Source organism: Perognathus longimembris, chromosome 4 (assembly GCF_023159225.1).
Source record: "Perognathus longimembris pacificus isolate PPM17 chromosome 4, ASM2315922v1, whole genome shotgun sequence".
Lineage (NCBI taxonomy): Eukaryota > Metazoa > Chordata > Mammalia > Rodentia > Heteromyidae > Perognathus > Perognathus longimembris.
In genome coordinates, this window is record NC_063164.1 from 47,806,071 (window position 1) to 47,946,193 (window position 140,123).

The 140,123-nt window shown below is 38.0% G+C and overlaps 1 long non-coding RNA gene and 1 other non-coding gene across 2 annotated transcripts; both read right to left on the minus strand.

The window, feature by feature from the left end:
- Positions 1-15,977: 15,977 nt before the first annotated feature.
- Positions 15,978-89,543, minus strand: LOC125350526. The gene is made up of 3 exons (XR_007210761.1): positions 89,442-89,543; positions 68,599-68,689; positions 15,978-16,371 (listed from the first exon to the last, which is right to left on the minus strand). It is a non-coding gene; the product is annotated as an uncharacterized LOC125350526 (long non-coding RNA).
- On the minus strand, positions 84,130-84,236 carry LOC125350996. The gene has a single exon (XR_007210894.1). It is a non-coding gene; the product is annotated as a U6 spliceosomal RNA (small nuclear RNA).
- Positions 89,544-140,123: the final 50,580 nt, after the last annotated feature.

Below are 140,123 nucleotides of genomic sequence, written 5' to 3' on the forward strand. Positions count from 1 at the left end.
TTGTTCACATTTTAATTCATTGCGTCTTTGGAAGTTATCTCATCTCTTGCTAGTAAATATTGGATTTCTCTATCTGCTCCTTTAAAAAAAAAAACATCAAAAGCCAACTCTTCTTTCTCTCCATCAAGGGTCTGGCTTGTGATTGATTCCAGAGAGTAATTCATCCTTCTTTGTTTCACAGTGATTCACTAGGCATCTAGTCATTTGCTAAGCATCACTCTTGGTATTAGTGATATGGGGAAAACAGGCAGTAGAGCTTTTGCTGTTGAGGAATTTTAAATTCTATAGGAGAAGACAGAGGGAGAACAATAAACAAATATAGAGCATCACAAGACAGAGCAATTTACTTAGTGAAGAGAGCACGGATTGGGTAGTGTCTAGGGCATAGAAGGGACTTCCTTGGCTTGCATGGTCAGAAAAATCCTTGACTAAAATGTGAGTCATATAATGTGAGTTTGTGCTGTGTCACAAAACAACAAATGCAAGTTCTTGAAGTAAGAATCTACTTGGTACATAGTACAAATACTTGAAATGGGAATGTAGTTGGTATGTAAGAAAAGAAAGAGCCCATGTAGCTTTGGGAGAGTGAAGTATACTGTAATATAGCTGACCACCATATATGGAAGAATTTGCCGCTTCTGTAGTTCATTCATTTACATTTGATCTTGTCTCAAAAAGAATTTAAAATAGTTCATTGGATGTTGCTGTTCCTTAGAGGGCTTATACATTTGAGAAATAGAAATGAATAGAAATAGGAACTGTAAAGTCCAACAAAGAGATCTGAGTCAGGACATTAAGGCCATCAATGCAAAGTATTGATACCTTTCTCTCCCCTCCTCCTTCTCCTTCCCCTTCTTTTTCTTTCCTTCTTTTCCTTTCTTTCTTTCCTTCCTCCCTCCATCCCTCTGTCCCTCCCTCCCTTCCTTCTTTCCTTCCTTCCTTCCTTCCTTCCCCTTCCTTCCTTCCTTCCCCTTCCTTCCTTCCTTCCTTCCTTTCTTCCTTCTTTCCTTCCTTCCTTCCTTCCTTCCTTCCCTCCCTCCCTCCCTCCCTCCCTCCCTCCCTCCCTCCCTCCCTCCCTCCTTCCTTCCTTCCTTCCTTCCTTCCTTCCTTCCTTCCTTCCTTCCTTCCTTCCTTCCTTCCTTCCTTCTTTCCTTCCTTCCTAACTTCCTTCCTTCCTATCTTCCTTATTGGATTCACACACCTTGAAATGTCACTTAAGAAATTATGTTAAGAAAATTGTTGCAATGAATTTAATTTCAGATCAACAGACCCATTATATTGTCTAATTAATCATGGCACATGCTATTTACCAAACTCCTGTTAAAAATGAATTTCTTTTGTACACATTACAAAGAAATGTTACATAAAATTAAGCACCAAGTAATGACTTTAATTTGTGGTTAGTTAATAATACACAGATGATCATGCTGCTGTAAAGGAAGCTGCTTGGGACATTAGCAGATTTGCTGGCACAGAGGAAACAGGCCCGCCGTGAGGCCTGTGGGCTTGGCTCTTGGTGGGGAGGAAGAAGACACAAGAGTCAATGGGCACAATGGGCATTTGCTGCTATGGCTTCTGGTAATAGGCAGAAACCTGATGAAAGCCTTTGCCGAGAGAAGTCTGAATGACTTCTAGGCTTTTCAAATGGGTTGTAAACAAATTTTTACTTCTTGCCCAGAAAAGGGGCTTTACAAAACTTAATGGAATTTGCACTTAACATAGTGTTTACTGAGTGACCTTGATTCAAGCTCTTTTCAGCTTTGCAAGCAGCTATAACTGTCCCAAGTTCTATGAGCCTCTTTACTCAGCGAATTTCTTGGCACTTAATGATCCCAAGCTAAGACACTCAGATTTTACATTTTTGGAAATGAAAATAACATAGAGTAAAACCCTAATATTTGAAGGAAAGCAACATTACATCCTCTGACGGTCTGCAGGCTACCCAAGCAATTGCATAAACAGACAGGAAAATGAAAATTATCCCATATTGTAGTGGATGAGTTGGAAAATCAATGGCCCAGTGGATCTGTGATTAAAATTCATTGAAAGTTGTTAGGAGACAGAAAATTGTTAGCCTTTCTCTTCCATGGCAACTTTTCCAGTATTTTCCAATTCTACCTGCTCCCATTGTAGAGCCAGGGTTGGGTGGGGAAGATGGTTAGTGAAATGGAAGATTGGGGTGATCAATTCCAGGTTTCTAAGTAGTGACTCCCCCTCAAAGATTATCCAATGCTCCCACCAACCAAGAGTTTCTCTTGTCATTTCATGTGTCCATGCATTTCCTTTGCCTTGTACATGAATGAAATAGGTATGAAAGAATTATATACTTCATGGTGATATTTTATCTCCTTAAACTGATGACAAACATCTTGTCATGCCTAAGATGGACATTATATCAGCGCCACACATTCTTCTTTCAAGTCCATTTGGCTGCTGTCTGTTTTCCAAGGGCAATGGTTGTGCCATTCCGAACCATACATAATTGATTATGGAAAAGGACAACAATAAGGTTGTTTATATAATTAATCCAGAATAAAGGCTTATCACAGCTCTTACCAGGCTTTGGGGCAATATGATAATGCATTTGTACAAATAGGCACACACTCCATTACAGAACTAATGACAAGCTGAAAATAGAAAGGAAACTTAAAAGAAGGGAAGTTTCAGCAAGGAATTAATCAACAACTACAAGGCAATACCATGCTGTGCGTATGTTTTTTGCAAATATTGACTTTAAAGAATTAAACATGTGGCTAGAAATGATGTCACCATTCCTGCAAAAGAAGATTTCTGTGTGAATTATTTCAGATCTAAAGCAGTAATAGAGGCAAGAAGCCCATATTTAGTGTTGTACCTCTCCCCTTACCCGCAAAAAAAAAAAAAAATGGCCTGTAGGCATGATATGGGTTTTTGCTGACTTTGTTGATTACCTCTGCTCCAACATCAGTAATAAGTATGTCATATACTACACACACACACACACACACACACACACACACACACACACGCGCGCGCGCGCGCATGAGTGCGCACACACACCCACTTAAACACATAGAGGGACCTCTGTTTCTTCTTCCTTCCCATCTGAAAGGTCTGAACACAGAAAGCTGAACAATGGGATTCAGATTTGAGGAACTGGAGGCTGTAGAGTGCAGAACAAAGGTGGTGTGATTTCTTTAAGGACAGGCTGAGTTGGCTCTTGAAACCAGTAATCTCTCATTGAGCAAGTCATGACTGTTTTCAAAAAATCAGCTGGGAGCTGACCAAGAAGCCACATAGTAATGCTTTCATGTGAAACATTTGTATATATGGCCACACAATCTGAGGCACGAATGTATTCTACACAAATTTGTCAGAACATATGGTCTCAGGCAATATCTTGTCTACCTCTGATGGCATGTTTACCAAACATGGAATTCTAGATTTAAGTTTGGTGAGAGATTCAAATGTTATTTTGCTAATGTTCACTCCTTGACCTACCCTAACTCTAGCCCCTATGTACCTCCATGGAGGAGGATGCCTCTTTCTGCCTCTGATATTAGGCTTGCCCGTGTGATTTACTTAGCCCAAAAGGATACTTATTGACAGAGACAGAAGCAGTGTCAGGAGATGTGTTTGTGCAGTTGGGTTGGTCATTCTTGTACTTCTGCCAAGAGAAGAAAATGTCATACCTGGCCAAGTCTAGCTGATTTGAGACTGATTCATCCAAATAAAAAATATATGAAGGAAAGTATAAAATGTTTGTTTTTTTGAAGCTATTGGGTTTGAGGGAGGCTTATCTTATAGCATTACTGCAGCAATTGTTAACTGATACATTAAGCAAGACTGCTGATGTGATTGATTTTTTTTTTTTTTTTTTTTTTTGCCAGTCCTGGGCCTTGGACTCAGGGCCTGAGCACCATCCCTGGCTTCTTCCCGCTCAAGGTTAGCACTCTGCCACCTGAGCCACATCGCCCCTTCTGGCCGTTTTCCATATATGTGGTGCTGGGGAATTGAACCGAGAGCTTCATGTGTAGGAGGCAAGCACTCTTGCCACTAGATGCTGATGGGATTGATAGTGAAGGACACAAGGAATGTTCAGTGTGCAAGGAGAGAGGGAAATGAGGGAGCCCTCAACAAGAATGTATAGAAGGATGAATAGAGGGCTACTGAATAGAATACTACCTTTGTGCATGATTCTATGATATGCTTCCTGAGTACAGGTCATATGTCATAATTTGGCTGCTCAAAAAAGAAGATAGAGAAGTGAAGATTCTGAATACAACTTTGCGAGAGTCAAGACCTATGAGTACTCTTACTTGTTTAAGCATGGAGAAGATATGTTATTGGTGATAGTGCTAATTCCCTTATTCGTTTTGGATTTATTGTTGTTTGGTAGTCTTATATCATTTTGAGAGAGGAACATAGAATTGGAGAATTGAGGACATGCTATAGCAGCTGCTGCCTACAACTGGGTTATGGCCTGATGGGGAGCGTATGAGGGTCAGAAGAGAAAGGAGCTATTTTTATGAGAGATTTTTGTCACCTGGACCCCAAAGTAGCCCTTCTTGTACACATCAAACTATGACACAGAATTAGGGAGAGAACCATTCTTCTCTACTGCTTTGAGATGCTAGCTTCCTCTTTCCTCTCCTACCTCATCATTGTTCACCATTTCTGGCAGCAGTGGAGGGGCTGAAATTGTCCTCTCGGGTATATACATACAACAGTGAGTTATACATCACCCTCTGGACCCTGGAGTGGGTCCCTCAAGGATAATATTGTTCCGGGCAGAAATCAAGAGAAACTTGGTGCTGATTTGTGCTGCCGTTGCTCACAGTATAAACAGAAGCCGCCAGGGCTGTCCACTCAGCACTTCTTTCCAGGCACAGAAAAAAAATGTTATTCTTTTTCACAGGAAAGATGGAAGAAGGGCATTTTCAGTGCATGTTACTGCTCTTTATACCATAAACTACTCAGCCTGGGGGAATTGAAATGGATGAAGCTTATGCACTGTTAGATAATGAGTGGAGTCTGAGGTTTTTTTTTTTAATAGCAAAAAGAAATTGCTTATATCTTATTTAAAATAAAAATCACTGAGTGTATTAATTTTTTTTCTTATCCATAGTGATATTTGTTTGACTTCAACTTGGTCAGTTATCTCCATCTCACCAATACTGAGCATTTCAGGAAGTGGGATGCCATACCTCTGTGACCTTACAGTGGATATAGTAAATTTAGTACTTCTAGCTTATTCAAAAAATAAAACTTCTGTTGGATATTAATTATAGAAATTCCTAGGACCTCGATTTACTATACATGAGAAGTAAAATATTGAGTTTTAAAATGGAATGTGTTTTAGACTGCACCCAAGAACAACGATTTCCTCTAGGTTTAGGTTCCTTAAATTCTCGGTATTGGTGTCTGTGCCAACCTCTCAAATCCCTAATGGAGAGTAAAGTATTTCCAAGCTCTCTGCCAGCTGTCAAAGAACATAGAGACACCATGCCCATCTTTGATGATAGTATATTTACTCAATTGTTAATGAAAATGAATCATAGGAAGGGGAAAGATGATAGACTGGCAGGTAGACAATCTTGGTGTAGACCTGGGCTGTCCCTCACTGACATGGCTATCATTTGTATTCTCTGGGCTGTGCCATGCAGGGGCTACTTGTTTATTGTTAGCAAGTGAGCCTTGATCTCTTAAGGTCTGGGGTACCAGAGGTTTTGAGTTGGTTTTCTGCCTAAGTCCTCCTCCAAAGCAGCCTGAAGTTATTCTGAGAGCAGGCGCCTTCCCCTCTGCAGGTGACTAACTCTATGAGGTTTGTCTGTAGTGACTGACCACTGACAAGGTGTTGCTTACTATCAGTCTCAACAGACCACCACAGAGCACACTGTTGTCCGCTGTGGGCAAGGGTTCTGCACAGATGCTAGAGGCTCTGTGTTCCAGGAGCAACAGAGCATGGTGTGCGGGCCAGCACTAGCATGTCTGTGAGAGATTGGGAAGTGGGAAAGCCAGATAGAATTGCAAATTACAGATCAAGCAACCCACCATCTCTTTATTCACTTATGCCCATTTGCTGTCAATGTGATGTTTCAGTGATCTCCATGCTGGTGGTAGGGCAAAGGCTTTGGCCCTACAGGCACATTCTACATGTTCAAATACTTTCCTTTTGAAATACTTGGAATGAAATGGTTTGACTGAATTGGAATCCGTTCTCATCATAAAAAAAAAAGTCTAAGAAAGTCTCTGATTCTTTTAAAAAAAACTTTTATTTGATTTTATTGTATGGGTGATGTACAGAGGTGTTGCATTTACATAAGTGAGCTAATGAGTACATTTAGTCCAATATTGTTACCCCCTCCCTTGTTTTTACTTTCTCCAAGTCTCCCCCCAAATGATAAAATTCATTTCTAATATAGTGTCTTGAGAGTGTCACTGTTGCACTGGTTCACCCTTTATCATTTGTCTCACCATTTTGTTATTCCCCTTCCCTTCTCCAAATCAGACAAACATATATACAAGCCACAGGGTACCAAAATAATAATAATAAAAAAACAGTGACAATGGGGGATAAACCAAAGGGGGGGATGAAAGAAAAAAGAAATAACTTGCTCTTAGATTCTTTGAAGATAATTCCAACTGTTGTAAATTTTTGAATGGTCATAAAAATGGTTTTAAATTTTTTATCACCTACTTGTACGAACAAAGTTTCTCATCAATGGTGACTATCAAGAATTTGAAGAGATCATTAAAAAGACTGGATCAGGAATTTCTCTAGTCATTTCAAGCATAAAACATAGTATAAAAAGGTTATATGTATGTAAGCAAGCTCACATTTCTCATTAAAATTTTTGGAAATTTTTATTTTGAGCTTTAAATAAATTCAATATTTGATATCCATCTTTAATGTTCTGTATTTTATCTTTTTTGTTTTATAACAATAAAATTTAAAGAAAATGTACTACATGTTTTTACTTAGCATATGTAGATAAATTCAGGTCCTGTCAGTTTATTCCGTTGTAGCATACAAATATTAGTACGTCATGTTTTGACCTTGAATGGATGGTACTTCTACTGACTGAGTATATTTCATGCTGCTATACCATATCTGACACTGGTTAACTTATTTTTTATAGTTCTGGAGGGTGGAAAGTCCAAGATCAAGTCATCACAGGTTAGGGTAGGTGTTTCTGCTTCCACAACATTCCTAGTATTCTTTGAATTCTTGGTCCTTTGGAGGGGAGGATTCTCTCACAGGGTAGAAGAGCAGAGGAAAAGTAACCCCACTCCTATAAAGCCATTTTAAACTGGTTTTGATCCTAAAATCTGCTAAAAGGGCCTACCTCTCAATATCATTGTATTAGGGACATAGTTTCCAACACATAGATTTTGGAGAGGGCACAATCAAGCCATAGCAGCTGATCAAAGAATATTTTCTTTAGTCGGATTACATGAGCAACATGAGCCTCTGCTTTTCCATTTGTAAAATGAGTGGATTAGATTAGATTATTTCAATTACTTCAGTTTCCATGTCATTTTTAGCATCTTCTTATTTCTATGATCATGACAAGGATTTATTTCCTATGAGTATACATCTTAGTAATTGATTTGCAATTTCAAAATAATGAAAAATGGTTCTGTTACAAACCAAAGAAAGTTAGTGTGAGTCACACAGATAATAGAATTGGTATACTGTGCCCACATCATTTATCAGAAAAGATCAACAAGGAAAATTTAGCTGGTACCTTGATTCCAAAGAACTCTAGATGTTACAAAGAACTCTAATAATGTTACAAGCGTATTGGTTACAAAATTAGGTCCCTGAAAATGTTTCCTTTGTTCCTTTAAGTTTGGGGTCATAGGTCAATATGAAGGAAGCTATGACATAAAGCCCATTTCTGTCTCATTCAGAGATTTCTGATATGGATTGTGCTTGTGCTGATCACTTTTATATCCCAACTTGCCTTCCTATCTAGTCTCTTTGCAATCAACTTTCTCAGATTGAATGAGGACTAAAGGTAGTCATTCCCTGTCCATCAATTTATTGTGGGCCAGAATCCTACCTTTCTGCCTTACAAAATAAGATAATTAAAAATAATATATATGAACTATATGTATGTGTATTTATGTATATAATGTAGTTTAGTTATATTCATGAAGCCCCTATCACTCTCTTGTTTCTCCTCCTTGCTCCAATGTTCCCGTTTTTCTCCAAATAGACTCAATTCCACTTTTATGACTAAAAAAATTCTAGATTCTGGATATAAGAGAAAGCATTCAATATTTGACTTCTGAGACAGGCTTATTTCATATAACATAATGATCTCCATTTATTTTTCTGTACATGACATGATTCCATTCTTCTTTATCACTGAATGAAACATCAGTGTGTGTGTCTGTGTGTGTGTGTGTGTGTGTGTCTGTGTCTGTGTATCACATTATCTTTATTCTTTTGTAGATAAGTACCTGATTGATACCACAGCTCAGCTATTGGGAGCAATGACACAATATACATAGGCTTGTAAGTATCTCTATATACTGACTTAGATTTCTTTGGTTATGTACCCAGAAGTGATAACTGTATCATATGGTAGTTCTATTCTTAACTTTTTGAGGAAACTCACTGTTTTCCATACTGGCCTTGTTAATTTACATTCTCACCAACAGTTTATTAGAGTTCCCTTTACTCTGTATCCTTACCAGCATTTGTGGTTTGACTTTGGGGGGTGGAGGGGCTGATGATTAACCATTTTGACTGACATGAAAGAGAGTCATCGCAGCTTTAATTTGTATTTCCTAAGGACTACAGATTTCGAACATTTTTTTCATGCTTAAAGCCGTTTGTGGCAATTTATTTGAAAAAATTGGGTAAAGCCAGACACATTCACTAGTCAAGAGCTAAACAAAGCTACACTTCAGTTCCTAAGGACAACATACCTTAGAAGGAGATGCAGGAAACTATGTGTCTGAGTATCAGACAACTCTGAAGCACTAAAGCATCCCAGTTCCAAGAAAGGCTAATTGAGTATTTATCTGGACAGACATGGGCATCTCGGCATATTCCAGGCTCACTCATGTGAGTGCATGACTCTTTCTGCTTGTAGGTACTCCATAAATTAGAAATACATATAGCTTGGAGACATCTGAACAGAAGTAAACTTTGTATTATGTATCACGATGCCTCAGAGTTCCTTTCTAAGAGATGTAGCCAGTTTTTTTTTTGTTGTTGTTTTTTGAGGAAGTTTAAAGCTACAGAGATATCTGATCATTGTCAGCTTGTTTGTTCCAAGGATTAGTTACCATCACACATACTCTAAGGCATGAAAGAAAGAGTTCATGTTAGGATTTGGTCTCCAGGTGAAATAGGTAAAACCAAAGGCAGGGATTGTTAAGAACTTCAAAACAATGGGGTCTCTTGGATTCCAGCAGGAACTCAAGTAAAGATGAAAGATACCATAGAAAACTATGATGTGTAAGAGCCTGGATTATAAAACCGGGGGGGGGGCAAATCACATTTATTAAGCACCATATGTTGAGCATAGTGATATGTGCTTTCATACCATGAAAGCTAAGTATAACCATAGTATCATTTCCTTTCTAAATGATAAGATCAGGACTCTTTCGTCATGGATTGTTCATCTGGCAAAGATCAAAACCTGCTAAGTTGAGAACTGGTGTTGTACTGATGCATCTGTGCAATGGACATGTTTATCTCTGCTTGAATGAGATCCTTCATTGTAGGATCTTCTTTATTAGCCCCACTGAATGCCACATTATAGTTAAATTCCTTAAAGTACTGGGTATTTGTTTTAAATGTTTCTTGTCTAAGTGCAATCACACAAGCAAGAGGCAGGGTATATACTTTGTGGGCATTTTTATTTTTTCAAAAAAGAAGTAATACTTAATGACTTGTACCAGGAAGCCAAGAGCAACTCCTTCAGTGTCATGGGTATCTCAAGGATGAAGATATGTGTTCTGGATTCTGGGCATATGAGGGGGATATACCACTATAATTCTGTTGTTGTTTTTTTTAAATAGATACTCCTGGCTGCATTATTTTTGGCTTTGTTTCTTTGTTATTGTTTTGGTGTTTGAAGACAAAGTCTTCAAACATTTAGCTCAGCCTGGCTTTGAACTCATGATCTTCCTTCCAGTCAGTCTCAGTTCTGTGATTATAAGTATGCAACACCATGCTTTGCTTGGACTGACTCATCATATAACAATTTTGTAGTATTTGCTACAGAGAGCATAGAAAAATAAATCCAACTTTTCTCTAGTTGAATCAACCAAAGCTTGATTATTATTGAAAGATTTGAAAATTTCCTTTGAGCTTCAAATTTACTGTGTAAATATACTATTTGTTAAACACAAAAAATACTTCAAGGAGAAAAAGAGCTTCTAAAAGTAAATCTTTTGTTTCACAATTCATTCCAAGTCAACTAAAAGTAGATTCACAGCAGAGCTAGAGAAGCTTAGAATTAAATAGATTTTTCAAGTCTTGACAGGAAGCAGACCACCCCAGCAAGAAGACAAAGAAGACTGACAATTTCTGTGTCACTGTTCTGGCTTATAATATTCCTTGGCTGCTGGCTAGAATATTGTAGACTTCAACTTCAACCTCTCTTGGGACCTAATAACTTCTGCCAGCCATCTTGAGCATCCTGGCCTGCCTTTGCTTTCAGACAGGAATCTGAACCAGGTACTAGCCATTACCACTCAGGCTCCAGTTTCAGAGTCCTCTGACTCCCAGATCAGGCCTGGTGAGGAAGAGGCAGGAAGGAGCTGTGACTGAGGGATGGTGGGGAGAAGAGGGTGCCTCACCAAGGATTGTCAATGTTTAAGGTTTTGGTCTCAGGAAAGAAACTGCTGAGGAATTTTCAGATTTGGCAATGCCAATAAAATATTAAAGTTACTTTCTGAAACTATCAATAGCCACATTTTTATCAACAATGCTAGAGGAAAGACTGAATTACTCATCTATCCTCTCTCACGGAAATATTGCAAAATCATGACCATATAAAGAGGCATTCCAGAAGTATGAAGGCAGAAAGGTAAGGAAGCAAGCTTTATAGACTCATATCAGGCAATTACTTATTTTTTTTTTATTTTTATTTTTTGCCAGTCCTGGGCCTTGGACTCAGGGCCTGAGCACTGTCCCTGGCTTCTTCTCGCTCAAGGCTAGCTCTGCCGCTTGAGCCACAGCACCGCTTCTGGCGGTTTTCTGTATATGTGGTGCTGGGGAATCGAACCTAGGGCCTCGTGTATCCGAGGCAGGCACTCTTGCCACTAGGCCATATCCCCAGCCCCAGGCAATTACTTATTAAAAACATAATGTGATTTGCCTGGGGTTTTTTTTGAAGATGTGATATTTGTCAATTTTATAAAATTTCTGGTGTTGTGTGTTTTTTTTTCACTCAATATAAATTTTTCCATTTATATCTGGCACTCTTTTGGCTTGCTTGCTCATGGCTGGCACTTCACTATTTGAACCACACTTCTACCAAGGGCATTTTTCTGGTTAATTGGAGATGGAGTCTCGGAGACTTTTATGCCTAGACTGGCTTTGAACTATCACCTTCTAAGTCTCAGCCTCCTGAGTAGCTAGAATTACAGTCATGAGCTACCAGTGTCCAGCTTGAATTACCTTTCTTAAAAGTGCACACAAAGTTTAAGTCTCTACAAATCTGAATTTGTCCTTGCCACCTTGGAACTTATGCGTAAAAGCCAGGCTCAGCATTTCTGTGCCTCTGGGCAGGTGCCTTTGCTATCTTGTTGTTAGAAAAAGTGCCTGGCTCACTTTCATAGCCAGAACAATGGACTGGAATAGGACTTTAAATATATTTCCAGAATGATCTAATTGTGTGCTGCTTGACAGACTATAATGCTCAATAAGAGAAGATTCTAAGTAAGAGCCCCTGCTCATCTCATGGAAATATCTTGTGTACAATATTATCATATAGATATTAAAATCTTTGAAGAAAGAAGCCAGCCTAAAGGGGAACAACTCTTATTATCAGTCCTGTGTCTTTCCCTGGCAAACAGCAAACTGTCAGAGGTTACTGGGAGCATCGTGGAAAAGCTTTATTACCTTAATTTATTGTTTTCCTAGCACCATTGAGGCAAGGTCCCTTTACAAATTTCCTGTAAGTGTTGTTATTGGCAGTCGTCATCAGTTTCCATTTCTTCTTCTAATATGGAAGAAGTAGAAACACTAGCTTCAGTCCTGTTCTCATTTCTCTGACTCTTTGCATCTCCCAGCCCTCCACATTGTCATTGTCTTCCCACTCCCACTCTCCTCCATTTCCTGTCAGGCACTGACAGGACCACTCTCATCTTCAAGCTTTCCAAGATCTTCTGGAAGCTTGTGAAAATAGGCTGGAAGGAGGCTGGGATTTCATTACCCTACATTGAGATGATGGGAGACTAACAGAATGTTGTCCTTAAGCAGACTTTGGGCAGGCACCCTAGTGAGAGTGCCAACACAGCCTTCTCATTGGTGCTCAGTGAGGTCACTGAGGTTCCTCTGGTACATGGAGTAAATCCTGACTTACATCCTTTTCCTTATTGCACCCTTGCTCCCACACCCCAGCTCCTTCTGGCTTTTGAAGTATACAGAAAAATGAGCAAATGAAAACAGGGAGAAATAATCCATAATGTCCATGGTTAATCAGCCACACTTTGATATCTAAGAAAGGAAAATAACATCCTCCAAGGTGTCATCAGCCCGTGCATGGGGCGCAGAGTAGGTCCCACTTGGAAATTTTCTGTGTTGCTATGCATGTGCTACTCACAGTAAATCACCAGCCTGTCTAGCCACATTTGTTAACAATGCATGTAACTCTTAACAGCATCTCAAAAGCATACTTATTCTCAATTTCGCTTCTCATTCGTTTTTATGATGCTAGAGAAATTCAGATTATATAGGCTTTCTTTGTGCTGAGATGGTAATTTTATATCACTGTAGATTAATAGCATTTTTAGTGGTATTTGGTATCACTCATTTGTCTCCTCTAGTCGTAAAGATATATATTTTTTTCTAATTTGGCTTTGCCAACAAATAAAAAAGAGTCTTTTTTCTCTGTTGAATGAGCGAAAAAGTCATTCTGATCATGAAGAATTATTCTCTTTTTAACATACCCACAATCCACCATCTAATTGTTTTTGTTATGGCAGCAATACAGTTTTCTGCAAAAGTCTGTGTGTGTGTGTGTGTGTGTGTGTGTGTGTGTGTGTGTGTGTGTGTGTGGTGTGTGGACAGTCTAGCCTGCAGAAGAATATCTCCTTGCTCACTTGATCTTCACCTTTAGTGCTGACTGCTGAGTCTCCATCTTGTCTGGTCAGGCCCTGCCCATCCGGGTAACTATGTTTAGGACAAATGAAACGCCCTCTTCCTTTCCTTTCTTCTCCCTGGGTCCTAGGATTCTGCAGATATCATTATTGTGAGCATGTTGGTACTTCTGGAATTGTATCAGTGGGGAACTGATCGTTCAGTCTCACTCCAAACAACTACCCATTCCAGGGACGTTATTATGGAACAGAAAGGCAGGCAGACTCGGTTTAGCTATCAGTTTTTAAGAGCTTCCTCCATCTGCTAAAATGTGCAGTGCAAAGTTGCACATAAAATGTTGATTAGCACCTCAGTGCAGATTCATATAATGATCCACTCTCTCTTGGTTTACATCACACTCTCCTAAGTACCTATTCACCTGTTCTATTGGAAAATTTTAATCATCTTTCTGACATTAGCTTGGCAATTTCAGCGGCCACTTCACAATCTTTCAAAGTCTTTCTGCTCCATTTCATTCCTATTTCTTTTCTGCTTGTGTTAATTATTTTTGCAGCCAGCATACGTGTTTGTCAATAATGCATTACATTTTCCATGTGTCAGTTCTTCAGCCCATCAAAGAGCCCTGCTTTTTACATTCTGAATCTGTTTTCCCCTTTCCCGACTCAGCTCATTTTGCTCTGGGCCTGTTTCTCCACTCCTCAGTCCAATCCATCGGAAGTTGCATGAAAGCTGACAACTACAATATAGACTCTGGTGTAATTGGATCTAGCTCTCCACAGAGTATTAAGTTTGGATTCCAAATTGTTCAAAAGCCCTGTAACTTCTCTCAAAGTGGCTACATGATCCACTTCTGGGATGCCCATTCTGGAATAGTCACAAGAATTCTCCCATTTTGAATTAAGGGTCTAGACCATTAAGTTTTAGGATCATAAAAACATCTCTTAATCCACTAACTCCTTTCCTACATACAGCACTTTGTCTTAATGAAGAAAGCCATCTCTTGTTGGCATTGAAAGAAAACCCTAGAATAGCACTAAGCACATACCAGACCTCTTAGTGGCTGCACAGCTGAATGTTGTATAAAGAGCTTTGGTCCCATATGCGCCATGGGGCATGTGAAGAAGTGTGTTGCTCAAACTTTAAAAATCAATACTGTTCTTCCTTCGGTCCCAGAATAACCCATTCTTGGGAATTTTCTAATGGTCGCTGTTTCCTTGTCTATGATAATAACGAGAGTAGAACAAGTTGTCATGATCCCAAGACTCTCTTTTGTGGTTGTTTCTGAGAATTCACTGACTTGTTCCCTCAGAAGTCTGAGGAAAGGCCATTTTCGGAGAAGTCTGTTACTCAGATTGAATGCTCCTTCGGTAAAGGGCACTCAAAGGGAAGTTTCTTTCTTGTTTTGCTTTTGTCAAAGGTTCCCTGGGGGGTTTTACCTACTTCCTCTCCTAACCCCCTAGTTCCTTGGGGAAAACCTCAGACTAAGACAGGAAGGGAAGCAATATAGGCCCAAGTCCATGGCAAGGAGGTGGCACACAGCTCTCCTGCATCTGGCTGCCCACTCTATTTTCTGTTCTTCCTAAGTTGGTCATTCATGTGCACAGACTCATCAGAGCACGCACACACATTGACTCTAGGTAAGAGTCTATTTCTGACTTCTTTCACCATGACCTTCGTTATCCAGCTTCTTTAGCAGCTTATGATGGCTGCCCAGCCCTTTATCTCCATACTGCAAGAGAATGCTGGGAAGGACTGGGCCGAGGAAGCAGAGGTGGAGAAATGAGTGTGAGGAATAGGAACGTAAACTCAGACTTGGGAACAAGAGGTTCCTGTGAGCTTAAAGAGTTTAGGTAATCAGTTTTTTTCTTGTATACTCTTTTGGCTAATGATCACTGCAAATGATCATTTTCTACTAAGTATCCTGCAAGAACATTGCTTCTTTTTTTTTTCTTTTTTTTATGTTTTTATTATAAAACTGGTGTACAGAGAGGTTACAGTTTCACAGGTTAGGCATTGGATATATTTCTTGTACTGTTTGTTACCTTGTTCCTCATACCCCCTCCCCCCTCCCCCTGTCCCCCCCTGAGGTGTTCAGTTCACTTACACCAAACAGTTTTGCAAGTATTGCTTTTATTGTTGTTTCACGTATTTTACCCTTTGTCTCTCAATTTTGGTATTCCCTTTGAATTTCCTAATTCTAATACCAGTACACACTGTTTCCCATACACTCAGATAAGATTACAGAGATAGTGTAGATACAATCACAAGAAGGTGATACACGAACATCATCAATAGTAGAAACTACAGATACACATGGGATGTTGAAAGTAGTTACAACTCTGATATAACAATCATTTTCATAAAATGGAGTTCATTTCACTTAGCATCATCTTATGGGATCATAAGGGTATAGCTATTGGGCTCTTGTGATCCTCTGTAGAACATTGCTTCTTTTTTTTTTTTTTTTTTTTTTTTTTTTTTTTTTTTTTTTTTGGCCAGTCCTGGGCCTTGGACTCAGGGCCTGAGCACTGTCCCTGGCTTCTTCCCGCTCAAGGCTAGCACTCTTGCCACTTGAGCCACAGCGCCGCTTCTGGCCGTTTTCTGTATATGTGGTGCTGGGGAATCGAACCTAGGGCCTCGTATATCCGAGGCAGGCACTCTTGCCACTAGGCTATATCCCCAGCCCAGAACATTGCTTCTTAACTGTTCTTTATTCTCTGGCAAATGAGTCTAGAGATTGACACAGATCTACTAAGAAGGAAACAGGAAGGAAAATACAGTCATGTTTGATTGATCCTTCAGATAGTCATCCTTTAGTCTACTAACAAAGAAATGAGGCCAGTTCCTATATCTTCTTGAACATACTTTTCTCCACCTTGAAGACATCTTTGAGATGCTATTTTTCCTAAATGACAGTCTTTTGATGGAGTCTTTAGTGTTCAATAACAGGAAGATACATTATTATCCTGTTTTCTCTGGACCCAGTCACCTTGTAGTTGAGGATGACACAGGGTTGGCATTGGACAGCTTGCCCACTCCATTTTATGATTTTTACATCAGGCCAAGAAATCTCCTTTTCTGGCACTTCCCTGCTTTGCCTGGTGAAATAAAAAATGGATGTTAGTTTTGCTCAGTTTAAAACCTCATGGGGCAGGTAAGCTAAAGAAAATTACTTAAAAATAAGTTAGCAACTACCTATCAGCAGATACAATTGTCTCTGAAGTTGCATATAAGTCTTCAATTAGATTAGCATCTCACCTTAATTAGACAGCTTTTAAAAAAAAAATTGTGGTACTAGAGGTTGAATCCAAGGTCTCATACATGCTAGGTGAACACTCTACCACTTGAGTCGCACCCCCACCCCAACTTTTTATTTTAACATACAGTCAGAATCTGTAAGAATAAATATTCTCAGGTAATGAGATTCACTCTGTCACACTGGCTACCTGGCATGATGTACAAAAAATGAGACAAGTAGCTGAATGAGGTTTGTTTAATGTGGTCTTTGACATTTAAAAAAAGAATAGCAGGACTGTCATTTTCTATTATACTTGTAAGTACCACCAGAGGGCACTGAACAATGAGCGACCCTCAAAATAAATAAAAGTTTAAAAAATAAACAAAAAGTTAGCAAATTCTTTCTGCTTCTGTTCATAGGAAAGACTCACAACCACGCTTTCAAGACCTTCTTCCTTGACAAGGTTACAGAGAAGGATTTTGTTAAGAAGATTTGAAGGCCAGGGGCTTCTTCATCACACCCACTGCTGAATTCAACAGGCAAACTAAAGTGTCCGTGATTTATTTTTTAAAGTATGACTTCCACAAAATTCAGACAATTTTAACCAGGGAGAATCTCAATCAGCTTTTTCATGTTTAAAATGGGAATGACCATGTTACCTTCTATAAGCTTGAGTGATTGCTAGCACAGCAGCAGAGCAAAACAAACACACAAAAACCAAAATAAAACAAATGCATTGTCCAATCAACATATTGTACACCTTGAATTTATAGAACTTTTATTTCTCAACTGTACCTCAATAAAGCTTTGTGGGGGGAGCCCTCATTTCTACAGTTTAAAAAGAAATATTTGATACATAGTAAGCATTCCATTCAATTATTGTTGTTCAATGATTTTTATCAACTAATGAAATTCCTTACTGCCCTTGGAGAGAGGACTAACAGTCCACTACCAGAATGGGGTATGCATAAACAGTTTTAGGAACTTTTATGTTAGCTAATGTGTTCTTAAAGACTGGGATTTTTCTTATCATATGAAGAAACACTATTTACAATTTTTAAGAAAACGTGCCTAAGAGTCCAGTCATGCATTCCTGTTTGGCAACAATGGGCTAGAGCTGGAAGCTTTCTTTTAAAGGGCACATCTCACCAGCTTGCAAAATTCCCCCTCCACCCATGCTGGATGGACCATTGTGCATCTGCATTTTTCTCTCCTATCTTATATTCTGCAACATACTCTCATATAGGTTAAACAATAGTGTCTCCACTTAACAGATGGCAACATTGATAAAATAAAGGATAGGTTAAAGGACTTGAAAAAGTTGCACAATGACAGGGACTAATATCCATACCACCAGCATCAAGCTGCTTCCCAACCGTAGGAATGAACTTCTTCCTCAAATTTCATTAAATTATTCGTCCTCTGTCAATTGCATCAGATCTTCTTTGCTATGATTTTAAGCATCTGGACAAAATGCTGTGCCAGTTTTAAATGGTAAGTTAAAATGTGACCTAAGGTGTCTGAGGCAATGTCCTCTCCACTCTGCTAATAAACGGGGTAGTTTCTAATTATTTGCATGGAAGTTGGCTCCCAAGATAATTCAGTGTCCGTGTGGCTCCATTTCACCTCTACTTATTTCCATTACCTTGCATATTAGCTATGTCAAGTTGATGGGCCTGCTGTTCCCCAGGGTGGCTATTATAAATACTGGTGCTTCGGTGAAACGCTTCCAGTCTTCTGGAACCTCATTTGAACTAAGCAAGTTCTCCATAATGATCATTAATGATGTACTGCTTGCATGTAAATGTTGGATATTAATCTTTTGTTTACTTTCTCTATGCCGTCAGACTTCTTAGAGGTTCTTTGTAGTATTTAATGACTGATGGTGAAGGGTAGCTTCTTCATTTGAGACTGAGTGACTGTTTCAGTGAACAATTTCTGTGGCAAGTACAGGCTTGATCTTAGAGCCCTAGATGACAGAACCCCTTCTAGTGGCAGATATGGCTACACAGGCTCTTGAGCTAATATATCATTAATACCTAAGTACAAAGCCTTGCTGGAGCCTCTTTTCAAGTCTGCAAATGCTGCTGCCATAGAGACTGAAGACTGGGCCCCATCTATGCCGAGAAGGCCCTGCAAGCTCAGTAGGATGAGTTTACTTACCAACCCTTGAGAAAGGAACATTGTGGATTCTGAATACCTTTTGTTCCTTTCTCACCACACCGAGATTAGGCTGATGTTGCCATGGTCTGAAAGCCCATCTGGTCTGAATCCTTCTTTGAAGATTCAGAACCCAAGTACCAGATTAAGTCTAGGTGAATCCTCTATGACTTGAAATAGGCTTGGATTCCTATATTGAATTACACGGGAAGAAAAGCCTGCAGCTTGTTCGATGTGTAATGTTGTATCATGGAGTGGGACCAGAACAGATGAGCTCTGTGCTGGAAATGATGAGGCACACTAATGTTCTCCACAGCACAAAGCCCCTGAGATCTTAGGGGCTAGATCTTAGGGAAAACATAGATCTGGATTTGAATCCCTGTTCACATAATACATACAAAAAATTTTAAATGTTTCTTAATAGAGTTATTGTGAGTATTGTACAAATACACACAAACATATACACGTACATCTATGCACACTTGCAATGATTATCTTTGTTATTATATGAGTCCACATTGACCTCTGCTGTTTTGAGTTTCCTCTTGACCTTACTCATCCTGAGAGAGAAAGGCTGTTTGTTGGGCTCTCACCATCTATTTATCTCTGCCCTATCAATGTTTTATGGTCTGAAGTTAGAATGTAATAAAGGTAAGGAAGAATTTGCTGGGTCGGCTTATAAGCACTTTGAGGAAATGGCCCTTTGCCAAAACTATAAACATAGCAGAAGTCCCTAATGGCAAGGAATGAACAGTAAAACCCGTTAGGAGCAGATACGTTTGTGATGTGTAAACACATGCCTTTAAGGAAGGTGTGGAGAATCTCCTGGAAGAATGGAGGTATGGGTAGGGCCACCAACGTGGGAATGGCATGATCTGGGTCATGTGGAGGAGTATCAGAAACATTGTTATGGACTGGACACATCATTGCCAAAATTCTCATCATCTCTTACTTGAAGTATATGAGAAACTATGACTATGTTCTCTTCTGTCATCTTTTCTAACTCTAATAATTCTTTCACAATAGTTGCTACTTGGTTGTTACAAAATCTACTTCTAATCCAACTGCTTCTCAGCTCAGTGGTTTTTGCTATTGCTATTCTGATGAAGTCTAGCAGTTGGACCCAAAAGGCTGAGCTCTTAGACCTACGCACGTCATTACAATCTTTTTTTTTTCCTCCCAAATCAGTGGGAATCTAGTGGACCCATTTAGAAGACAGTGCCAAGAAGAGGCTGGAAAACTTAGAAAAGGCTTTCTATTGTTCCCCTCTAACTATTCTCCCACCAATTTGACCTAATAAGGCTTAAGAAGACAAACATGAGTTTCCTCTCTTGCTTGCAGATTAAATATCTTCACCATCATAAAAATGACTATGGCTCCATATTTCTGAAAAACTGTTCAATAGCTTATGATGGCTCTGGGGTTTCACTGAAGTATAATGACAGGAGATAGGTTTAGCTTTTCAATGGATTCCCTTTTCTTTTTGGAACTCAATTTCTGCTGCCTTTGTGCCTCTGATTTAACTAGCTTTCTCCTTAAAAAAAATCATGCCCACATTATCTGATTGGGATTCAGAGTGATTCTTAAGGGAGCCCCAATTGCATATGGCTTTTTAGTGTTCCTCGAATAATTAGTCATTTAACTCTTGTGTAAATAGAAGTTGACGCTGCTTGTTAAATTTTTTTTCCCTTGACATGTTAAAAATAGCTCCTTCAACCCAATGGCTTGACTGTAGGCAAGGCAGATCATTTTGGCTGAGGCAGAAGGCACAGGGTGTCCTGAGCCTTTTCTACTTCTTCCAGTCTCGTAGGCTCCACATCAGCAAGCTATAGTCTCTAGTTCCTCTAGGGACTTAGTAGACAGCCTTGGATGGATGGTGACAGTGGTGGTGATGGTGGCCGTAGCCTTTTTCACCTTCAGACTTTGCTTCAGACATGCCCATCAGTATATTCATGTTCCATTTTCAGTACTCAAAAAAGAACCATTATATTTATTCCTTTAGCCACACTGATCTCACAAAGAAGTACAGATTAGGGAAGCACATTTATTTAAGACAATTGTCCCCATGCCCCCAGGTTTATCTGACTGCCACAAATTAGAAAGACTTTGATATCTGGTTTTGCTATAACCCAAACCCTTGGGTTATAGCATGTGAGAGATGTAAGTAACCTGAGGGCCCTCAAGCCAATTTGAGTGCAGGAGTACCAGTTATTTGTCAAAAAGCTTCATTTGAGCTGGTATGTACCTAGATGGTAAAATATTTGCCTAGCATGCCAACGTCCCATTTTTCCAGCCCCAACACCACAAAGAAAACAAACGAACAGAAGCCCATGAAACTTTATTTACCACAAAATATTTTCTTTCCAAAAGAAAGGAGGACTTTAATTTTATAACACAATAAAGATTTTGCAACATACACATTTTCTTTCATCAAGGAAGAGAGAACACAACATGACAAAAACTTTTCCCACTACTTGTTGAGAAGCCTATGATTTTACAGGCAAGATTTCCATTTCTACAATCCTTAGCTTCTCAGTCCTATCAATTTTGAGTCAAATACATTATTTGCTTGCTAACATTATTGACCTATGTCCCAAGTTACTTTTTCAAATACAAAACTATTTTGTTCCCATCACCCTTGTTTGTCACTGGAACTATGACCTGAGAAATGCCTGCCAGAAAACCTTGTGCTCAGCAGCATATTTCTTATTAAGTTAGCAGTGTGAAAAACAAAAATAGAGGTTAGTGATTTCCTACAGCCCCCAAACTGCTTTGTTCTTCCACCCGAAATGTCGCAGCACATTTCTCTTAAATGTACACTAAGACCCTTGGGTATTTTACAAATGAACAATGGCTGAGTTATTTAATTTAAGAAACATAGCTAGCTAAGCCCTCATTTATTTGTGCAAAAATTTCAGAGGGCTTTATATCATGCTTGCACAAGATTCAGATATCTGAAGACTGTAAATCCATAAATATCTTCTGACATGATAGGCTATTATGGCTCTTAAAGACTCATTGCTGTCTGTTGGATCAAATATTTGACTCATGTGGAAGCCTAGCAAGAAGATTTATATGGGGACCATTCCAAATCAAATCTCTATTTAAAACTCACTATCTAGGGAATGAACTTCAAACTCTTTCTGCCTGCTGATCCGCCAAGAAAGTATTATGAACATTTCATTTCCCTAAGCTCACATCTTTACACACCTGCAACCAAATCTCTTCCCTTCCTCTTCTCCTGGGGCAGTGAGGGTGGATCTCAGCTCAGCAAATAAGCCTCATGGCATCCAATCTACCACTTAAATCAAACTTGACCTGAGTCACTTTTTTGGAGAGGTGAGTGTTGGAATGCAAAGCCAAATGACTTACCAAGGGTCATGTTTAAGTTTTTTGCTCATGGCCTTCCAGATGCCAGGTATAGTAAGCTACGTCATGTGAGAGAGAAAGTTTAAAGAGAATGAGAACTCTGCAAAGAATCTTTGACTCTGTAACCTCTTCCCCAGCCCCTACACATGACTGATCCTTCAGTCGTACTGATTCTCCCCACCCCAGGGTCTCTCAAACCTGACCCCTCTTTTCTGTTCCACTATGTCCTCAGCAAAAGGCTCAGTCTTGCCCACTGTCATTTGCCTCAGAACAATCTGCCTCTCTTTTCTACATGGCCATACCTTGAATATATTTAGAACTGACCATGTGTCAAATGTCTCTTTCCATGGCTGGGCATTTGTTTTACTATTCTGTTCTCCCTACTGCCAGACTTCCTGATGATTCCTAAAAGCATCTCAGCCCATTCCTGGTCCTCTGCTTAGAATGTCTCCCCACCCTCCTGCTCTCACTGTAGAAATCCTAAACTCCCATGAAATCTCTTCAATCTACTCAATGAGAATTCACAGCTTCTGCCTTGAATGTCATATACTCAAAGCACTGTCTTTATGGAACTCATAATATTGATCTCCTGCCTGTGTTACATTTATTTATCTGTGTACATATGCCTTTCTTCCAGACTGTAAACTCTCAGAGAGGAAGAATTATATCACTTAATACCCAACACAGAGCCAGCCCTCTGTGTTGCTGATGTATAGTAAGTATGCATTGCATATATAAGAACATACAGTTATGTAGATTAGGCCATTGATTATTTTGATTGGAGAGTTTTAATGGCATCAGAGATAGAACTCAGGATTCAAGACAGTAAGGAAGAAAGGGTGGCAAGAAATGGGTTACTTTGCAAACTACTATTATGAAAACATGCTCTACTTCTTTGCAATTTTTCTTTATGATAGTTGTTCTCATGTACTACTAGCTTCTCTCTTCCCATTTCTATTCTATCTATGGCCTAATATTCTACTTCTTATTATGCTATTTCACACTGAGAAGTTGGCTATATGAAGGTCTTTGCCAATCTCTAAAGAAATATCAGATTTATGTCTTTAATGGGATTGGCATAAATAGATTTCTGATCTGGTTTTATTTCTATTTTATACTATATAACTGATAAATTCTGACAACTAGTATTTAAACAATCTATGTTTAAAACGTTTTGGCATTAACTTTAGGTCAATTAAAGACTAATTGTTTTTACTTCTTTCTTATTTTGCTTGCAAGCTAAAATATATTTTACTCTGTTACCTCAAAAATTGAATTTCAACATACGATGTCATTTATACTCATTTGAACCCTTCTGAATAATTTCCTTCTGGTCCTTAAACAGCAACAACTTCTTTTGTGCACAAAACATTTCCCTCAGCTGACATCCCTCAGCTTCATGTCAAGACTCCATGTTTAGGTCTCTGAGGACTTTTGAAAGACATAGCATTGCTAGGATCATAATGTGGAGTTACCTTAACTCCAGTTACTTCCTAATAGCCAACATTTATTCTCAAGATCCATTCCCCCCACCCCCTATATCTACATCTACAAAACACTGGTAACCATAACTCCCCTCTCAGTACATCCAATAGCAACAATGTAAATTGCCATTCAATTCTCAGTACTTTCTACCAGCAAGCCAGCTTCTAGAATGGTTTCTGATCATCTCCCCCTCCCCCATCCAACACTGGCTTGTGTTTATCCAAGAGTTTTCCCTTGGATAATATTTCTTAATTATAGAAAACCCTGTGACAGTAGATTCTGTATCTCACCACCTGTTTACCTATTGTGACTTCCACCTACTTTGTCCTTTCTCATCTGTGCTCTCTGATGCTTTTTGTAATGCCAACCACATTTCCTTCTGCTTCTTTGTGCACTTCCAGTTGGTGTGTGCTTGTCTATAGAGTTGTTATTAGGAGCAGCAGCTAAACATTGTTGTATCTTGCTATAAGCCTGCCAGTATATTTTATGATTCCTCCTTCTAGCTTCAAATGGAAAACAGTATTTCTGTGCCCACTTTATAGAGTGGAGACTTGAGGCTTTAGGAGATAAAAATGACTTGACTGAATGCCTCATTCTGTGAAAGCTGAGGGGCTGCTTTCACAACAGCACAGCAATTTGGAGATGCTGACATCTTGCAACCAGCCTGCTTAGTACCAGACAGCCTCCCTGGCAGGATGCCTAGTGACGGCTGCCATGGAAACGACCTTTCTCTACACCTGCTACTTCCATCCGTCTGGCTCTTTCTTCCAGAAAATTCCACCTTTCAGGAAGGTGACAGGACAAATGGTGTTGGCCAAAGAGCAGCCACCTGTAATCTAATCTTCCCCTGGAGAGACTCATTTAGACAATGAGTTTCCTCTACACACTCTCCCTCATCACTTCTTAACAACACAGAGAGCCTTGGTATCGTTCCCCTGACTTGCCTGCATCTTCTGTTTGCATTCCTTATTAGGGATAGATGAAATTCCAATATGGTAAAGATTGCATCTGGAAAGAACTCCTATACATTCTCTGTCATTTTTTTCTGCCCTTGTTTAGGACTATTGTGTTAGGTACATTATTTGTTTGTTGTTGTTGTTGTTGTTTTTTTGGGGGGGTCCTGGGGCTTGAACTCTGGGCCTGGGCACTGTCCCTGAGTTTCTTTTCCTCATTGCAAGCACTCTCACTTGAGCCACAGTGCCACTTCCAGATTTTTTGAATAGTTTATTGGAGATAAAAGCTTCATGGAGTTTCCTGTTGGCTTCAAACCAGGATCCTCAGATCTCAGCCTCCTGAGTAGCTAGGATTACAGGTATGAGCCACCAGAATCCTGGTTAAATGCATAACTTATACAACTCAAAGTATTGGAATTAATTAACATTGTCTGAAATATTTCAGAATGAATAACACTGTAGAGAATGATTTGAGTATGATACGAAGAACCAAATACCAGGCTGCTTTAGTTCCAGTTTAGCTGCTGAAATTCAAAATCTAGGACATTGCTTGTCAGTAAACTTCATCGTCTGCCTCTACCAAAACACCCGCCTTGTCAGGGTTTTTGAAATGCCCAGGGTTACTAGTTTCCTTTGTTTCAGGAATCTTGGTTTCTGGATTTTAAAATCAATGTCTTTGTTGAGATTTCTGAAGTCCATAAAGCTTCTGAAACTAAACTTTCACCCAAAATATTCCATATTTTTATACCAACATGATGTAGTTATTAGCGTATAATTCATCAGTACAGCTCAGTGCTCAAAGCCATGAAGCCTGCAGATTCAGGTACCTGGGCATCCACCACAGCTGCGAGCTGCATCAGGATGGTTAGAAATTGGTCACAGATAACTTGATGGTGGAGGCACAGGAGGGGAGCAGGGAGGACCGTGCCTGGGACTTTGGAGGCAGCGTAATGAAATAGGTTGGCTAGGAGAAGGGGTGGAACAACTAAGAGGAGGCAGCAAGTCTGAGAAAGCCCTGGTGGTGGGTGCTGGACAGTGCCCTGAGGTCAAGGTCCCTCTTCCTCTCATGGGTCAACAGAACCACTGATTTCCTCTCTTTGGTCCTCAGTCTTCTCTAGTAAATCAATTTTCTACCTTCCCTTCGTCTCCCAGAACCCATAGGCCCTGCCTGCTGTACTCCTTTGTCCTTGCTTCTGATTCCAATGTTCCAGGCATTGTTGCTGCCCAAAGCTAGTGGGTTAGGGGGGACTGTGGTTGGATTTCTATTTTCAATGTTTGTGTCTTTAATGAGCTGTCTTCCTGGTTCTACTTTCTTTGCATTTGTGGTATTTCTGAGTAGTGAGGATGGTACCCTGTGTCACTTAGTTGCTAGTCCACAAGCTTTTGTGCAACCAAAGGCTTATCTTGTAACAAAGGCCTGGATGGTTTACCTGGATATGCTAGTTATGGAATAACTAAGAGGGAGTGGAAGGTGTAGACCTGGAGCCTCTACCATAAGTGGGGGCCCCATTGCTCAGTTCCAACTGACTGGACAGAAGATTGAATGAATGAAGTAGATGCATGGAACAAAGTGAATGCTATGTGGAGCCACAAAAAGCAAGAGCATGGGAGTGAAGGACTGCTTGTCTGAAAACCACTGGGCAGTGCAGGGCAGTGGTCTCCTGGTCTCTGCCTCTGAAGCTGGAGAGTCCAGATTGCCACACCACGGGCAGCATTCATGGAAGCAGACAGGCTGTGCGGAAGGTTTGGGAGCGTGTAAACAGGCCTAAGATAAATATTCATACTTAATATTGGTTCTAGGGTATGAATTTTTAGACTATAATTCTTGAAAATTTATTACAGTTTTAAACTTAATTGGGTAAAAATATTTATTGGTGGGGGAGGGGAGATAATTACCCAATTATCAAAGCGCGGATGAATCCTAGAAGGGACACTAAAACTATCTTTAAGTACTAAGAGGATTTTATTACAGTAACTCTTAAAACAATAATGAATGTTATGTGTTGCTCAGCCCTTTTTCTTTTCTTTCTTTTTTTTTTCACAATGGAAAAGGAGTACACCATTTTCAAATCGCAGGTTTGCCTGTGTGGTGGAAAAGAAAAAGGAGAAAGGACCCTGTGCCAACAAACCTACCACTGAAAATAGTCTTTTCTTTCAATATGAAGAAAAAGGAGGAGCAGGTGAGGAAGGGAAAACCTCATGAGCTACATAGAGGTGGGCATGAGCATTAAGAATACCTTGGCATTTTCCCAAGTGGGGAGTGCTGACAAGTACAATCCTATTACTCAAATCACATCAGCAACGAGAGAAGTAAAATAACAACATGATCTCCCCACCTCCACAGTAGCTATTTGTCCAACTCTCCTTGCTTCCTACCATGCTGCCCTCATCCCCCCCAAAACAGGGCAGGGTAGAAAACAATAGTAAGGAGGCTTTTAAAACACATCATTGAGATTACAGCACCTTTTAAAATAAACAGCACTGAATACCAACACAGGTAAAATGTCATTGTGAGATGGGGATCCGATATTCAACTGCGTGCTTTATGGCTTTCCAGTGTGTGATAAAATCTGTTCACCAGATGTACGATAAGTCTCCTGTGTAGCATACTTGAGCATCCTGTAGGCCCGAGGCCCATTTATTTCATGTAATTGCCTTTCCTGTGCACACCTTGGGGCACCCTAATTCTCTATTTTATTTCAGGCACTGTACAGGGTACCATCTGGTAGTTTTAAACTCATCCCATTTTATTGCCTGACTTGCAGTGGTTGGATCCAATCATGCTACAGCTTTTGGTAGAGACAGACTTCTTACTACCACCTATTTATTTTTGCCTGAAATAAAGTAGCCTTGAACTATCATCATACAGGATTTACCTGTAGATCATGGCTAGTCCATACAAGCTAGTTGAGTTCCTAGGCAACCCCAGACTTAAAGCAGTTCCAAATTGCTTCCTGCACAGCTGTTAACTTATAGAATTGGGATTCTAAATTCTTTGCCTACTTCTGCACATAATGATATCTTTTTTAGTATCTCATTTGTATTATTTCAGTTCAGATGAGCACAAAAATAAATGTATTCCATCACATCTGGAAAAGTACCTCAGAGAAATCGCTTAATATACAAAGCTGCACACCTCATTATGAGGTTCGTCACTCATTTCAAACCCAACCTTACCTCTGTCCCTCATCAACTCAGCTTTCGTCTTGCTGCTATTTTCGTTAAATTGTTAAATCATCTTTCAAGGGAATTTGCAAAATCTCAAAGACGGGCATTTGGAAATATACTTGACAGAAAGAAAATAAATCTCAGAACCACACAGCTCTCCTCACAGCTTTCCCTCAACTTGTGCACATATCAGACAGAAGTAACTCTGCCTTCTCTCTAAGAATTCATCTCCTGCTTCACAGCAGCCCCTCCCTCCTCTGTTACACCCACACAGCTGGGCTAGCCACTTTAACAAAGGGTCCCTGATATGCAAATAACACACACCCAGCTGTGTGTTTCCAAATGAGTCATTGTTCACCTGCTGGTTCCTGCCTCCTGACATCCCAGTTGTTGTCTGTGTAATGCTTTCCCCCTTCTCTTATCCTCTTCCTCTCCATCCAACAACAGCTAAGCTTTGCTGGCTTCTGGAGTGGCAGGGAAAGGACTGCAACAAGAGGGAGCCTGGCAGGGGGTGGGACTGAGTGAGTGATGGCTTGGCTCACTAGCCACTGCTGCCTCTTGACATGTGTTATCTCCACATTGCCCAGGGAGAAGATTACCAGTCTTTGGCTTGAGATGCACAAAGCCTTCCAGTGTACAATCTGCTACCTGGCACTGATGGCTCGCGTAAATAAACAAACCAATCAGGAGTTGCTGGCTGGCATGACTACAGGCAACCTTGGCCTTTCTGGATATGGCAATAGCAATGGGAGACAGGGCTCAGCCACAACTGAGGATGGAAAAATATTTAAGGTGGAAAAAGGCTGAATGCAGACCCCTTTGCAGCAGATTCTTTACATGTTTTGCATTCATGGCAATGACAAATGCAGCTAAACGCACCTGGTTGTAGCTGTCTGCTGTGATCTAAAGCCTGTTTGAATGAAAAGAATAACTTCCTCTGTTATTTATTGTTGGAAACAGAGTTTACTTTGCTGTCTTTAACCCCAGCAGAAATCAGAAATGCCAGTTTAACAGCAAGCTGATGAGTTCTAGGGAATAGAGAAAAGAGGCATTGGTTGGCATCTTGTAAATCAGCAGAAGACCAGTGACCAAATGGATTCATATTTATTTGCCTGGAGTTTTCCCCCCTTCTTTGACTCTCAGGCAATCTTGTTCTATAAAAATGTTAATGCTGGTCTGAATATGAAGGGTAATTTTTTTCTCCCACAGCTCTGTCAAACATATCTTCCTCATAATTAAATGTGCATCCTTGGGCTCTAAGAGCAGTCTTGTTGAACAAAGCAACCGCAAATCCAACTAACCTTTGAAGAATGAGGGTGTCAAAGCATAAGCAGATGTTTTAATTTGAACAATGCTGGGATTTTTTGGATGCCAAATGTTACTAAAATAGTTATTGTATCTAGACAGCAGGAGAAAGATACACTCAGAAATGACCTATAAGCCTTTCAAGCTACAGAGGCATTGTCTCCGTCAGCAGAAATGATATTGGAGGAGCTGTTTAAAAAATGATATATTAAACAGCAGCCAAAAAGGAAATATATTTGCATAATCATAATACATGGAAAGAAGGGAGAAGTATAAAATTTCCTAGCATGTAGACAGACAGACAGACAGACAGACACACACACACACACACACACACACACAAAGTCTATTGCTAAGTTAAATGTAGGATAAAAGAAAAGGTCTCATATTATCCTTGTATTGAGATTAAATATTTTAAAAATGAATATGAGGTGTATACTTTTTTTTAACTGAAGATATATAGTTTGGCTATAAAATTACAACATCTCATTGTGTAGTTGTTGAACTTTCGAGAGATGTTAGCACAAGTTTTTTTTACAAGTGGATGTATGCAGGCAAGATTTATATTAGACATAAGGGAAAATGTCTTGAATTTCAGAAGAGTTGTGAGAAGCCCAAATAGTTTACCCAAGAAGGCTGTGGAATTTACCTCCTGGAGATTTTTAGCAGCAGACAGGAGACCCATATGTTTGGGTTTATTTCAGAGTTGTTTGAAATGCATAGAATAAGCTCTTCAAGAATTTCCTAGTCCTTCTCTTCTGTCACTGGTCCGGGAATAGGGTAACTATCCAGCAGATGTCCACCAACCCAGGCATCTGTCCCCTCATCCCCTATATCCACCTGCTCTTAAGTTGTAGCCATTGCTTTCTAGAACCTCTTAATCTGAAAGGTTAAGCAGAGCATCCTCTATATATGTGGATTGCACAGAATAAGTAAGCTGCTTTAGTGTCTATAGGGGACAGTTTCTCAAAATCTACCAAAATGTAAAATGCGCATATTCTGTTATCTTGCAATTATATTCGTAGGACTTTATTTCATAGATCCATCCACACATTTCAGGATGACCTATGATTAATGACAGTAATGTTTATAATAGTAAATACTTGGAAGCCACCTAAATATCCAAAAGAAGACCAATTAAGTCAGTGTTAAAACAAGGAAACAGTTTTCACATAGCTATAAGAAGAAAAACTTCTAAGGTATGAAGAAAAACATGAGGTGCATAAAATGCTACTGTGTGTATGTGTGTGTGTGTGTGTGTGTGTGTATGTGTGTGTTTTCCAACAAAGGAATAGTAGAGGGGCATACTTCCAAGGTCTAAAACCTTCTTAAACTGTTATGTCTTCTGAAGTGATATTTTGTGCATGAAACATCTGATAAAATAAAGTAATAAAAAATAAGTAAAAAAAAAAAAGTAAAATAAAGAAACCTTTTTCCAGAGCCAAACCCTCAGATAGAGGATTTGTCTTCCCTCTGATTCTTTCTCAGCCTTTGTCAGAAGTTATTAGTATAAAATGGCCATCCAGGGGCTGGGAATATGACCTACCAGTAGAGTACTTGCCTTGCATACATGAAGCCCTGGGTTCAGTTCTTCAGCACAACATATATAGAAAAAGCCAGAAGCAGCGCTGTGGCTCAAATGGTAGAGTGCTAGCCTTGAACAAAGAGAAGCCAGGGAGAGTGCTCAGGCCCCGAGTCCAAGCCCCAGGACTGGCAAAAAAAAGGCTATAAATCAATAGGCAACAGCCCGTTTGACTGGGGATTTTCTTATTCCCTTCCTGCAATTGCGTCTTTTAGATAGAACAGAGAGAAGAGAAAAGAAGCAGATAGTCTGGTAGGAGAGCACAGGAGAACATTTCTTTATTTGACCATTTGCAGATGTGTACAAAAACTGCCTAAGGTTAAAGCATAAACTTCTGCCTGGAACCACAAGAATGGCCAGAGAGGTGACAGCCAAAGTATAAGCAATCCCACAGAAGAAATTCAGTCCACTTTCTGGCAGGGCTTCAGATGACATAAGGTGAGAATTGATTCTGTGCATTTGGGTTCTCCTTATTAAAGTGTATGCTAGAAAGGCCTGGTAGTGACATTCATTCTAGAAATCCTTGTTGAGAATTCTCTGAAAATCATCTGAGAGCATAGTTATGGGGTCCTTTGAAGACTCAAGCATGTGTATTGATGGTTGGATAATGCAGTCCAAATAAGGAGTCAACAGATAGGGATCTACATCAGAGGAGTGGGACACTTTGAGATGGTCTCATCAAGTGGTATAGATAGTGACTTCAGTGAATTCTTGTGAGGGCTCATTTCTGCAATCTATTCAAGACTTCACCACTATACATCATCAGTGTTATTTTCTGCTAAAATACATCTCATCCATCTCACCCAACCTCTTTGATTCTTCTCTGGAGTGCTCTGCCTAGAGTAGGAACAGGGCTTCCGTTGGGGCATTGTCCCACTGGTAGAAGTCAGGTAAGTTAGATATGCTCTCACCAAATGTGAAGCATCAAGACAGCCCACAAAAGGCCAGGATCTGCAGCAAGCAATGCTCCAACTCTTTGAAAATTAAATTCCTCCCCTTTAAAACAGCCTGCTTAGAAGAGAAGAGAGAAGGCTCCAAGCTTTTACTCCTGAGAGTTTTATTTAAAGAATACCCCATCTTTACTTGCAACTGAGAAGCTGAAGATTAAAAATTACCCACTGTATAGTAGCTGAGCAGTAACAATTTTTCATAAAGGTTTTTAGTACACGTTTGGGATTATAATTTCAATATTATGCAAATGCATTTTATGGATCTGTAATACAGAATGTGTACTGGCGTTAATGTGCATTAGTGGGTGAGCACAAAAAGGCTCCAAATGAGCCATTTTGGTGTCTGCTTTCAACATGGATTATGAATAATAAGTAAAATGTTCCGGTTTAGAACAAATAATATAAAATCTGAATTCCTCCACTGATGTACATCAGTGACATAGACCTAGGCAACTTCGACAGATTTCTTGCCATGAACATAATTAAAACTGGCTCTTAACCAATCTATTCTTGCATATGATTTCTCTTCTTAAATGGAATGTTGAAAGAAAAATAAATACATTTAATACAAAAATGGGGGTGGTTTCCCCCTGTTATTCATAATCAGACATTAAACAGATAAGTGAGTAAGTAAGGTCATGATCCTTCAAAGCCAAGGGAGTGGCTTTCTGACTGTAGCTTTAGGGTCAGAAGGGTTAAACGGGGTTATAGAACATGTGGAATCTTCTCAATTACTAAAATTCATGCCTGTAACACAAAATATTTTATACAAAAGGTAATTGTGTTGGTCTAGTTATTTAAATAGCATGTAAATAATCTTAGCAGCTGTATTACCTGTGATCCAGTCTGGGAACTCAGGTGAAAATCTGTCTCAAGTGTTTTCTTTCAACCTTGTCAGTGTATTTTTAGGGTTGTACTTTAGAAAAAATGTTCAAAAACTACTTTGAAGTTCTCACTAAATGCACAATGGACATGCCATTGTGATATGAGTCTACAAATATTTCCTTTTTTAAAAAATGAATACTTTCAAACCTTTTGCTTGATAACAAAGAAAGATTAAGAGATGTCATAATGAGAGTGGTGGCTGGTTGTTTTACGGATAATCGAAAATGTGTATTTGCATTGGTTTGGTTAGGACTCTGAGGCTTACCAGTCCTGTTTGTTGAAACCATGTTTCATACTGGTCTCATTCTTTGATAGTCAAAGATAAGCTAGTACTATCTAATGAGTATGGACTGGCACCTAGGCTGAGTAAAAGTAATGTAAAAAGATCTTCTGTCTCAAACAAGTACCTTTAAATTAATTTATTTTTAAATACCACAGATTCTATGACCTATCTTTAAAATGATAATAAAAATATCTATGCATCGAGTTCTCTCAGAGTTAAGTGCTTTATATGCATTATCACAATTGGCCTGCAAAGTAATTTTGCAAGGTTGGTTTTATAATCCTTATTAAATGGTTGAAGAATCAGGAGTTTTAGAAGATTAGGTAATCTGTATAAAATCACACATTTATATGGATCTGTCTGATTTTGCAACTCAAATTCTTGACCACCATTTGTCTTTGGGTCCACTATTACTATGGTGCATGATAATCCTAGCTTTGTTTATCTGATAAGTTACAGGAATGGTATTCATTCCTTCCATAGGACATGGGCACTAGAACTAATCTCACAGTTAGGTTCCATTTTGGCCAGTCTTTGCATCACCACTTATTTACATCGCTACAGGTGGCTATTGCTTTCCGCATCCCCTGGCACTTTTCTGTTCTCCATGGAGATCTGGGGGAGGAAAAATGGATAATGCTAGAATCAAGAACACAATAAATATGTGCTTACTAGTAAATCATATGGTTTCAAGTTCTCCAATTCAAATTCAACAACAACAACAACATAGTTTTTGAATACCTGAAGTGTTCTATGACTTGAATCCTTAAATTGTCAAGAAGACCCAAATTAAAGGTTAGGGTATAAAAGTTAGTACCAGGACAGCTTTTCCAAATTTTGTAATCAATACTGGAAGGAACCAAATATATTGTGTCCTAATTTGAAAACAAGCTATATACCATATGTAGACACTCTGTTATATTCCCAATAGTTTAAATATGATATTTTGAGTAAACAGACCTGACACTGGAGTGCAGTGGAGAAGGTTTAAGAATGCCAGCAGTAGATTGTCTTGAAATCATAGTCCTAATACTATTTCCAAGTATCTCTATCCACTTGGCCCATTGCATGATCTCACTTAATCTTAATTTTATATAGGTAAAATAAATTTTCTAATATCATAAATATCATACTTTATAAACGGTTGAGGTTTTAATTCCAAATCTACTTAATATCAAAGAAAAGAAATGAGAGAATAATGATATTGTGTGTGCATGTGTGTGTCTGTGTGCACACGTGTGTGTCAGTATTGGGGCTTGAACTCTGGATCCTGTGATCTAGCTTAGCTTTTTGCTCAAGGTTGTTGCTCTAGCACTTGAAAGGCTGGTGCTCTAGCGCTTGAGCCACACTTTAGCTCCAGGAATCTTGCTGATTAACTGAATATAAGAATCATTTGGATTTGTCTGTCTAGCTTGCTTCAAATTGTGTTTCTCAGATTTCAGATCCCTGAGTAGATACAATTACAGGTATAGGCCACTGGCATTGACTGAAGTTAAATTTTCGAAAATGAATCTCAAGTGTTTGAGACCCAGTAGCAAATCTGACCTTTATCGTATTATATTTACCTTTATCATATCATATTCTTATTTGTTATTTCTTGTTGTCTTATATGACCTACTTAATTATAGGGAGAGAAGAGACCATGTACAAACCACTGTTTGAGTGACACAATGCCTGTTCAATACCTGGAACAAAGTAGATAACCAGGAAATATCTTACTTATTCCATACATAATTATTATTCTATTTAACTAATTGTACAAAGGGGTTTCAGTTTAACAAGTCAGATTGTGAGTCCTGTGTCACCCCTTCTGTCATTCTCCTTCCTCATATATGTTAGATGTTTACTCTGTGGTGATACCCAATTAAAACTAAGAAACAAATAAACAGGTCAAGCCTTCCAGAAACTTTCAACCTAACAGAAGGTGGTAAAGACTTAGCACTCTCAGCTTAGCCTGGCAGTTCAATGCTAGTGGGTAAGGGAAGTTAGGGTTCCTAGGAAAAGGGGCAGACTACTGGCTCATGAGCTCAGCAAAACCTTCTCGAGGTCTATGTGAACCCAAACCATTCTTGAACCACTCATAATACCCAACCAAAGAAAACAAGGCTGGCACCTTAAGCAGAGAAGCAATAGAAATATACAAAGACCTTGAAATTAGAGCTAAGCACACAGCCTTTTCCACCAAGAATAAATCATTTGTAGTGTATTGTTAGACTGTAGGGTAAGCTGGCTGCGGTTGGAGAGGAGGACAGGGCAGGGGGTAGGGGAGAAATGGGACCAGCCTACAAGATGATACTGAGGGATGGCTGTGAAGTTCAGGAGGACTGTGTACACGATGCCAAAATACTAACATTTATTGCTATCATTAAAAAAGGTTTTTGACAGGAGAAAGGCAAGACAAGAGACAGATTCAAGAAAGATATTACATAGATTGGATAGACTGGGTAAATGTACTATTATATTATTTTAGGCTGGATACATATTAAATACATATTATTGTATTATTCTAGTCTAGATAGATATATAGTATTGGAGAGATTGGATAGATATATTAGATAGACTGGAAAGGGGATTGCCTTTTGGCAGGGAGCAGGAGTAAAAACTAAGGAAGCAATCATCACCACTAGTGAGACTGCAGGTCTTGTCATCTGCAGAAGAAAAGGCCATTTTGTATTTAATTTAGAAAGGCATAGAAATATTTTGCTTTTCTTAGAGAACACCCTCTAACTTTTTTCCTCATCATTAATTTGTAGGATCCCCATGGACTCAAATACTGAAGGAATCTTTACTTGGAGTGTCCTTGTGTTTCAACATCCCAGTGTAGCTCTCAGAGATTTAATTAGAACTGTATTGAGGCACTTTTTATCGTAACAATCTCTCTGTGGGTAGAGGTAACAGAATAACAGGAATCGATATAAACAACCTAAGAGGAATGCCTCCGAAAGAAAGAGATATTATTTTCGCTGATGCACATTTTTTATTTTGAAAAATCATGAGGATCTCCATTAGGAAATCATTCTTCCTTGACATCAAGTTGCATGCTCAACAAATAAAAGGTAAATATGCTAAAATTGGTGTCTTTGTCACAAAAAACTCCATAGCTATAAAGCTCTTTGTTTTCACCCAAATGCTAAAAACATTTGTGTAGGCAATTTCAGTAAACATTTGGAGAAATGGAAGTGCTCTCTCCTACACATATGGTTCTTTACAAAGAGGTAATTTTTATCTATGTTCTACTCAACTGAATATTTATAAGTCTGTTTGGCCTCAAAGGTACCTGAGTTCCCCTCCCCCACCCCCAAATACAATTGCTCTGGAAAGCTAAAGTGAGATTTATTCAGCTATCCTTCAAGAACTTCATGAGTTATTTTCATTTTCTCCCTATGAATTTGTTCCCAATCCAATCTTAAGTTTGTCTAATTTGCTATATTATTGCAATTAGCCAATTTTCCCTTAGTTACGCAAATAATAGTCCTATAAGTTTGAGGCTGTAAATCATTCATCCATTAAAAATGCCATTTCCTTGTACTGCAAATTCGATTCATTTAGAAGAGAAAAACCATGGCATGGAACAGAATTATGCAATGTCATGGACACATTAACATTTGGATCAAAATTTTACATTGTGTCAGCCAGTAAACAGTATAAATGGTTCTGATTTGCAATAAATAATTGTCTATTAATACTCTGGCATGCTGTAGCAAATTACAGTCTCACTTCAGTAAGCACAGCTGTAGGTAGGTGCCAGGGCCCAGGGAAACACGTGCCACAATTGGATTGGTTTGAGTGGAAAGAGCCCATTGTACTGGGACTCTGGGAGGATTCTTCTGCAGTGAGAAGTGTAGTTGTGAGCCTGGATTTTGAAACACAAGAGGAAGCTCCAATAGGCTCTTCCTGTGGCTGGAACATTACCTACCAGGCCATACCCCTTAATTATAAGGCATATAGAAAGCATAGAACTGAACCCTATGAAGGCATCCTTCACACATGGTAAATGTGAAACAAATTAACTAGAAAGTGTCCTGATGATCAGACCTAGGACCTGAGAAACAGGCTTTTATGGCTAGAGTAGCCTTATCATGGGGTGTTGATTATGGAGCCAATATGGAGACACCTGAATGTCAGGCTCTTCCTAGGTCTGTCTATGTGTAGGCATAATTTCAGCCCTCCTTCTCCCTCTCCCTGACAGAGTCTTTTTCACTAGTTGATAGAAGAATTGGAAATTAACACCACTTTCCCTGCTTGTCTTGTCTTTTAAACTCTGTTAGGATACAAGCAAGGTATCTAGACAGGCTGGAAAGATGTTAATAGCTTGGATACAAAAGGTTATCTGCTTCACCAAAATGAGGACACTGAGTAGGGTAAGAACTTGAAAGAGATATCTTTCATATGCATAAAAGGAAAATGAACTGTGGCTGGTGAAATACAGGGCACAGGGGAAGGGAAAGACTCATAGTAGTGACTAACATCTGCACAGTTCATCTGTAATTGAGGCACTGCCATTATCATCCCCATTTTGCAGATAAGGAAATTGAGGCCCAGCTAAGGAATCTGGACTCATCAAGTTTCCCCAGCTATTGTGACAATTTAGAGAAAAGAATTGGGTATCCAATTCTTTTGAGAGCTAATTTATCTTTGCTAGGCATTTAGTGTCCAAGATTGTCTAAGATAATAGAGATTACTTACCATAAAGCCACACCGTTCAATTAATTGATGTTGCAATCCTTGGTGAAAAGAAAGTTTAATGGAATTCTCTACAAACCAGATTCAGTTGAAAACATAAGTTTATTCTTATTACTATACTGTCACTCTGATCATCAAAAACAAAACAAAAAATCCTATTTTGACCCCTAAATTTAGTATCCATTTAATCTATGTTTAAAACACACAGAAAAATTAAAGCCATTTTATAAATCATATTTAACAAGAATATTAACATCTGGAAAAGTTAGATATCTAGAGAATTTTTTTCTTGCTTGAAATCAGCAATATTTTCATCTGCATTATAAGAAAAACTTACTGAGTACCTACTAGGTGGACAGTATTGTCCTGGATTTTAGAGGATGCTCTACATGTGTATTAAAAGCCAACGTTTGTTAGTTTGAATCTATTTCTCAAGAAGAGAGAACAGCTGTGACTGATTTATTTGAATACTTTGGGACACTTAAAACTAATTTTCCTAATTCGGCAGAGAATTAGTAAATCCTTGTGGTTGGATGCTCGCTTGAGCAGTATTAGCGCTCCTTCATGCTTGGACAATGGTTATTAGCTTCATAAGTGTGTCTTTGCTCAAAGGAGCTACTTTTTTCTTGCACACCACTACATACATAGTCCCCATAAAAGGCCATATTATGACATCACTCTCCTTCTCCAAACTGTCAGTGGCTTTTCATTTCCTTCTGAGTAAACATACGTTTTCAAGGCCTCTGCTCTGACATAGTCTGCCCCACAGAATGCTACAGCTCTGGCCACACACTTGCTCCCTCGTCCACTAGTCCACTGGCCTCTAGTAGTCAATGTCTTCACTACTTTCTCCAGTTTCCTCCAACACATTCTCAAACCTTCTTTAAACTATTTTTATTAGCTCTTTTCTCTCTCTAAAATTTAACACTAACTGCAGAAAGATAGGACTTAAAGGGACATGAATGAGGCCATTTGTCATTCTTTTTATAAAACTTCTTCCAGTCTTTATTTAGCAGACTTGTACTGGATTAGAGATAGGAAGATCTGACTCTGTCGTATTCTTGGATCAGCCACATGAGTTCTTGTGACTCCATTGCCAATCTTTAAGATGGAAATACCTATCCCACCAACTTCAAAAGATTGTTTTGAAAGCTAAATGTGATAGAGTAAGACGAAGTGCTTCGTAAATGCTAATGTGCCTAGTGATGTTTCTATGTATTGTTTCTGTCGTCATGTGTAGCACAGTTGCCATCCTTTCTACAAACAACACCAAGTATTTCTCCCTTTATGTACGAGAACTAGAGAGTATGTTCATTTGATTCAGTTCAGATAGCTTTGCAGGTGGTGGAGATTTTGGCCATCTCTTCTCTTCTTTTCTGCCACATTGGAGCTGGCTAAATTTCTGGGATTAGGTCCTGCAGTGCTTGGAGGCTTGATCTAAATCATTAGTTATGTATCTTTCATAGAAAGTGATTAACAAATGCTTGTTGGCAAAAGGAATTTGTTTCTTATCTTTCAATAAAAATGGGTTAATGATTTTACAATTTTAATCACATTCTCAAAGATTACCTTCCTCAGTGCTAATTGCTTTCATCATCTAAATGACAGCACATGTATAGAAGTCTGAATGTTGGTATTTTTCACATTCACTTTCTGGATGGATGCTTTAGACAGGCTTAAAAAAGTGATCTATCTGATAGTTCTATCAGCCCTCAAAATAGCCTCCCCTCTTAAAGTGCTAAAACAACAATAATGATTTGCTTCATTTGCGTACAACCCACCAATGAGAGAGCTAATTGCATACCTGCTATGAAATAATGTCTGTTATTACATGGATAACTACACATTAACTCCATTGGAAGCATTAATAATTACACAGTATGTTACATTAATGTAGTCATATTATCTTCTGATTTGCTATATCATTAATTCAAGTGACCTCAATAAATTTGTCTCCCACTACATTTCTTTTCTCAAGACCTGTTCCTAACACTGTAGAGGCTTAGGGGAAACAATGAAAGTGTGTAGTCAAAGCTGAAAAAGAAAAAACAAAAACAACGAAGCTCTGAAGTGTAACTCATTGAATATCTACCGGTTGTTACTACATCTCCATCTCCTTTGATTGATATATAAAAATAACTTTCCAGCCACATTCCATTCAAAACTATTTCAGCTTTGCAGTAAGATTTGCAGTAATGTTTGACATGAACATGACCAGTTCACAAACAGACTCACAACTTAAAAGGGAACAAGTTTACTCTTGAAACAAATCTATCAAGTTTTTACAACACTAACGCATGGAGTAATAATAAGTTCCCTCCCATTCACTGCCGACACCTCAGTTGACTCCCAATCAGTTTGCATCTGGTTACACCAAACTTGACTTTTCTACAATCAGTCAGTGTTGTCCTAACATTCCCCATTCCTTAAAAGTCCCCACTCAACCCCAAAGAAATGCCAGCCAAGGAGATGAAAACCCCATCCGCATAGTTAATGGCAGGCCTACAAAACAAAATAACAGCAGGTATCTGAAGCCAGTGCTTTTATTGGACTAACTAACGATATAAATAAAATGGTCCCTGACTGAGCTTCAGAGAATCACTGTCTCTTTATCAGGCCATAGAAAACAGATCCAGGAGGGCAATAAATATGGCACATAACAGAGTGGAATTAAATGATTAGGCCTGAATTAACACCCTGTTTCTGAGCCTCACTAAGTGTTCCATGGCCCCAATGAAACACTGCAATTCACAAACGCTCAAGGCCCATTTAATTTTTATTTCAAGCTAGTTCAGGAGCAAGGATTACCTATAACTCCTCCCTATTCCATTGTATAACTCTTGAAGTAACAACACTGATCCTGTCTAGATAGTTGTTAGCAAACAGACTGTGTTGTGGGAATTAAAGTCTAATCAGAATCCTGCCTCTAAAAAATTGCATTGATGAAAAAGAAGTAAACCCCTGTGTCTATAAACTTGACAAAGGCTGTTCTTGATGAGAAAATAATAATGAAAGTAATTTGTACTTTTCATAGCATTAGAAGAGAATTCAGGGATTGCTACTCCAATTTTTTACTTTTTGAACTGTCATTTTAGCATGCCAAAGACCCTAGTTAAGTCTTAACTGCCAAATATAATTTAATATCACCTTGGTCAATAATACATGGAGGCCCATTCTCTATTATACCATATGCTATATAGTAAGGCAGGTGACCTATTAAATGAAAATTAATATTCTTCTATGCCATCCCATTTATTCAAAAGGAAGAAATTGATGAAAGATCAGGAAATCCACAAACAACAACATTCAGGATACTGAAGCAGGAGACTTGTGAGTTCTAGATCAGCCTAAGATACATAGGAAGGCTATGTTTAGATGAAGAGAAAAAAGAAGAAATCCCAAGATAGCATTAGAGGAAGGCTCTATTGTACCAGTGGAATATTTAGTCAGAAAAATTTAGAAATTTCAGATGAAATGTATAGCCAGATGAACTTGAATCATACAAATCAACTTTACATATTTGTGAATTGAAATTATATATATGAGATGGAGTAACATTTATAAGGCAAGATCCTCAAGAGTCGGAGCTTACAGTTTTGAGCACTTCCTGATATGTGTTGTGTTATTTAACTCCTTTAATCCTTATCGCATTCTGTAAAGGGGAAACCATAATTCCTATTTATAAATAAGGAAATGTATAAATAAGAACATTTTATTAATAAGGCTCAAATAGTAGTATAATAACCACCCAAGTTTACCAGGACATTGTGAGGCTGAAATTCAAATCCAGATCTAGCTGATTCCTATGTATCATCTATAGTTCACCAGGGTCTTAGTGAAGCTTTGACTTAGAAATTCCTAGAATAACTGAAGAATCCAGTCATCATGAAAAGAGGGATGAGACTAATTCAGAGTAGAAACAAAGGGTAGAGGAAGAAAACATTAACAAAGTTTGGCTCTGGATGAGAAAGTCTTTTATAAATCCCAGGAGACAGAGGCATGCAATGTGTTGAGGCACTTTTCTCTGGAGTTAGATGAAGTTGCCTTTCAAGATTGTTTCAGAGTATGACCAATAGCAAAAATAGAGTCTAGAATCTGTCAACACCTGGAAGTACCATGACCCTGACTAAAATGGAGCAGGATGATGGCTTCATCACCCTAAGAATGATGTTTGATGGTACCCATACTTCCCTTACAGTGCAAAACAGCATTCAGTTGAGCATATAACAGAAAAGGGATACCTAGTAAGTTAAACCTCCTTCTCTCCCTGAATATTTTTGGACAACAAAATTACTGTCATCCTTGCTTAAATTTACGCTTAAGGACCTTCCATGAAAAATATACATAACTTTCTTACTAAGCAATCTCAATGGAAAGGCCTGAGCATCAGGCCTATACTGTGGACAAATTTTAATGCATTAAAAAAAAATCACTAGTAAGGTTACTTAGTGATAGATTCAGATTAGCTTTAGTGTATTGAATTGTGTCTGTTCATTTATGATTGGACACTCACTAGGCAGGAAATCTAATTTTGTGTTCTTTGAAATATTCTTGTATATTGCCATTTCTCAGCAAATTAATATATTTTGACACTTCAGTAATATTACATGGCTATAATTACATCTATTTCCTCATAAAGTGATGAGTTTCCAGGGGTTTTAGGTTTTGAGAAAAGATATTTGTTTACTAAAAAAATTATTAAATGATTTAAGTGAGTTTAATTTTAACAAATAAGTTTAGTTCCTTGGCTAGAATTGCTTTACAAAGGTCTAGATTATAGTGGTTGGTCTTGGATAAGATTTCAACAGCAGTAATAAAGCCTCTCAATAACGCTTTAGACATAATTCTAGGCCTCTTTTTTAAAAAACTTCATTTTCCAGGGGTGAATGAGATGAAATCTATATCACCATTAGCAACAAGAGTTAAGTTATTATTTGAACTTGAGTCCTAATCTAGCCAACTCTATAGCAAACAATAGCTTCAAGCAGTCAGTTTGGCAGATAGGACCATCTTGAGTGCTTTTTCTAACCAAGTACACATTTAAGTAGTTGTTTTTGCACTTTGAAGGTATAACTTCGGTTTTAATAATCTATATTTAAAAATAGGCAGAGATAGAAACAAAATGATGGATTACCAGAATTTAGTATTATATAATCCTATAACAACAATTACTTCTTTGAGGTGAAGTTATTTGCATTCTTCAGTAAACAGCTAATTGGCAAAGAAAACACCATTTTATTGCATATAATTTTTCTGTTACCCAGTTTCTTTAACTAAAGTGAGGATTGCAATGCACTACCTAATAGATATGAAAAACAAATGAAACAAAAATGGAAAGTGTAATTAGCAAAACACAAAGTGGCACAAAAGTGTGAGGCATTACTTACTATTAATTATTTCAATTAATACAGATAGGATTTTAAGTTTGAATCCTTTTGTTCCCATTGATAAAGCCCACTCAATGGTCTTATTTGAACCTTATAAGCTTGGGCCTCTATACAACAATTAACCACTGTTCCCAAGTACTTTAAACCTACAGTGCTGAGCTACACCAGAGGCTTTGAGAATCACATTGCCAAATTACCCTAGTATCGTCGACTCCTGTCTTGGTTTAAAATCTTTCACGGGACCTAACAACGTATTTTTCTTTTGATCTAGGTTTTGCCAAAATAAAGCTGCCCAGGAAATTATTGTACCACATCCTCCATTTTTCTGACTAAATATCTATTCAGGCAAACTGGCAAACTTCCTGCCTCTCAGTCAGGCTCCAGCTTCAAGTTCCTTTGTTCATGGGGCTCGTTGTTCTTTTAATCTGAAGCCATTCTGTCCACCTGCAGAATTTACTTACCTGTCACCGGCCTCCCTCCTCAGAGATAGCCCTCCCAGAAGGAAAAGGGCAGTGTTGCTCTTTATTTTTGTACAGTCTCCTGGGCTTTGAGTATTTCCTGGAATATAGTAAGAAACCCGATAAGTAATTGTTGAGTGACCAGATGAGTTGTTATAAATAGAAAAGGTCACATTTGATATCACTAAAGCATTCAGGTTTTAGAATACCATTTGCCATCCTTTTCCAATTGAAAGCTTAACAGTTTTCTATGCTCTCACAATAAAAATTTCACCAGCTAGACCTCAGTAATATTAATTCCTAAGTCTTATCATAATCATTGTCAGGGCTGGAGAGTAGGCCAAACATGACTGAGGTTTTCAAAAAAATATATTTTTAATATAACTTTAAAATACAGTCACTAGGGGAAGGCTCATAAAATTCAGCTTCAGCCACAATCTGGACTATGGGCTGCCAAGCGCTGCATAAATAAATCATCAAGTCATTTTGGCATCCTGTGGGCCAGAAGGAATATCTTTCTCAGTAGATTTAAAGAGACATGGTCTGAAAGAAATAGGAGCAAGTGAATGATTAAATATGCACTCTATAATTAGTGTGAGTTTGGACAAGATCCTTGAAGTGGTAAATTGTGTATGTTACCCAGGGCAGATTCTTTTTTTATTCCTTTTAATTGGAATAATTGTGGAGCTGAAAGAATTTACTTCAAAATCCATAGCAAATGCCCCTTCCTACTTTGCAACTGTTGCTGTGCTTGAAAGAACAAAACACCTGCAGTAACAAGTTTGACAAGAAATGTACTCACCACCTTTTGTATATCACTGTAACCCCTCTGTACATCACCTTGACAATAAAAATTATAATAAAAAAGGAAGAGGTCACAAAGACACGTGTAGCCATGCATGTATAGCAGTTTCAGGCAAAGCAGAAGAGATGCTCAGGAGAAGATGATTGTTCTCCTTGGTGATGTGGACTACAGGGTCTGCATTTGTAGCAATGATCCAGGGTCAAAGTCCACACTAGAGCTCACCTGTGCATCTCTCACACACATCCACATGGCCTATTCCCTGCTTAACTCTCTCCAATGAATAATTTGTTGGAAGGAAGAATGCAGAAATGAAAAAAAAAAACCAACAGGATCTGTGTTATGTGGGTGCAGAAGTGAGACTTCAAATCCAAATCCCTCTGATCTCCAAAAGAAAGCTCTTTTCAAACAGTTCAGAAAAATAGACTATAAATAGATGTGGTGGTACATGCCTACAATCCCAGCACTCAGGAGGCTGGGTGAGCCAGGAGGATCATGAGTTTAATCCATTCTGGATTGAGATGGGGAGAGGGGAGTAAGTGAGCGAGGGGGGGAGAGAAAGAGAGACAGAGACAGAGAGAGAGAGACAGAGAGACAGAGACAGAGACAGACAGAGACAGACAGAGACAGAGACAGAGACAGAAAGACAAAGTGACGGAGAGATAAAGGGGATTAGGAAACGTAACAGTATTTGAGGGCTAGTGGGAGCAAGAGTCACTATATAGATTTTTATAGTTGTTGAGTACAATATGATTCCACTGACATGTAGGCACTCACAAAATCCATTTACTCAGAAGAAAGCCCCAATACTTGATATATGAAATACCTGTGGGACCACATGTTCAGGCACAGAAATACCAGGCAGGCCTGATAATGCCCTCATTATACACATGCACAAGTATATACCCACTAGTACTCCCTCCTCCCCCTCTCTTTCTCCCTCCCTCTTTCTCTGATTTTCTCTTTTCTTTCTTTCTTTCTTTTTTTTTTTTTTTGACACAGGATCCTACTATATATAAAATCCACAGGAGAGTAGAATCCCCCCACCCCATCTAAAGTCTCCATCCAGGCCAGTACCAGCCTTACCTAGGTTACTGGCACCCCTGGAGGCAGTCACACACACATCCCCCTTCTCCCCAGTAGGGTGTGGTGGAGGGGACGGAGGGGTGCATAAACTCTCAGTTCTTCTGCCTCAGCCTTCCCAGTGCTGGTATTCTAAGTGTGAACCATTACATCTGCACCTTGTTGTGTAATTCCTGATTTCTTTTTCTTTTTCTTTTGAATTGGTACAAAGGCTTAACTTTAGGGCCTTTCATTCTTTTTTTTTTTTGGCCAGTCCTGGGCCTTGGACTCAGGGCCTGAGCACTGTCCCTGGCTTCTTCCCGCTCAAGGCACTCTGCCACTTGAGCCACAGCGCCGCTTCTGGCCGTTTTCTGTATATGTGGTGCTGGGGAATCGAACCTAGGGCCTCGTGTATCCGAGGCAGGCACTCTTGCCACTAGGCTATATCCCCAGCCCAGGGCCTTTCATTCTTGATCAATTTCTTATTTACAGCTGGTGCTTTATCATTGAATCATGCCCCCAGTGCAGCATTTTGCTGGTTAATTGGAGATGAAGTCTTGCAGTTTTCTGCACAGGCTGGCAGGTCTCACCTTTGTGAATCGCTGAATAGGCATGAACCATCAGCACCCAACTATAGCCTCTCCCCCATTGACAACTATTCTTTTTTTAGTTTGTCTTGTCTTTTATGTAACAATGACTCAAAATAAAAAATTATATGTAGTTCTTTTTGTACTTTGTATTCACTAAAACCCAGAGCAGTTTGGATCTCACTCCCAAGAGGAGATTTCTTATCTGCCCACTATCTGTATCTGTTTCAGTCAGTGGCTGATAGACCTTCTTTGGGTTATTAACCAGTTAGTTTCTTCCAGAAAAGAGATCATTAGCTTCTAACATTACTCAGGAGTGTCAGCCTATGCAGGTATCAGATCTTCTCATTCTGGTTATCTTTAATTTAATCTCTAGATTCTTCAGTTCTAGCTGTCAGCTAGCTTTTACTTAATAACACATTTCTATCTGGTGGTGGTAGTGTTTTTTAAGCAACTGAGCAAACCAATATAACGATGAAGAACTGACAAATTCTGCATTAATGGATTTCTTTTCAGAAGCTAAACCCTAAGCTGCCAAACGCTTAGAAATAGTGAAATAGATTCCAGGCAGTTAGAGGTTAAGGATCATTTGCATAAATTAGCAAGTTTTGCAAATGAATTCATCTAGTGCGAAGTAAGACACGGGACACTGCATTTTAATAATTGACATTCCACATGAAATGCAATGTTCTTGAGGAGGAAATTGAGCTCCAGGTTGCTATTAGAACCAGTGGACCAGCACGAGTGGGAAGAAATGCCATCCCCCATTATGAGAGTTACTGCTTCTGCATAACAACGACCCCATTCTGATGGACTTCTTTTAATAAAAGTGGGAGCCTGCACTCACTGAGGGGGGAAATCAAGAGGAATCTTATTGGCATCGGCGAGATTTCACAGGAAATGAAAATAGGTCTTTGGGATGCTGTCTTCCCATGCAACCAGCAAGTCTTTACATTCTCCTTTTGAAATAATCTTTCATTTTCCGTTTGATTTGGTGACAGCTCCATCCTCCAGCCCTCTTCCTTTTCAGTACTATGAAAGCCTCATGAGACTATGGAAATATATACAGAATATAAGTAAAACATTTAAATTTCCCAATGTAGAGGTAGTCTTTCCTAATATGGGTTAAATTACAAATGAATGTAAAAGGGCCGTTTTGCTACCTCCTCCTAGATTAATTTGTTTAAAAATATACCACATTGCAAGGTAATGCCTTTCCTAAGGTGTGTTAGTCAGTCAAAGTCAGGGCATGTCACAACTACAAACTGCTCACACATGCAATCTGAGCCCTGGAAACAAGTCCATCCATAATAGTGTTTCCTGGCATAATTTATAATTAACATAAAATGAATTAAATAATTCACTTGATAGACTTTTTTTTTCCAAGTTCATGTAGTCTAAGTGTGTCATATCAATTAATTCTCAATGAACTACAGCAGCCAATAAACTTTCTCCCAGACACTGATAATAATCCAAGATATTGATGGAAGAGACATCATTAATGTAAGTGTAAGGCGCAGATCATGCACAAGGAACAGGAAGATCAAGTTTCTTCCTTGGAAAGAGAACATGATTCTTGCTAGCTGCCTGTTGTTCTTGCCAATTTGTTAAGTTTCTGTCTACTCTCACTTTTTACATGATAGCCTTATTAATTTTGCCAACACTCTGAATTCCCCTCATGTGATTGGTTTGTAGGCTGTCTTATCTGAAAGGGCTAATATGTGTAACAAATTAAAAAAATTGAAATAGAAAAGATTATATTGACCATACAGTAGCTTCTCCACATGTTTCCATTAACAAATGTTTAGATGTATTTAAGCAATGAATGCAACCAGATCTTTGGTCTGTAGAAGTTGAACAGGCATCATCACTGACATTTTGGGAGAAATTTAGTTTGCTTATTTGTTCTTTACTGAATTCAGCATTTATTTTTTAGGTACTTTGTAGACAGAGCTCAAATGGCCTCCATTATTTTGTTGATAATAAGTATTTTTACAACATAAAAACCAATGGCAATTGTTTTTGCTTCTTCCAAGGTTGTATTAAATGATATTTTGCTTAGCTTTTCTCAGTAATAACACCTGTTAATTAGAAATGTTCATGAATTTATGCACATTTTTTTACCTGAAGAATACTAGTTAATATTATGGTTACATTCTTTTGATAGTTTGAGAGGACAATCATTACTATAGGCCTCTGTCTTCTTATTTATATCAAATAAGGGATCCTGATGAGACAGTTGGTATTGTAATGAGTTGTGTGGCTTTTGACCCAATATGGGGTGTGTTCAGACATTGCTTATTTATGGACCAATAAAGCTAAATTTCCACTGTTCTAGTCATCCAGTTGAGGATAAATAGTTTTTCCATTTACTGTTTACAGAAACAGAAAACAACTGCTCTAAATATTAAGCCAACATGCATTACACCACCACCACCACCTCCACTACCCCTCTCCAGGAAGGGAGAAATCCTTGAATATGAAACAATGGAGGGTTCAGATATAATCTTTCCTGTTTTAGCAGCCATTTATTGCAACTTGCTTTCCTCAACAAGGAGGCACTCTAGTCTTACTTTGGTTATGAAATGAAGCATTGACTTGCATGCCTAAATGATTTCTGGGGCTGGGAATATGGCCTAGTGGCAAGAGTGCTTGCCTCCTATTATACATGAAGCTCTCCGTTTGATTCCCCAGCACCACATATATGGAAAACGGCCAGAAGGGGCGCTGTGGCTTAGGTGGCAGAGTGCTAGCCTTGAGCAGGAAGAAGCCAGGGACAGTGCTCAGGCCCTGAGTCCAGGGCCCAGGACTGGCAAAATAAATAAATAAATAAATAAATAAATAAATAAATGCTTTCTCTATGACTTGAATGTTCAGGGCTCCATAGAATGAAACCTCCTTCTTGAAGAAGAAGCCACAGTTTCAAAATGCCCTCCAAAGAGGCTGTTGCTGCTGGGTTTGATTGTTCTTCCTGAGTATGCATGCAGCCAAAGCTTTCTATTTTCACATTCTAGAGCAAGGAAGAACATAAATTATTCCTAATTCTTGATTCTATGATGAAGTAGCCATCTGGTCTGATAGCACGTTGACAATGATATAGGAGTGAACACTCCATGCTTGCTCTGCTTCACAGAAAGGGACAATAGGACATATTTTAAAATGTCAGGATCCATCAGAACAATATTCGGGCAAGTTTACATTTATGAAAATAGATAGTATTGGAGATATATCACTATGTAAGTCTAATCATGGCTGTTGGGCAGCTGAATTAAATTAGTAGAAAATTTGAATGTTTCTAATTAAAAAATGTGTTGTTCCTTTTCTGCTGTGTTTTACAATGTGTATGGAAAGAATCATTGTCAGATTGCTTTGAGGAAGTTTCCTCATGAAGAAGACTGGCCTGTCTGCCTTGCTTCTTAGACACACATAAATGGAGTTTTTAGGTTAAAGAGATATGATGAGTTTAGATATTTTCAGTCATTTGTTCATGAAACTAGTGTTCACTATTATGTTTTTATTCATGTTACAAAAGATATATATGTATTTATATATATATATGTATATATCATTGGCATGGATAGTAATTTTAAAAGTATACTTTGTGGTGGGGGGCAGGCACTCTGGCAATATGGTCTCAAGTTTAATGCCAGTCTCGACTAGATAATGAGACCCTGTCTTGAAAAAATAAAGAAAGGAAAGAAAGAAAGACACACACACAGAGACAGAGGAAGGAAAGGAGGGAGGGAAGACACAGTATGTATGGAAGCTTATTTTATTTATATATTTATAATATACATTATAAAATACAGCTTTTTAATTTGTTTTTATTTTGTTACTGGAGATTGAGCCCAGGGCCTCATGCACACTGGGTAAGTGCTCTTCCACAGAGCTTACCCTCAGTCCTAGAAAGATTTTTTTAATGTCCTCAATTTAATGTATTTATCTTTCATGTTTTTTTCAACAATCACTAACTACTTTTCATGTATTGGGACTTGTTGTATCACTGGACATGTTTTGATAATCCTAATGTAGCAGATGAGCATGACTTCAGTAGGGATGATTGACAACCACACAAAGTGATTGTCTATGACCAGTGTCTGAATGACTACTGTGGAAGGCCAGTCCAATGACTGTCAGGGCTGAAGGTGACAAATATCAAGGCAGGTAACAAGATGACTAAGGTAAGAGACCTGCTTATTGGGTACTGTGGATGCTAACCAGCACGTGGATGCTGGGATAGATACAGGATCCAGAGGATCATAACTCAGTTTTGAATCAAAGAGTCAAAAAAAAGATGCCTGATCTGATAAGCAATACACAGCATCTGGGTTTGAGTAATAATGAGTGTTTCTAACTGTAAGTAAAGGACAATTTTGAGCTACACTCACATGAGTGAATTCAGAAGACATCAACACTGTAGAGGAGTCCCAGATATTAGGACACAGTCATTTCCTTTTGAAAGAATAAGGTATTCACACATTCCAAGAATATTTATTGAGTATCTGTTCTGTGTCATAGCTCAAACTCACCATATACAATTGTCCCACTGCGTTCTTGGCCTGCATCTGTTCTCCCCTAGTTCTTTCCCATCAGCACTCAATATCTCAAGCCTCAAACCTGGATGTCATCCCAATTCATTCACAACTTTCCCATTCCTACCATCAATAGCTCAACAAGCTCTGTGGTACCTATTGCCAACTATTTGATCGCTGTCTCCTCCCTTGTCAGAATTTATAAAAATCATCATCTCTAGACTGCACTGTTGTAATACCTTCCCAGCTGTTGTTTCTAAAATGAAAGCCTATTTGTTTATTAACATATGAATTCCACAATGGCTCTGCATTGACTTTGGAAGCAAATCTATGATCTGGCCACTGTCTGTCTCCCAACCTTCATTTCCTACTGATTCCCCACCCTAAGACATTACAGTCAGATTCACTGATTTGGGTGTTACTATTATCTCTCCAAATAGAGCCTTCTCATTTCTTTTATTCTGGTCTCCATTTAATAAATAAAAGGTTTTGCTTTCTTTATAAAAGGTACCCCACAGTAAACCCTAACTGGTCCTTAGTCTTCCTAAGAATTTTGGTCCTGAGTCTTCTCCAAGATCTGAAGTACTGAGCGAGGTCCTAGGCTCCATATCTATGCTCCATCTCACTTTAACGTTCTTATTCTGCAGGGTTGCTATTGGGGATTGTTACGGCCTTGGTGGAAGGCTGCCCTTCCCCCAGCCCTGGGACAATGGGAGGGAGCCCCTCCCACCTTCTGGCCTCAACTGGAAAAGAAAGCCTCCGCCCCTGGGAGGCAAACACGTGCGTGCCACCCTGATGGGGTTGTCCCGCCCACAAAGGAAGTTTCGTGACATCACCTGATGGACATGGTCTTTAGCCTATGACTGGCCCTTTGGCCAGCCCCCTTTCTTTCCCGCCATTACCTCTATATAAGTCCCTTTCCCTATTAAAGATTTTGAGACGCATCCCACCATCGCAGTGTGTCCCTGATGCCTTCTTTCCGCCCCTGCTCCTGGTAACATGTGAGGGGACTGGGGGGAGGGGAGGCTTCAGCAACCTTTCCTCAACTTAGCGCAAGTCCACGAGAGTACGCCTTGTCCTTCTGCTGGCGAAGGCAAGGCTGAGTGCTCTTCCATAGATTTTAGGGTTCAAGCATTCTCCCCAGGAGATCGGGGAGAAAGGGATTGTTCAGATCCCGACAGTTGCCATCCCTAAAACTTGTGTGGCCTTGCCTATTAATTGTCATTTTTTAGTCTCACCCATGTTGGAAGAAACATTCTCATTCTGTTGTCTCTCTGAACAATGCTTTTTATTTCTAATTTCCTTTTGGAGGGCAGAGATTGGCTCCTTTCTCAGAAAACTGCTAAAGTTCTGGTGTTTGACACCATGAGTACTCTTATTCAGGCGAAACCCTAATTCCTGCCTACCTGGCGCATATCATTGACCCTTGTCACCTAAACAATTGCACAATGCCTATCAAATAAGGGTGATAATCATTGTATCTATTCAAGTATCTCCTATGAACAATAAGGTACAGAGAATTATTTTATGAAGCAAAGCTATGATGTTCATTTAGATTCATGAATATAAATATGAATGTTAGCATATACACTAAGATGTGGTTTACCAAATAAGACATTATTAGACTTAATATTAAGCAGGCATAGTGGCTCAAGATCATAATCCTGGATACTTAGAGGCAAAAATTAGATTGGGGTTGGAAACCAGGAGGAGTTACCCTGCAAAGAGAGTTAACACAAACAGGATGATCAATCTATGCTAGCCGGAGTAGAGCAAGACCCTATCTTTGAAAATAATGAACATAAAAAGGGCTGGCAGAGTGGTCCAAGTGATAGAAGCACCTGAGTTCTAACTCAATACTACCAAAACATAAAAAAAGTAAGGTAAAGGAATAGCATTCCTAGAACCTGTATTTTTACTGTATCATATACTATGTGTACACACTCATCTATAATGCTAACCACAACCTGAAACAGAGGTGTTTGCTGCTCACTGAATATTCATGTGCCCCCAAGTGACTGAGAATAAGCATGGGTTTCTTGTAGGTGGGGGCACGTGCAACTCTGAACCTCTTTTCTCCTGCCATGACACAAAGAAGTATATGTGTTGGGATGGAATATCTAGAAGACACAAGAGCCTGGACCATTTTCAAAGCATTGGGGCAGCTACCTTGAATTAAGCTACTCATATTCAGACCAGCATGAATATGAAATATATTTCTATTGTGTTAAGTCAATGGAACACTGGGCTTACATTTTTACACCAGAGTCCAGTCCATTGTCTCAGATTCAATATACAAAGTATACAGAAATATTTTTAAATTGGTCTATTGATACAGAGAATCATATAAATTAATGTCAGTTTTTATAAAGGCTCAGTCCATCTCGTGTGAATATAATAAAGACACGAGGAACATTGACAAGTAGCCTGAGAGCTTTCAATGCTGGCATATTATTTAAGTGAATGTGAACTTTTATCACAAAAACCATAGGCAGCTTAAGAAGTTGGACTTACACCAAAAAATGCATACATTGTAGCAAATCATTTTGAAGACTCAATAAAGGCCTTAAATATAGGTTATGTAAAAAAATGAAACCTTTTTGTATCTTAGTTTGATTTAAGTTCAACAGTTCAAAGAATATTTAGGACTCAATTTTTTTGATGGAACTACATGAAGCATAGATCTATTCTGTTTTGGAAAATAGATTCCACATTGAAGAGACAATTTTCCTTTCAACGGTATGTATTTAATCCATAGGCAGCCATTCATTAGTACATTTTTTAATCTTTGGAGAGGTAGTGAAGTTGAACATTTTTCTTCTTGTCTACTTATTAATCATTTGTGATATAATTGCCTTGCTCACATCAGTTTTAAACTATTAGATCATCTAAATAAAAAAAAATAGGGGGGCTGGGGATATGGCCTAGTGGCAAGAGTGCTTGCCTCATATACATGAGGCCCTGGCTTCAATTCCCCAACACCACATATACAGAAAATGGCGAGAAGTGGCGCTGTGGCTCAAGTGGCAGAGTGCTAGCCTTGAGCACAAAGAAGCCAGGGACAGTGCTCAGACCCTGAGTCCAAGCCCCAGGACTGGCCAAAAAAAAAAAATAAAGGTACAATTGTTAAGATGTTTCTTGGCATTTACCCAAGATTAATTCTTAAGTATATTTCTTTACATAGATATTAAATTTTGGGGAGATGAACTGAAGGTGGGGTAGGAAAAGAAGAAGAATTTTATTAGAAAATCTATGCTAGGAACTGTTATTTTAGCTGGGCACTGGTGGCTCATGCTTATAATTTTAGCTACTCAGGAGGTTGAGATCTGAGGATTATATGCAAAGTCAGCATGGGCAGAAAAAGCCACGAGATTCATATCTTCAATTAACCACTACCGTGGGGGAAAAAAAGCTGAAAGTAGAGCTGTAGCTCAAGTGCTAGAGGGCTAGCCTTGAGCAAAAAAGCTCAGAGGCAGTGCCAAGGCTCTGAGTTCAAACCCAGGACCAACAGAAAAAAACAAATAAATAAAAACAACTGTCATTGTATGAAGTTTGGTTAAGTTTGGGCCTGAATTTCCTAGTGATCCAGGCAAGAGCGAAACCTAGTGAGTTTTATAGTTCTATTTCAATTTGGCAAGAAAGAATTTTCACAAAGAGGGTTATTGACACATGATTTATATCATTAAATTGTTTGCTTTCTGAGAAGCCACATCCTGTGTAATGACAGGAATTCTGTGCAAAGTTAAATGCAATCAGCTTACTGGTTGAATGAAACTGTTTCATGCTGTAAGTCCTTTTTACCTGAAATTACAAGAGAGGATAGCTGAGAAGGAGAGAAGTAAACTCAGCAGTAGAGGAACCACCCAAACCAGGACTTTGCCTTTTCTCCTGGAGTCTTTTTCCTTTTAAGTCAGTCCATTGCTTGTATGAATCAGGATAGTTGTTAGCAGATCCTAGCTAGAGGGAGTTCTGCAAAGTCTACAAAATGAGTAATGATCCCTAAACAGCAGATCTGCTGTTGAAGGAAACGTTTGCCCCATCTGAGCGATTAAATCCTAAAAGCTTTATCGACAAAGTTGACCCACTGTAATCTGTTTCAGTATATATATATATATATATATATAATAGAGAAGAATTTATATATTTAATAGAGAAGAATTGTTGCCAATAGATACCATGCTTCCTTGGGCATTCTCTGAGGCCATCTCATTCTTCTATGACAGTTCTGCAAGTCTCCTCTGATCATATAGGGAAGTCTGGAGCTGGGCTAGCTTTTCCAAGGTACCCTTAAATTGAAGCAAGATGGCTAGACTGCATACTCACCCACAGTATAGGCAAGAGGTATATGGACTTCTGAGGAGCCCATCAAACCTCGGGCAGAGAAGCAATCTTTGACTAAAGACAATTCCTCAGGATGGTTTCAAGTTTCAGCTGCCAGAAGACAACACTCAGACTCTCCTGAGAGTTGGGAAAAGGATATCTTGGTCCTGTAGAACAAATTTGGATGACATGTGACTATCTCCTAAACTTCCTGACTTCTTTCTCCATAACTTCATATGGACATTAAATCTAGTTTTAATAATATTAAAGGTAAGAATACTCATAAGGAGGAAATGAAATTGAATCTTGACTTAGACTATTACAGGGATACTTGTAATAGACTATTCATTAAATAACCCTTAAGACTATCCTTTAATATAGGTTATTGGATGACTCCAAATAGTTTTCATAAGTTACTAGACCAATATTTAAAAGGCATTGTTGGTGAGGAGGTAGGAATCATTATTATTTGAATGGCATAGCAATATTTCAGCTACTTGTGGCTCACTCAGTAGATTTTTTTTAAGTTTGGAGTTGAGCTCTGAATTTGTTATCCTCTGGACAAGCTTGACTTTTGAGGTCTCTGTAGTAGGAACCTTACCAGTCATTCCTTGTTCATAGGGCCTCCATGATGGCCTTGTAGCTCTGCCTGTCAGAAGACTATTAGGCTCAATCTTCCTTGATTAAGAGATGTATATGGATATAGCTCCCAAGTCCCTTGCCATTAACAGTAGCTTCCTTATGACTTCTCAAGGTCACTTAAAGTCCATTACTATATTTAAATAAATACAGTTATTTACACAGAAGAAATTCAGAATATATAGAAAAACAAAACAAAGACTTAAAATTATCCTGAATCTCATCACTGTTCTTATAATGGTACATATTCACCTTCCCATCCTACCCATACCCAGAGCTCTCTAAAAAAATGTGGTCTCAGTTAATTTATTCTTAGTTTGTCTATAAAATGGGAATAATTACACTCACTTCATAGAGTTCATTAGGTTTCAGGTGAGGGATATATATATATATATATATACACACACATATATCCAATATAGATACAGGATATATATATATATAATATGATACATATACTTATATATATATTCTATTGCCTGGTACCTAGCAGACATTAAATAAGTGAAATATCCCCCAACTTCCCTACAAAAGTCTGAACTTCAAGAACTGAGTTATGATCTGAGAAAAGTCTCTTTAAAAATATCTCAGGCTTCATTGCTTAAATTAATTCCAAACTTTTTCAAGCTATTAAGAGTCAGTGGACAATTTGATTCAGCTATGTAACATGAGGCTGTGTAATTAAACATATATATCCTGAAATTAATTTTACATGTGCTTTTATAATGCAGAACACTTACATGGAACACATGGCTCTTGATTAAATAGCAGACTGCCATTCAATCAAACAGCTCCAGAAAGATCGTAAAAATATGAAAACACCACATCAGCACCAAAATATGGTTATGGAGTTTTAATATTCACTTCTGTACTCTTTCCTAGGTAGCATAAAAATGAATGTCTCAGAGAGCAAATAGTAAGAAAATGTTGCCATTAAGTAGATCAAATTTCTTCTTAGATGCTATTGCAACATTCATATTTATTGTAAATAAGACAAGAGAGATGAGAAAAAAATGAGAATATTTAGAGGTTTATCTTTCAAAGTATATTAGGGACAATAAAACTTAGGTTTAAATTGTTCAGTTCTGAAAATTAAAAAAACTTTGCAAAGCATTTGAATTTATTATTTCCCATATTTTAAAATTTTTCAAATAAAGTCTACTGAACTGTGTACAATAGTTTAGTGTAAACACTTCCTGAATCTCAGCTCTAAATAATTAAAATTCTTGCCCAATTTAGAAGTGTAGAGAAAAGATAAATGATATCTACTTTAAATGTTTGCTTTATTTTCTAATATGATACTTCTTTCCTTCTCTAAACCTTTACACAGTAAATAAGTAGCAAAATAGGCCATTTGATTTTACTTTTACTAACCTTCCTAAATAAGATATTCTTTCAGGCAGAGATAACCTTACCTTCTACCTAAACCTCCTTCTTACATTAAAGTCATTCTCACTCAATCAACTTTCCCCCCATTAAGTCCAAGCTAAAGTACCACCAACTCCAAATTCCGAGGGTTATCTGAGGTTTTTTTCTCTTGGGTGATGATGATTCTCCAGAGGCCTCTCATGATCTTGTGTGTCTTTCTAAGCAGAAAGACACTGACAGCTTCATACTATCTTTTCACAGATGTTTACATAGAGAAAGCTTCAAATAGAGAGAGCAGGGTGTCTTCCTCCCAAGTAGAAGACAAATTTGCTTGCTATGTCCTATAACAGAGATTGTCCCCACTCCCCAGTAGGGAACACTAATTGTATCCATTATGAAAGACTTGAGTTTTACTTTTGGAGTCCCATGGTTGTGACACAATTCTACTGCATGTGCAGCCTTTTTCTGAACATCTCCTGGGCAATTTTGGGCAGGGGGAGCAGCTTATTCTATCTGTGCAGCTTATTCTATCTGCCATACTGTAAGTAATACATTAACTTGTCTCTGACATAGGAGTATTATCTTCTGCCAGCATCTGTAACTATGACAGACTTGCAAGTGGGGAAAATTTCAGATCTTGACAGTTCTTGACATGGTACACATTAAGAAGGGACACTGCTTACAAATCTCCAAAGAAGCGAATCTTTACAAAGTAAATGTACTTGTTTTCTCTTGCCAGTCCTGGGGCTTAGACTCAGGGCCTGAGCACTGTCCCTGGCTTCTTTTTGCTCAAGGCTCACACTCTACATCTTGAGCCACAGAACCACTTTCAGCTTTTTCTGTTTGTGTGGTGCTGAGGAACCAAACCCAGGACTTTGTGCATGCTAGGCAAGCACTCTACTCTCAGCCACATTCCCAGCCCATAAAAACATACTTATTTATAAACAAAGCCCAAGAAACAAAACATAACAAGACAATCAAATTTTCCCTCATTCTTCATGCTAACAGAATAGACACTACCCTGGCTACTAACCTCACTGGAATGAACCTTTTCTTAATATGACTTATTTTGCTCAAAATTTTGCCCATAAAATTTACTCATGTGATTGCATATAGTTTTAGTTTTTCTGTTCATATGACTGAGTACTCTTCAAATGAAGCACATTTCTAGTAAAGTTTTTCCTGAACTTCCACAATCCATAATTAGTACCTTTTAAAAACCATTTCTTAACCCATATTTTAATTATTAAATTACCTTTATTATTTCCCTTACTATTTATTCCTCAAGAGAACCTGAGTAGTAAATCCATTCATTTATTTATAATTCATATATTCATTCTTGCTCTATTCATTCAGTTATTCTACAAACATTAATGGAGAGTCACTGTGTCTGCAGTATGAAAATGCCCACACTTATTCACACAACCAGCATTCAACACTCTGAATGATGGAGTATTTAACAAGCAGGAATCAAAGCAAAAGAAGGCCAGGGGAAATAGCTGAGAAAATTCAACCAGGGGAACATGTCTTAACTAACGGAGCGCTGGTTATATTACACAAGAATGAGATTTGTTTTGTTTTTAACAAATAACAAAGATTTATTTGGCAAGCTATGTTTTCAAATCCTTACATGATTGTAAGATTGACATCTTCCAACTTTAGGAAAAGTCAGTGTGACTCAAGCATCTACTCAAATTTGCCCTTGTGCAAAAATCTTTTTCAACTCATTAGAATGTACTACAACTCATTCAGTTGTTTAAATGAAATATATTGGCAACATATTCTTTCCTTTGTTCCCTAAAATCCAGTGCCTCAGTTAGTTTTGTGCACCCCTGTCCTCATTCCAGAGCATACTTCAACTCAGCCACACCCATCACCACTTCCAACCCTCTCAGCCCCATCACCTGCTTTGATCTGCTCCACCCATCCAGATAATTTGTCAGGTCATATTATTTCCTGTTGAACACCTTCCAGCGTCTTTCCTGTAAGAACAGAATCTAAACTCTTTTCTCTAGTTCTTAAAGCTCTTTCCTAAATGTGGCTCTGTCTCATCCTCTCATGCAAAATTCTGGCTACTTAGTTTTTATTGGCTGAGCTTGTATTGCCTGAGGGCCTGTGCGTTACATCCTCTCCACCTTTATTTGGGTAGGTCCCTGTTTACACCTTTCTAATCCAAAGCATCTATCCAGCTCATTTCAGTCTCATCACCATGTTTCAGTTCTCCACATAGCACTTTCCTTATCTGATATTATCTTCCCCAGTTTTTTATTGTTGTTGTTACGTCATTGTTTATTATCTGTCTCCCTTATTTGAAATGTTTGCTCCTTGAGGGCAGAGACCAAGTTTTCTTTGTTCATTAGAAAAGGAAGAAGGAAAAGGAACAGACATATAAAGATTTTAATATTGTTGGCCACATGCTATTTCTTAAACAGTGACAGGTACAATGTTATTCATTTTATGATTCACTATACCCAATAGAATCACATGTGTCTTAATAATAGGCTCATGACCTAAGAAATGAATCATGTGAATCACCTTTATGTGAAAATCACACACACACTAAGATGACTACAGTGTCATTAGGTGATACAATCACATGCAGTCTGTTATCTCATATGAAGTCTGAAATATCACATTGAGTCATGCAACCATATCTATCTATCTATCTATCTATCTATCTATAGTATTTATTTTCATATTAACTATGTTATATTTTAAAAAGTAAAATCAAAATTAAATTAGCCACTATGGCTAAGATTTCTATGATCTATGTTTTAGTTCTGGTAAATGTTTTGTCTGACTTGTAACCTTTACATCTTTTAAGAAATAGTAACTCTAATATTTGTCTACTTGAATGGTGTTATAGGTTGAATTGTGTTCCCTCCCACACACACCAAAAAAACATGCAAGTCCTAACTCTCACTATCTCAGAACATAACCTTACTTTAAAATAGGGTCATTGAAGATGCAATTAGTTAAGATGAGGTTGTGAGGGCATAGACTGGGGCCCTAATTCAGTATGACTAGTGTTATTATACAAAGATAGTTATGTGACAATACAGAAATATTGGAGGATAGCCTTGTGAAAACAGGATTGGAGTAAAGCATTGAGAAATAAAGGAAGATCTAGAGCTACCAGAAGCTAGAAGAGAGGTCAGGATATATTCTCTCTCAAAGGCCTCAGAAGGAACACTTTGACTTTGGATTATGGACTCCAGAAATATGAGAAAATAAATTTCGAATGCTTTAAACCAGTCAATTTGTATTGCTTTGATATGGCAGCCTTAAGAAATTGGTACAGGTAGCTGGGTACTGGTAGCTCACACCTGTAATCCTAGCTACTCAGAATGTTGAGAGCTGAGGTTCGTGATTTGAAGGCAGCTCAGGCAGGAAAGTCCAGGAGACTCTTATCTCCAACAAACTACTCAGAAAAAGGCAAAAGTGGCATTGTGGCTCAATGTGGTAGAATGTTAGGCTTGAGCTCAAAGAAACTCAAGGACAGTGCCTAGGCCCTTGAGTTCAAGCCCCAGGATCAGAAAAAAAAAAGGTACAGGAATGTTTAAAGGAGATAGATTAAAATATGCAAGTAAATTATTTCGGGCCTTTCCATGACATAGGAAGGGGACTGGCATGGAATGGTCACAACAATGAAATCAAGTTCTACTTTTGTGCTTTTCTTCTTAATGTGGATAGTAATAGCACAATGATCATAAGAGCTTATACCCACAACAGAGGTGCTTTAAAATATACTGGAGCATAGGAAGAAATTAAATGACTCCTTTCCTCCCAGGACCCTCATTGTCATTATTGAATCAAACACTGAGGCACATGTATGGCTATTATTCATAGCATGTCTGGTACCATTATAATCTTTCAGATCTTGTTATCTTGGTGAATGATGGTAGAATTCCATTTATATTGATTTCTAAAAGGCAGTGTGTTTGAGAGCATGCTTACATGGTGTTTACCAAACAGGATTGCCTAGGTAAACATAGATAAAGAGTTAAGAATGTTTCAGAGATGGCCAGATGATAAAGGCAAATCTTATTTAAGCATAATCAGATTTATGTTACCCATAAATCTGAATTATATCTGGGAAATATACCTTTATATCCAAATAGTTGTGAGGGTAGGGTTAAAGTAAGGATAGTATTCAATCTCACAATTTCATTTCTTGACAGTAGAGAACAGAAGTCTCTGTTTTGATTCCAATTCAACAATCCTGACATGACAACTTGCAATAGAGTCTCAATAAATATTAAAGATTTTGCTTATACAAAAGTTTTAGGCAATGTGGAAAACAATCCATTTATGTATGTTATTTAAATGTTTTTACTTATACACAAGTCACCTTGATGTGGTCAAAGACTTATACTATGGAACCCTAGATTCATTGTCAAATATGAGTAGTGTCTTCTTTAAACAAGGTTAAATGACCTTTCTACAGGAAGCTGAGAATCCAGATATTGAATGTAACACCTGGGCTTGAATTTTGGTTTAATTCCTAACTAGCCAAAGGCCTTTAGGTAATAGTTTAATATCTCTGCATTTCAGATACATCACTTCTAAGTGGCTATAATGAATAGACAATCTTTTTGTAAGTCTTAAAAGCCAGCTACTTAGGAGAAGATTGGAAGAATCACAGTCCACAGTCAACCCAGGAACAAAGTTATCAAGATTCTATTTGAAAAATATACCAAGCAAGAAAGCGATGGGGCATGGGTCAAGTTTTAAAGTGACTGCTTAGCAAGTGCAAAGCCCTAAATTCAAAACCCCAGTAACGCTAAGAAAGCCTTATTAAAGATTAGATGAGACAGAATATCACTACAGCATTGTTATTTGTGCTGCCTATTCCCACCCCACTGGCTGTTAGATTTGTGAACAGATGAGTTACATTTGACTAGCAGCTGTAGTGACAATAAGAAGAGGTGCCACTTGTTCCAATATCTCTGATGGCTTGGTCTACCAGGAAAGACTTGCGTCTGCTGTGTCTCTGTCAGTGACTAGCCCTTCTCTCCCTTTTTTCCTCTGGGTCTCCCTCTTCTTCCTGTGTTCACTGCTAGAAAAAATAATCAGAAAACCAGACACCATATAGATGAAGTAGTAGCTCAATTGCGGAGAAACAGCTTATCCCACTTAATCTTCATGCTTTCTAGGATCTAGGGAGAGATCTGTTGGCCAGGCCTTCAAGAAGGGGCAGAGCCACCAGGTGGCAAAGCCTGTCAGTGTGACTATAGGATATTTGGGGAAGGGGCAGCAGGTGTGTGTGTGGTGAGGGGATGGCTACGTATAAACTGGCACAGGAACACCTGGCCTTTCAAAGCTAAGAGGCTGTGCTTGTGCATACCAGTCAGCCATCAGCCCTGGACATAGCTTTCTCCATCGTCATTATAAGTTACTCTAAATTTTTCTTTCTCTGTCCCTGTTACATCCATTCTTTCATCTAGCAAATGTCCAACACCACACACCATCCATTTCCTCTTGCAGAGAATCACAGTGGAATTTAGGCATAGGAGCTTTGAGGCAAGAGCCTATATTCATTTTCTAGGACTGATGGAACAAAATACTGCAACTGAGGAGCTTAGAACATCAGAAACATTGTCTCACAATTCCAGAGGCAGCCTAAGGTCAAAAGTGTTGCAGGTATGGCTCACTTCACTTAGTATAATTTTTTGAAAGTCTTTCAATTTCCTTATGAGTGGGGCAAGATTCTATGGTTTCCCGCATAGGTAATAATTAGTATATGTCTAGGATAGTCCTAGCAGAAGATCACAATAGCGCAATAGCTATGTACATATGGACACATAAGATGATGCTAAGCGAAATGAACTCCAAGTTATGGAAATAAGTGGCTTATCATGGTTGTTGTTATTTTCAACATACATGTGTAATTATGCCTTTTTCTTTTGTCTTTCTTCCCCATGGTTTTACGCCTGATGTCATTGTAACTGATTTTGGTATTGTATGTATGTTTATTGGAACTAGGGAAGGGGAGGGAAACATCAAAATGGAGAGACAAAGGGTTAAAGGTGAACCACTGCAACAGCAATACTTAGAAGACAGTATGCTGTAAACCAACTAACTGTACAACTCGGAGGGGGTTAGGGAACTGAAGGGGAAAAGTGGAAGAAAAATGAGGCAGGAAGTAACAAGTTTGATAAGAAATGTACTCACTGTCTTCATATGAAACTCTAACCCTTCTGTACATCATTTTGAAAAAAGTGTTGTAGGCTCCTCTGAGAGCTGGAGAGAAAGTCTCTTCCCTTGCTTTATCTGGTTCTGTTAGCCCCAAATAGGTACCATCCATGCCTCACTTTCACTGGAGATTCATGAGTGATCTACCACTTCACAAATGAGGAAACTAGGGCTCAGAGACATGATTTACTCAAACTCAAAGCAAATGTGTGTGTGTTTGTGTGTGTTGTGTGGGTATAAAAGAGTACAGTTGTAAAAAACTGGGAGGGGAGAAGGACGTATGAGGGTAATGGAATAAGAATATGAATATATGGAATTACTATAGTAAGCTCCATTGCAAATTTAAAAATAGTAAATTTTAAAAGTAGAACCTAAGCATTTCTGTCTCATTCCCATTCTCAAAGGTAAATGGTTGGTTTAACAAATATTATATCTGTCTTATTTGAAGGGCTATTTTAATTAATTTCTTCACTGTATATTGTCTGCATGGACATAGCCTCTAGCAAAGACCTTAAGGAAATATTTCTTAGAGACACCAGTGCATCCAATAAGCATCTAAGAGTAATAATGCGAATCAGTGAGTAAGGCATTCTAACAATCCCCCAATGTGTTTTTAACACTGTTATTGTTGTTTTAACAGTGAATACACTTAACCAGGAAATCCAAACTTCTTTCTGAAGCATTCCAACTGTTGTGTTTATACCCGGTTGCCACACAACACTTGCTCCTACTGTGTTTTAGTTGGCACGGGATGGAGGAAGGGGTTTTGTAGCCAAGTAGCCTCAGATAGAGAATCTTTCCAATCCCCAGAGGCCTGGCACAGTCCCAGAATCAATAGTCACTGAAACAGATGCCAACCCTCATCTCATCCAGGGCGTCAGCTAACCTTGGGCCAACCCCCTATTTAGACTCTGAACCCAGATAGGAAGAACCAGCTGAAAAAATAGAGCCCTCCAAAGGTTACAGATAAATAAGTAAAAGCTGCATTTTTTCCAGTAGGAACAAAAGGAGAATCCTGCAGATGTATTAAATTATTCACTCTCTTACCCATTCCCAAGCCCCTCAAACATAGCCATGTTGCTAATCTGCTGAATTAAAAATGGATAAACATACTCAGTGCTTTTTCATCAGTATATATTTTCTAGAACTCAGAATACAGAATGGAGCTACCATCACAGAGTATGTCCTAGTTTCACTACACAATTTGGAAACTGTGAAATAAAAATATAAATGATTTATATGTTAGTTTAGGCATCTCACATATTTTTCTATAATGTGTATCATTCATTCATGCAGAATACTTGCATCACACCAACCCTGTTCTATGCCCTTGGATTCTGAGATGTGTAAATCTGAGTCTCTGATACACTCATAGATTGTCAAGGAAGACACTAAGCAACACCCATGTCCACTGTGACATTTGCTATTGAAAAGCATATGGTGGCTGTGGGGATGTAACTCAGAAGGTAGGATGTGTGCCTAACATGTGAGAAGACATGGGTTCAATTCCCTACACCATCAGGACAAAGCATATGGATAGTGAACTTAGCATTCCAAGGAGAAGTAAAAGAAGGACAGCTGGGGTTGTCACAGCAGTGGTACAGAGTCAGGCTTGTAGCATGTGGGTGCAGGTAGCACACTCACTCTAGGGCTTGGTCTAGGCGGTCTTAAATGGATATGTAAGCATTGTTACAGTGTGTCTATCTCAGAAGTGAGGAAGGTGGAGTTGTGCTAGAGTCTTATTTTTCTGTAGATGGCTCTAGTATGGAGTGGGCTGGATCATTTCTGATGGCTTTTTTGTCCAAGATCAGATCCAGAAAAAAGCTGCCTTTGCTCACGTTCCTGACCAACCACCAGATCATATATCTTCCAACTAAGGATGTGCCAGGAACTGTAGTTGTCCTGAAAGTGAGAAAGTGGCAGGATACAGAGAGGAGGGAAAGAAATAAAAAGGGTAGTGGTAGGGAGAGAGAACGAGGCCACAGAGGGGGAGACTGAAAGTGGGGAGAGCTGCTGACTTATGTGGATATTACTCTCCTAGACTCCAAATGGAAAATAGAACTGAACACCCATGATTAAAAAATGTAATACATGCTAAGAAAGTCTGAAGTAATTTACACCAGGCATTAAAGTGTTTTGCATGAGAATATAGTATGAGGTAGACAACCCAAGAATTATGTCTTTCATTAAAAGGTTTGTAACTCAGCGTGCTGTGATATAACTATAGTAGTTTTTCTGTCTTGGTGATGGTTTTTTATTTTAAACACTGCCTTACAAACCCAGGAATGTAAATGTATCAGGAGCATGCTGCCTCTGGGTTTTACCTTATTGTCACCTTTAACTAATCACTTCCCTTTAGTACTTCACCTGCTTGTGCCAAGGGGAAAGGTGAACAGTTACACTGCCATTGCCCCTCAACCCCATGTATCCTGAACCCAGCTATAAAGTAAACTGTCATTCCTTTCTTCATTATTCAAAATGAGCACTTACTAGTTCAAAGCCCATTTGAGATGATGCATCAAGAATGATATACATTAAGGTTGGGATTAAAGGAAAATCAGATACATGAAAGAAAGGTGTTTTTGCCACAAATCTTGTGTGTGCGTGTCAAGAAGAATATTCATGGCCTAATTTAAAAAGAAACCAGGACAACTCCCAGAGATATGTACCTGCATCTGGCCGGGCTTTCCAGAAGGACACTTTCTGTTTGAAGTTGAACTGTGAGGTTAGAGGGAAAACATTTCTCCCTGGAAAGCACATGCAGCTTGTTTAAAGAAAAAAAATCAAGGTGTAATTCTGATTTGAGGTACTCATAAAAAAGGTAAAATCAAAAGTTGATTGATCTTGAACATGCTTAGACAGTGTGAGGAAACTGGGCTTACAAGTAAGGCTGACAGACTCACATTAACTACAAAAAGAGATCAGATGAATTTCAAAATCCTTTACAAACCAATAATTCTGTAATTTTATTGCTTATTGCCTACGCTCAAGTTTGATGTTCTGTGGGGGAGCAGCTACTCTCTGATTTGATACAAATCTTGATGCTTCAATAGGAATCAAGGGAGATACAAGGAACCAGGTACTGTTAGTTGCTTTGCATGAAATATTCTATATAAGTCTCACCTTGGTCCAGAAATCCAGAATTTGTTAGTTTTTACTGCCTATCACCTTCTACAGAATACATCACCATCTAATGTGGATTATTTTTGAATTCATACTGTCTCATCAGAGATACTATGAAACTACTGTGATCACTGCCTGCAAAATGTCTAGAACTCTGTAAACCCAGAGTTAATTAATACTGGCTGTATTGTTTCTTAATCAATATGCAACATCTAAAGGGAATGTCATGTGCAAATCAAATGTTTGAATATGAATTTAGAAGATTCCGGTGTTCTGGAACAGTTCTGGCTCTGGAGACCAAGTGCTTCAGATGCCTGTGATGCTCCTAATCCTATCCCTGCTCCCAACACAGCGTCTGCTATTTGTAGCAGTTTGATAAATGTGTGTGCAGCTGATTTCAGACACACTGACCTCTCTTTAAGACCCCTCCTAAAGTACCCTGAGCCCTCTTGATAGGAGCATTATAGTGGGAAGGTCAGAGGGGCCAGGCCTTCCCATGTGTTTCTGCCTCTTCTCTGCTTGAGGTTTGATAAGTGAGTGTTATCTGAGGCCTTCAAAGCAGATGCTCACAACTCATTTCTGCTTTCAACTTGAAGTTGGATTTTTGCTGAAGAACTTTTGAGGTCTGTATAGGGGCTGTGTGATCTGCAGGCTTTGAGGAGAAGCTGACTCCTTCTGGAAGTTAGGGAGGGTGCTGAATATTTCTATGGGTAAGACCTAGTGAAAAAAAATCTCTCTGCTTCATATTTTTGCACCCAGCCTAGCCATTTCATCATTTCCATCTGGCTTTGCTCTTGTATAACAAAAAACATCAAAGTGGACTTGGCAAGGCTCATCCCCAAAAATGCTTTCATTGTCTATATTAGTTCATCTCTGTCCAGTCAATAAAGGAGAATGTTTTATTGTGGTTAGTGTCACTTGTTTCATGGAAAGAACTAACTTAGCAACTGTCCTTAACTATGCATAAATATAATGACTTTAGAATTGTGGAGAAAATAAACGTTTATTAAGGCTCTTAATTTGGGAGGATAGTTTTATAATACAACCCTATTTCTAGGTGACTGTCTTACTAAGGGAGAAACTGAGAGTCAAAAGGATTAATTGGCTAAAGATCACACTGTGAATGAGCCTCAGAGGAGTTAGTGACTGCGTGAAGATTTGTACTTGGTCATTTGAGAAGGGAGCCCCAGCTTGTTCTGCTGAACATTCATACCTTTACCAGCTCTAGAGACGCAGAATTAGAACTTTGCGCTCTACAAGGGCTTCTCTCTGTTCTTAGAAGGCCACACAGACCATTGCTCCCAGCTGATATCTGTGTCTGGGGCTCTGAGCCCTGTAAAATAACTACAGGCAAGCTGGAGGTGGGAAGAAGTCTATGGCAGGCACTACAGGCAGAATGAGTGTTGTCACTGACATTCCCAACCAAAGCCTTGCCAGCCACAGAGGCCTTTGTGGCTCTGTGTAGGGATGATTCAGTGCAAGCAAGATAGCACCAAGGTGCTGGCCAACATTGTGCAGCAGCACTACCAGTGTGAAGCAATGATGACGTCTTTCTTAGTCACTCAAAAAGCATACAAAGTTGTAAGTCAAAAGAATGAAGTTGATGCTGGTTGCTGGTAGTTCATGCCTATCTGTAATCCTAGCTAATCAGAAGGGTGAGATCTGAGGAATGAAGGTTCTAAGACAGCCTGTGCAGGAAGGTTTATGAGCCTCTTAGCTCCAGTTAAATGGTGGAGTAGTGGCAGATTGTCAGCCTGAGCAAAAGCATATTACCCAGGTCCTATGTACCAAACAAACAAAAAACAATGTAGCTTATTTTATTTAATAAAATCTCTTCTCAGATACCTATCTTATTGAATATGACTTCAAGGCTACTACCGCACATAATACCATCATAATATGAAATGTGTTTATATCATTCAGATGTGCTGATATGTATTCGTGAAGAGTGTGCTCTTTCCAAAGTAGAATGAATTTAATGGGTGAAATGAGTAAAATTAGCCTGCTTTTCTATTTCACTTTAAATTTTTTTTTAATTTTAAGAAGTTAAAAAAAATTGAGAAATGGCCTGGCTATGTAGCCTAGGCCTCAAATTCATGATCCTCCTGCCCCAGACTCCTAAGTTCTGGGATTCCAAGTGTGTGTTACTTTTGTTGGCACAAATTATAATCTGCTTGAGTGAGGACATGAGTGCCGATTTCTCAGATTGCTTTAAAATACACACACACACACACACACACACACACACACGTTGTACTTGATTGGGCTGTGAATTCTCAATTGTCACTTTTGTTCCTTACTTCCTATGGAGAAGCCATACGATAGGGCAGCAGGCTTGTGTTTGTTTAGAAATATAAAGAAGCTGCCACACAGAGAAACCAGCCATCTGTTTCTGACAACACAGAGGGTGGAGAATTCAAACAGAATTTTGGGTTTTCAGCCACAGTAACCTTGCCTAAATATCAATAAAATGCTATATTGAAGGGAATAATGCATATTATAGCAGGACAAAAGCCTTTCTGGGAAGTCATGCTTATTGTCAGAAAAATTCTTGAAATTATAAATTGGAGCAAAACATAAACATCTAATGAATTTGTGCCACAGCAACTATTTTTTTTCATTTTCTCTCATTTAACAGTAAAGGTTTCTTGTTAAGCGTTTTTGAGTGTGAAGGATGCTATTTGACTTTGATAGTGTTGTAGTCAGTTTTCAATTGCTGTAGCAAAATACCCATGATAACTTAAAAACAGGGAAGGTTTGTGTTGGCTCACAGTATCGGAGGTTTCAGCACCTGGCCAGTTGTTGCTGTTGTGCTGTGCTTGCGGCAGCACAGGACAGCATGACAGGAATACTTGGTGGGGAAATTGCTCACTGCATGGCAGCTGTGAAGTAAAAAGAGAAGATGCCATGGCTCCAATATCCCATTCATTGGCGCACCAACCAGGGATCTAACATCCTTCTAGTAGGTTCCACCTCTACCCCTTCCCCAAGCATCATGACTTGTGCAGGACATTTCAGATCTAAGCCATTATCAGTGAATGATAAGTATGGTTTTATTTTTCCACTTTCTTTTTTTTTTTTGGCCAGTCCTGGGCCTTGGACTCAGGGCCCGAGCACTGTCCCTGGCTTCTTCCCGCTCAAGGCTAGCACTCTGCCACTTGAGCCACAGCTCCGCTTCTGGCTGTTTTCTGTATATGTGGTGCTGGGGAATCGAACCTAGGGCCTCGTGTATCCGAGGCAGGCACTCTTGCCACTAGGCTATATCCCCAGCCCCTATTTTTCCACTTTCAATGTGAATACTTACCAAACACCTCCTCCTATTTCATCTTATTTTAATTTCTATTCATAATCACTTTGTAAGAAATAGAAAAGCAAGGGAGGGGGTAACAACTTTGACAAGAAATGAAATCACTACCTTATGTAACTGTAGCCCCTCTGTGCATTGCTTTGACAATAAAATTAAATTTAAAATAAATAGAAGTAGAACTGAAGCTCAGGAAATTGAGTGACTTGGCTTTGGCCTTTGAGTGCTCAGTGGCTATACAAGTTTGGAACTCAAGTTTGACCTCATAGTTTGCAACGGAAAACAGTTTTTCATGGAGAAGGTGGGGACTCAAGCCATACTCTCACAGAAGTTCATCAAAGTCCTAACCTGGCTAAAGGTTAATCACAAAACTCCAGTGAATTTTGTATTGAGTGACTTCACTGATAGGCGCCTCTCTATTCTCTCATTATAAGTGCCATCCTCTTTCTCTATGTCAGGCATTGTTTGGCCCCCATTATTTGGACTATTATCAGTAGTTCTTGTTGGGGTCAGCTGTGCCTTTAAGAGGCCACAGCTGGCTTTGGCCCGTCCCTCTTCTTCCGCCTTTAACAGGAAGAGAAGCCCCAGCCCCAGCCCCTGGGGCGAGCAGGTGTGCAATGGCAGGGAGGTGGGGTGGTGGAGGGGACCCCAGAAACCCAATCCTTGGGGGGCTGGGCCTCCACCCACAAGGGAAGTCCCCTAACATCACTTGATGGACAGTCCTCGTGGCCAACCTGTTGTCCCTCTCTTGTGCCCGCCCTTCGGAGTATATCTGTGGCTCCTCATTTATATAAATCAGACGTCCTAGAGGCGGTCTCCGAGAACACCGTGCGCTCGTGTCTTGGGCTGGCTAGCATGGGGTCTCCCAACCACACGCGAACTGAGGCTGACTCAGGACCCCGCTTCCGCATCTAAACCCTACCAGCTGGGGGGACCTGAGAGAGTGAGTATGGATCCCACGAGGAAGAGACAGATAAGCCCAGGACCCCTCCCCACGTGGATGGGGAGGGGTAGAGCGAAGCCCCGCAAGTTCTCACATCTAAAATGTCACTTGTGTCCCTCAGATATTTTTGGCCTATGTATTTCCTAACACTACTCTCAAAAAAAGTCCTTTTTAAAATCTATTTCCAGTGGAATAAGAAATGAGCCTGATAACCATAGACTGTTTTGGCAGTGGTCCTGTAGAGATTCCCTGCCCTTAGTGTGACTGCCATCATGGAAGTTCAGAGACATTACAGAGGACTGAAGATTTTATAATGACCTAACAACCTCTTCTCTATCCTCCATTGTTTGTTGGCTGTCCCTGAATCATCTACAAATGTCTGCCATACTCTTGTCTCAGATGCACATCCTGATAGACTAGGAAGTGCTTTGGATGATATCGTTTGGTTCTAATAAAGAAAATGACTTAAGCTCGCTTAAGTAGAAAAATAATTTAAGCATATGGAGATGAAAATTCAAGGTAAATCTCAGGAAAAGTTCAAGAACCATATGTTAGAGCGCAAATAGAAGTTATTCTGAAAACACATGAATAAAGATACCAAAAGCTTCTTGTTCATGTGACTCGGTTTCTTTTTTCTTTTTCTTTTCTTTTCTTTCTTTTTTTGCCAGTCCTGGAGCTTGAACTCAGGGCCTGAGTACTGCCCCTGGCTTCCTTTTGCTCAAGGTTAGTACTCTACCTCTTGAGCCACAGTGCCACTTCTAGCTTTTTCTGTTGATGTGGTGCTGAGGAATCAAACCCAGGGCTCATACAAGGCAAGCACTCTACCATTAAGCCATAATCCTAGCCTCATGTGACTTGGTTTCTGTCTTAGCCAATTTGAGCTGCTGAAATAAAATGGTTTAGATTGGATAGGTTAGAAACAACAGTAATCTGTTTCTTACAGGTGTGGGGACTGGGAAGTCCAAGATGAAGGCATTAACAAATCTGAAGACTAGTAAGGACCTAAGTTTTCCCTCACAATTGGCACCTTCTTGCTATAAATTCACATGGTCACAAGGCAAGTGGGTCTCCTTTAAACTTATGCAACACTAATATTCATGAGGTTGAAACTCCTGTGGTCAATCACCTCTCAAAGGTCACACCTCCAGTACTATTACATAGAGAATTTGCATTGTAAATCATGAATTTGGGGGTTATCACACACACTCGGAAAATAGCAGTCCCTAATACCTAGCCATTGTGACTTTCAGCCCGATGTCTTCAAAGGAGGAGCCAGGTAGACAAGTCTGTGCCAGGTGGCCACTTGGGTTCAATAAGGCTCTAGCCTATGAGGTGGTTAAGAGGATCACAGTGTGGAAGAAGTGACGGGAGAGTTTGCAGAGAAAGATTTCTAGTATGTGAGGCCATGGTGATTATGTGAGTCAACCCTCTCTCCATTTTACAGCAGTGAAAGTAGGGGCCCAAGAAGGGTAAAGTGATTGCCCCCAAATCAACCCACATACTCCTTCAGCACTGCTGTTTGTATGTGTTATGTGTGGGTCACATGTGTATTTCACTGCATTTTCCATATCCCATCTCATTATGGGTCTCTGCAATCTGAACATGAGTTCGTGGACAGCAAGAACTATCTTATTGATTTTAGACTTTTCTCCCTGTGGCTGGCCCACATACTCACATAATGACATGTGGTTGAACAAATAGGCAGTATATTATGGAAAAGAAAGAACAGTTACCATATTCTTTGTCTCTGTTTTACCACCATCTATTTCAAGAAATTTTTTCATAAACAAGGTAGATATATATGTATCAGACATTAAAGGCAGAAGTAAAGACAGAATTCAAATACTTTTCTGAATTGGTAAGGAAAGCAAGACTTTGCTTCATCACTGACAACAGAGAGACATACTTCAGCTTGTGGGATTTTGCACAAAAAGGGATGATTTCATTGTCTTCTTTTATATTGCTTTCTGATATTGCTCTCAACCATGTGGAATCTGCACTGGGAGACCACAGGAAACACAAATAGGTTGATGAGAAGCAAATATGATAAAACAAGAAAACAAGAAAAGACTCATTTTTAATTCATTTTGACAAGGATAATGTAGTTTTAATTACACTTGATAATACTACCTGCTAGTAACTGTCTTATGATGTGTTTTGTTAACCTTTTAGCTTTTAGAATACTATAGTACTCCCAAATTTGCTCATTAAACCTTTGTTACGAACCAAGAGGTTATTGACTGCCAAAGGAAGATAAGCAAGCTTGTGAATTAGCAAGTAGGCATTAGTAACCTCCTACTGTAGAAATCATCCACTGAAAATTAGAAAGCAATATATAGCAGTCTTTTAAAATATTTTTATTCAATTAGAATATTATAATTTCAAAATTAGTTGAAGGAACACCATATTCAAATCTGCCTCAAAGTGACTGAATAATTGATTAAAACCTAGTTTCATTTTCAAGGTCACAGTACATAAAATGTGTGTGCCAGACTAGCTAGAAGAAACTGACAATTACTTCATTTTATTTGTGTTAATAATTTGTAGGGCTCAATGCTCCTATTGATGTGTGTTTGTCCTCCTAACAAATCATGTACAATTATCAATAAGAACTCAAAGAATGTTGCCAAGGTGTGAAATTATACAAACCATTCCACTACAAAGAAAAGACCCTGGAGGTGAACAGTATATTGAATTTTTTCAAAGGAAAATCATGTGTTTGTGTGTGTGTTATTTGATAAAATGGTTGTCATGGAAAATTTAAATTTCTCTTGAAGGAAATGAGTAAGAATAAGAAAAAATCGCCATCAATTCTCATTTTATAAAGGAATTTTATCTTTTTATTAGTGAATATTTTCCCTCAGCGTTTAATTATACACATCAAATACGTGGTTATTCACATAGGGGTAAACACACACTTCTACTTCACTGCATTTTGAGGGGTTATTAAAGGGAAATAAAGAATCTAAGTAACATATGAAACTCAGTGTTTCTCAAGTATCGTACCTTCCTCCATCCCTCCCATGGAACTCCTGGGACGCTTGGTGAAAGTAAAGTTTCCTACATTCGGACCAATACCTAATGAAACAGAGTCTCAGAGGTGAACTTCATGATGAGGCCAATTAGGGAACCACTTAGTTGTTAGAATTACTAATTCAAAGACCACAGTCTTAATAATCAGACTTCTGGGATGGAGCCTGGAAGTCTGTGTTTTAACAAGCCCTAAGGGTGATTCTGATGTACCATGTGAAAATTTGGAATCACTGGGATAGCACATGCCTAGTGGTTCATCCAGATTCCCTCTGAAGGATTTTAGGCATCACTCCCACAGGCTCTGGCAGTGTTGTGACTACCAGCTCTCAGCTGAGTCTCTCTCTTGTTCTTGCACTTCCTCTGAACAGAGCCACTTCATCTACATCCAAATCCTTTTCCCAGGACATTCTCATCTATAAAAAGAAGGGAACAAATGTGAAGGGCTGTCTCAATCCATAGAACCCTGAAAGATCCATTTAAGCCTTCATTGCGACTACATCACATATCTCTCTCTGCCCAATTCTATACTACTTTAGAGCCTTCAAGCTGCTGATCTAATGACATATCTCAATAAGTTTCCTAACATACATCAGCATCTTTGAATCTGTTTCCAGAATTAAGCTAGGGCCCTTGGGTCCTATTTATAAGAATTAGGACCATGCACAGCCAAACCCAGAATAAAGAGGATTCCATAGCTACCACTCTGAAATGCCACTACCCTAAGAATACCACTACTACACTCTGGAACATACATTACCCTAAGATTCTATAACCTCTGACCAGGACCACTAGTGAAATTTCTGTATCTCTTCTAACTCAGTTTCCAAAAGAACACTATTGGATTGAGAATACTCTGCCCATACCTCTCTACTTCCAGCATTGGAGAGGTGAGAGTAGTTAGTTGTAGCTATTAACTCTTAACTCTCACCTTAGAAGTTCCTCTCTGTTTCTCACCGGGTCTTCAGAGAATCTGAATTGGAACCTCAAAGGGTCTTCATGTCTTTCCCCCTTTACTCATCATATTTACATCCCTAGGTAAAGCCCAACTTATTATTTTGTATTTGCTTCAATCAATCATCAAGTGAGTGTATAAGAATACAAATTCAACATATATCTCATCTAATCCTCACAAAGCCCTATTGGATGCTATTAGGTATAATTACCAAACATTTTACATTTATTGCTAAAATATATCCTGTTTTTTAGTACTTACCATGTACCAAGCACCATATAAGTGATGTACAGACATATCTCATTGCACCTTACCACATGAGGTGAATACAGGCTTATGTACTGCTTATTACCCACCACATCCACTAGATCAGTTTCTGCAAGGGCAGAAACTTTGTTTCATTCATGGGCCTATCCCTGTATTCCTAAATATGTCTTAGTTTAGGTGCTTGCTAAATCCTTCTGAATGAATAAATGAACAAGTGAATGAGCCAAACGTTTTTTAGATGATAAAATAAACCTTTTTTTTTTAAATAATGAATGTGCCACAATCTTGTGGATCATAAACTGGGAACTATCTGGTTTCAAGGACTTGAACATGAGAATGTGATCACTGCACTCATTTTACTGATGACAAACTATGGATCAGGAAGCTAAGTAACTGCTCCAAACCAAGTAAGCATAACATTACTTAGGACCACAGACCCAGGAACTCAAGATTTCAACCAGACTACTACCACTTCTCTTTGACATGCTGGTGACCGTGTCAGCTCCCATGTGCTCAGCATGCAGAACCATGAAAGGTGGCATTTGAGGAGGGAAAGGGAAGGGCACCGTCCCCACATTAACACAGTCCTCTGGTAGAACGAACACTAGTCACATTATTTTGACTTGACCTTGAGCTTTAGTGTTTAGCTAACTGAGAATGAATAGGACCAGGCTTTACTACCTACGCTACATCTTGCTTCTCTGTCAATATAAAACTCCAATAGTTTAAAACAAAAAAGTTTATATTTTCATCACAAAATAGTACAAGACAGGTGTCATGGTGAATAAACAGCTTTTCTCCATGTGGACATTGAGAGAGACACGCTTATTTCACATTTTGGCTCTAGCATCCTTAAGAGTTCTCTTTTGATAGGTGCAGAAAAGATAGAGCATGCAGAAGCCTTCTGAAATCTCTTCACCAAGAATGAACACACAGCACTGCTCATAGACCATCCACTCAGATACAATTGGTGCTAGGAATACAGTCCTCTCTCTGGGAGGCCACTTCTCAAGGTTATGAAAGAGAACCTTATTTTGTTTGTCTGTACTGTTTCTAAGGCTTGAAGTCAGGATCTCATACTCTCACTTGGCTTTTTAATTTTCTTGCTCATGGCTGACACTCTACCATTTGTTCTACAGTTCTATTTAACAGTTGTTTGCTAGTTAATTAAAGAGTCTTACAGACTTTTCTGCTCCAGTTGGCTTCAAATCTTGATCCTCAGAACTTAGCATCTTGAGTTGCTCTGATTACAGACATGAGCCAACAGCACCACACTTAAGGGCCATATATTCTTAATGGGCAGCTAGCCACCACAGCCATTATGAAAATAAAAAGGCCAGGGAAAAGATAGCAGGTGGGAGTCTAAGGTTGCCACTCCAGGATGAATGTTAAAAGAAATTCAGTAAGGAGAGGACAGATCATGCCAATTTGGCAGCTTGAGGGGGTTCTGCAGATTTTTCTCCCCAGTAGAAATGGAGTAGAGTCAATGTGTCTTTGCTGCCAATAGCTGTACACATGAAGAAGAGCTCTTCTCCTACTTACCACTGTGCCTTTACACTCAACAGCACTACCCAACATGTTAGCAACTTCCATTCATGCCCATCCCTGCCTTCTCCATTTGAGTTGTAAGTTATGAATCTTGCGAAATTGGACAATATCATAAAAAGCTACAAGACGTATCGAGTGCCATAGCTTTCAGTTATATTAGCTCATTAAGCAGAAAAATAAGTGTAGTTTTTTTCTTTGTAGGAAAACAGTATCAGGCAATGTCACATAATATTTTTAAAGTAGAATTTGTCTTTGTCAACCAAGTAGTGAATAACAAGGAAACACTGAATATTCTTTTTAAGAAATGATTTGAAATTAATTTCAATCCATTCTGATGGTTCAGTAAAAAAGAGAAATATAGGCTTCAGTGGGTTTCTTAATGTAGATTGCTATAGTAATTTAAAAACAACAAACAAAAAATAAAGTAATGATTCTATCATGCTGCCAGTGAGCTCAACAGCAAATCATATATTTTTAAAAAATATATTTGCCACTGCAATAGATGCCAATGACTAGATTATAGGTATTGCCTTCAGATTAAAAAGATTCATTGGATCATATTCATGTATTTTAGAAAGTTATTCACTGTAATAGAGATAACAACATTAAATGTGTAATTTATTCACAGCCCTTCTCCCTCTCCTGCCTCCCAAGGAAGATTCTTTTGTAGCAGGAATAATGGATGGGGTGGGAGATGACAGAGAGCCAGCAAATCTGGAGAAACAGAACAGTTTGCTTCATCTACATATATGTGAACATACACTGCCTGGAGAAAGTCAGACTGAAGAATTCAAGAGACTCCTGGGCAGAGAAGGAAGCATGAAGCACATTTTGAAAGCTGAACTGAGCATCTTCTCAGTGGAAGGGATTACGGTGAGTTCAGCTAGAGAGGAACATCATGCAGTCTTACTTGTGTTCTGAACAGTCAGCTATCTCAAGCATCTCTTAAACTCTCTCCACAGCTGGCCTTCACTGCAGAGTACTTCTCAACAGATCAAGATAATACTTATAACAGCTAATGCTTGTATAACCCCACTTCCTATGCATTAAACACCTGCTAAACTTGTCACCTACATCAACTATTAATCCTCACAACACTCCATGCAGGAGTATTCTAATTATAGATAAGATACCAAAGCACAGAGAGGTCATTTAACTTACCAAGAATACACTGGCTAATAAGTAGTACAGGTAAGATTCAAGTCTAGGTGGTCTGGCTCTTGGGTCTATACAATGAATCAGAATGGTTTCCTACCTCTCCAGCTATTGAAAAACCACATATATATATATACGTATATATATACATATACACGTATATGTATACATATATACGTATATATATATAATATGTGTGTGTGTGTGTGTGTGTGTGTGCGCCCCTTATGTCAGGAGTGCAGTTGGGGATTTGGATTAAACTCTGAGTTAGTGTGTACCTTTTCATGCAGAATTCCATAGGGAAACACTCATCATAGATGGCAAAATGTCAAGTTGTTGATGTTCTCACAATATTACTAGCTCATTATTTACTAAGCTTTAGGGAATAAAAACAAGGAATCTAAGATGTAAGGATTCATTCTTTTTCACGAATTTATTTGCTACTGGCCTATTTTCTCTATACATTTGGTAATAATTAAACAACATTGCAAAAGATCCCAGAAGGGTTCCAACTGTCTCTTCTCTTTAAGGACTCCATTTTTCTGGCATTGAGCTACTTAATAGAAAATCACAGACCTTTTATTTGTTCAGTTCTTTTTTTCTTAATATGAATAATTTCAATAATCCCTGCTGAGTGTTAGCTGGAGACAAATATTAGGGTAAAAGGTACTTTTTTGTCAGTGGTAGAACTTGAACTTAGGGCCTGGTGCTGTCTCTGAGCTTGTGTGCTCAAATATTACCAAAAGCTATCTACAAATTCAATACAATACCCATCAATATCCCAACATCATTCTTCAATGAAATAGAGGAAGCAATTCAGAAATTCATATGGAACAATAAAAAAAAAACCCAAATAGCAAAAACATTTCTAAGTAGAAACAACAGTGCAGGAGGAATATCAATACCAAACTTTAAATTGTACTACAAACCTATAGTAATAAAAACAGCTTGGTACTGGCACAAGAACAGGCCTGAGGACCAATAGAACAGAACTGAAGACCCAGAAATGAACCCACAGACCTACGGCTACCTAATCTTTGACAAAGAAGCTAAAAAGACAGGTTGAAATAAAGACAGCCTCTTCAACAATTGGTGCTGGCAAAACTGGGTCAATACCTGTAACAAACTAAAACTAGACCCCTATCTATCACTCTGCACCAAAATCAACTCCAAATGGATCAAAGACCTGCAAATAAAATCAGACACCCTGAAAACTCTGCAAGAAGAAATAGGAGAAACTCTAGGACTCCTTGGCACTGGAAGAAACTTCCTCAACAAAGGTCCAGAAATCCAACAAATCAAAGAAAGGCTGGACAAGTGGGACTGTATCAAACTGCAGAGCTTCAGCAGGGCAAAGGATATAGCTTCCAAGATAAATAGAAAGCCCACAGATTGGGAAAAGATCTTCACCACTTCCAGTTTTCTGGTGGTTAATTGTCAACAAAAGTCTTATGGACTTTCCTGTCCTGGATGGCTTTGAACTGCCATCCTCATACCTCAGCCTCTTGAGTAGGTAGAATTACAGGCATGAGCACAGACACCTGGTGAATACTAATCTTTACTGATGATTAACTCTAGGAAGATAGGTTGACTTTAATATCAGCCCTCCTTTGCTCTATTCACCATCGAGGACAAACATAGTGTGGCTTGTTTGCCTTGACTCTATTTTTTTTCCATTTCCTACTAGCATCATGAAGTAAAATTCAGTTTATTAACTAGTAGGCAATACCTGCAAGATATCATTTCATGGGTTAAGAAAAGGATTAGAACTATACTCTTGCTGTCTTGAAGAAGCAAGAAAAAGACCAGCTTCTTTCCATTTGAGAGATAGGATTTTTTTTTTCTGGAAAAACTAAATTGGAAAATTGTAACCTCTCTGTACATCAGTTTGATAATAAAAATTTGAAAAAAAAACTAAATTGGAAAACTGGGTTACCTTGAGGGGATCCTTTTGGTTAACTTCTCAGGGTTGAGAGTAAATGTTGTGGAACAAATCATACTGTGAATGAATTTGCCAGTAAGATGCTGGCTTAAGGACTGATCTTTAGTCACCAAGCAAAAGAAGCTGAGGTGTCCCACAGCTGCAAATGGAGACAACTCATTGTGGACAATCTGCTCCGGAGTCGGCGTTGCTGCCTCTACCTCATGATAAATGGCATTGATCATGTAGGTTACAGAACCCCCATCAGCATCAAAGAAAAGACATTATGCTTTGACATTGTCAATTTCTGGAAGTGTCACACAGCACTACAGGGAATGGCTCATTTAATTCCACTTTATAAATTAAACAAAGCAGAAGACCAAGATGATAAATCCAAAATGCTCCAAATATTTAAACTTGAAATATATCAGTTTCATAAAACTGGGGCTAAGATTTATGATATTAAAATTTCAACAAAACCATCTTCAGAAAAGAAAGCTAAAAAAAATCATGTGGAATTGGGAATTTAGTCATATTTGACAGTGAGGAAGGTAGAATCTGATCTCCCTTTTTTTCTTTTAATGAAAGAAATACAATCACAATGACAACATGTCATTTTTCATTGTTTTAGCCGACTGAGATTTCATTTCTAATGTAATTAGTATCTTCTTTGTAAAAAGCTAGAAATAACTTCAACCTTTTGATATGAACAAGTTCTTTAGGCCTCCTGTGTGGGAAGTTCACAAGAGCCCTCAGAAATACTTGCTCTGGGCATTGTGGTTATTTTGGCCAGGAGCAGGGCACCTGTGTGTGCACATGCAGCCTCAGGTCGCCCCTCTGGGCCCTTCTCATTTATCTTAGGAGGGGGAAGGGTGGCATGGAGCCTGCCTGACTCTCTGGACTTGTGATTCCAAGGTGGAAAGAGTCCAAAATTGTTGCTCAGTCCATTAAGCAATCCCATGTAGCTGAAGGGCTTCATCTATCAATCTTGCTTTTCAGACAGTAATCTGCTTATTTAGAGGTTTAATTACATTTTCAGGTCACCCAAGTACTTCTCCTGGATATTTAATAAAATGAGTCCTTATTTTATTTATCACATGATTTGTTTTATACAGGTGATCCCCATATTGCGATAGGGAGTAAAAGGGAACAATTACTTATAAAAGATAAACAAGGAGATTCCTACCTTCAAAGAATCCTGAGTTCACAGAGAAATTATTTGGGTCTTGGGCACAATGATAGCAGGTTGATTTGAAACACCATTCCTGAAACACAACGTCAAATATTGATTTCCCAGTGCTTTTATGACCCATTTAACAACTGGTATTTTTGGATTGGTTTTTTCTTAGGGCAGGAGAAAATTTTCTAGCCAGCCTCCTTCTGAGCACCTCTTAATGATCTTCCCTGATGGGTAAAGATTGAAGTTGAGCTTTGGCCTCAGACACACACAGCCAATGTCAAGGTAGCTCACACACTTGAGTACCTAACACAAAGTCAGCTTGGATGGAGAGTTTTGTGTATTTTCCATGATAACTACCCTCTTGGGCAAGGGGGTGGGGTGGTCCATTGGATATGTCTGCTAACAAATTCTCACTAATTGACATCAAGCCAGGTAATTTCTATGTAATAAGTGTTGAGTTATTTAAGGGCCAGTCAGACCAGTCTGGGCTGGCTCTGTTCAAAGACCTCTTACCTGTTTGACTCTCACCAGGAACATTTAATGTTTTGCCAAATTTTCAAAAATGCAGAGAGTTAAGAACAGCAGTCTTAATCTTTAGCTCTTTGGGCTACTCATTATGGAGCGTAGGATATAAAGAGGGCTTTACAAATCATTATTTCCATTAGGAAGGTGTTAGAACCCGTTCCTCACAGGGCACCCCTCCTCTCAGCCCAGAGGCTGCTCTCTGGGTAGGAGGCCACCGCGGTGCGCTCCAAGCCAGGCTTCTGTTCTATTTCCCCAGCACTTGGAAGAGAAACAAAACAGGCCTAATGAAAAACACACACGGGAAATGCTTTATTATTTCATCATCCGCACCTACTGCGCTCTGGCACGGCCCCGTAGTTAGGAAGAGGGACTTTTCCCTCTGTAAGTGGCCAAGCAGAGTGGCACGAGGCTCCTGTGGTGTCATTTCCTGTCAGATCACTTCGGAAGCATTTGCTCTTATTTCCTACTGGCCACATCCCCCTGACGTCCATCCCTCTCTCTTCAGCCTCAGTATTGGCCACATGCCCTACAGTTAAGTTGTGCTAACTTCAAAGCCCAGTGTTTTCAGAATTAAGGGGGGGGGGGGACCTTGGAAATTCTGGGGCACCCAAAGCAATCAACCCCTAACCTCGAAATGCTGGGAAATGGGCCAGAACCGCCCCAGGGACCCTGACTTCCAAGAGGGCTGGGGAGCAGCACCACACTGGGAAAACTTGCTGGGTTGCCTTGCTTATTTTCGTGGAGGAGGGGGGCCCAAATCACTCAGAGTATCCATTCCTACTGTGATGTCCCACGTGTATTTCATTGATTTTCACCTGAAAGGGGAGTCAGATAGCAGACATTCCCCAAATTTCATTGGGCCACTAGTCAGTGAATAACTCCTTTCATTTTTTTTTAAAGTCCTCATTTCTTTACTCCAAGGTGAAACCTGTATATAATAGACAATGCATTTATTCACATAGAATTCAGCAACCACCAATCACCAAGTAATCCAAGCATGGTCAGGCAGGTATGACTACCCAAGAAATTAGAATGATTTAGCCTAGACAAATAAGACCACCAATGCCTGTCTGTAGTAATGTATCACTAACACCTATTTTCTGTTGTTACTGCTACATTACAGCTTGGTTACTTGGAAACAGTCCCGTTCCTTCTAGCTAGAAGATGCTTAAAGGCACTATTTGATAGATGTTTAATATGTATCTGATTAGTTGAGCTGGGACTATATGACAGGGACCAGAAGGTTAAACTGCCACCTTCAGCCCTTTTTTGTGTTACTTTTGAGGGAGGACCTCAATTTATGCTAGTGTTAGCCTGGGCTAGAATCTCCCTGCTTGAATGCGCCAGCTTCCCTTGGGATGATAGGTGTATGCCACTATACCCAGCAGTTGTGCTTCTCCCATAGCTGGGATAACAGGCGTGTTCCACAGCATCCAGTGTTGGTTGAGATAGAGTTTCACAGTTGTATACCCATGCTGTCCTTGAACCACCATTCCCTCACCTCTACCTCTCAAGTGGTTAGGTTTATAAGCTAGAGCCCCTTTGGCTTGGAAAACTGTTGAGATGGAGGGGGAAAAAGACTCTCCAAAGCAGACATGTGTGAGTATAGCTGTCAGCAATAGATAGCATATGTATTATGTTTCATGTCTCTCTTCATTTTGAGGCACATAGTCAAGAACTGCAAAAACGTTAATGCTAAGTCTGCGGTTATGATAGGAACAGTTTCTTTGACAAGAAAACAAGCTTCACTTGTCAGTATGCAAAGAAACATTTTTTTTTTTTTGCCAGTCCTGGGCCTTGAACTCAGGAGGGCCTGAGCACTGTCCCTGGCTTCTTTTTTCTCAAGGCTAGCACTCTGCCACTTGAGCCACAGTGCCACTTCTGCCCATTTTCTTTATATGTGGTGCTGAGGAATCGAACCCAGGGCTTCATGTATATGAGGCAAGCACTCTTGCCACTAGGCCACATTCCCAGCCCAACAAAGAAACATTTTATTACCAGAATAATTCAGAAGGACAAAGAGTAGTTTGCCAACTTGTGCAAATGTATATGCCTTTGTGATAGACAATTGTCAAGAAATGGATGATGTGAGAGATATAATTGTGTATGTTATTATAATGGTTTTCAGTGGTTGCATTCAAATCACTTAGAAGGCTGTAAAAATATTGTTTCAGGGGCCACATTACTAAATTAGAACTTCTACTGTTGCAACACATGCACAAGGATGATTTAAAGTTTTCTATATGAGCCAGTGTTCATGTAGGCCATGCTTATGGTTCTCAAATATTAGAACCAGAATTGCCTGGAGTGCTTATAAAACTATTCCTTACTGGGCCTTACCTTCTGAGTTTGTGTTTCACTAGGTTTGGGATCATTGCTATCATAGTCAAGTATAACAACTTTCCTGTCTATGCCCTCGCTGCTACTTGGGGAGCACACTTTGAGAAGCACATCTCAACCCTTAGATTTGGAGCTCATGGACCTGTAGTAATTTGGGAGAAATCTAAGGGCTTGTTCTTGGCTTTATGGTGACCATGAACTTGATAAATTTTTTCCCATTTAATCCCCAGTGGTTGGCTTTTTAGTCTCAAGGGACACATGAAGTGCCACATGGGATAAATAAGCACTGGCTGAGCAGGAGACCCAGCAGTTGCTGAACTGTTTCCTAAGACATTTGTGTAGATCATCAAGCAGTGAAATCTGCTTCAACAGATTCCCAGTGGAGATAAAGATGCTTTGTTTCAGAAGATTTCAAGTAGAACATCTATCAGCAGGAAAAGAGAATGGCTGGCTTAGAACACAGCAAAAATTCATCTTGAAACAAGTTTATGTCCTTGCTTCACTCAGGATTCACAATAAATGAATTTATAAGCTTTTATTTGAAGTTTCTCCATTAGCCAATGTAAATTTGCTCTTTGTAATATTAAGATTGTGTGAAGTACTATAAATAGAAACAATGGATTCTGTCAGAATTATTGAGAGAAATTCAGCCTTTAAGAATTTGGCTCTGTTGTGGCTTTGGTTATGTCTTGAGTATGGGGTCATTGCACAATTTAATAATTATGTCACAGAACAAGCAGGGAAATGAGAAAGATCAGATAAAATGTGTACATCTTTAAACAAATAAATGAAAAGTGTTTCATAAAAAATGTGACTATAATAAACATCTTTTGCTTAGTAAAAATGTGACTGTAGCAGAAAAAAAAATGGAGCTAAAGCAGATGTTTTCCTTAATATGAGGTAAATTTCCAAACCAACATTTGCTTACACTCCAATAGCAAAAGCTACTTTAAGATGATAGAATACTAAATAAGACATTCCTAAAAAAAATTTAAAAAAAAAGAATTTGGCTCTGGAGAAGTATCATGTCAGATAAAGCCTATGGCTTTATTACCATACCAAGTAATATTTATTTCTCACCAATCACTGAAGGAGGATCCCAGCTCTCACACTCACCTATCTTTCTTTGACCATGTGCCTATCTTTTTTTTTTTTTTAATATGGGATGTTTCACAAATTTGCATGTCATCCTTGCACAGGGGCCATGCTAATCTTCTCTGTATTGTTCCAATTTTAGTATATGTGCTGCTGAAGTGACCACCATGTGTCCATCTTCTCAGGCGTGAGCCATCACACAGACATGGCAGCGTAACCATCTCGCGCATCTTAGTGGATTCGGCCACCATCTCTTCTTCTCTAGTTTATTACACACATTCAGTGTTGTTACTTTTGGCTTTCCACAATTCAACAGTGGCTCGAACCTTAGGTTTTCTATATGTGAGTTCTCCAACAGAGTTACATGGGCCACCATTTCTAAAGCTTTATGTTGAAAAAAAGTGATCATGTGTTTAAGTGTCAACTTTTAAGTATGCATATTTCAATGAATAGTGAAAATTTACAGAGATGGGTTCAGTGTCCACCCACAGGCAGACTAGTGTTCCTAGTGACATACCAAAGTAACCCAGATAAGTTATGTGACTCTTATTTCTGTTTTCCATTTTCAATAATAAGAGAGGGGCATATAAAGGCTCATTTAATTTTACTCTTCAAGAACTTATGATATGTACCTACTGTCTATGAGATCATCCTATATTCTACAGTTCTTTTTCTTTGGTTTTCAAGAGAAATATTCTCCAATAAACCATAAAGCACTAAAATTTCAATTAAAAATGTAATGATGAGGCTGTTGTCCCTTCGTAAAAGGAGAACTGGATCCCACATGTGAGTGTAGAACTCAAAGCAAAAATTTGTATCAGATGGTTCAGTGTTCAGTGTTATAGCATGTTTTTAGAATACATACTTAAAGTTGATCTGATTAAATAAGTCACAACCTTTAGAAATAAAGACTGGATAAAATTCAAATTAACTGAACATAGATCAGAAATGGGGTGTATATAGGAGGATAAATCCTCATTTAAAAATTTATTGAATCACACAAACATCTATTTCTTGCTTGCTAAGTAGATTAATAAATTAAACCATATTCTTACAAAATTGTAAAATTTGTACAAATCTTGTACAAAATGTGTACAAGATCTACTAAATGTGGGGCTTAGTTTAGTTGGTTATGCAGTTTGTGTTTTAGTATCAGTTTAACTTAACAATTAACAGGTAATGACAACTTGAAGAGCATGGGTGCTCTTTATCATTTGAACATGTCAGATAGTTACATTATAAAACTGTCCTACTGATATCTTTTGCTTAAACACATTTTCCTTTAAAAGTATGTTTTTTCATCCCCTAGCAAAGCTGTGGGAGTTTTTTTTTTCTTTTCTGGCATTTAAAATGAGATAAAGTTTAGCTGACTTCTTTTTCTAACTGTCCCCTTCCCCCTCCAAAGGTTTAATAACCACAATCCTAAGATTTATGGTGAGTGAAAAAGAAAAAACTAAGTAAATTATCTGACTGAGGAGCCATTCTCCCCCTCTCTGGTCATATAGACTATTTTAAATGCTGCTTGCAGCAGTCTAATTAAAATAATTTCTGTCAGAAGTCTGTGAAATATGCAGCCATAGCCCAGCTCAATGTTCTCAAGCAGGAATGACAAATCTCTGCTTAATTGGTACTTAATATGGTAGTGCAGGATTAGCAATTCTCCAGGATAAAAGGAGATAACGAAGAGAAAGCTCTTGCTTGGGGCAAGCAGGGAGCCTTGGAAAAGGAGTAGACCAAATGGTGCTCTCTCCAAAACTGTTCTTATCAAGGACTGTTATTTTGGCCATCATTTATGAAATAACAGACAATTAATGTACATTTTATGACTAGCTCGAGTCCTAATTAAAAACAACTATGAACAAAGAATGTGAAGGGCCTGACTTCCAGAGACCAAAATAAATACTAGCAGACTTATGGCGAGCATTGCTCATCTTGTTATCCTATCTTGGAGATAAGTACCTTGGGAAAGGCAAAAGCCACTTCTGAGGTGCAATCATCAAGTTGAAAGTTATAGTGAATTTGAGAAATTTTGAGCAATGTAGGGAGGGGGAATGGAGGAAAATCATCTGTAGCCTCATCAAATCAATAATACCACTCCTAATATATTGCTGTGCTTCCTTCTCACACTTACCCCTGAACAGTTGGGTTTTTTGTTTGTTTTACTTATTCTAGAAAATGTGCAGTCCATTTTATTCTTTGCCTCCTTTCACTTAATAAAAAACAAAAATACCTAAATTTTTTTTAATTACTGTTTGGTATACTATTACTTTCAATGTTTATACAGTATTCCAGCAAGTGGGCAATAGAAACTAGTGTCTATGCGATGAGCCAAGTGGTATGCTAAGGACTTTCTATGTATTTGCTAATTAAATCACACAATATCTGACTTTTATCACCTGCATTTTGTAAATGAGGATATAGATGCACAGAAAAATTTTAACTCATCTAAAGTCATTCAAACTAGTTAATAGAGTCGAGATTTGGATGAGGGAAGGAGGACAATAAAACCATACTTGAATTCCTGTCCCTCTTCCTTCTCTCCTTGATGTCCCTACCACCTCATCATAGCCAGACAGTGCTCTAGATGTAGTTAAACAACCTCTCTATAAATGATCAGATCCTAAATAGCCCATGCTTCATGGGCTGCCTATAGTTTCTATGTGTTCTTCTTCTCAATGTTTTAAAAATGATGATATAATTCATAGCTTACTGGTCATAGAATAATAGACTACAAAACAGATTTTATCAATAACCTATACTTCTTCCAGTGTACATAAAAAGTAAATTAAACCTACTTGGAGCAAGGCATATGTCTGCAATCCATCTCTTTAGGAGGCCAGAGCAAGAAGATTTCAAATTTGAGGCTAACCTTTTGCTACACAGTAAAAATATATCATGGAAAAGAAAATTTAAGAAAGTTAAGTGAGAAACAATTAAGATAACTAATTTTTGAAAGTTTTTGACACTGGAAAAATCTGTTTTATTGAATGCATTATCATTTTTGACTTACAACTATGTGTGGATGTACACATATCTAAGAGTAGTTAAATGGCTGAAAACCTTTAAGTAGTAAACTGAAGGTCAAAATAAATTTGTTCTTTCCAAATCTCACAAAGTTAACAGAAAGTTATAAGTTTCAGTTTACTAATTTATGCATTTTGATGGGCCACATAAAATTCTGAGCACTCTATTCTTTCCCTTATAGTATTTACACTCATCACTAATCTTAAAATGACATTATCTAGAGACCTATTTACCATGCAAGTTCTTAAGACCCTACCCTAGAATTACTGAGTCAGAAACTTTGATGGCAAAGCATATTCAAGTTTAATCATCACTGTCTTAGGAAAATTTAATTTGAAACAAATCATTTTGAGGTTAAGGCTGTGCTGTATGTACACATACATGCATGCATACATACATACACACATACATACATACAAAAAGAATTACATTGAGCTAAACATGCTCCATGCTATAGTATTATCTTATTATTGCTCACCACCTACAAACACAAGAATCATAGTAAGAAACTTTCAGAGTTGCATCTGTATCATGTACAGATAAATGAATAATGTACGCTGTGTGATCCTGTATTGCTTTTGTCACAGCTACTTTTTGGGTTGTTATGAGTACATAGCATTAAAAGATTAGCACATTAAAAGATTTTAACCTAAATATCTGAACACCCCTTTTCAAAATCTTTTTATTATTGAGCACTCTCCCTCTAAAATTTAGAATATACTGCTTTTAAAAATTGAAGAAATTATAGCCATAAACTTCTCAAATTTGGTGAAGACATAAACCTGAAGCTATAAAGCTGCAGAGTCATAAAGCTCAATGAACCTCCTAGAGAATAAACTCAAAGAATTTCATGACATCATAATCAAATTGCTGAAAACTAAAACAAATTTTTTAAGAATGTTGAGAACATCCAGAGAAAAACAACATATTATTTATAGGAAAGCAAGGAACCTGACTGCAGATTTCTCATTAGAGACCATGGAGAACAGTGGGACATAACATCATAGCTTTCAAATGCTGAAAGAAAAGAATTTGCAACACCTAATTTTCTAGAGAAAAATAGCTTTCCAAAATAAAAGTGAAATAAACATTCTTAGTTGAAGGAAAACTTAGGCAATTCATTGCTAAAGGAAGTTTTCAGAAAGAAAGGAAATGATACCAGAAGGAAACCTGGAACATTGAGAATGAAGGGAATGAGAGAGAAATGCCAAATACTTTGGTCCATGTGGCATAGTATTATCTTCGTTTAAAAAGAGATTGGAAGGGAAGCATTAAAGCATTGTTCAATACAAGTTTCAAAGAGTGTGGGTGTAACCTATGACTTTCATGAGAGGGGAGTAAAACAGGACCAATGCAGCAGCATGTTTTCTGTGTTCACTTGAAATGGGGCATAATGATTCAAAGTAGATTATGAAATGTGAAGTATGTATTATACGATCTTTAGAGCTATCACAAGGACTATATTCCAAAAGAAGGCAGGAAAGTGAATCTAAAAGAGATCAAGCAGCAAAGAAAAATATAGACATAAACCAAAACATTTCAATAGTTACATTAAATATAAATGGTACACATCATCCAAAACAGATTAGTAGAATAGATTTTAAAAAAACAAACATGAGAGTCCTTTCCACGTTTTACTGTATGTGTCATTGCACATATAACCATATAGGTAGATAAAATGTAAGAAGATAGCAAAGAATACACTGCAAGAACACAAGTTAAAATGTTATTTCCATGTGCTTTTCCTAGAAAAAAAATGTCCACTATTCAGGGGCCCTGACATTAGAGTAAGTCTGATTGCTTAAATGAAGTCCTTGACCTATTGTTTTGACCTATCAGATCTACTTAAGGTATTTCTTTATTTCAGCTGAGCTAAATAGATGCTTAAGAACTACTTCATCATTCTTCTGTCATTTCAAAGGGTACCTACACATTCATGAATGTCTCTGTCTGGTATAAACACCACTAAGTACAAAGATTGATTTAAAATGGAGGCAAAATCAATCTGGATATTCACATATAATCTTTTAAATCGAAAACCCTACAGCCCCCAAGCTCAATGTGGCTCTAAGTATTAATGCAACATCATAAATACATCAGATTTGTCCCTGCACTCACAGTAGACACATACACACAGAAGGTCACAGCTCCTTGGAAAACCACCCATGTTCTCTTCCTCAGCCAAAGTAAGTGACACATATGGTTCCTGTCAGTAGCACTCATTTAGAGAGATGAAACTCCTACAACAGCTAAGTTCAGCTTCTCAATAGTGGCCCTTTCCTTTGATTTCCAAGATATCAAATGACTATTCACTAAACCCTTATAATTGAGTTGTACCCAGTCTTACCTTTAATGAAGAGTAAAGACACAGTCCATTTCAAACTATTTTTCCAAGGCATGATTAACACATCTTAATTCATTCTGATACTCACCTTCTTTAATATTTTCTATAGAAAGAACAAACGAACGATGCATGTGTTCACTTAGTGTGTGTAAATAGCTGAAAAACAGTTTAGGGACATATATAATTTTCATTGTTAATATATAACATTGAATATGCTTGTTAGCATAATAAGCAATAGTCAATTATGAAGTTAAAAAAAAACAAGTTTTACTTATAGGAAGAAGAAATTGTTTTCTTCCAACCTAGCTTGAATTCAGCTTGCAACATTGTTTCCTTTCTTTTTGTTCTTCCTGTCTTTTTCTTGTGCAATGTGAAAATACAAGGCAGATGTCTTCATCTCCCTGGAATGCTTTTAAACTTAATGATTGCTTGTAATAAATCAGTGCTTTTCAACCTGTTTTCTATCATCAACACATATATACCTTTTAAAGATATTAGTCTCCACAGAGATTATTAGAAATAATTAGGGCAAGCTAGAACTTATTGCTATTAATATTTTAATGGACATATAGTTGGTATGTGTTAACACACACATACTAGACAGGATCTTTTGCATTTTTAAAAAGACATCAAGTTAATTTTTATGCTGGGTTATGTATCTGTGCATAAATACTCATATACACAGACATACATACAACATGAAAGATTGTGAAAATATAATTGGATGATTTTGAAAGTTACATGTATAATATTAATTTACAAATACACTGGGAAATTAAGAACTTTTAGAGTTTTAAACTTCTCTTGATTAATATTTCTGAAGGTACAATTTATCTCTTCAAGGCTAATAAAGTATTGCATATTTCACACTTTGCGCTTTGGTTTGCTCAGGATTTCCAGGTTCCAATTTTGTCAATAAACAAAATTTGGTACTCTGAACTCCTCTCATTAATATAGAGAAGAAAAATAACCTGTGAAACAGCAGCCCAAATGAGAGAGGTGGTATAAATAACCTCACAAAATGTGACATGTAGGTGACCTATATTACATGGATGAAATCTGGTGATAGCAAAACAAATCACTACTTTCCAAGACCTTATGAATTAAGATGTGGCTAGGATTAATGCTAAGTTCCCCAACTAACAATGACTGAATCTGAAGATGTGATGGGTTTTAAAAAGCTTTGCAGTATACTATGCTAAAATAAATTTTTCTAATAGTGACATCCATAAGAAATTTTTACAAGGCAGACTAACTACCTATCTTGATTTTCAAATGTTTAAAAAGCTGTTTCTGACTTTCAATGAATCAAGTCTACTCATTCACCTTTCAATAGGCCATAAAGTTTCATGCATGAAAATCTGGATAGGAAATTATGAGACTTAGGTTATGGGCTTCCTTCCTAAAGGAGAACGGGGCCACCCAAACTGGGTGGAATTGTTCTGTCACTTACCTTTTCCTTCTCAGCTAGGTAACCATGTTACAAAAGCTTTCTGTGCATTGGGTCTGTGGAGTGATGGAGTCTTGATGTTCAATGCCTACTATTAGCTCTGCTATTGAGCAGAACCTCAGTTTTGTTATTTATGAAATGGGCTGGAGGGCTTCTGAAGATGTATGCAGAACTTCTAGTGATCAGAAAAGCTTGTACAGCCCTCCTGGCAGGCTGTGGTAGGTACTGTTAGATACTGTTGGCTTGATTTGTATTGACATGTCTGACCTTCAAAACTCAGAAGTTGCTCTTTTCAGTGCTTTCCAACATAGCACCCATTTATCTGGTAAAAACTACAGATAGAGGTGGATGAGATCTCAAAGCTTAGGTTGTGTAAGTTTTTGATGCACAGTTTGAGAAAGAGAATCTTAGAGAAAAGCCATCAAAAGTCAGGATCTGGATCTGTGTCTTTAAACCACTGTGTTAAACACAACTCTCTCCTCCAGTTGTTAAAAACTTCATATTTAATCATTATTAGATCATATTTTTGTAGTTGGTTACACTGGTACTTTTTTTTTTTTTTTACCGTTTTTGGTGGTACTCACATGGGTACTTTTCTATTACTGTTGCTAGGAAGACTTCCTTTAAAGAAGCACTTAGAAAAAAGCTCTAGGTAGAGTTCAGAGAAAAGTAGGGATGTTCTACATGGAGGAGCCTCTCATGCCCAGAACCTCTGGGAACACCTCAGCCAAATCCTCAGCTTCAAGAGCATCAGGGTCTGTGTTACCTGGTTGTCTTTATTAGACATTTATATCTCTAAATCAGTAAAGGTTTTTGTATTGGGAACCAACTGAGGTGAACAGTCAGTAAGTCAAAATGAAGACACACCAAGTACATACATTGATAAAGCCTGTTAAGGGATCTCAAGACATAGTGTTTGGTTAAGAAGTATATAACATGAAATAAACTAATTCTTTTGAATTGAGAGAAAAAGCTTGGAAGATACCATATTTAGGCTAACTGGCCTACTTATCACTAATGTCAATACATGACAATTCTACCCGCATGTGCTTGAGGAATAATGTCAATATTTAGGTTCATGCTTGGGGTATGGTATGTCATTTTGCTTTAACTCTACTCAGTTGTTAAGACATTTTATTATCAGAGCTCCATGTTCTTCCTTGTGGTCAGTGAAGCAAATCAGCTCAAATGCTCTGGTTCCTGGGATTATTTTTTACTATGTTACTTATTTTACTTGTGCATAAGATGAAATGAAAATAATATTTCTGCATTCTATGACTCTACAAGTTCATTGTGTAGGATTAAAGAAGTCTAGCTTGTAATATCATTATGTAAACATAACTGAATAGTGAAGGGCTGATACTTTATCCCTTTTTAAAAATTCTAAAATAGTCTCCTCTTGTTTGAGTTTTATATTTTTTCCTTTTCCTATATTAAAAATAGCTTCCTGAAGGTCGCTATATTGTTCATCCCCTATATTGTTCATCCTTGATAGAAATGGGAAAGACAAAAAAAAAAGACTTACCATTCCAAAATATTTTGTGAAAAGAAAAAGGTGAGATTTCATTTTTCTCCACTTGTCCTTTTGAAGGTAAATATCTCTCCAAAAAAAAGCAGCTCAATTCCTAATGGCATTTTTTAGGAATACTGAAGACTAAAGTCATTTCCACTTCCTACAGTCACTTGTGCATTGATGAGGAGCGGATCCTTGTAGAGAGGAAACTCCAATGCTATGCTAAGGATGCACAGAACACGGACACATCTCTTTCACACGCCCCATTGCAGCATTACAAATGTTAGTCATTGTGGAAAATGACTGTGAATAAGGAACATGCTCCCTGTCTAAGGCTCTCATGAGGAAAGCATGAAGCTCACTAGAGTTTGGTTTAGAATACCCCCTCAGTTACTCCCCACTTGACTGCTCTACAAGTTCTCTCCTTTACACTGACTTTACCTAAGTGCAATCAACTAAAATATAAAGTCTCAGTCCACTATGCAAATGAATAGAAAAGTAGCAATCTTCCAAGCATGCCCATTGTCGAAATGTGTCCACAAAGAGGGGCACTACTTTATCCATATAGAAATAACAGCTCTTGAAATGCTCAAAAGAGAGATTCAAATGTCACATTGCATAAATGCAAATTAACATCTTTCTGAAGGAGAAATTGAGCAGTGTATTTCCAAAACCCATGAGGTCAATATGTCCAGTTATATTCTAAGAAAAATAGTCACGAATGTATATCAAGATGTAACTGAAAAAAGTATTCATTACAGTAAAAAAAAAATTGAAACTGAAAGCAGCCTCAGTTTCCAGTGTAATGATTGAAATCACACATGCACACCAAAAAACAAGGCTGGAAAATAATATTTAGTAAGATAGATTCTGTAATATATTAATGAACAAAAAGATCACATTAAGTTAAAAAATGTGTAAAAGAAATATTGGAATTATATATACTGAATGTTATGGGTGGTTATTTCAGAATTGTAATATTGGGGTCACTTATGCATTTTAAAATGTTTTACAACAAATATAAATTACTTTAATAATTTTTTTTTTACTTTTGGAGAAGAGAAGAAATGAAAGAGCCTTGAAAGAGGTGAAATGTCTTTGTAGAAACTGAGTGAATGATTAATTATTTAGGAATCTGTGTTAAACTTTCACATTCTAAGTGCAGTCCAAAACAAAACACAATTCCTTTGTAGGATAGTATAATTATTTCTTTAGGAAAATTGTCTTCACTTTAGTAACTTCCAGGATATTCTATCATGTTTTATTCTTTTTCTCCCCCATTGTTCAGATTTACAGCACCTGCCGTTGTTCTTAATGTAGTAGGTGCACCTTATTTCTACAGCGCAGTGAAATTCCAATGCTCTCCATTTCACATTTTGCCTTTAGCAACAAGCAGTCTGGGAGACATAAAACCAAGATATTTTCTAAGGGCAGGTAGCAGGCACTTTTGCTAAATACGAAATACCAAAGCTACCCCAAGCTAGAAGGGCATTTACTAAAAAGGTTGTAAGTAAGCACCTGATAATTTTAAGCTACTCAAATGGGAAAATTTTTGAAGTTGTGAATGAGTGCCTTAAGTCAAAGAGATCTTTGCAAAGAATCACGAACCATCTTCCACAAAGAACCACAAAATATCCATCTGGAAGAGATGTGAATTTGACCTTTGAATGAATAGCATGAGATAAAAAAGAATAATACAAAATTTCCTTTTCTCTTGCCAAAGCCTGAGAGGCATTGTAAAAAATAAAAATAAAAAAAAGATGGCTAAAGTTATGCATGAGCTACAGAGTCCCCATAACTGATTATGGGGCTAGGGAAGGCTGTGAAAATTCTCCATGCCTCAGTTTCTTTGTCTTTGTTATTAAAGTGTGCTACTCTGATAGGGCTAAACTAGAAGTTACAAAAACTAATGCTAGTGCCTTTTATGTTTGACAAATAGAAAGCATTCTAATTTTTTTGTGATATTGTTTTAATTATGTTATCCTATTATTTTCGTGTAGTTCAGCACTATAACCAATAAAGGGACTCATCTTGCTCTGAATTCATAAATAAAAGAAATTCTTTGGAACTTCTGCTTGGAAAATAGATGTAAAAATCTCAAATCTACTTCACATTCATACATACATAAATGGATCTGCAACCCAAGTTCCATTCACAGTGGAATTCATAACTTCTCACCTGTTCTTTCAGACTATATTCTTCTGTAGCTCTCTTCTCTGCAATGCACACATGTGGTAGGAACAATTAAACTTCTCGTTAGGGCAGAATAATGAGGAATTGCCTTAGGTAGTGCTGTGAAACATTGTCTGTTAAGGCAGGACAAGGCTTGGGTGCCCTCTCATTTTTTTGGACCTACTCTATTAGCAAAGGTTTCTTCATTTCCTATTAATCTACCTATGGTTTCAGGGATGATTAACATTCTGAAAATAGCTTCTATGGAACAAAGAAATTCCACTTAATCTTTATCAGGATACCACCTTCCAATACTTAATCAAATCACCATTACCTAAAAGAACAATTAACAATTTAGGTTTTTGACTGACTTTTGCTTCATGTAGCACAGTGTAAGTTGTTACCAATTTTGGTGTGAGACTGAATCACATAGTCTGTTAATCACCCTTGATGAGGGTAAAAACTTAGCTGTGAACTTTATATTATGTCCACCAGTCATATTTTGATGTGTTGGTCCATGCCATAACCATCAGACTCCAAAATACTATCATTAGCATTTACACAATAACAGAGAGCAACAAGGTGGGTCTAATCACACAAGAGTAAATTCTGTTTTTTAATATAAAAAATATAAAAGGCAAAGTATTAAGAAAAAATTAGCTTCTGGACAATGTTAATGGACCTGCCTATCCATTAATTAATTGTCCAAATATACACACAAGTTAAATTAAAATAATTCCAATCATCACAAAAGATGTTCCCACTGAGTGCTGGTGGCTCATGCCTATAATCTCAGATCATATCTTAGATCTCAGAAGGCTAAGATCTGAGAATTGTGTCTCAAGGCCAGCTTGGGTTGAAAAGTTTGCTAAACTCCATCTCCAAAATAACAAGCAAAAACCAGAGTTGGATGTGTGGCTCAAGTGGTAGAATGCTAGCCTACCAAGTATTAGGTCCCTAGTTCAAATCCACAATATCATCCCTCACCCCACAAAGCAAAAATTCCCATTACAAGCTTTATTAAGAAAACCTTATACTGCAGAAACTAAAGAGAGGAAGGACATCATATGCTAAAACCAATTACCATGTGTTTGGATATGTTTTGAGGATGCAGCATTTAGCAGATGGTAGCATATGGAAGATAATATAGAATATGATAATTCATCAATATTGTCAATTTGGATTGTGAAATAGATAGGTGATTAGAAGAACTGGGTGTGTCTCTGAGGGCATTGTGTGCAACAACAGGAAATGGGAAAGACACTCAAAATAAGATGGCAAAATTCCAGGATAATCTAAAAACACTTACTGAATATGCATTCAGAGCCAGACCAACTTGATTTACATCATTTAACTTAAACCTTAAGAAAAGGCGATAAGGTCATTATTATACCCATTTTCCAGATGAGGAAACAGATTTACAGAACAAGAAATTCAGTAAATAGCTAGTAAATAGTAAAATGAGGCATGAATACAAGGAATACAGCTCTCAACCTACATTGTATGCAATGCACTCCTTCATAGAGTTCTAGAGGCATTGTAAGGGACATAAACAGGCTTAGCCTAAGTACATGACAAAGACCTCTTTGGCAAACAATCTAAAGTTAGGAAACAGAATTGCATCAGACCTTTGCTAGTTCCCAAACACAATCCTTATCTGGACACCCCTCCCTTTGCTATTCTATAAAATGCTTATGTGCTTACAAAGTATGCAATAGCAATACTGCTTTGATCCTAGAAGCCACCATTATGGTAGAGTTCAAGAAAGGCATCCAAATTCTACACACACACACACACACACACACACACACACACACACACACACACACACACACACACACACACACACACACATCAGCAAGAGAAGCCAAGCCCAGGAAAACCACTTAACTTCCCTCGATCTGTTTCCTCATCTTACAAAGGAGGAAGGACATGGTGATCTATAGAGTCCAGATTAAAATTCAGCACTAGCAATTTCAGACAAACTTTAGAATTGCAAAAAAAGGAAATGCTGACTTAATGAGTGGCAGATGTCGTGTGGATGTGCTGCCATGATGATCCTTGACAAATAAGCTTGTTTGCTTCATTAGTGACAGGATGGCAGGTATCTTATGAAAATCTCTGTTTAACAATCTGAAAATCTCTAACATAAAACAAAGAAAACATAAGACAAAAAAACTAGTCATACTCTATGACAAATGGGAGAGATATATTTAATATCCATTTTATAAAAATTACACAGCTTCAATTAAAAAAATAACAGCTTCCTATCTTAACCTAAATATTGAAGAGAATGAAATACATATGAAGTCTGGTTAAGGTCAACAGTATCATTAACTCCTGATCCTTCAGATATGAAATGAACCAACTGAAAATATTTATTTCCTGGTTGTTTGTATTTAAATAACACCATTCCCAAAGGAGAAGCTTGGAAATGAAGCATATCCTCAGTTAAGAGGAGTCATCTGAAAATAAATCTTGGAAGAATACTTAGTGAGTTCCTAAACATGTGTGATGATTTAGCATTTCTATGTCATGTGATAAAAGTGAGAAGAGGTGAAAGATTTGTATTTTTTTATTTGTCCATTTTGCTCTTTAAAGCATCTACTTGATTTTGCTTTTGCCTATTCATGCTTAGTCTTGTAAAATGAGCTTTTCTATATGCACTTTTCATTAAGCTTTTTTAAAACTTCTATTTATTGAGCTGTAATTTACCAACAGTAAAATGCACAAATCTTATGTGTACAGCCCAATGATCTTTTTACATATGTATATACCATGTTAACCACTACTCAGATGAGGATATAAAACATTTTCATTGCCCAGAGTTCCCTTGTGTGTCTTCTTAGTCAATAACCTTCAATGCCATGGAAGTAGCTAGAATTCTGATCTATTTTCATGAATTACTTTTACACTATCTGTGAAATTCATATAAATAGATTCCATACTCTGGATTCCTATGTCTGAGTTCTTTCAATTAATGCAATAGTTTAAAGATTCCTCTTTGTTAAAGCATCACTAGTTGGTGCTTTTTATTGCTGAATACAGGGCTACAGAACCCTTTGTGTATTAATTTACATACTTCTGTACATTTGGGTTGTCTCCAGGGTTGGGCTGCTATGATGAAGACTGTAGTACAACCCTTCTAGTAGAAGAAGAGCTTTGTTTACACTTCATATATACTTGCTTCTTTTGGCATGTTTCCAAAGTAGAATTTCTTGGTCATAGAGTGCTTAGCTTTCTATATGTTTTTATTAGCATTGTCTAAGAGCTAGATATATATGAATGATATCTTTAACAGAAAAAAGTGGGTTTTCTGGGCATTTCATTGTAATCCTCAAAAATCCAGCATTAATATAGACATTTTATCCAACTATGTCTCAGAAATTACCTTCCATGGAGGGTAATACATCCTTGACAACAGGGAAAAATCTAGCTCCTCTCTCATCAAGGACATTATTCTCTGAAAACTAGATTTCCTAGTGCACAAAAAACACAAAATCCTTGGCAAGGCCAGACTCTTATCTCATTTGGTCATTCAGGTTTCCACAGAATCTGGTATCATAATTCTGACTGCCATGTGTTCAGAATCAAGCTGTAGACTTCAACCTCTACAAGGCTCAGTCATTTAAAAACCCATCTCCTCTGTTCAGATAATCATCTTTCTTTTGATTTATAGTATCTGGCCTGCAGGTGTTGAAAAACTGTTCTTCATTTAGCCAGTTAACAATAACCCCAGAACGCATATTTCCAGGGCTACATCACTTTGTCCTCTCCTCTCCCACCCCCACCTCTACCCTCCACCACAGCCCGTTGATGGCACTTTCCTCCCTTCAGTTGCAAATCCATAAAGTGCCCTGGGTCATAGTGTGTCATGGAAGGCAAACCCCTATAATTCCACCCCAAAATGGAAAAAGAAAAATACCCAAAGGGATCAAGGAGAGTGTCTCTCCACACAATTATTTTTTTCTGATAGGAGATGATTCATCACCAGAGCGAGAGATTTATACATACATTTCAACATAAATCTGCATCTGTAATTATGAGTCATAATGATCTTTATAGGCTGCACTAAATTGGTGAAGAAGAGTTACTGTTATTGACAAAGCATTGACCTGAACATTAGTGGAGGAAGAGCTAATTATTTTTTTTTTCCTGAGGAGTGAGACTTCTTTTCTAGTTATGAATCACTTTGAATTGGGCCTTTGTGGAATATATTTTTTCAATGTGAAAACAAACATAAGTGAGCCTCTCAAACACATCCTATATCCTCACATAATTACAGACAGGTAAAAAATTTAAAACACATTCTAGAGGCTTACTTGATGATTGCAAAGATAGTGATCAGGATTTACAAGCTGCCTGAAGAGCTCAATCTATACTTTTTGAAAACAAGTTGTCCGTGAGACAGTCCCATATCTGAAAGTCAAGGGCCTATTTTTAGCTGGGCATTCTGGAATTCAAATGTGGAGCTACTGTTAGCCTTAATAGAGAGCTGTGCGGCTGACAACTGTGTTCAGGCAGCCCAGAAAATGTACTCCATGGAAGGCTAAGGGGAGCTTTAAATCACAGCCTTATCATACTTGCATGTTATTGGCAAGTATCCCTAAAAATAGAATCTCATTACTTTAATTCTACAGTATTCTTAGGTTAGCCAACCTTTATTATTAATAACAGCATTTCACATTTATACAGCACTGTCTGCGGAAGAGAACTTCCCAAATTATACACATAAAACTTTCCTACCTTAATGTAACAAGTTCTGGGTTAAGAGGGCAGGAGGTAGATGGGAAGTAGTAGCCCCTGCCCTCTATCTAGGGACTGAGAAAAATGTCATCAGGTGGCTAAAACAAAGCCACTCTTTATACTCACACCGCTTGCCCAACAAACATTTTAATCCTGTGAAAGTATGTTGTATTTTTCATGGATGATTTGCAAGGCTCTGGGGGTAGTCACAGCTATCCTAAGAATAATAAGCTACTTCTATGATACGTTTTGTGTTTTGGTGTGAGCTGCATTTGGGAAACAACCACCACAATAAAAATGCAGTTTTGTTTTGATTTTTATTCCTCAGCCAGCCTAATGGTTGTAAGAAGCCAATCTATGAACTTAGGAACTTGAACACAGCTACTTAGAATAAAAGAAGGATGGGACACTGCAACTACCATTGGGTTTTCACAGATTGCTTTCCAAGGTTGTGTGGATAGTCTATAAAGTTAGTAGCCAGGTTGTCTGCTTAAATGTAGAATGGGTACATTGAGATTATTTTCTGAGCATAGGTAATATGATATGTAAGATTCTACTTTAACAGTACATCTTGCTGAGCACCAGTGGCTCAGGCCTGTACTCTTAGCTATGCAGGAAGCTGAGATCTGAGGGTCATGATTTGAAGCCAGCGTGGGCAGGAAAATCCTTGACACTTGTCAATCAGAAGAAAAAAGGTAGAGCTGTGGTTCAAGTGGCAAAGTGTTAGCATTGAGTAGAAGAGCTAAGACACAGTGACCAGGCCCTGGGTTCAAGCCCCAGTACCAGGACAAAACAAAATAAATTAGTGTATCCTAATAACTTTATGTGTGCGTGTATATGGTGCATGCTTGTTTGGTTGAGTGTAGGTGTAAAAGAGAGAAAGAGAAGGAGCGACAGAGACAGAACAAGCCATGTAGTGTATTCAGACAGTCTGAAACTCAGTGAAGATCTCAGTAGAATAGACTTACAAGGTAGTAATCGCCACAGACTTGGTGCATTTAGCATCACGAGTGGGTCATCTAAGAAAGTAGCCAAAATCAGGACTTCCATAATAACAAACACTTACAAAGGGCTTTCTGAGTCAAGTGCTGTTTTAAGAATTGAACATGAAAAAATGGAGTAAGACAGTCTCTTCTCTCCAGCCAGTTTGTAACCTAGAGAGGAAACTTGGACACATAAAGAGGAATTTCAATAACTGGGAGCAGCATTTTAATAAGTACAGAACAATAATGCTTTTAAGGGACCATTAAGAGAAAGAGCAAGCCTTGGGTAGCCAGAAAATGCTTCCTAGAAGAGGAAGCACAGAAGGTAACTAAGAGAGGAATGAAAGAGGAGGAAGTCCCTAAGGCAGAGAGGAATCTGTAGGTACAGAATTGTCTATGCAAGAGACTTACATAATCCTAGAACTGAAAATGGGTAAGACTGAAGTCTATCCAATACAAGTCAAATGGTGGCCACAGGAAGAAGGAGCAGATTCCTGAAGTGCTGTGTGCAATACAGGAAAGAGCTTAGGCTTTACTCTGAGAGCCCTGGGGACTTTATAATGCAGCTTTTAATATGGTTAAGACCACAGTTACACTTAAATATATGGGGCTGGGAATGTGGCTTAGTGGTAGAGTGCTTGCCTAGCATGTATGAAGTCCTGGGTTCGATTACTCAGTACCACATAAACAGAAAAAGCCAGAAGTGGCACTGTAGCTCAAATGGCAGAGCGCTAGCCTTGAGCAAAAGCTCAGGGACAGTGCCCAGGCCCTGAGTTCAAGCCCCAGATTGGGCACAAAAAAAAAGTACAATAGGAAGTAGTTCTAGTTGCTATACCTCATAGTTGTACTTCTGAAACTGGCATAAGCCATCACCTTATCATTTTCTCCTTCATTTCCCTTTACTTCCTTCCCTATAAGTGTCCCAAGATGACAACACTGAGGCCAAGTAAGCACCCCAGTTCTTCTGTGGCCTCAGACATAAAAACCAATGGAAAGACTCCCAAGATTGTGGTTGTTATCAAAGCACATTGAATACTCACAGCTGCTTCCGTGATGCCGAGATCTCAGAGGTGAATCCTACAAAATGTTAGTCTTGTGTTTGATGCCTAAGGTAAGAAAAAAGTAGACAAAGGGTACTTACATAAAAGGTGCATTTCTCATGCATTGACCATGATAAATATGTTTGGTTTAGGAAACAAAAAGTGAGCTGGGAAGCTTACTTTCGACAGGAATTGTATGCATGTGTGCTTTAGAAATGAGGAAAAGTTTCAAGAAAGACTAGTTTGTTGGGTTTTACCCACATTGTGGTACCTGGGAACATTTGAGCAGCATTGACTGTTTCTATTATGGAATTCTATGTAGTGGCTGGCTAGACTACAGGCTTACCATGGTCAAGCACCACCATTGCCTTCTGGAAGGATTCAGTTCAATTGCCTTTCTTCCTTGTTTCCTTCTTGTTTAACCCTAAAGCTAAGAGAGGAGATTCCCTCTCCCTACATAGCCTTTGGAAAACAAAGATACAGTGGCGGTTAATTTGAATGCAAAAATGGGACAATCCTTTAAAAATATATAAATAAAATTACAAGAAAAAAATGGGACAATCTGGCTGATTATTATGGACTGCTGCTTTCCTTTGGAAAATTTGCTTCCATATCATAGTAAGTTTATAGAATTGTAAAATGTAGGATTTGATTTTTAAAGACAGTTTATATAAAGAACTGAGCAAATACCTGACAGTTATAAAACCCTGATAAATGTGAGTTACACTGTTTTTAAGGTTTTTGCGGGCCAGACTGGTTAAATATATTTCTTTACTTTAATCAATAGGCCCTATGTTTAAAATGGCACTTCTCTTTTATCTACCAACTTAGGATGCCCATGAGTTTGCATTCATATTTCCTTTTCCCTGTCATTCAATAAAAGTTCTGTCTTTCTACTTTGTGCTTCCTTTCAGAACATTTTTGAACTGAAGATTTTCTGTAGGAGGAAAGAATTCATTTTTAGGTTAGAGTTTGCTGGAACTACATTCATACAGTGAATGATAAAAGCAATTGGGCAATATGTGATCACAATCCAGTGAAATTTTATATTTTGTTACCTCTTATTTCTGTAGACCACTCCTGAATAAAGCATTCAAGATGTTGGGGGAAAAATGAACATAAACATATTAGCCATAGTACAAGTTAGAATATTACATAATTTCAAACAACCTAAACACCTACCTATAGAGTTGTGGTTAAATTTATAGTAAGACATTCAATCAAGAGAATATTAGAAATTCAGCATTGAGAGTCCATTCAGAAATTTTGAAAGGATTCAGGAGTGGTTTAGCTTTGAAGGAACACTTAAAAGAAGAAATTCAGTGGCCTTTCTGACACAGCCTCTTTTTGAAAAGAGATATATTCAAGATATTCAGCCAATTATTAAGTGGTTCTTTTTATTTTTTATTAATTTATTTATTGTCAAAGTGTTGTACAGAGGGGTTATAGTTTCATATGTAATGCAGTGAGTATATATCTTATCCAACTTGTTACCTCCTCCCTCATTGCTCTCCCTCCTTCCCCCTTCCCCACTTCTCCAGATTATGGCATGTAGTTTTGTAAGTATTGCTGTTGCATTGGTTTTCCTTTTATCCTTTGTCTCTCCATTTTGATGTTCCTCTTTGTAGGTACCAAACATATCAGTAGCTCAGGAATGACCACCTATGCTTCTTCATGAATGACTACAAACAGCACCATATATTATAGACAGTGGAAAATGCTGTTAATCAAGCTACATATGTAATTTCATTTTACCCTTAAAAACAAACCCAAGATGGGGCTGGGAATATGGCTTAGTGGTAGAGTGCTTGCCTTGCATGAATGATGCCCTGGGCTTGATTCCTCAGCACCACATAAACAGAAAAGGCTGGAAGTGGCGTAGTGGCTCAAGCGGTAGAATGCTAAGCCAGGGACAGTGCTCAGGCCTTGAGTCCAAGCCCCAGGACTGGCAAAAAAAAAAAAAAAAGGACAAACCCAAGAGGCTCTATTATCCCATTTTACAGATAGGGAAACTAAGTGGAAAAACCAAAGTACCAAAGCAATACCACTGATGTGTGTAATGTCAAAGCCAGCCATGAAGCTGTGAAGCTGTCCAGAGGACTAGATAATGCTATGGGTAAAGCTATCAGAACCTCTCAGTGCAAAGCAGCTGTTATTCTTACAAACTTTAATGCAAAAAAATCCAATTGAAAAAAATACAAAGGCATCTTTAGTGTACAAACAGAAACCATTGATGCTACATAGACAAGTTCCCGAGGGATAACTGGGATAACACCTTCAACCAGCATAGCATTTCAGTACCTGAGATTCTATCCCGTCACTCAAGCTGTCCCTGGCCAAGCTGAAGAAAAGAGGCAAAGGATGCCTTTGATTAAACAGTTTGTCTCTATTCCCATGTAACAATTTTTGGCCATAAAAAAGAACCAGAGCAACGTAGAGGCATGTCCTGACATCTTAGAATTGGGGGCTGGGGAAGGGAGGAGGGATCTGGAAGGAGATTTGAGAAAATGTGAGAGCATGGGGTAAATATACTGTGAGAAAAAATATTCTTCATAAATGGACTCATTAGCACAGATACATGAACTGTCATTTGATGAGAATTGAATGAGGCAAATATTGGATGGTATTAGACTGTAGTAATCCAATTAAATAATCACTTTCCTTAGAGTAAGAGTGTTTTTAAAAAATGGAGTCACCACATGTGGCATATGAAACTATTCCTTAATGGATAAAATGTTTATCTGTCATTAAATTTAAAACTTTTTTTCAGCTTTTCTTACTATACATTAATTGTGCAAAGGGAGTTTCATTGTGATATTTTCACACATATGTGCAATGCATCCCAATCTATCTTACTCACTCTATCCCTCTTCTTTAGTGCTTCCCTCCTTCCTAGAACAATTTCAACATATTTCTTTGGTCATTTTCACGCACACAACCAAACTCCTTTGACCACATTCATCCTCACACAGCCCAACCCCCTTCTACTAGTACCCCCCAACACAGCCTGTTATCTTCACGCCCAACCCCCTATTGATCCACAGCCTTGATTTAGATTCTTTTACTGTCTCCACATGCAGTTGCAATGTATTTCAATGTTACCTACCCTCTATCTTTTGTTTTGTTTTGTTTTTTTGTTTCTTTTTCAAATTTTTATTATCAAACTGATGTACAGAGAGGTTACAGTTTCATACGTTAGGCATTGGATACATTTCTTGTACTGTTTGTTACCTTGTCCCTCATACCCTCTATCTTTCTTCACCCCTTTCTACTTTCCTGTATCTCCTAAATAGTCCAGTAGGTAAAATCATTGTTGTATGTATCTCTCTCTACACAGTTATCTATATAGGTACATATGCACATGTCCACAAGTATGTACAACTTTTAGGTCAAACTTCTCATGGGAGTAAAAACATACAATATCTTATTTTCTGAGCTTGGGCTTACATTGCTCAAGATGATGTCCTCAAATTCCATCCCATTTCCTGCAAATGGCATGCTTTTATTTCTATATATGGCAGTGTAATGTCCATGCTGTGTGTGTGTGTGTGTGTGTGTGTGTGTGTGTGTGTGTGTGTGTGTGATCTTCTTTATCCATTCATCTATTGTTAGGCACCTCAGCTGGTTTCATCTTTTGCTAGTGTGAACAGTACTGCAATAAACATAGCTATGCAAATATCTTCCTTGTATATTTATTTACTTTCCTTGATATACATGCCCAAGAATGGCATGCTAGATTATAAAATAGGTCTATTTTTAGAGTTTTCATGTCAAAATTATCTTAATAGTATGTTATGCCAATTTCCCTTTTTCTGTTTCCAGTTATCATTCCTCATTCTTTGTACATTTCAGACAGGGCTACCTAATCAGCCTGGTTTTCCATTAGGAGAGAGAGAGAGAGAGAGAGAGAGAGAGAGAGAGAGAGAGAGAGAGCATTATACGAACATCTATGTGTTTTTTTTCTCTGACATTGGTCAGACTTTTCCCTATTAAACGGAGTACCTTTTATTCTTTTCTACACTACTTTTCTGCTTCCAGAAGCTCCAGGACAAACTCATAACCTGAATTTGCAGTGTGCTTTAAATGATGTAAATATTTGTGTTACCTCTCCATTGTTTGCTCTCTATTTTGGTTTGGTTTGCTGAAATGAGAATGGTGGCAAACAGGAATGCCATTTAACTTTAAAAGAAAACTTAAATGCTGAGCTTATTTAAAAGAAATGTTTACACAAGGGCATAGATCGTCTTGCTCCCTTTACTAGCCTCAAATATGGAAATAAAGAAGACATACAGTCTGAGAGCTGAGAAAAACTACGTGTCTACAGAGTGCTTGAAGAAAAGCCATTGACTGAGAAGCACAAAATAATGCCATAATGTCTCAGAAACCCAACTCTCCACTGCTGATTAGCTATGTGCATCTTTTCATAGAATGATAATTTTTTAGATAAATGGGATAAGACTTGGTTATTTTCCCCTTCTTTTGGAATCACGGAGGGTGTTTGGTCTCCAGTGGGTGCAATATACATTTTCCTGGCAGCATTAGCTCTCACTGCAGACCATGTTATTCATTGTATCACACTCTCCAGTCAGCAAGCCGGGACCTAATTAGCTCTTTGCTTTAATGGCAATAGTTAAATTTACATTATTAATTTAAATATTACAGACTCTGTGGACTTGAGCACATAGCTGACATAAAGATGTAAAATGAATAATAAGGTGCCAAAAAAAACACCAGAATCATTATTCCCATCATGTTCAAACTTTTAGCTCTAATGACATCAATTAAAATTCTAATCCTAGCAAAAAGCTTTGCTGGTTCTCTTTTTGGAACAATGGCAGTTAAACCTCAATGCGGAGCTGAGCTATTTGAGTGATACTAGTAAAATGCTGTGGTCACATACATCAAGAGACATAATTGCAATGTTAATTATGTTTGCTTTTTAAAAGAGTTGAATGGTAAGGACCTGGTAGGTTCTTCCAAGTCCTGTTGTGAATTACTAGTTCTTCCCATATTCTAAGACGCTACAATTGCTCTAGAGTGTCAAACATGTTTGGATCGCAAGACAGATGAGACTTTCAAACTGAAATGTACCTATGACTGTTTGCTACTATATATATAAAACATCTCATTTAGTCTCATCTGTGATTTTCCAAGAGGAAAATATTTCCAGGAGCAATTTATCTCAGTCCCGCAGGTTTATATCACCGAATGACCATCTCAAAAACAGATTCAGAATCTTAAAGGGAAACTACATAAGGGAATTACTGCGAGATGTTTTCAATGCAGTAATCGAATGCCATGGGATAGCTTTAAATGAAAATATTAACTAGGAAAAGAAATGAAAACAGGAATTTCAGAGGTGCTCATTTGGAATGTTAAACTTATCTTTTGAGTTCATAAAATCTTCCTCATTTTCTCCCCCAAAACAAAGCATTTGACAGAAAGGGTAAAACAATGATGTGTTTTCATATTTATATCAAAGAAAAATCCTCCCTTTTGGACCATAACCAAATAACCAGTTCTTTGAGTACATTAGCTTAATATTTATCTGATATGAACTATCCTCAACTAAGGTAGCCATTCATTTGGAGAAAGACTTCCAACTAGCCACAAGGATTCCCTCAGTCCACTGAACTCCACTCCTTCCTTCATGGCCTTTGTAATAATCATCACTGCCATCCTTGTCATCTCTATTTATAAATAAAATAAAAAAATGAGGAAAATATTTATTTACCCTTTTGGATAAGTTCCTTGATGTTTCATTTAGTTTTGATCCCCTTCCAGTGCTTAGCACTTGGGAGCTTCCATATGTTGATTGATTGAGAAGGAAGTAATCTAGCTAGAGAATGATGCTTTGTTTAACCAGCAAAAAGCCAGGCTGAGCTGTTGGTTCACACCTGTGATCCCTAGATACTCAACAGACTGAGGTCTAAGGATGGTGGAACAAAGCCAGCCTGAGCAGAAAAGTTCTTGTGAGACTTATCTTCAATTAGCCATCAAAACAAAAAACAAAAAACAAAAAAACAAAAACAAAAAAAAACAACAGAATTGGGGCTGTGGCTCAAAGTGGTAGAGAACTAGCCTTGATCCAAAACAGCCCGTAAATAGCGCTCAATCCCTGAGATCAAACCCCAGGACTGACAAAGATAAAGTGCCAGGCTGAAGATATGGCTCAAATGGTAGAGCGCCAGCAAAGAAAACGTGATATCTTCAGTTTAAACTCCAGGATGGAAAAAACAAATTAATATCACTTGTGCCTTGACTGTGTAAAATGCATTGTTCTGGTTTTAAAAGTCTAACAAAATGATTTAATTATTTGGTTGGATCAGAATGCCTGATTTCAGGCTATACTGTCCTTGCTCCATCAGTGGAGTGACACTGTCCAAAATGGGAATCCAGTGATCTTCTAGCTAAAACTATAGAAATGAGACTCCTAAAACATTTTTAGTAAAGCATGAGGTCTAGATAGATAGACAGACAGACAGATAAATGATAGCTATGTTGTCACAAACCTGTCTGAAACTGGAAACTGGGATAAGAGTATAAAAGATCATGAGCTGAGTGTGGTAGCACATACCTATAATCCTAGCTACTCAGGAGGCAGGGATTGGGAAGATCACAGTTCCAGATCAGCTTTGGCAAAAACTATACAAGACTTTTGAAAAGCTGGGTATAGTGGAGCATGCCTATCATTCCAGCTACTTGGGAAGTGTAAATAGGAGGACCACAATCCAGGGTGAGAAAGAAAAAGAAACACAGGAAAAGAAAAGAATGGCTGAGAGTGCTGTTCAAGTGGTAGAGTGCCTGTCTAGCAAATGCGGTTGTGCTTGATCAATACAGCATGGTTGCATGGTAGACAGAGTAAGTCTTAATAGCACAGGCTATTCTGGAGGAATGGTTAGTAATTTTTTTTGGGAGGGTGCTAATGACTGGAGCTTGAACTCAGGGCCTGGCTAATATCCCTGATCTTTTTTGTCCAAGGTTAGCACTCTACCACTGGAGCCACAGATCTACCTCCTAAACTATCATTTTGATCTTACTGTAGCACTTCCATTTTCCAGAGGATGTCACTGAGGCTCAGCAAGGTACAATTCATTTGGCCTAAGTCAACAGGGAACAATGGTGGCACTGCAACTTGAATCTAGAACCATGGGCTCCACAGTATATATCCCCAATATTATATAATCCTGCCTCTGTGGAGTATTATTATTTTTAATAATAAAAATGTATAGTGTAGAATAACATATAGTATATAATAATACCTGTAAGATTTAAAATTCAATGATTTTGGAACTCTGGGACTATGCTGGATCTATTAAAATTTTGAGAGGCTTTCAGACCTGGAAGTAACTTTTGATTAAAGTGAAACTTCTAGTTGTTAACTCTGGTCCTATTTGAAGCCAAAGTCAACAACAAATCTTGTAAAACCACAGGTCTCCAAAGGATTGAATGGAGTAGAGGGCTGTGTCTCTCCTTTGCCCTCATCCTTTGCAGCTGCCATGTGCCCCATGTGTTTAGACTCATGGGACAGAGAATACTTAACAAATTAATAGGAGAAAAGTTGTGAGACTTCCTCAGCTCATAAAAGATTGATCTCATTTCTTTGGAAATTCCCTAACCAAGATACTAAAAAGAATGGGATTTATACATAACTTTCTTCCCAGATGGGAAAGTACTTTACAAATAATGGAACTAATGCAATTCATTCATGGTGAGTAAATTTGTCACTGTGGATGTTGTATTAACTCTCTGAGGCCAATTCAATTGGGAATCCAATAAATAAGATTTTCTAGTGTACTGCATGATGCCTGGCTGGTTAGGAGGAATCCTAGATAAATAGCAATTTGATCCTTTACCACCTTGAATTCTTTAATCCTTAAAACATGCTTTTGAGAAATGTGGAATGGATTAATGCCTCCAGTTTCTTGCAGGAGAAGCTCTTGAGGACGACGTGAAATAAGGAATGAATCAAACGGTCTCAATTTGTGTTCACCTTAACCACCATTTCAACTCCATACTTTATAAACATCTTCTAGCCTTATTCTTGCATCATGTATTTAAGAGTGATCAGCTTAAAAACAGATACTGTCATCTCAGATGAATTTGTAATTACCCTTGTTTTGTAGCATGCTCTTAAGGGCTTCCGTTCCAGTCTCACCCTTGGCCATTCAAGAGTTTTCATTCTTTGGAGGGGCAGCTCTGTGTGCATTTGTTCTAGATGCTTCCTTCATACTAAGATCAAGGTCATTGTTTATTGAGTCAAAGTTGGCACTGCAAATGGAAACGAATGGGAAAAGGATGTGTATTTGATTCACATCATGTTATTTATGCCCATGAGTCCATGGCATGTAGCACGTATGAGGATTTTTGTTCTTGTTAGTGAACTCAAGTAGCCCTGAAAGAAATTAATAAACAGAATAAAACTGAGTCTTGTAAAATGAACTTGTGCTAAAGATAAGTAACATCTAGGTACAGTGTAGTTCTTTGAATAAAATTCATTTGAAAATGAAAAGCCCACAGATCTAACCTCACTAAATGGTTAGGAAAGGTTAAGGGTTAACTGGGAGTAAAAGAAATGTTAAAAACAATCCTAACATCCTAACGAGGGGAAGCCATTTGTGGAAAGTTCTGTAGCTGCGTCATCTGAGAACCTAGCAATGTTCTTTAATTCTGTTACATTTTATGTAGGATATTCAATGTCTGTCCGGACTTGCCAAGGGTATTGTTGGATTTCTTTCTTTTTTTTTTTGGCCAGTCCTGGGGCTTGAACTCAGGGCCTGAGCACTGTCCCTGGCTTCTTTTTGCTCAAGGTTAGCACTCTACCACTTGAGCAACAGTGCCACTTTCGGCTTTTTCTATATATGTGGTGCTGAGGAATCGAACCCAGGCCTTCTTGTATAAGAGGTGAGCACTTTTACCACTAGGCCATATTCCCAGCCCTGGATTTCATTTTAAATAAGAAAGATAGATCATAACTGATAGGGTCATTTTTTCCCTTGGCCTCAAATAAAAAAGCTTTTTTTTAAAAAAAAATATGAACACTAATCTAACTGCAGTGTTTTCCTTATTACCAGTTAGTTTTAGTATCATTATTCAGTGCACATTTTATCTTTGTGATGAGACAGTACATTGCTTAGTATTTCTTAGCTTCTTCAGATTCTTTAAGTAGTTTGCCTTCTTTGGATAGTTGATGGATGACATTTATGAAATAAATATTAAATTACTCCAACGAACAATACACACATCTATTGTGAATTCTATATTAAAGTGGTCTTGAAGCTTGTTACAAATGTAGACGTTTGTTTTCTACAACTTGCCTTTTTCTGCATGGCGACAGTTGTTTGAATGTACTGTTTGTTTTGTTAGACTGTGTTATTTATAAAACGTCTGCATGGAAGAAGAAAACATAGGCAGTATTGTTCAAAGAATCGTTAGGGAGGAATTATTTTAGATAATATAATTAGATGCCTGTAGAAAGAAATGTTAAGTATTCATATTTTTAGCTTTTCTATAGGAATGCAGCTCAGGCTAATTAAGAGAAATGTCAACTAATTTAATTTGTAATGTTTAAATTTAGTGTAATATATCTGAAACTACAAATACCAAAACAACTCTAGCCCTGACTCAAAAGCATTACTTGTTTCATTCAGGCTCAGATACTGTTTATAGAAATGTGCTAAAATTCTTATTTTGTAGAGCCTTCTAGGTCTTAAAAGGAGTCAAAGGCAAAAGAAAATTCTCCACAAATCTGCCATGTTCAAAGTAGCTACTTCAAAAGAGAACTTTTTTTTATCTCCAATTTATTCTGACAAAAATTCTCTTGGGCTTTTATTTCAAAAGATGAAAAATGAGCCATGGCATTCGGTAGTGTATGGTGACTGTTTATCTGTTTACACCTATCCATGTGATTGCTAGAAAAACCAGATTAGACTTTGAATGTGATATGAAGAATGTATGCTATTCACAAGCCCGTGTTCCTCAGAGGAGAAAGAGGTTAAAATTCAACATAAAGTTTTAGAAGCTACACATGTATTTTTGTCAACAGTAACTCAAGGCCTGTTTCTTTCTAGGTAACATACATACATCCACTTAAAAAAAATAAAGCCAATCAACTCACAGCTTACAGTTTACAGTTTTACCAAATCAGAAAAAAATCACAAAATCAATTATTTAATGATGTTCATTTTAATTTATGTGATATGACTGTACCTAATGAAAAATAACTGTGCATCTAATTTTGAGTAATTGGAGAATATCATACATGCAATGGAGAAGCCTTTGATTTATAGAATTCTATAGTAAATACCTTCACAAAACATAGGTTTTTTTTTTAAATAAAAGTAATGGTAGCCAGGAATTATTCTCATTTGTAGCCCCCATTTTTTATAGATCAGTCTTGCTTTAAGAGGGTGTGCACCTGTGGGAAATTTTATACAGCAGCCACTCGGCCATAATCACAAAACAAATTCATTTTTGCAGGAAAGTAGAAAATACACAATGGCATACATGCCTATTTTATGGCCACATCTGCGCAGCTCAGGGAAAAGTTTGCAGATAGGTCTGCTGATCACATTACAAGGCTGTTAGGAGCGAATAAAGTTGCACCTTTGATGGGTAATTGCAGCCAAGTTAGAGGTCCCTCGTCAACAGAAGTTTTGCATGTCACTGGGTGGAGCAGTACTTGATGCAATTAACTAAATTATGGTCATTTCCATCTATTATTAATAGACTTGTTAGATGAAGATCTCTCTCTTTCTCTCTTTCACACACACACACACACACACACACACACACACACACACACACACACACACCAGAGCTAAAGAGTAGTCTAGGTTATTTCTGATTTTCACCTCTGTGAAAGCAAGAGCACCAGACTCATACAGTGCCTTAAGGACAGCGTAGAGAACAAAGCTGCTTTCAGTAGCAGTGAGTGATTTCATCCTATTAACGTCCAGGTGATATGTGAAGCCCATTATCACATCACCAGTGTGGCGGCAGACATTTCCTGGCCAACCCAATGTAGTTCAATGCTTGTTGAAAATGTGCAACGGCAAAAAGCTATCCTTAGAAGCCCTGTTCATTTTCTACTAGTATCACTGAATGAAAACAAAACATTCAAATTGCAAAAGATGAAATGGAGAGACACATAGAAGAGCACAGGAAACATGTAAAGAACATTTGCAGAATTTAACTGAATGGTTTGGTGAAGTGTTCGTGTTCCAGATGTACTGGGTTGCATGTTATCAGAGAAAGCAAGGCATATGAGGGATAAAACTAATAATGTAAAATAAATACATAACCCCAGCTCACTGCCATAGCCCAGTGAATGAGCAGAAGTCTGTCACAGCCCTTGACTGTAGCTCATTTTTTTTCCTCTGGGATCCCCAGCCACACAATGTGCACTGAGAGATCAACATAAGTTCTGAGCAGGAGAATTGGCTCCTGAACCCACCACTGCTTTTGAAGTACAGAGATAAATAGACAAGCTAAAAACAGAATCTGCAGTATGATTAAAAATAACCGCTGCTACCTGGTTTTAAGACTAGAAAAGGATGCACAGATTCTTCTTGTTTAACATATGCCCACAATTCCAAATCCAAAGAGTTCATCTTACCCAGAACTGAAATGTATTTCCTGAATAAGGAACTCAAATCAAATTAATGCAAATTTATCATTTTCCAGATGACAGCGAAGGTATTTTCAATTAGCCTGAATTTTTTAATGGGTTATTACTTTAAAAATAGCAAAACTGTGAGTTCTAAATTTAAATAAATATTAAAATCTAAAATGGATACAGTAGCAGTGTCTCCAGCCTCTATTGTTTGCTATGTAGACAGTTCCGATCAAGGGATCATAATTACATTTGAGGCCAACCCAGGCAAGAACATTTGGGAGACTTTATCTCAACTAATGGCTGGGCATGGTGGTGAACTTCTCTAATCCTAGAAACCTGAGCAAGCATCAGAAAGAGGATTAAAGTCCGTACTTTAAAAATAGCTGAAGCAAAAAAGAGGCCAGAAGCCTGGCACCAGTGACTCATATCTGTAAAACTAGCTACTCAGGTGGCTGAGATCTGAGAATCACTGTTCAAAGTCAGCCCAGGAAAGCAAAGTTCATTTTTATCTTCAATTAATCACCAAAAACAAGCTGGAAGTGGAGCTGTAGCTCAAGTAGTAGAGTACTAGCTTTGAGCTAAAAAGCACAGTGATATTTACCAGACCTTCAGTTCAAGCCCCAGAGTCGGTAAAAGTGCACACACACACACACACACACACACACGAAAAGTGTGAGGAGAGCTGGAGACATGGCTTGAGTGGTGAAGCTGAGTTCAATCTATAAACCCACCAAATTAAAAAAAAAATCAATGCTGATTATTAGGAGTAAAGGTGCTAATTGCACCTGTAAAACCTTTTAAGAACTAAAAGGAGAATTTTTTCCAGTAAAAATACAATAAATTACCATTAAATAACTAGAATATTTGTGTGAAATTTAATGTCAGTACATCAGCTTCCCTTTAATTTAAAAAATAGTATATTACTGATTCAGTTAGGAAGATATTCCAGTAATATTATAAAAAGCACTGACACTTTGGCAACTTACCTTTCAACTTATATTTCACAATGTTCTAAAAAAATCCACTTTTTAGATTTCTGATGCTTTTAAGAATTCATTTTAATCACCACTTGTGTTTTTAGCCCCAGGTCTTTCAGAGACTGATAGTGTTCTCACACTAAAGTGAAAGCAAAACCAGTGCATTCCAAGATCATATTTTAATATTTGCTCCAGTTTCCGATAGAAAATACCTTAATAGCAAGCTTTAAAAAATAAAAGGGATTCTATTCTTTATTGTGTTATTATAAAATCTGACCTAAAATTTCAGTTAATTGCCTTGAACATGCCAATACTGGTAAGGTCCAAAACCCTTATAAAAACTTGTTTTAATCACTGTAGAAATGGACACTAATTTGGGGTTGAAGAACCTCAACATTAAATTTAGATGGTGGTATTCAGATCATTCATTTTAGGGTTTTTCATTCCAGAATATTCCAAAGGCTCCATCTAGGCTGAAATCCATGGTTGGGAGCAATGTTGAAAATGCTCTAAAACATAGCAATTTTCCCTTGAGAGGCTAAAGGAATTCTGGTCCTCCCCGAATAGCTGTTTCTTTGTCTTTCTCCCGCTCATTTAGTTTCATCTTTTCTACCCAATTAACCTATGTCTTATGCTCCTAGAAAAGTAATCTGTAACTAAATTCACATTCCTGGCTTTCCAGTCATATTGTGGGCTCTTTTTCTCTCTAGTATCCATTTGGGGAAATGAGAGAAATGGAGACATGTGAAATTGAGCCACAAACTATTCTCACAGCTGTATTGGCTGTGTCTTCATTCCCCGTTTTATAGATGGCATGAAGACTATTGTTCAAGATTTCCTGAAGGCACTTAGAAATACTGTGGGTAAATTCCCAAAGCTAACTCCAGGTAGACTTCACCTTCCTTGTTCACCTCCATCAGTACCTGAAACACACACACACACACACACACACACACACACACACACACACACACACACAGATTGAACAAAATGATGCCTGGAATCTATTTTAAAGAATATACTATTCAAATTGATCATTTAGCTACAAGAAATCGAAAACTAAGAAATGTAAGGTATAATAGAAGTTGAGACTGGAGCTCTGTGCTGATTTGTTTCCCAGAGGTCTCATAGCACTCAGCCTGCCCCATAGATTTTAGAGGATCAGCACTTTTACAGGTTGGTTACTTCTGAGATTTGGGGTGGAAAGTCTAGTGGTCCTAGGAGTTCAAGTGTTATGGGTAGTTGGTGGTCACCCAGTGCTCCAAAGCACTTCCTGAGCCAGCCAGCTTGCAAACTCTATAAATGGAAGGCAGATGCTTGACACTCTGGAGATATTACAACATCTTACAGTTTTCAGGACATTACTAATTTTCTTCAGTGAATATTAATTTTACAATCAGAATAGTAAGGATTATAAGAACATTACCACCAGTAATAATGCCTATTTTGACATCTCTTTATAGTCTAATAGGAGATAAAGACATTTCCTGTGGTTATGTTGTCTTATCATCACAAAAATTGTGACACAATATTTGCATTTCTCTCTGCACACAAGGAAACTTTTGCACAAAATCTGAATAGGCCTTCCATGCATTTAAAGCAAACAGGCTGTAGTTTCCCTACCTCATCAGCTATAAGAAATCTCCCCCAGTGATCAAAGGCTGGGCATACAGAGTGAAAAGTAACCCAGCTATTGGGTAAGTCTTCACTTAATTTTAACTTTGTAGAAAACAATTTAATTGATTCCCCCTAAGAATATTTACCTTTTTTCCCTTTATTTTTAATTACTGTTGCTGCTGTTAATGCTTGGAATATTTGAGAGACCTGGTGAAGATCCGAATGCATTTTGATGATTCCATTGACTAATCAATAGAAGTCATGGGCTGAGCATGATGAGTTTTGATACCCTTAAATCACATCAGATGATGCTACTTGAATTTTGCTGTCAGAGTTTTATCTAGAAAAGTAACTTCTACATTACTTTAGCATTCTTTTATTGGATGCTTTGAGTATAGAGAGAAAAGAAGACACAGAGAGGGAGGTAGAAAGAGAATTGTTCCCCAAAGAATCTACATTCAGGATCTCTTTAAGCTCTGATGGCATGAAAAAAGGATCGTGGGAAGGTTTATTGTAAATTTAGTTTTCTTTTTTAAAAAGCTTGAAGCAAGGGTTTAAAGTTCCTTCAGGGAGAGAATTTAGCTTATCTCTTGAGCATATAATTGGATTGGTTAAATAGCAAATGGATAAAGGAATTAGTATATCATCCAGTTAGCATCAGCCACTCAAACTGTTGAAGAAGGTCCCATCCAACACCAAGTGACTTCCACCCTGGGTTTTAGAAGGAGTATCATGCACACAGATGTTAACCTGAGCTGGAAACAAGGTTCTACTAAAGCCCTACGCAGATGGAGTTTCATGATGATTTTCCCAAATGCAGTTCTGTGTAAGTATTTTCAAAGGTACAGAGAGAAAGGAAAGCTTTTTTCTTAAAGTAGCATGATGTAGGTACTCTCCTTGGAATTAAACTTATTGCATTAGAAAACTTCCCAGATAGATAAGGTCTCTCACATTTTATTTTGAACTGGTTGTGCTCTGTCCCTCACTTCAAGGAGCTAGCAATTCTGTGATGGTTCTTAAATTGATTTGGATGGAAGGATCACAGTGACCACGGCTGCCTCTCACTTCCTGGGTGTGTCACTGATTATGGGTGAGGTTTTTACAATCTGCCTCTAATTCATTCATGCACTGACACACATTGGCACTTTTAACCAAGGTTTTGATATTCCAAGTCTCCATTCTGAGACAGATTTCAGGATCGCCTCATCCCAAAAGTATTCCACAATACTAAATCGAATTCAGAGTAGTTAAGCAAAACATATTTCAAATGACAGCAAAGGGTTTAGCTGAATTTCCTATACACAAGGTCCTGCCATTTATGATGAGATGCTAATTTCTACCCAAAAAGTCTATTGAGTCAATAAATGAAGATTTCCAAAGTGACACAGGGATGTTTATGATCTACTCTGATCTCTCTCTCTCTCTCTCTCTCTCTCTCTCTCTGTACCTCTCACTCTCTAACACACACACACACACACACACACACACACACACACACATTCTGAAGTGGCTGAAGAAAGTCACACAAATACTGGACACACCAGCTGTCTCAGAGTTAAAAAACTTGGATTGTCATGTGCTTTCTCATATTATTTGTGCTAAGAACAGAAAGATTGGCAGTTCTTTTCCTTAAAATGACTTAGACCAAAATTAGAAATGAGATAACATCTTTCACAAATGAAAATTCACCATTGTCCTCCTTTACAGAAAAGTCTCTCAGTAGTGTCTGAAAAAACAGTCAAGTCTAGAAGAAAGTTTCTCTACCTGGGGAAAGAGCATGAGGTTGGACAAATGATGAAACTGAGCTTTGAATGAATATACTTCTGATCCAGCATAAGATGTGGCTGGACAGTAAACTTAATGAGACCTCTAATTCAGCAGAGAAATTGTGTAATGGCAGATAGTCCCAGACTTGCTTAGCTACACGTCTGAGAATGCTGAAGTAGGACCTTTCTCACTAGCTGATACAACTCGCTGACCTGGTTTTCCCTGTTTGGATTAGTAGTGACCAATGAAGATGTTATTTCCCAACCTTCCATCATGAACAATATAGAAGACATGGAATTCAGAGGGGAAAAAAGATCACAAGTTCAAGAAATTATAGAATACCCGGATGTTATAAATTAGTTGCCAGAGCCACTGATGTCAGAATACATCTGTAGCATAATAAACTGTCACTAATCTATGAATGCACAAAGGAAGAACATTGGGCTGGTACCTCAAACATTTACAATGATTCATTCATTCAGATGAACAAATCTATGCAAAGTAGAGTTTTCCTGTGAACTGAGATCCTAAAATAGAGAATACATACTGGAATTAACAACTAGTGACACTGTGAATAGAGAGTTCTGGAACTGGAATTAATAAAACAGGAATTCTGCTCCAAATTCTGTCAGCTAAGTAGTAATTTCACTGACAAGTGTGTTTCACTTTTTCATTGTCTATAAAATGGAGATTAGCTTAGATCAACTCCAAGGTCTTGAGCATTTATAACATGTTCCAACTCAAGGTGTTGATCAAATAACAAGATTGTTAAAGACTAGCAGGATTTTCAAGATAAGTTTATATCAGCTTCCTCAATTCTTCTAGAGCATATAAGTCTAAGATTAGCCTTAGCAACAGTTTAATATGAGTAGTTAATAGAGGCCCTACCACAAATCGGTATAAATATAATTATTATAAAAATTAATTTACAAAGGATTTGTTTTTCCAGTACAGATGTTGAATGATAATGAATTACAAATTCCATTTGAATATCTTATGATAAAAGCTATTTCATATGTAATACAATAATTGGGGCTTAAGAAGCAGCCTCAAAAAAAAGTGAAATGAGGACTGGGAATATAGCTATAATGCATGAAGCCCTGGGTTTGATTCCTCAGCACCACATAAACAGAAAAGGCCAGAAGTAGTGCTGTGGCTAAAGAGGTAGATAGAGTGCTAGCTTTGAGCAAAAAGAAGTTAGGGGCAGTGCTCAGGTCCTGAGTTCAAGCCCCAGAATGGGAAAAAAAAAAAAGAAAGAAAAAAGTAAAACGAGTGCTGGAAACTATTGCTGATAAACTACTAGGACTTCTTCCTTGAACTTCCAGTAAGTACCTCCTGACCAGTGCTGATTCCAGAATGGAATATAGAATAATAAAAATTATTAAACAGTTACTTGACAGCTATAAAGAATACTTGTCCTGTCACTGACCTTTTCAATTTTAAGCCTATGGATGGACACAGTCAAGAGAGACAATTTAACAATTCTGTTTGCATAAAGCAACTTTATTAGGTTAAGCAATTTCCATCACTACTCAGCAAGCAAGTTTCAATAATAACACAAATAAGGTTTTCCATGGCAAGTGAAAAGGAGACTTGAACACACACACACACACACACACACACACACACACACACACACACACACACACGACCATGGTACCAAGTAAGGATTGTAGTACCCAGGAAAGAAGAGAACTAGAATGGTCAACATTCAGGGTGAAATTGAAAGTATATCAAACTCAGAATTAGAAATCACAAGCAGAAGGTCAATGTCCCATTTTTGTACCATCTTGTGTTTGCAATTCTGGTAATAGCTGAAAGAGAAAAATAATGGCAAGGAAAAAGAAGAGCAATACGATTGCTTTAAAAGTAGGAGTAAAATGGAAAATATCCTTACTTAAAATCTGTATCACACTTATATTTCAATTAGTGTACTCTGAACTCTGCTTGTTTGTATTTAAGCCAGTAGACAAACAGGAAATCAGTTTACATAAAACCACTAATTAACATATATTGCTTTCAGATAACAAAACAATGTTTCTTATCTATGTTTATATTCTTTTTGTGAATCCTTAGAATATACCCCATTTTAAAGCATCACTGATTCAATTTTAAAACATTGCCAGAACTTGCTTTGCTAATCTGCAAACTCAATAATTCTCCCCCAAACCTCAGCACACTCAGCAACAATTTAATAGCAAATATCTCTAGTGGGACCTCATATTACTAAGATTCTATTACTTTTTATATTACCAAAAAAAGTGCTAGTACCCTCTAAAGCATTATAAATAGTTCATGCAAGGCAACGCTTCTCAAAATATATGAAAGTTTATTTCTTTGCACTCAGGAACCTGTACTTTTTATCTTGTGTATTTATATCTTATAATGTGCCTTCCTACAATTAGTACAAATAATAGATTACTAATCAACTGCCTGAGTTTTCTGGACATTTTATCTCTGTTAATGTGATTACAAAAGGTGGTACGTTGTGTGCTTCATAAAACGATCCTGCTACTAAATGCAAATTATCAGCATATCTTAAAATAATTGCATCTATGCATAAAATTGGCTTCTTTAATTCTATTCTTCTTAGATTGCTAAGCACCCTCTTTTTGAATGAGGGTATTTGTGTTGTTTCTTGAAGAGTTTTGTTTGAAGCTTAAGAAACATCTAAATCTGCCTACAAGTATTATCTGCCTACTTAATACTTGTAACCCATTTTAAATGACCTTTAAGACATCTATCTCCCCCCTTTATCTAGAATGTTTTGTAAATCTGAAATCTCTGTAAAATTGCTCCACTTTTGGAATGGTCAAGTTTTTCCCATCATTAATACTAGTCTAACTAGAAGTATATGAAAGTATGCCAGTCTAAAAATTCAGAGATATTTCCAGAAGAGATTTTATAATGCCCAGTTGAGGTATCTCTACTGCCATTTCATGTTAAATCCCACTTTAAATAAATCCTTACTAATTTGATTTGTGACCACTGAGCTATTTATTTATTTGCAGTGAATGCTATTCATAATGAAAACCAGTCTGAGAAAACTACTTATATTCTTCTTAAAGATGAATTGCAAAAAATGCCAACCTTGGTAACACAACAAATCCACTGCTAACATTTCCACCAGGGCACTATGGATGGCACACAAGGTACAGACAGACATGTATAACCTCAAAACTTAACTCTCTCTCCTACAAAAGGGAGCCATTTTTGCCCCAATATTCTGCCCCTCCTCCACTCTTCACTTCTTTTCTTTTTTCCCCATTTATTTATTGTCAGAGTGATATACAGAGGGGTTACAGTTTCATACATAGGGCAGTACATACATTTCTTATCCAACTTGTTACCTCCTCCCTCATTTTCCCCCACCTTCCCCTCCCTCCCCATTTCTCTCCTTCCCTTGAGTTGTGCAGTTGTTTACACCATATAGTTTTGTAAGTATTGTTGTTGTCTTGGTTTGTCTTTTTATCCTTTGTCTCTCGATTTTGATATTCCCTTTCCCTTCCCTAGTTCCAATACACGTATATATAATGTCCGTCCAGAGTATCAAAATCAGTTACAGTGACATCAGAGGTTATACCACGGGAAAGAAAGACAAAAGAAAAGGGCATAACTTCACATGATTATGTTGAAAATAACAACTATTAAACCACTTGTTTCCATAACTTGGAGTTCATTTCACTTAGCATCATCTTATGTGTTCATATGTACATAGCTATTGAGATATTGTGCTCTTCTGCTAGGATAATCCTAGCCATGTACTAATTATTCCTGATGAGGGAAACAATAGAGTCTATGTTTCTTTGGGTCTAGCTCACTTCACTTAGTATGATTTTTTTCCCAAGTCCTTCCATTTCCTTACGAATGGAGCAATGTCATTCTATCTAATAGAAGCATAGAAATCCATTGTGTATATGTACCACAATTTCTTGATCCACTCATCTAGTGAGGGGCACCTGGGTTGCTTCCATATTTTAGCAATGATAAATTGTGCTGTGATGAACATAGTTGTGCTAGTGGTTTTAGTGTGGTCTTGCTTGTAATCTTTTGGGTAGATGCCCAAAAGTCTTCTCTACTTTTCTAATATGTTCTATCCTTTTAAATTCTCTAAGAGTAGGGGTGATGCCAAGGATAGGGGGCCAGATGCTTGGAGAGAGGAAAAGTGGGCAAATGTTGTCATAATAGTCAAAGGGCATATGTGAAAAAGGAGCCAGATACATTGAGAGGATGAGTGGGGTTGGGAGAGTTGGGAGAATGATGAAAGGGATGACATTGATTGAGATGCATTGTACTCATAAACTCATATGTTGAGAAACTTTGGACAACCTACTTAAAGATAATAAGAAAAGGCCAAAGATAAATAAAAATTTTCTCTCAACATCAATGCTATTTCTTTTGAGTCCAAGGCCCAGGACTGGCCAAAAAAACAAAAACAAAAACAAACCTCATGATGTAGTCCCAGCTAGTTCAAATTCACATTTCACCCTCTCCAGTGAGGATTACAACCATACTGCCAGACTCAGATGGATTTTGCTTCTGTGTATTTCTCCCATACATTGCATATAATATGTATATATTGTATAAAACACGCACATGCATATATACATATGTGTGTGCACGCATGCACACATGGATATGTGTATGCATATTTGTGTACATGCATATATGTATATGTGTGTATGTGAATATATATGTACCCACTTGTGCATATGTACATTTATATACATCACACACTTATTTATATCTATAACTGTACATAACTCTATTACCTCTCCAGGGTGTGAAGGATTTTCACATGAATGGAATAGAATAGAACAAAAAATTAAATAAAGTCAAAAGAATAGAAAAAATAGAAAGAATTGGATAGGATAGAAAAATAAATGAGGTGGTTTGACTTGTCCTGGTGAGATTTGAGATATGACCAGTGACTCATTGCTGACCTTAGTGTCCACCTTTCCTGCCCAGCTTAGAGAGGACATATTGAAGTCATTTCTCCATCCTGGTGACGCCAAGAGTAAAAGAATAAGGGGAAGCCATTATTTGTACTTATATCATAAAATATAGATGGAATACTTATTTTAAATTAGTTTCTTTTACTTTTTTGAGATTTGGCCTCACTATATATACCTTAGGCTGGCCTTACATTCAAGACTTTTCCTGCCTTAGCCTCCCAGTGCTAGGATTATGGGCGTTCCACACTGCCTGGCTTGGGTTACATTTGTATCCAAATGTTAGCTAATATAACTTGAATAAAGTATGGCTCTTCTTTGCATTAAGCAATTAAAATAATTAAAACTGAATTGCAGATAGTTTATTGGCAAGTACATGGTTTAAGCTGTAGTATAAACTCACTTGAACATGAGACAATAATCAAGTCAAAAGAATAAATGTTTGCTAATCATCAGAAAATCTATCACGTAGAAATCCAAAATCACTTAGGGGCCAGATCTGTAAAATCAACATATATTTGAAAACAGTTAATAAAGGTGGTATTATTTAAAAAAAAAAGAATAAGGGGAAGGGACTCCTGGAAGGAAAGTAATTGGACCTTACAACAAAAGAATCAGTCGTGTCTAAGAATTTAGAGTCCTACTAGCTATGCCATGTATTCTATTTGAGTGACCCAAACTGTCTGAACCGGAGAGGGGGGCCTGGGAGAAAATGCCATCATAGTATACACTGCATATCCAATGGAACTAGGACATTTGAGGGGAGTAGTTGGGTAGGGAGGGATGGGGGAGAATGATGAAAATGTGACATCAATCAAAATGCATTGTACTATAAGCTGATTTGTGTAATGGATATTGCTTTGTACAATTACTTAAAGATTAGATACATAAATGCATACATTCATACATACATAGAAACCCTAGTTGACAACAGAACTGGACAAGATATTGGCCACTAGGTGCCACTTCTTAACTCTGTAGTGATTCCCAGTTCTCTTGATAAGTAAGTGACTCTGCGAAAGTCACTTAGAGGGTATGCATAGATGCCAGAAGTGGAAGAGACTAACAAGGGCATTTTGGTTGTTAACAAAAAAAAAAAGGCATTTGGCATTTTGCCATTGGCCAATTTCCTGATTCATTACTGATCTCTGAGCTTTTTTACTTCTCTTCCTGTTGTTTTTCTGCTTTTTTGGAAATTGTATCATTTCTGATAAAGGAACTCAAAAGGCCAACACTCTGAGAGAAAACGGTTTTAGATGCTCAGAGTGTGATTTGTATGCATCTCAGGCACGCGGTGTCCTCCTGTCTCACCGAGGGAGGATTCCAGTGATTTTCCTCCTTTACTGTTCACAGCAGCAAGTGTGAGAAATACATTTTAGTAAGGCTTCATTAAGAACTATTCAAAGTTATGGTAAAGCATTCAAATTTTAGCTCTTCAGATGACACAAATACAGAGCTCCAAGTTTTATAAGGGATTTTTTTTTCTATGCTAGAGATCTACCTAGGCTTTCATGCATGCTAGGCAAATGCTCAACTTCTGAACTACTATAGGTATTATCAACTCAGCTTTTCAGTATTTTTTGGGGGGGTGTGCGTGTGTACATATGTGTACACACTAGTCCTGGAGTTTGAACTTAGGTCCTGGGTGCTGTCCCTGAGCTTCTGTGCTAAAGGCTAGTGTTCTACCAATTGAGCCACAATTCCACTTCTGGCTTTTTCGTGGTTAATTGAAAATAATGCTCTCATGGACTTTCTTGCCCAGACTGGCTTCAAACCATGATCCTCAGATCTCAGCATCAGGTTTTATAAGGATCTTACAACCATCTTTTCCAGCAGCATCATTTTATTTTATAGGTATAAAACTGAAATTTGAAACTGAACTCTTGTTCTTAAAATAGCAAAAGTCATGTGCTCCTTGAGTTTTTAGAAAGTAAAATGAGAAAAAGAATTAATTGGTACCATAAAAAGTAACTTTTGTCTAAAAGGATCTTAAATAAACCTCCTCTTTCTGTATAAATATCCGTGTTATAGAAAATAGCATTGGGGAATATAACTATGCCGAGTTACAGAGAATGCCTAATAATGAAGATGTTTCTTTAATAGTGAACTATCAACTGTGGGAACCAGCGGCTCACCAGGGAACACATCTGTGCTCTTGACAACTCATGAGCAGAGCAGAACAGGGAGGGCTGTTGATGAGAGCATACAGCTGCTGTTGGCTCCTCCGACTGTCCTTTCTGGAAGCAGCAACAGAATTCTAGGAAATAAATGACTGACACTCCAGGCTTAGATCTGCCAGTAAGCATCTAGATGGTATTGGGCAACACATCTAGTTTCTTGGGTCCTTAATTCACTTTTTAAATCTGATAATTCAAAGCATAAAGTATTAAGATGTCCTTCATGCTCTTTCTAGCTCGAAAGTTCAAGTACAGCATGCAGAGCCAGTGAGTGAGTCTCATGTGTTAGAGTATGAGTCTCATATGTGGGTTCAGGGCAGATGTGGGTCCAATCATTGCAATCAGTAAACACCAGTTGTCAGAAAGGGGTTAAATATTTAAATTCATTGGAGTAGCAGCTGAATGAAATGAAGGCAGTATCTCCTGTATGTTCCACAAGCACCCTTTTTACCAATAGGAGATGATCTAAAAAGGAGGAATGTCTTTTTCCAGGGAAAATCAAGACAAACTAGAATAGCATTCTGACTAAAGACTTCAAGAAGAATGGATAGTGGTGATGGGCAGAGTGAGAATTGCATGGACTTGAAACAAGACACATACATCTCTCAAGTCTGAGCTTGAGCTGCAGAAAGGTCTGGCCAATGAGAGGCATATGTCACCACAACCAGCATGGTTTATAATTTTCAAACTTCTTTTCGGTCTGGAACCTTGACGCTAATAATCATCCTTATACCACACACCCTATTCCTGTTCTCTGGTAGGAAGTTGCAAGCAATCAAGACCTTCAGTAGTCAGTGTTCTTCTTGAGAGCCAAAATTCAAAGTTGCAGAATTGAATTAAAGTGTTAAAAACAACAACAACAACAAAGCACATACACAAGGCCTGAGGCAACACCCAAATGTTGATTGTAGTGCTTTAACTGCATGTGCTGGGTACACAGATTGCATAGCCACCTTTTAAAAAGGAGTAGCCCTGAATGGATGCCAAGTAAGCTAATACTCCATTACAACCTTCCTATAATTACTCCAATACTTAAGTGTCAGAGAATGGGAAGTGAGCTCCAAGTGCAGAGAGGGAAGGTCACAATGCAGCTGATCACCAACTCCCCTATTGCTGAAAGGATAAGCCTAGGAGAAGATGCCTGACAAGGGGAATCCAGCTGGACCACCTCAGCTGCAGTCAGGAAAGGACAGTACCAAACTTGTTTATGTATTTTGTTTGCTTGCTTATTTTTAATGACAAGAGACTGTATTTCTGTGTTTTGTGTGTTTCTGAAATTTTTCTGCATTAAAAATTTATTGTAGCTGGGCACCAGTGGCTCATGCCTATAATTCTAGCTACTCAGGTGACTGAGATCTGAGGATCATGGTTTGAAGCCAGCCCATGAAGGAAAGTCCGTGAGACTCTTATCTCCAATAACCTATTCAGAAAAAGCCAGAAGTGACACTGTGGCTCTAGTGGTAGAGCACCAGCCTTGAGCAAAAGAAGCATAGGGATAGCCATAGATTTTTTTTATAATGGTACAAACTCAGAATGTGATAACTCCACTAATATATATAAATTTATTTTTAAACATAATATACTAAATGGTATGTGTGCATATATACAGTTTATATTAAGGACTCAATAATTAGCACAGTATTTCAGTGAAAATAATTGTAAATATTGATTTTTTCCCTCTAGTGAGATATTACCTGGGAACCATAGCCAAGGTGGGATATTTGGACTACTTTATGATTAACCTTTCTTCATATGTAAATCCACAGACTTCTAACTATGATGTTTCTAAAAAGTGACTCAGAACTGGTACAAATCCTTGTTTTGAAAATAAACAGTACTATCTTATTTCTAAAGTATTCCAAAAGTTTTATAACTGGTTGTTCTATGTTCAATCATTCTGCTGGGCCACACTTCCAGCCTGCTTTTGCACTGGTTATTTTTTAGGTAGGGTTTCACTTACTACCTAGGTATATACCAGGAATCCAGTTTTTCTATTTTCACTTCGTGTTGTAGCTAGGATGATAGACTTTGAACCAGTATGCCCAACTATTGGTTCACATGTATCCTCTATCTAGCCTCAAACCATCGTTCACTCAATCTGAGCTTCCCAAGTACATAGGATTATGGATGTAAGCTAATGGCGCTGGCTAGAAAATAATTTTTGACCTTAATATTTATAGAGAAGTAAGTTAACACACAACACACTTCTAGACTTCTGTCATGGTATAACTTTACCATTGCCTAAATTTATAATATTTACATTCTGTTACTTCTCATATTATTATTATGGAAATGTTACTTTTTACAGATACAAAAAAAAAGAATCCTGTGTTGTCAAATTCATATTAAAATAGAACGTTCTTAGCATCAACATCCAACAGGTTCTCTATGCTTAAACTCTAGCAAAATCATGGTAGCATTAAATTCTGGTTCAATTTATTTCCTTTCCATCAAAGCTTTCTAGGCACTATCATAAAAACTACAAATGATTGCAAGCAATTGAAACTGACCAACTTAAGAGATTTGTTGCAAGGTTACAAGTGAAATGGAAAGCTAAGAATGAATTAACTACAATTTTTCAGAATATTTAGGCTATGAAAATACAAAGAGAAGGAATGTGCGTTTCTGGAAAAGAGCATCTTGCTGGCCCAGCTTCTTGACTGATAGTTCACTGAGGTAGCAGGCTGAGAACAATTCTCAGAAAACAAAATCAAGATGCTATCTTCAGAAGAAAGAATATAAACAAGGTAACAAAACATTCATGATTTGTATATAATAGCACTGGTCACAGTTCCATTAATGAATAACCTCAGTAAGTATCCATTTGATGTTGTCCTTCCTACCAAATTTATGTTCTTCAAGGAGAGCCGCTAAGATACTGTCTGGCATATAATAAGCGCTTACTCAATAGTGTTGGATAAAGGAAAAGCTGAGGGTTTCTAGGATATGCCATATATGCCATCTATATTGACTTGTTTTACTAATGATTATTTAGGGGGTAGCTAAATTACATATTAACCATGGGACAGTTCTTTCCAAAAACAGTTTACCATGGGAGATTACAGTCCAAGTCATCTATAATAAGTGTTATATGTCCAGAACATGACAGGATTGCATCGTCTTTTCTACATGCTGTCCACATGACTGCAAGTGTATAACTACCCAAGCAAAGTACTGGACAACAGTTTGAATTTTCAACATCCATTCAGGATGTCATAGCAGAAACTCTAGACATGTGTGCTGCAATATTTAATACTGGATCTAATATCTCCTCCATAGAGTTCCCAGCTCTCCAGAGGTATTTATCCTTCTTCCTCTAGTCACACCACTTCACTCACTTCTTAACAAAGTGAAATAGGTGTTCACTGATATACCCATCTCTCCTGCTAAACTATAGGCTCTACAGCAGAAGAAAGTGTGACCAACCCATCTCTGTACCACCAGTACTTAGCACAGAGCTAGACAAATAGGAAGAAAGAACTTATTAAATGTGTACAGAACTTAAATGCCCATTATACCCATTTTTAAACGTCTGGCAAGGAAATACAGAGTTTATAGAAATGCTGGTACAGATTCTAAAAAAAGAGAATATTTTGTCTTTATCTTGAATCACATCCATTGGGTGGGGGGTGGGAGAGAAAATGAAGGAAGAAAACAAAGAAAGGTTTTGTTCTCTAAGCTACAGAAAAAAATGTTAATTTTTTCCAAACAAATTCATTTATGGACTGATCTATGGAGTATCATATTTCTAAATCAAATTTTGACAAAAGAAACAACAAAGAATGCAAAAATCATCCTCTCCAAGGGTTTCATTTCTTTATATCAATCAAGGAGAGTGTTAATGAGGAAGATTTGGCAGGATTCTCTAATTTCTCGCCTAAATCTGAAATGTAACCTCACATTTCAAAGGAGATTCTGGGACCCTGCTTGTGAAATCTGCAGTTTATTTCTAGACAATAACTAATTATTACTGATTACTAAGAAATAAGTCAACAAAGATATTTTCCTGTTTACATTCTTATCAGACTGTATCAGAGCCATCTGTTTTCAAGTTTGCTGTTTCAGTTTCTTTCTTTTTTTTTAATCCCAAGGGATAAATTCTCCACATTGTTTTCTGAACACATGCATGCAAAACGAATTCCTGGTATACAATCACAGTTTTCACTGAGGCGTTTGAGTGTCAGGAGGAAAACACATATCTTTCTGTGGAAAATAATGAAAAGAATTCGTTATCTCAACAAATGTACTCTATCCTGAAACAAAGGATATATTAGGATCTGTCTCATCTTAGTTACTAAATCCTGATTTGCATAGGTGATTATCTACTACTCAATGAACAACGTGGAGTTTATATGATAGTACAGTGATTGTGTGATAACTACTATCTAGAAAAATAGTAAAGACTGCTCATAGGAAGAAGATGCTACAATCTTAAAACCAAAAATAAGTGACCTCTTTGTTCTCTTGCTCAAGATTGATCTCCTATGATACAAGCAATAAATAAATTTCTTCCTTTGAAGAGAGGCATAATTGTTCTATTGCCAAGGAAGCAAGAGTGTGAGTTTTGAATTGTGGTACTTACCAAGTTGCTACATGGCTTTGGGAAAGCAATTAACCTTTCGTGTCTCAGTTACTTCATCTGTAAAATAGGGATAAGGGTTCTGCACAGGTGTGAGCCTGGGCTAATTAGTATAATTATCATTATTGATGGGAAAATAATGTTGGTCACTGATATCATATCTCATGTTAGCAGTGGGAATCATTTATATTGCTTCTCTGTTTGATCAGTTTTAAAGGAGTCTGTTAAAAAAGAAAAAACAATGACAAAAGCCACATATAGAAGCTGAGACAATTCAGCTAACCTTGTCTTTAATCACATAGGGTCCTCCTTAATGGATTTTTTTTCCTTACAATTTGCATTTACCACTTGAACCTTTTCTATTTTTTTTTTTTTTTGGCCAATCCTGGGCCTTGAACTCAGGGCCTGAGCACTGTCCCTGGCTTCTTTTTGCTCAAGGCTAGCACTCTGCCACTTGAGCCACAGCGCCACTTTCGGCCATTTTCTATACATGTGGTGCTGGGAATCGAACCCAGGGCTTCATGTATACGAGGCAAGCACTCTTGCCACTAGGCCATATTCCCAGCCCGAACCTTTTCTAAAATGAGACTAAATATGTGAACTACAAAAACATAAGAAAACTTTTCAAGACCCACAAACCACTAGTAAACTGCATTGCAGCAATACTCTCCAATTCATTGCTAAGTGATACCATGGCTCATTAGGAGGCAAGAGTTGTAGAAATCAGGGCATTCAGAGTCACATATTAAGTGTCGATTGAAGGTATCACTCAGCTACTTCTGTGTACACTTCTGCCTTACAAGAACCCCAGCACAAGTAACTGGAGACCTAGACAGACAACTAAGGTGTTTAAGATTTAAGATGTCGGGCTGGGAGTATGGCCTAGTGGCAAGAGTGCTTGCCTCCTACACATGAAGCTCTCGGTTTGATTCCCCAGCACCACATATATGGAAAACGGCCAGAGGGGGCGCTGTGGCTCAAGTGGCAGAGTGCTAGCCTTGAGCAAGAAGAGGCCAGGGACAGTGCTCGGGCCCTGGGTCCAAGGCCCACGACTGGCAAAAAAAAAAAAAAAAAAATAATAATAATAATAAGATTTAAGATGTCAACATTGCAAGACTGGGAGCACTGAAGCTGGAGACAGTAGAATGTCCCAATATTCAAGCACAGGTAAGGAATGAGTTTAGAGTCAATGAGAGAGACAACTGAGGAATTCAAAAAGGTCTTCCTCTTATTCCTATCTAAGACACCCAAGTGCTCTTACTATGATTCTAGGTCAAGATGAAATATCTGTTTTAAAAACTATTTTATCTGTTGGCAAAAATGACAATGAACCACAGAAGGAAGTACTAAAGGTAAAAGATGCTCAGAAGATTACTGCTCAGCACTACATCCTCTATATCATTGCTGTTGTTACCAAGTCAGAAACTTCTATCAGCTTCTCACATGAAGAGTTCCTCCTAACAAAGAATATTCGAGCGCTCTCTCTCTCTCTTTCTCCCCCTCCCCCGTCCTCTTTTATATTTTCCCTCCACTCTACTACTTGAGCTATACCAGCAGCTTTTTTTGCTTTAGTTTATTTTTCAGATAGGGTCTTGCACTTTGCTGGCACCACCTTCTGAAAGTGATCTTCCTACCTCCATCTCCCAAATAGCTGGGATTACAGGTGTGGCCACCACATACCACCCAATTCTCTTTTCTTAAACCTACTGGACATAAAACCTTCAATACCCATTGTCTAAAGAATCATCCCTAAAACATCCCCTTGACAAGTCAGTCATGCTAAGGACTGTAACCTTCCTTACCCCAAAATATTTACCTCAAAATTTTAGACAACAACTCCCAAACTGAAACACTAAAGCTACTGCCATTTTTATATTGTCCTCCTCTATCACATGAAACATAACAATTAGCATTTTTAGCAGGACTGAAACTGCTAACACAACTTCTCTATGTCCTACACCATTAAACTTGATTAGAAATCCCTTCATGATTAACATTCATCTCTCTGTACTATGCCTGAAGGTTAATAATACCTGCCATCTCCTGGGCAGGGGGTAGGGAAAGCATATTCATGAAATGGAGAGCAGCATGCAGCAGCCAGGAGAGGACGTATCCACCTCAGTCCACTAGAGGGTGGCTCGGCCCACTGGAGGAGGACACAGAGGCAGAGAGAGACACAGGCACAGAGCCCTGATCTGCTAAACAAAGCAGCATCAGTGTCGATGGCTCTCCAGTCTTCGAGTCTTCACCCTCCATAGGTGTCTCTTCCACTAAAACCACTTCACCAATACTAGAAGTCAGGGTTGTCCAGGCCACAACAGGATGGGAGGAAATAAATCAACCTACAATAGTAGATTGCCTAAACATGACATTTAATCTTATTCTTCAAAATCAACACATAACAGGAGCCTGAGTTTAAAATGCCCATAGGTTTTGCAGTGGTGTATGTTCAGTGTAGACATTGATATAGAGTGAACAATGTCTGTGTATTTTTTTCTTCTTTATTGGCAAAGTAATATACAGAGGGGTTGTCTATACATTTTGAGGACAGCATCTACATTACATATAATGCATAAAGAAATGTATCTAGCCTTTAGCACACCAGCTGTTTCTGCTCATAAGCCTGAATTCTCCAGGAAATACATAGGACATTTTGTAGTAAATACTCTGCTTGATTGACTGTTTTAGGCCTAGCCACTTAAGCTGATTTGTATAATTTAGGAAGAAACACAGGTTCTAGTAAGGAATGATAAACCTTAAAAAAATCTTTCTTTCTTGTATATTGTGTTCTTAAGAAAGAATGGGTGGGGAATTAACCTGTTTTGGTGAACTCTACATAGGTGGTAACATAAATATAATACCTTTTTTATCTGTAATATTGCTCAGTGTAGCAAACCCTTTTGCTTGTTACAGTACCATAAATGGGGTGTTTAATTTGGGATTCAATGTAGTCTAGAGTCAAGGTGCAGCAGTTTTATTACAGAAATACAATTTTATTGGAGGCTGAAGATTTAATTTCCACCTTACGTAGAGAGCCATAAACGGCAGGCCTATTTTACATTTTGCATAGCATTTGATATATGTAATTCCTGACTTAATTTTAGAGCTTGAAAAGGTAGAAAAGACTCACAATGCACAGATTCAGATTCTTCAACACTTCAGCTACAGATGTCATTTACAAATGATTCAAAGTCATTCTTCCTCACTCTGAGCCATCTCCTACATCTTGTCCACATCCTCCTGACCAGGTGAGCCACAAAGACAACCCCATATCACCCTTGCACTGGAGAAAGTGCATGCTTTGTTTAAGTGGGTTCGCAAGATGGGATTCTAGTTAAAACTAAGATGATCAGATGATGGGCAATTTGTATTCTATTGTTCTTAATATGTGTCATGACTACATATATGCATTGGGAAAAATAAATTTCAAGTGTAAATGTGAAAGGACTGAATTTGAAAGAAATGAATGCAGTTATCTGGGAAGCTATAACATTCGAATCAAAATTTGGGAAAGAATACTATTCTCTTTCATTCAAACATGTTAATGGTAACACACACACACATACACACACACACCCCTCCTCTTCCATCTGTTTGCCTTTGTAGCATTAGTTGGATCACATCAGCATTCCATGTCTTCTCTTTACCACCAGGTGGAGCCCTTTGGTTATGGACATCTGTCCATTTTCTTTCCTTTTTTTTTTTCCTTCTGAAGATGCTGCCAGATAAATAGCTCCACAGCTTTAAAAAAAAAAAAAAAATACTAGCGAACATGAAAATTTAACACAGAGAGATAAAAACAAAAGTAAAGCTTTTCAGGCATTGGTATAATAAACCTTGCTTTAAGAGTCCTATTGCTACTAGATTTAATAGCTTGCACATTTTCCTATTTACAACTTTTGCACACCAAATAGCAGAAAATAATATTGTGTGTACCATAAATAGTGTTGCTACAGATCTGTTTTATGTTGTACTATTGTTTTTATAATCTCAGAGGTTTGGCAACTGCTGTCAAAAAGAGAAAAGCAGCAAATAGTATTACTCTGAGATTCAGTTTGCTTCTGTTTCAAAAGCATACACCTCGTCGAGAAGGAAATGTTTTTTAGACAAAAGACAGCTGTTGGTAGGAGAGAGTAATGTCTTATTTTCTCTTAAATTTCTCTCTCTTTAATTTGAGGAGAGGAAAGTCAAGAGTAAATCAAAATCCAACTTACCTTTAGTTCTGTTGAGAAGTTAAGCAAAAGTGAATACTATTGGTAAAGATACTAAAGCTTAAAGTAACACCTTAGTTAAATAAATTAATCAGAGCTTTTATCACAAACAAAAGGCAGAGACTAAAAAAATAGAACCCCAATTTGCATGTGCAAATAACTGTGGAATGAGCTCACCTAAATGAGCTTGCCAATGACCTCCACCTTGATCTGGAAAGATCATTACTTCTTTCGTAAAACATTCACATTCTGTGCATTAAGTCTGGTCTTAATCTTTCTCTTAAGGTAGATTACTAACAGCGATGTCGGAAGGTCTATTAATACATATGCATTTATCAACATCATGGAGTCTCATATCTCACTGAAATATCATTTCTGTGCAGTTTTTTTTTTCATTTTAACCGGGACTCGCTCATTTTGTACTTACATGTGTAAATGTTTGCTTAAGCATCTGCAGAGCGCAGTGAGTGGAAGTGGGTGTGCTCTACTTCCCAGGCCTGAGGAAGTCGGCTTTCTCCTATGATATACAAACTGGCTCTGCCACCCGAGGCTGAACACAGGCAGCTGAAGGAGCCCTTCTGCAGCAAAATGCTCTACCACCATTTTGCCGACCGCTCACACACAATAAAATGGTGGCACAGCATACAGTTAACAAATTGTGCCCATGAGAGTTGTGTTTGAAAAGATTCTCTACTCCCTGATCCAAATATCAAGCTGCTTTGTAAATAGTGTTACCAAGTAGCTAGAAGATTTGGTTTCTTTAAATAGATGTGTGTGATGTGTGTGTGTGTGTGTGTGTGTGCATGCTGCTCCATGTTTGTGTGTATGTGTATGCGCATGCACGTGTGTGTGTGTGTGTGTGTGTGTGTGTAATTCTGAAGGAATCAGCTGTGGACATCTGATGAGCAGACAGAAAGGGCTAGTCAAAAATTAACACACAAGTTGAGAGTGAAAGCAAACCAAAATCAAAAGCACAATTCCTGGAAAGGCTTCTAACAGCACACCAGGCCGTGTAATGAATTTGGCCTTGAGGATTCCTTCCATTTTGCTTCTCACTGCTTGCAATTAGGAAATTTAAGAGAGCTGCTTTTTCTTTTCTCTTTCCCCTACCCCATGGCCTGGAAAAACGGAAAGCAAACACAAATTCAGCTTTCACTTGGACATGACACACTCAATTTTTTTTTATGTGGGTGGAGGCATTTGGGGAGAAAATGAGGACCCATTGTTCCCTTCTTTTCTACTTCTGTTCTTAGTTTCATTCATTCCAAATGCTGTGTGGCTCTTTTTAAATGTAGAAATTCTCTCTCTCTCTCTCTCTCTCTCTCTCTCTCTCTCTCTCTCTCTCTCTCTCTCTCTCTCTCTGTGTGTGTGTGTGTGTGTGTGTTTCTGCAGTGTTTCAGATTCACACAGATTCCTTAGGGATAGGGATACAGTAAAGAGCTAAGCAACTGCACATGGGAAATGAGAATGTTTGTGGCTAGAAAAATTGCAGTCTTTGGTAATTTTCCACTTGGAATAGAAGTCAGGAGCAACTTTTTTTTTTTTTTAATCTTTACACGTAATGGCTTGGGCTTGTGTTGTTGATTCAAATTTGAACATGAGAATAGACCACAGTATCTCACAAAATTTAATTTGACTCTTTTTCTATAAATATTTTCACTGTTTTCAAGTGCATACTAAACAGATTTAATAGGACACCTTCCTTCTACATTCCTGCCACTTCTAGAAAGAATTACAAAAGGCCACTTTCTGTGAGAAATAGCTTTGAAGGCCCACCAGCAGATTGTGCAGTATGTGACATGGACCACCAGGGGCTGAACTGAAGCCTCTAATACCTTTTTCATAGGATCATTAGCTGGTGTTAAACAAAGTGTCAAATCAAAAAGATGGGGGATTGACCCCACTCATTCTATTCACATGCCTTCCTCTTAATTTTTCCTTGGCATTAAAATTAAATACTCACATTTAATTTTATAATTTCAATGTGACACAGGTGGATCCCTTTTTCTTTCACATGAATGCAGTACTTTGTGATGACTGTCGAAACTTAGTTTTCAAGAAACATTAAGATGCAACTCAAATTTAAAGTGAAGAACTTCAGTCATAATTTTTCCTGTTGTACTTTTTAGAGGAAAAATTATTTGAATTTGTTTCAATCTTAAATCAAAATCTACCTCCAACTGAGGTGAGGGGGTGCAGAGTTCACGGCGTAAGTTTGTCTGAGTTCTTAGCCTTGTGATGACAGACACCGGGGAAAATACGTTCCTTAGTAACAGCTGCCTTCGAATTTCGAGACATCGCTAGGCTTTTACATGTACTAATATTAGTGGCCCTTTGTACTTTGAATAAAGCCAACCCAATAAATTCAAGATTGTGAGTGAGACATAAATGTCATGTCAGTGGCCCTCAATCAGATTCCAGGAGAAAGATTATGTGATCGCTTAGTCCAAAAAATTAAGCTCTGTGTTTTTAATTGGTGTCATATCCTGTCTTCAGTCTATAGTACTTAAATCAAAGGTGACCACATTAACCTGGAAGGGAAACAGAACAACTCCTTTCATCCCCTAGCCCAAATGGTTTTATGCTCAACCCTAATTTTTGTAAAAGTACTTGCAGGCAAAGACAACAGGAAATAGTAAACATGGCAACACCATGAAAATAATTTTCGGATGTACTATTTCTCCCCACATTCAAAGAACATGTTGCACACGCTGCAGAGGAAACAGCTTCATCATTAAATCCAATGCAGAGGAAAACAGCTACCAGCAAACTGGATTCTCCCTCCTCCTTGCATAAATCTTTCATTGCATAAATCCTTTTCCAACCACACTAAAGCCAAGAATCCACCATCCTGTCACTTCAGTGGCATGAAAGCTTGGTGCATCACAAAATATTTGAAGAGGATCAAGAGTATCTGAGATGAAATTTATAAGCAAGGATGCAGCTATAACTGACAGCCAGATGTTTGGCCAAGGCTGTTATAATTATCCAGCAAGACTGGAGGTGGTCCTGAGACCTTACTGTGTAGGGAATAATACAGATAAAATGAATTACAAATCATTAATATGAACTGAAAAGGTTGATATGATCAGTAAAGATTTTAGATATCAAGAATTGGCCAACTCTAAAGAGGTAGAAGGCTAGCCTAGAGCAAAACGAAGCTCAGGGACATAGACCAGGCCCTGAGTCCCAAGCCCTAGGACTGGCAAAATAAATAAATAAATAGTGTGTGTGTGTGTGTGTGTGTGTGTGTGTGTGTGTGTGTGTTTGGTTTGCAACTCTCTATGCTAGTTTAATTGTGACCATTTTTATTCTACAGGTCTAAATTTAAGGATTAATAAATGTAGTCTCTTTAAATTCAAAAAGGTTGTTTTAAATGTATTAATTTGTAAATGTTCAGTTACTTGCTTTTTAAATAAACAGTGTGCACTTAAAAAAGAAAAGAATTGGCCAACTCAATCATCTTCTCCACCTCTCCTCCATTTCCTCTTCCCAAACAGAAAAGCTTGGTAGTATTTGAGGGCCTAGCAGAACATTTTGACACTCAGCATCAAATATTAATCTATCACCAAATTATTTAATATTTTAAGTGCTATAATTATGGAGGTAAATGGGATTCCAGTAGAAACTATCTTACTTGTATAATATGGAGACTTAACAATTTAGCTAACTCCCTGTTACTTTTATTTCCATCTTAAATATTCAATATTATCCTTCTTAAAGAGGAAAATGTTAAATTCAAACATAAAGGAAATTTGTAATAACCACCATTAAATACTTTGTGACTCCAGTATGTGTTATGGGAAAAAATCAGTAAGTTCTTTTAGTAGATTATAACTTCTTAATTTATCTAGATACATATTTACTCATTTTTCAAAGATTCCAAATTGTCTTAAAATACTTTTCTTTTGCATAACCACATTTGACATGTGTTTAGGATTCATAAGGTATCATATGAATTAAGCCATTTAACGCCAATGTCTATAAAGGATCAGGGGAACTCAATAAAACTGTTTGAAATATTTGCCAAAATAATAGAGCTGTATTCAATATCTTTTTTTATTTTAATGAGTATCGGTAGATATTTTTTTCGGCACCATGAACTATTTTGTCACTTTCATAATGTCTTTTAGAGTAACTAAAAACTATGCTCTTCAGGCAAACTCCTTTTTATGATGCTTTTACAAAAGTGCTTAGACTTGGTATTTCAAAAACATTTCTTCCTCTTTTGTGACATTCTTCTCTGGGGCTCCAGTGTGCACTTCTGAAGTTATTGGTTCCAAACCCCTTAGAGAGGGGAGAGGCATCTCAATGTTCTCCCAGAATGTCACATGGTAGTTTCAAGGTAGTTGCTCTGGACATGGAAGCTGGTCTTTCCAGCTGCCACCAGAGACTTTGCTTTGTGTGGACATATAGACCCATCCCCTAAACAGAAACATCAGATACTCTTTCCTGGAAACAGCACTTCCAGAAAATATGCTGACCAGGAAGAAACAGCAGGGGTGAGAGAAACAGCCAAAGTGCTTGAAACATCTTAACAAGCACTAATTAAATGTCGTGCTTAAAATATATGGCTTAAGAAAGCCAAATACAATAACTTCTTACAGATGGTTTTAGGAACTAACAAGACCTGTAGGAAACAACACATTAAGATTTGTATCCCCAAAGTCTCTTACAAACCATTAGTGGCTGAAGGTGTTGTACACTTCAGGAAGACCTGATCAGAACCAGCCTGATGGGAAGCCAGAGTGTTTTTGTCATCTCTTTCAGAAGGGATCAAGGCATCTGTTTTAGTGTATTACATCATCAATTATTGAAGCAGCCAGTCAGATGAATATAAAATGGGCATGAGCAGCCTCAAAAGCTATTTTTTGTTCTGTCTTATCAATGCCCTAATTCCAAAACACAGCAGACAATTGATAATTGCTCATTCACTCATGGAAATAAACATTGCTTTCAACGGCTAGCCAGGCCTGACTATGTTTTAGAGATAATGTAACAAGATAAGTGTGTTATTCACCTTTCAGAGAATACAACCTAGGTGAGGACCTTTGTTGAAGAGATGAATGGATGGAAGAGTGAATGAAAGGATGAATAGATGGATATATGGATGAATGAGGAAATGTGTGCTGGGGTATGGGGGAAAGTATCTTGGGCACAGATCAGATGGACTAATCTGACATCCATTTAGGATGAGATCTCTGGACTAAGCACATTCAAGGAATGACAAAGAGCCTGATCCTGAGGAGCAGTATCTCAAGACAAACCAGAGGTGTGACTGGTCTTACCATGGGCCTGAAAATGGGTGCTGAGCCACCCACAAGGGTATAGTTAGCTGAGGTTTCCTAGGACCTTGCTACTTTTTTGAGATCATTATTAGAGCACTATTCTTAATGACTAAAAATTACTTTCAAAGTGTAACTAAAGCTTACATCTGACTGATGGTGTTGAAGAAGAGACCCTTGTTTTGGTATCTGCACAGTGCCCCTGGAAAGACATCTTGCCAAACTAGCTTTTGCTCTGGATATCTTCTTGACCTTTTTGCTATTTGTTTGACTTTGGTCTAAGTCATTTGCCATGCATTCAACTTCTTGGTACTCATGTTCTAGGCTGCACTCATTGAGAACAATGAGTCAATCTAGTCAGGACACTGGGGAGATAAGGAGAGGGACTCTGGAAAAGAAAAAAGCAACTCATGCCAACTTGATGTTTTCCATTAAAAAGCTAGCTCGCTCAATTTTTATTTCCAATCTGGTTGCTTTGCATTATAATGAGTGGTGGGATTGAGTGGGTAGCAATTTCCTCACCTCCACAGACCCACCTATCTATACCAAACTTCTCCTTTAGGAAGAATGGCACTGAGCACCATACAGCAATGCTCAGAAACCAACAAATCACTGGAAACCACAGAAGAAAATATACTAGCTTTGGATGTGGTGGTCAGTTCATATGTTCACTCAACATACAGTCCCTAAAATTCTTTTTTTTTTTTTGCCAGTCCTGGGGATTGAACTCAGGGCCTGAGCACTGTCTCTGGCTTCTTTTTTGCTCAAGGCCCTGAGTTTAAGCCAGGTCAAAAGACCATTAGGATGGACTTTGAAGTATGTATTTAAATGCAACATTTCTATGCATGGTAGAAATATTAGTAATATTGTATGGAGTACAGATCTTATTCTTTGTGCTCTCTTTTTGCATCAGAATTTTCCAAATTTTGGTGGGAGGGGGCACAGATACAATGTATCAAATGTAAAAAATTGTCTTTCTTCTCCCAGTCAGTATAGCAATGTCCCAAATCTGCCCATACAGTAGTTGGGGGCAGCCAGTTGTTTAGCAGGAGTGTTATTGAGGCAAAACACTGACAGAGAAGGAAAAGGAATGGGATGCACAAGGAAGCAAAGGATGAAGAAGGAAAAACAATTTTTCCATCCTCCTCTTCAATCTCACAGGTAGCAATGGGGTTACTTCACACCCTCAGCCATCATCTCCCAGTTGGCCTTTCCAGCAACAAGCTAGTCTTGCCCCTGTTACCTCATTAGAGAGCTGCTTTCAGAGAAAAAGAGGAGTCGGGACGCAGAAAATGGGAAGTCTTGGTTTGTCATCTGAACTGGGGCAAGTGAGGACCCTCTTTGGGTCTCAGATTCCTCATCTGTAAATATCCAGTAATGGTTACAATCCATTTCACCAAATACTGGACATCTTATATCTTATATACTGGACAGCCTTATATCTTTATTGACAGTAATACATGGAGTAAACTTGAGACAATATATTTGAAAGAACCCTTGTCAAACACTGAACTTTGATCTCTTCTAGGCTTAGATTTGCTTCCTAGATCTCCAATTTTTTAAGCCACTGATTTTTAGATTGTTTTTGAGAACTTTGAT